Here is a 144,179-nt window from a genome sequence, read left to right on the forward strand (position 1 = left end):
CAGTTATACCCTACTGTTCATACAAATCCCCAAATACACACTACAATTACCACCAGACTCTGTCCAGAACCCAGTTATACCCTACTGGTCATACAAATCCCCAAATACACACTACAGTTACCACCAGACTCTGCACAGAACCCAGTTATACCCTACTGGACATACAAATCCCCAAATACACACTAGAATTACCACCAGACTCTTCACACACCAGTCACAACAGACTGCAAGCATTGAACTTGAATCTATCAATTGAGATATAATTTATAATTACAGTAACCCAATTAAAATACTTACGATGATATTAATCATTTTTATACCAGTACAAAACAGACGTTGCCCAAAAAGAATATAAGAAACTCCTAAAATAATGTAGTAATGTCTGAAATCAGTGGAATGCAGACCCTCACAATACAAAACAATGTATAACCTCGGACACCAGGTACAGATTATCACTAATACGGCATAGAGTACTGGCGTGGAAAGGATCCTCCAAGCACTTCTGAATGATCCTCAAACCGATGACAAATGGCATCCAATCCACCTCGGACAGACATCCCTTCCTTCCCACAGAAGTACATAATAATATAAAGTCACTCCCTTCATAGGCATCCTTGTCACGGGGTATTTGGGTATTTAATTGCATTTCCAACATGTCACCACATTGTTGGTCTGCCAATGAACTGTTATACTCTTTTAACTGTACAAAAAACATACTCAAACTCTTTCAGTCATCTGTATTTATCTATATATATCACATCATTGTTCTGAAGTGAGCTGCCACACTCTTTAAATTGTACCAAAATAGCAATGAAAGTAGCTGAATTCTTGATTTCCTTAATACATGTTGTGGCACATTCAAAGTGTTGTTAACAAAATACTACGGGAGCTGTCTCCTGTTTAGTGGAAGCTTTATTTACTTGTAGGATAATATTTTTGAGGATATAATATTTATGTTGGTTGTATATAATTATACTACAGAGATGAAGTTTGGGCAGTTATTGTTGTATATGATTTTTGAGTGAATGCTTCATGGGTTGGGGTTGTATGATGGTTAAGGTGTTTACATCAGAGACACAAGGTATAAGGTTTGAGTCTTACCTTTAGCAAGTTTGTTTGGCATAAGGGTTAGGGACTTCACCTTATAGACACAAAGTACAGGGTTTGATTCCAATATGAGGTTACTCACTATGCTCAAACTGACCATTCAGGGCAGTTAGGCTAGTGTTTCACCTATGGTTGGGAGCAGGGTTTCAGTCTCACATTTAGAAAATAAAGCAGTTGGTCTTAAAGTACCTCACAGAAGCTGTTGCCTATTAATTATGTATGGGTATAGCTGATCATTTGGGGATTGACATAAGATTACTTGGAATATTGCCAGTGTGAGTGCTGCTATCCAACAAATTATGCTACTTTATAATACGATGGCTCCAGTGTTTAGGATATAACCTTGTTGAGACTACTAGTAGAGCTACATCCATAGAGGAGCTTGGAAATAAGAAATGACTTAGTTAATACATTTTTTGTGAGTGGATATACACTCGGCAGGGCTAACCACCTGGTGATGTGAATCTTGCTCTAGGTGATTGTCACTGTGAAAGTGACACCCTGTCCAAGTGCAAAAATGGGAAAAGGGTTTGTGGATGGATGGATGGATGGATGGATGGATGGATGGATGGATGGATGGATGGATGGATGGATGGATGGATTTACATCTATCGATACAATAGAGATCAGTTAGTCTTTAGGTTTATCTCAAATAATCAACTTTCTAGCTAGAACAGAACCTAGAACCTGTACTAAAAACATTCCTGAATGAATGATCACAAATCACCCTGCTTATTATTTAATAAGAGGAACACTACGTAATGACCTCTGTGATAAACAAACTCCTCCCACCAAACCAAAGGCAATATTGTTAGGAATGAGAATAATCTACCAGTGGGCAGCTGTCAGAAAAGAGACGCACAATACTAAATCAAATTAATACCGTTGACCAGGTTGTAGTGGACTTGATCCAAAGGTTCCTATCATTAATGAACACTCTCCTGAAATACTTAGGTAATATGGATAAAACAGACTTCTCCTGATCTGGGCACAGAGGTGCAATAGTGAGTATGTGACTATTGATAATAAATTTACATTTTTAAATAATGCCATTGTCAGAGTACTTTTTTTTTAAGTCAAGACCCCATGACCTTGTGATATGTATGGACTGTTAGTCTGTGGACAAGGGGAGGACAATATTCAAGGTAGTGGAGTTTAAACATGCAGAATACTAACTAGTACTGCCTGAAACAGGTTGTAGCGGTGTTATAGGTACCAGACATATATGTTTTTGAAAGCCATGAATTTGAAAGGAAGTGAAGATGCATCCAGCAAAGGACTCCTGTTTGGGGATAAGAAACTAATTCTAATCATTAGCCATGTGGCAAGCATTTTTGATGATCTGTTAGAAGACAAGAAACAAGATCTTGACACATCCGATAGTTATTATATCTATCATGCCCACTGTTAATCTCTAAGGCAGGCAGCTAATATATTTAGGAAAATTAGAAAAAGGACTTTCCTCTTTCAAAAACAAACCCTGGGATAATGCATACCAATACAGCATTCCAGTCATTTAGAATGAGTGAATTCTTTCCTCACACTTGTATAGTTTGATAGATAGACAACCAGAAACAAAGCAAAACCTGAACAAGACCACATTATATGGATCCAAGTATCATTTTCTGTGTCTTTACATTTTCAGAATGCAGAAGAAGCTAAAAAGAAGATGTGGTGCAAGCTACTAACTGTTGGGATGTTTCTGTGCAGCAATTTCTGCCTACAAATCTTATATTCAGCTAGAATTGAAAGGCATGCAGTGTAGGTCCTCAGTAATTTATTCTCCTTAGTTGACAAGGGTTCCTCTAATATCTCCACAGACAATTTATTTATGTTATTGGATTTGATTTAATTTGTTCACTTGTTAACTAAGTGAGTGAACTGGTTTGCTGTACAGTCACCATTTGGTTACTTCTGTTTGCTACTCAGGGTGCAGCGATGATTCAGAGAACCATTTGCAGTCTTGTCCAGGGATTATGTTATGGACACTAGAAACAGCAGTGTAAACCTACCATAAAAGAGAGGCTAAAACATACACCAACATTAAAATTGGATCACAATAGTGTTTAGACAATTTACAATGAATTTGTAAGAAATATTATAATGATGGAGTTGTATAGTACATACACCCTAATCAGAATTAGAGTGTGTCTTTAGCAGAAGAATGCATATTAGTTATTGAAGGAGAAGAAATGGTAACAAGAGGTCTGGTATAAAGTACAGACAATAAATCAAGTAATAGTGTTGGGTATGAAATAAAAACATCTGACTTCCCCTTTAACAAGTTTTAATTATTTTTTTTTTATTTTGAATTTGTGCAGAATTGGAGAACTGAGTGAAGTGGAAAGGTTCCTGCAAGATTAGGTCATGTGATAGAGAATCCATAGCTTGCACAGCGAAAACTGTTGTATGATATCCAGCATATCATTGCTGGAGCCTTCCTGTGTCCTGACAGAGTGCTCTTCAAACTATCTGGAGATATACAGAGCTGAGTATAGTTTTCTGGCACTTCAGAGTTGTGTACTGGTAATTGTTGTTTGATTAATTTTATATCATTGCTGGCTGACTTCAGAGTTGTGCACTGTTATTTTTGCTTCACTGTATAGTTTTTCATATCTCTGCTGAAGGTGTTGGTTTTCCCCTAAACACCCTCCCTATTCCTGTCTTGTTGTTTAAATTTGGTGGCTTTTGCAGTTGCCCATCCCCACTGTATATTTGATCTAGGACACTCGCCCAGACCCATCTCTTTACCTCATTCTACCTAATAAACTCCTTCTGCACTTGTTTTTAGTCCTTTTTAATTTAATTGCATGTTTTAAACTGTTTGGTCTAACATTGCTACATACTCAAGTGTGCTAGCTTGCACTGCATTTGAATTGTTTTTACTGCTGTTTTTGCTACTTTCTGTATAAAAAAAAAACCTGTAAGCCTGTTTCCTACCTTTCCTATAACTAGTGTAGTCCAGATTCAGATTTGCTGTATCCAGGACTGTATGTAAGCTTCTGAGCCCCCCAAGCTTTCTGTGTTGGAGGGAAGCCTTCTAGCTTATCAGTGGGAGTGGTAAGCACTAGGTAAACTATCTACCACATAAGGAGTGGTTTCTGGCCCAGAAATTGTACTTATTGGCTCTTTGGGCATTTTTTCCATCTCTCTCAACTTTCTGATTTAAAAGCCCGCATTTGCACTTGTTTCCCCCCTTTCCTGTAACTAGTTTAGTCCAGATACAGATTCTTAGTTTTACCACTTGAATTTGCTTATTCATGATCAGCATTTGTTCCGAACTTGTGGTAAGCACTAAATAACCTACTAATTACTACAGCACTCAACCTTCCTCATTACCTAGAGGAACACAGTTTGGGTACTTACTTTCCTCACTTGCTTAGAGAAAACAGCTCTTGTACTCACTTTCCTCACTTATCTAGAGGAAAATATTTTTTTTATTCAGGCATGTCCAAGGGTCAGCTCCCAATGTTCTCTCCTGTCTATCTGATAAATCTGGGCAACTTGGGGCAATGTAGAAATTGCCTCATGTACACAGACAGCCCTCTCCTCCTACCATTCAATACTACAACCTGTGAGAGGTGCACTTATCTAGCCAAACTGGAGGTAAATCTTTCTCCAACCAAGACTGAACTTGACAGTCAAGAGGAGAAGGTAAACACTTGCACCACACCACACTCATCACATAGTCTCACTAAATTTGCACCACCAAAATACACATATAGAAACACAAAAACATTCACGGAGGCTCTCAATAATAATCTGCTCAAGCAACAGAGACCTCCAAAGCAGAAATGCGGGCAACCTCTACCCCCCAACACAACCCACATGACACATAGCCTGCAGACTCAGTGTGCCACTCAACCACAGCCAATAAGGCAACACAACATACCCAACACACTAGTCATAGGTGACGCTATAGTCAGGTACACTGATGTCCCACTCACTAGGTTAAACAAGGAGAAGGTTACTGTCAGCTGCCTGTCGGGTGCCAGGATCCACCACATAACACATGCACTCAGGTCACTCCACAACAAATACAAATATGACTCTGTCAATGTACATGTTGGTGTGAACAACCTGAGATGTACCTCCCTGGACTATATGAAAAGAGACATGGAAGAGCTCTCTGATCTTGTAGCCCAGGCAGGTATGACCCTAGCCCTAAGTAGCATCCTACCATCACCCAGAATGATACCACAGTACAAGGACAAAATAATTGACTTCAACAATTGGCTAAGCTTCTGGTGTCATTCTAAAGGGATCCAGTATCTGTCTGCCTGGGATGACATGGTCTACAGACCATGATGCTTTGCCAGAGATGGCCTGCACCTTTCACCCCTGGGATTCCAGATACTGGCTAAGATTCTTCCCGCCCCTATAGTGCCTTTTTTAGGCAAGGTTAAAATGACAAATTCACCACTGTAACAGGAACGGGCAAGCAAAAACTAAGGGTGAATGCTACTCAATGCTAGAAGTCTAAATCTCAAAATGCACTCACTCGAGGCATTCCTTAAAATGGAAAACATCGATATCTGTGCAGTGACTGAAACCTGGTTCAAGGCTCCAGCACTACCAGGCTATAACTCATACCACACCTTTCGGCCATGTAACCTGGACCAGAACACCAAAGGCGGAGGAGTGTCTATATTTATTAAGGATATCCACACTTCCAGTCTAGTTGCTCAGCATAATGCAGCCAAGGTTATCCAAGTGCAACTAACTCTGGGCAAAATTGCAAATTGTAGCTTGCTACAGAGCACCCACCATGCCCCATGATTCTCACTCCTCTTTTCTTGATGTACTGAAAAATATTAGAGTTCAACCAAACACCCTAATAATGGGTGATTTCAACTACCCCACCATTAACTAGGAAAACTACTCATGTACCAACTCCTTCACTCACCGCTTTCTGGAATTCATAAACTCCAATGCCCTGGATCAACTTATCCACACCCCCACCAGGGGCAACAATATCTTAGATCTAATCATTACCAACATAAGTGACCGGTGTTCCACACCTGAAGTCAATGCCTCACTGGTCCGATCCGACCATAAGGTAATTACCCTAGATAACCACATCCTGCCCCCACCCCCTATTAAGGAAACCACTGTAAAACATTTCTGCAAAGCCAACTTCATGCTGAAGACAGAAGTGGTGAACTTCATGACACTCATGCAGATGAACAATACAGTTATGACTACTGAATCCTACACAATTGCACTTTATAAGCACTTACATGAGTGCATGGATCGTGCTATCCCAAACAGAACCAAGACGCTATCCTGCAAAAAAAGAAAGCCAATCTGGTGGTCCCCTGTCATAAACAAACTGTACAAAAGAAGGAAGAAACTGCTGCAAAAGAAAGTAAAATCCCATGAGTGGAGGAGCTCCCTGGTCAGCTTCAGTAAGAAGCTGCGATCCCTGATAAAATCCTCCAAGCTAGTTATGAAAACAAAATTGCCACTGATTCTAAAGACAACCACAAAACATTCTATAACTATGTCAAGAATCTCAATGGCAACACTCAGATCCACTCTGAGTTACAGCACAATGGCACTAAATATACAGACCCAACTGATATTGACAACATCCTGGCAGATAGGTTCAGTGCTAACTTTACCCCCCCCCCCTCTCTCCCCCTAAAGAGCCCATCTCTATACTGGAAGAATGCAAAGTTCCTGTAATCATGGCTGCACAGGTAAAAAACACACACTCCAAAGCCAAGAACACAGCATCCATGGGACCAGACAATATCCCAGGCTGCATTCTGCGCAAACTAGGACATAAGGACAAAGAGAATAAAAAATAAAACAGCCGTTTGGCTTTCTAAAAATACACTAACTATTATGAGGCAAAGAGATAAAGCCTGGGCTCATTACCAAAAAAATAGGTCCCCCTCACCCTTCTTGAATACAAAACACTTCAAAATAAAGTAAAAAGACTCATAATTTCCGACCGACAAGCCTTCTTCTCCACACTACAAAACAACAACAAAAATAACCCTCAAAAATTCTGGAAAGGTATCTCCACTCTCCTCAACCCTGGCAAACTAGACACCCCCTCCCCTGACCCTAATGCTACTGACACTGACTTAGCAACCCAATTTAACACTTTTTTCATTGATTCTATTTCCAAACTTACTTCATCTTTCTCTAATACCACCACAATCTCCACATCATCTCTTTCCTCCTCTACCATTACTCATCTCTATTCTTCCACCACTCCTTCACTCTCCCCTGACAACTCACAATCCTTCACCCCTTCATCTACTATCACTCACCCATCTCCATCTTCTTCCCCTACTACCCACACTTCCCAGTGTCCTCCCTTCTCTTTAAAACCAGTTCCCACTTTTATTATAAAAAAACTCCTCCAGAAATTGAAGCCATGCTCCAATGCTCCAGATAATATCCCTGCTTATTTTCTCAGTGTAGCCGCTGAAGCAGTCACCTACCCCATTAGCATTCTAATTAACCGTTCAATCCAGGAATGCATAGTACCCAAAATTTGGAAAAAGGCCTTCATTATACCATTACATAAAGGAGGCAACAATAATAATGTCAGCAATTTCCGTCCCATTGCTATCCTGTCTCCCATCTCTAAACTTTTAGAAAAATGCATACAACAACTTCTTCCACACCTTTTAGAAAATCAGCTTCTTACACCCACACAACATGGATTCAGTCCATGTCACAGTACTATGACTGCCATTCTCTCCTTCCTTGAAATTATTAATAAAGCCAGGGATTCTGGCCTTCTTGTTTCCACCCTACTACTTGACCTTTCTAAAGCCTTCAACACTATCTCTCATAACCTGCTTCTAACTAAACTATCTAAACATAACCTAACCCCTTCCTCCTTGAATTGGTTCTCAAGCTACTTATCTAACCGATATCAAGCAGTAAAATGGAAAAAGGCCACCTCCTCATTTCTTAATACCCCAACCGGAGTTCCCCAAGGTTCCATATTAGGCCCTCTCCTTTTTAACATATTTATAAATGATTTCCAGAACTCTATTCCTTTCTCAAATATCATCCAATATGCAGATGATTCAACTATCATCTGCTCTGCCACATCTACTCCTGTACTCTTAAAACTTACTCAAGAAGCTTTTTCAACCACTGAGCAATGGATGAAAAGAAACCACCTTGTATTAAATGCCTCTAAAACCAAATTGATGGTATTTACTCCCTCTAAAACTACCTCATTTAACTTTAACTCCTTCACTATCACCAGCCAAAACAATACACCTTTGGAACTGGTATCAGAGACCAAATTACTTGGGGTCCAAATTGATAACCAGCTTAAATTCCATTCCCACTTACAACTAAACATCAAAAGACACATCAAAAACTAGGCATGCTCTATCGACAAAATCATTACCTAACCCCTGCAACTAAAGTAACTCTCTCTACTTCCTTTCTTATCCCCTCCCTTCTCTATGGAACTCCTCTTCTCACTAACCTACAATCCTCTCTTAAATCTCAACTTTCCTCCTGCTACAACAAAATTGCCAAATTTGCTACCAGCCATAAGTCATCCTCCCACCACTGTTCTTCTCTCCAAAAACTAAAATGGCTAGAACTACCAAACCAACTCATCTATACACAACTAACTCTTGCACATAAGTTCATTTTTAACCCCACCCTCTGTCCTTCCCTCTCTTCTACCTTTAAGATGCACCTTCCCAATAGAGTACTAAGGTCCAATAATCAAAATCTAATAGAAGTGCACAAACCATCCCGTCCACCAGGCAAAAATCTTCTATCTTATGGCTTAGCACGTCTCTGGAACTCCCTACCACCTTCCATTCGTACCACTTCTAACCATTACTCTTTCAAAAAATCCCTTCACTCACACCTAATATCCCAATGGGAATGCTCCTGCTCTCTCCCTACATAACATATGATATCAAACTCCTGTTCCCCTCATTCCAAGGATAACAAACTCCTTTTTCACTTCATTCCTTCACCTTGGATTCCTTCTCTCTCTCTCTCTCTCTCTTCTCTTTCAATCTATTACTCATCAAAATCCTTCTCCTTCCATCATCTCTCCATGTGCTTATATTCCAGTACTTATATGTTAGTAGTAAAAATGCATCAGACTGTCACTGCTTATGTGCAATTTGTAAACAATGAAGCAGACTGTAACTATGAACTGTATATTCCAAAAAAGTAATGCCTCTCTGTGTATATGCAATGTTCCACTGCCAGTTAGTTTTAACTTCATCCTCATCACTAGTGTGTATTATTTGTAATGTTTGCTGTTTGAATTGTAAATGTCTTGCTCAAAACTATAACCCTTGTAAAAATATATTCTTTAAACTATTGTAACCTAGATTGTTTTTGGAGCTTTTCTCCCCAGGACTCCATTGAAAATGGGTTCATTGGCCCAATGGACCATCCTGGTAAACCAACTACAAATAAATAAAATAAATAAATAAATAACTACAGAACGAACTGGCACCCCACCTAAGTACCATGTTCAATCATAGCCTCACCTCAGGCTTTGTGCCTGCTGAATGGCGCACAGTGACAGTTATCCCACTCCACAATGGGGAAGCCACCACGGACCCTGGGAACTACCACCCCATTAGCCTGATGAGCCTGGTCTGCAAGGCCATGGAACATATCATCATGGAACTTATAAACAAAGACATTGGTAATCTCCAAACACTGGATCCCACCCAGTTCAGGTTTGTAAAAGGCAGATCATGTCTCCTAAACCTGATATACTTCTTTGAAGCAGTCACCAAAGCTGAGGGTAAGGTGGTTCACACAGCATATCTAGATCTTGCCAAGGCTTTCGACACCATCCCCCACTCTGGAATTATAGATAAACTCACTAAACTGGGTTTAAATCCCTATGTCACAAGATGGGTTGCCAACTAGCTCACTGACAGAACCCATACTGTGAAAGTAGCAGACTCCATATCCGACTTCAGACCAGTGATGAGTGGAGTACCATAGTGTTCAGTCCTGGGACCTCCCCTGTTTGTATATACTTCTCTGAAGTACAGGCTAACACAAAAGTTCTTTGGCTAACAAAGTTCGCAGATGACTGCAAACTAGGAGCCATAATCGAAACTCCTAATGATGTGGACATCCTACAAAAGGGCCTCAATGAGACTGATGCCTGGTGTCAAAGCCATGGTCTCAAGCTCAATGCCAAAAAGTGCATTGTAATCCCCTTTGGTAAAAACTCTGTACCCATGAACTACAACATAGGTGGTAGTATACTTAACACCGAAAGTGTGATAAGAGGCCTTGAGACACAGGTGGACAGTAGTCTCTCCTTTGATAATCACATTGCCAGAGTAGTCAGGAAATCCTTCTTCTACGTGGTACACCTCATCACAAAAGGTTTCTCATCCAGAAAAAAAAGAGGTCATTGTTCCCCACTACTCATCAGTCATTAGACCCATTATAGAGTACAAAGCCCCTTTTGGTATGTACCTCACAAGACATCTACAACAACTGGAAAGGCCGCAGAAATACTTCACAAAGAGAATTACCAGCCTCAAACAGATGCCCTATGCAGACCGTCTCATAAAACACCAGCTTTACTCCGTCGCATATCGCCTACTCAGAGGTGATCTCTGCCTAACATACAAAGCTATGTTAAACCCAGAGCTGTTGGATATGATCCACTTAAAGAAGTCCCAATCCCTCTCAACTACACGCTCTAGGGACCTAAACCTTGTCACCACAATAAACAGAACATGCTGGAGGGATAGATTCCTGTCCCAGAGACTTCCCATACTCTGGAACAAACTACCTATCTATATCAAACAAAGCTCCTCATTAGTACTCTTCAAGAAAAATCTTGATGATTGGATGGGAAATAGGAAATTCACCCCAGGGATCACTTCTGTGGCTCTGCTCGACAGTGGCACAGCAAAATAATTTTCTTGGGTGGCAAAAGCCACGGTACCTTTTTGGCTTGGCTTGTATAGGCCCTTGGGCCGATAGCCTAGTACCTACCTATGAACCTATGATGTGTGACAGGATGTTGAGTTTGATTGTAATGGACTAGAGCTGATATGATGAGGTTCCCATAGTCATCCAGTGAGGAATGGAAGGGCTTCTAAACTAGACAGATTAAGCAGCATTGTCCTGTGTAATGTATAACCTGTGCTCTACTGTTTTCCAATTTATTTTGGAATGAGTTTGACAGTGGTTGATAGCAACCTGACTTTTATTTTATTTATTTATTTTATTTTACATTTGTTAACTGGGAACGTCCGACTGGATACAGGTCCATTTTCAGCTAAGGATAGAAAAGTGCCACATGTGGATATATACAGAAAAGTTAACAGTTACTGTTTTTTATACAATTACATATAGATACATGTTCCAGATTTGTTGGAATACATACATAAAAACTTTACAATATTAATTTTCTTATTAGAACATAAACAGTTTTAGTAGTACAAGGCTGAGTAAGGTAGCACATCATTCAGCAGTACAATACATTAGATTGAGATACCTAATGTTTCAGACTTTTTAAGACTGTTTCTACAAGTAGCCAGAGAATAAAGTGAATGGTGATTTGGTTAGTCAGGGTTTGTACAGGGGCACACCCAGTGAAGTTTAAGCTGTGTTTTGAGAGATGTTTTAAATTGGATTATGGAATGAACTGCTGTAAGTTCAGCAGGGAGTAGGTTCCAGATTTTGCCAACAGAGTTACAAAATAATGACTCACCTGCTAAGTTATTGGAGTTAACAGTTTGTACCAGCATTTTATCAGAAGAGCGGAGTGTTTTTAGGTTTCTGTAGGGGGTGATTATATTTTTGAGTAGGGGTGTGTTTTCGTGCTGATAGAGGGCTTTGTGGGCTACTATTAATTGGTTATACTGGAGTTGAGAGGGTAACTCTTGCCAGCAAAGGGATCGTAGGTTAAGACAGTGGTGTGTTCTATATGTTGAACCTGTGGCCAATCTGGCTATGTTATTGTAGCAGCTACTGAGTTTATTGAGGTCAGATTTACTTAGGTTTGTATAAATCGGGGAGGCATAAAAAAGGGTTGATTGTAAATGTGTTCAGGCAATCACTGTCCTAGCATTTGGAGTTAGGAATGACTTAATTATATAAAGATCCTAGTTTCTTATTGACTGTTTTAATGGTTCTGTCGATGTGAGCATCAAACTTAAGGTTACTGTTGACTATTATACCTAATAGTTTTGTATTAGTGTCTGGGGAAATGATGGTGTCATTATTAGATGTTATGGTAACTGATGGCAAAGGGGCCTTCCTAGTGGGGGTGAAGAGTAACAGTTTTGTTTTATTTGGATTTAATAGAAAATGCCAGTCAGTGAGCCAGTTTTCCACTTTGTTGAAAGTATTTTGGGATAAAGTATATAGGTCTATTGGGGAAGTGACAGAACCAATTAGGGTAGAGTCATCTGCATATTGAATGCAGGTTGCTTTGGAGATGAATGTATAGAGATCTTTAATGAAGATGGAAAATATGAGAGGTCCTAGTATGGACCCTTGAAGCACTCCAAGGGTGACTGGCAGTAGGGAGGATAGGCTATCCTTCCATAGCACATCTTGTAGTCTGCCACTTAGATAGGATTGAAACCAGCGTATTGCAAGGCTATCTATGGCAAGGGTTTTTAGTGTGCCAAGGAGTAGTTGATGGTTTACCATATCAAATGCCTTGGATAGGTCAAGAAAGAGGGCAGAGGAGACTGTGTTATTATTATGATTTTGATTTATTGTCTGAGAGAAGGATAGAAGGGCTGAGGTAGTACTATGGTGGGGTCTAAATCCATGCTGAGTGGGGGCTACAGATTGAGGTAATGTAAGAGTTGCTTATGGATACATTTTTTCCATAATTTTAGCCAGAGGTGACAGGATGGCAATGGGCCAGTAATTTGATGGATCAGTGGAGTTACCCCCTTTATGGAAAGGAATTACATGGGAAATTTTCCAGATGGAGAAGGTATATGCTTCGGAGATGGTTGTGTTGATTAATATTGAAATGGGATCTGCTGTTACGTCTGTAGCTTTGTCAAGATATTCAGCAGGACTAGGGCTGCTGATAGGGTGGTGGGTTTCACTTTCTTTTGACTACCATGTTGCTTCTGTTGTATGGAAAGCTTTCTACATGGCCCCCCTCATTAGTAAGAGTATCTCATCTAGGGACAAGGTGATCATAACATCCCTGTATAAGACCAATTACTGAGTACAATGTCCCCTTCAGCATGTACCTCACAAAGCACATGCAGCAGCTGGAGAGACCACAGAGGTTCCTCACCAAGAGAATCTAGGGCGTCAAGCATCTACCCTCCACAGATAGGGTAAAAGCCCTGTCCCTTTACTTAGTTTCATACAGACTCCTCAGAGGTGACCTCTGTCTGGCATGCAAAGCAATCTCAGACTCCATCTTGATGGGACTACTGCATATTTGCAAGTCAAGCTTCACTCGAGTAACCCACATGCACGACCTCAACCTGGTCTGTGACATCAATAGGACTTGTTGGCAGGACAGATTTGTGTCCCAGAGCCTCCCCCATCTGTGGAATAGACTCCCTCTCCATGTCAAGCAGAGTACATCATTACCCCTTTTTAAGTGCAACCTAGGAAACAGAAAATACACCCCCTGAGATTCCATCTGTGTCCCTGCTGGAGAGGGGTTTTGGGTGCTGACTTGTTGGAACATGGGCTAAACTCTTGGCTAGGCTTATAAGGGCCTCAAGGCAAATAGCCTACTAACTTCCTATGATCCTATATTCACTTTTAACAGAGAAAGTGATGAGTCTAATTATCTGATTACAGAGTAATTGCAATGCAGGCAGATTTTTCTTTGAGGCAACAGCAATAAATGATAAACTCTATCCCAGAGGATGAGTAGAACATATTTACCAACAGCACTTATTTATAACTTTGTCACATTTTCATAACTGAGTAAGAAGGCTAGTTGGTAGACCCTATTCAGCTAAGACCTGAGGAAGTGACTATTTACATATTGACAGAATTTCATGCTTGCAATTAACACTAAATCTTTTCATATTTACACAGTAAATTAATACAATACAGACAGGGAGAGAGACAGTTTGAGTAAGACTCAGCATACAGGTTGCATATCACTCAAACAGTAGATGATTACAACACAGGGTAACAAACACTTATTTACAATATTATTTATATTTATTTATTCATGTATTTATTTATTTGACACTTGTTGACTGGGAAAGTCCGACTGAGCTAGTGCCCTTTTTCAGCGGAGACCTGGGGAGAAAAACTCCACAAGAGAAACAACATGCAAAATATATATATTTAACTTTAGTAAATTTAGGGGATATGTTCTAAGTTTAGAAATTACTACAGGACAGGCCATATTTAGTACGATTTCTAATCCTATTATTTTTAGGAAGTACTTCATGCTTGTGGTACTAGAAAGTGTGATTCTGTGTAGCACAAAAAAGAATGATGCTGGAAGTATTCAACCACATATTTTCTGAGTTATTTCTGGCTTTGTGTGTAACAACTTGAAATACTTTAATGTCTGGCAACTTATCTGTATGGACTAGAATGAAGGTGAAATATACTGAATGCCCATCAAATGCTGTGCTATAACTTCTAGGTGGGTGTGATTGGCTATATAAAAGAAGCTGTCAGTGATGTCTTGTTGTTTGCTCTCTTTTAAAGAGTCACTATCAGGCTTTGCAAGACTAGTGTGCATTCATAAGAAGCAAGATGGACTTCATTAACTGGAAACTAACTGATATGCACTTGTAATTTACACTAAATCTCTTCATATTTACACAGTAAACAAATGCAATACAGATAGACATAGATCATAAAATGAAAGGTTAATAAAGGTGGCCCAGGATAGTGGACTACATCTAAGATGATTTGCAAAATCCACTGAAAAGGTGGGAGAGACAGACAAATATAGGTTCTGTAAAAACAAACTGGAAACAGTTGCACATCTGTTGCTGGGTGTGATATACTCCTGGCTGAGAGCCTATATCCTAAAAAGCACAATAATATGGCAAGACTGTTGTATGGGGACTGTGCAAACATTACAATACTGACGTAGCTGAGAAGCACTGGAAACATGAACCCCAAAACATTACAGAGTATGATGAAGTGTACATCACATGGGATCACCCAGTACCAACAGTTCAAAAAATACACGTGAGAAATCCAGATATAGTAGTCCAGGAAAAAGAGACAAAAAGAAGCATTGATCACTGAAAGTGATACCTCCAGTGATAGTAGTGCCTTAAATACAGAGAGACACTATCTCTTAAAATGCCAGGTTTTGCAGGCAGAAACGAGAGCAGTGTAAAGGAAAGAAACCAGACGGTTTCAGGTCTCGTAAAAAATAATTTACAGTCATGCTTGAGTACGCTAGTAGTAGATGTAACTCCATATAAATTAAAGAATGAGGTAATTTTGGGCACATTGCCTGTGCTGAAAAGAACACACTTGGCTAACATCATAGTCTGAAACACTAATTTCATGAACTCTAATCATATTTTGACTTAGGAATGAGGTGCTTTCCTGTCATGGTATTAGTAACCCAAAAGACTTGTTGAAATTAAATAGAGTAGGGATAATTGCTGTGGCTATCTCTGCAGGAAAATGACTAGCTGTCTACTGTCCTTTGCTTATTAGTCTGGCTTTGCAGGACTAGTGTGACATGTGTGAAGCAACTTGGAATATTTTTATCTGTGAAAACTGTTTGTTTGAAACAAAAATAAACTGTGTCTGCCCTGAATCCAACTACATTAAAACCAGGCCTGCTCAGATATGCAGCCCTCAGTGGTCACTGTCTTGTGTTGTACTGAGGACAGCATGTGCTTTATTTCTTTAACTTCCCTTAAAAAGTACAGAGCAGTGCACAGGCAGTCATTAAAGTTGTACAGGAGCAATGTACTATTGGGTAATAATTTGGAAACATTACTGTAATTATTTTTTTTTTTTCATTTCCTTCACAAACATCAGATGGATATACAGGTGGTTATTGTTTTGTTATTTAGGGGAGAAGCATTCTGTTTATACAAGTCTGTTTCTTGATTTTTTTTTTCAGCTTTGTCCACGTCTGATACCACAGGGGTATAAAGACAGTGGCTGTCTTTTGCACACTGGAGTGATGGAAAATGCTGCATATACATACAAAAGCAGCAACCTGAAATATATGACTGTGGTGATCCATCCTTTAATTTCATACCCATTTTATACCAGATGGGGATACACAGAAAGTGATACCTTTTTGAAGGTGAAGTAGGGAGGCAGTTACTATTTCCAAATATGATTTAAGTATCATCACAAAGATTTGTTTTCTCTGTTTAATGTACACTCCTGTTTGATCATCTTTGAGCATTAAGCCTTGGATACCACTTATTTCTTCCTTGAAATAAAAAGTAAGATTTAATTTCTTTCCTTAGGCATGCTTTTTCTTCAGATGATAACTGCATTAAAAGGTTGAAAGAAGCTCTAAAATGTACCTCAGACATTTATAACCCAATGGCTTCTGGGACTCTAACAGCCCCCAGATCCCCAACTTAATTTAGTTATTACAGTTTAATCTTTGTCATATATGGTGGATTGAAAGGATACAGAAAAACAATAGAAGAGCAAGACTGAATTTCTTTTTGTTCATAACATGATTGGGTGAAAAGATTGTTTAACAAACTATAAAATGTACCCAGAGGATATAGACCTCCCATGACTTCTGGGGTTTATGTCATTTTAATAAAGTTATTTCCAATACAGTTATTGCAGTGTAGTATTGTTCAGTTATAGTGAAATGAAAGCATTCTATGACAAATGTTAAAACCATGACAGAATTTCTTTCCTTAATCATGATTTTTTTGTTCAGACCATCATTGAATGAAAAAGTTGTTAAAAATGTAAAATGACCTCAAAACATTTAGAAGGGTCTATATTATATCATCGAACACTTAAAAAAGTGAATGATGAGTAATCAAAACCATGTAAGCGAAAGCTTACAATCTTGAAAGCTCATAACAGCAATTTTTTCCAAGGAAAAATAATTTAAATGATTCGGCAAAGTAATGGAAGTGGCCAAGTGATTTCTTTCCCTGGGAAAGAATTCGCTTAAAAGCCCCTTCACTATTTTGCCTTTTCGTTGTTTTATGTTCGACCAAGATGCATTCGATATAATGCATCTTCGGTCATCTAATAGGAACCCCATTTAGAACCCCCATAGCATATGTTACTACAGTGTAGTCTTGGCTATTTCACATTTGTTGAATAAATGAATAAAAGCAGGAAAAAAACTGAAAAGCAAGACGAAGTGTTAGAAAAAGAAGGAAATAGATATCATAGAGCAGCTTCACGAACGGCCTTAAAATGGGAACGTTTAAGGCTTTTTGTTTGCCTTAGTTTCTCATCTTTTAGGTAAAGGAAAACACGAGAATGCCAAACCATGTGTGTGCCTGCTTTCTGCTGCTGACGTTGATGTTTGCTACCATCTACCTTTTTGTATCCTCTGATTTCTTTGCAGCATGAATGTCTCCTGTAATAGCTACATAACAAACTGTTCCAATTCACTGGCATACTCTCTCTCATCTTCCCATTATCCTGCCGTTGTTACTGCTTGAACAATTTTCACAATCAGTCATGTTTTGACATCATGTTTTAATATTTCTTTTAGCCGCTATATTTTGTGGATTTGATTTTGCACCTCAGTTTTTATCACTGCTTTATCTTCCACCAGATCATGCAACTTTCCTTATAACATTTTCACTTCAGTTTAATGTTGATTCATTGTTTCAGTGAGACTCACACCCTTCCCTGTTATGATATCTTTTCAAACAAGATGCATAATTTATCCTCTCTGTTTGGAGCTTTAAACCCAGCTATCTATTCCTTATTCAGCTCATGCTCACTCGCTTTTTTTCTGTGTTTTTTTCCTTAGAGGTAACATTATTTTTACTTGAATTTCTGCAAAACCTGACAACAGTTTTGGATTTTGGCAGCCATTTTCGCTGGAATGTCTAATGACCAAAAGAGCTGCGTTATTAACAGAACAAAATTAGACAGTGATTTCATTTCCATTCTGTGTAGCTTGCATCTCCTATACCTCATAATTATCTATCTTATTAATGTTCCCACCAAATCCTCCTTAATATTCTCTGATATCTCAAAAAAACTCTTCCACACTTCTTTGCTTTTCATCACACTCATTTCTCTAATAATCCCTAACCTCTACTAGACGTCTCCACCTAGTCTTACAGTCTTCATTACTTCTTCTGCCGTTACTTAACTCCCACCCTTAGCATACAAAGCACAACTTCTATATTTTATGCCTTCTGTTTACTTATCATGTTCTGCCACTGATGTATATCGCTAAACTAGACTTTAACAGAACTATTTAGAATTGCTGCAATTCTGATCTATCCACACTTCAAATTGTATTATGTTTAAAAACATGAATACTTATTTATAACTGTAATTAGCTATTAATGTTTGTAGATATAACATGTATTGTTTAGTTTACCTACATTTTTTTATGTTTTATATCTGTTTTGGAGCATTACTCCCTGGCCCTCCACTGAAAATGGCTTTCTGACCCAATGGGACTTTCCCGTTCACCAAATGTTAATAAATAATAAATTAATTAATTAATTAATTAATAAATATTTACACCTCCACATTTTTTTCTGATTGTAGTCTTTCTTCACTTGTCAGGAATCCTACAACCTCTATCAGAATAATGTCCACAGCACTCCAGCATCCCTATCCTTTTTTACAGCATTAATAATACTGTTCACATTCACTGAAAGTACTCTAAAATTGTTGCTTTTCCTTTTTAAGTTTAGGGAATTATTGTCTAAATGTTCATTTTTCTCATATTTACTCTTTCCTCAACTGAATATTTTCTAGGTGTATGTGCAAATAATCCTTTTTTTAAACAAGAAACATCTTTATTAAATTATTATATATGACACAGGCAATCTTACATTTATATAAATGAAAATAATTTAGTAAATAAAAACAGCATGGAAACACATTCATATATAGTACTAACAATTAAGCAATTCATTTAAAGAAACAGTGGATAATTAATGATAGAGACCTCTAGATTTTAAATGGGGTTTTAAAGAAATCTTCTAATTTAAACTAGATGACTTATCAGCTTGTAAATTAAAAATTCAGTGTAGTTCTCTTAGCTCTGTATAGTTCCTTAAATCACCTCCATGTTTGTTTTCATAAATCACTTCTATCACCCTAAAGAGAAAGGTATGAGCAGCATCACTTTCTAAAGTATGCTTAGCTATAGCACTCCTGATATTACCCACCTGAGTGCTATATAAATGCTCCCTTATCCTTTTGTACAAAAATACAATTGATTTTACCTACATAAAAACAATTACATGCAACACAAGTTGCAAGATAAATAATGCTGCGAGTATGACAGTCTGCTGAGACCTTAAACTTAAATACATAACTGGTGAGAGGGTGAATGAAGGTGTCACAAAGCTCTATATATTTTCAGAAGTTACATCTATGGCACTTCCTTATGCCCTGTGCATAGCCTGAACCCTTATTGGAATCCTGATGTACCTTAGAGCACAACTGCCTCTTTAATGACTTCTTATTCTTGTATCTAAATCTAGGTGTATCACCAACCACACCTCCTATAACATAATCAGTCTACAAAATGGACCATTTGCACCTGATGACTTTATGTATTGCTTTCACATAACTAGTAAAATATAGAGTAATGGGAAGTCCATTAGGACCATCCCTTCGTGTACTGGAATTATCATTTTGATGCATGGTATAATCCGAAAAATTTGGTCTAGCTCTACCAGTCCTGCGATTTATAGCTAGGCTGCAAGCATCTACAGTTTCTTTCTCTTCATATCCCCTCTGCCTAAACTCTGATGTTAGACAAGCTAAATCACTATAAAATCTCTGATCAAGATTATTCAATCTTGACATCCGTAAAGTCTGACCTTTTAAGATATTCTTATAATGGTAGTGGAAGTGTTTTTTAGTAAAAAAAAAAGTGGTGGAGACTTAAGGAATCAGAGTGAGCAAGTGGAATTAGAGTAGATCATCAGAATGAGAGCCACTTGGGGGAAGGGAATTAATGATAAAATATGCATAAAACCAGTGCTGGAGAGTAAAGGAATATACACAGATGAAGTATAATGTGTTCTATTGTCCTGTATTTTTAAATGAAGTTTTACATGTGTAATTGAGATGATGTTCTTATTGGCTGTTTTTACTTTAAATAAGTGTAAAATAGATTGATTGTCTGATGAAGCATCTGTTCAGGCTGTGAAAGTGCTCACCATTAAATGAAAGTACTTTTACCTTACTACTGTCTATGGCTTCACATTTCTATTTTTCTGTGGAGAACTGCATTGCACCTACAAGTCTTCCTAAACAGTCCTGTATTAAAATGCTCATCAAAAAAGAGGTGGTAGTATGTAAATAGGTGATAAACTCATGCAGACGTTCAAGGGACCCCCTCCCACAACAGGAATATGTCGTCGACAAATCTTCTGTAAAACATAATAGAATGCATGAACTCATCTCCAAGAAAAACATACTTATCTTCCCAGGAAGACATGACCATGTTGGCGCAGCTAGTGGCACATACCATACCCATAGCTATGCCAACCGTCTGGAGATAGCATCTTCAAACATGAAAGCATTATTTCCCAAAACAATCTAAAAAAACAAGCACAATAAATCTATCAATTCTGATGAAAAATCACTGTGCTACTGCAATTGGTCATCTGTATCCCTATTGTGTTAGGAATCACTGTAAAAGTGATTCCATATCCAGAGTAACTAGATAACAATCAGTAATTGATGCAACCTGCATTGTAAAAACATAAAAATCATTCAAGAACTGCTTAGTGTCTCTTAAAGCAAAATTCACCTCATTCAAAACTTTTCTAAAGTGTCTCTCAACAAATATAGAGAAAGGTTCCGTGAGCCACCCCCTGCCAGATACAATAGACCTGAGGGGTGGATTAGAGAAGTTCTTGTGAATCTTAGAGAGTCCTTGAAATGTGGGTATAACAGGGTGTTCCACTGTTAAATAATCAGAGTAGATATTATCAAAAGCAATCATGAAGCATATACTATCAATGTTCCTTTTTATCAACATATTCAACATCAATGGATAAATAAACAGTCACACCAGCAAGTAGGGACATAATTCCATTTGTATAAAAGTCATAATCAAGAATCACAACAGCTCCTCCCTTGTCGGCTAATTTAATAACTATGCCCACATCCTCACGTAATTGCTTCAAAGCTTCACATTCATCCCTCGTCAAATTATAAAAATTGTTATTAACCTTGCATGCCCCAACAGCTGCATTATGATAATAAAACAATTGAAATAGATCCAACTTGCATTTCTTGCAAAAAACTTCTAGAGCAGGACTTAACATGGGTTGAAAAGTAATCGGCTTCTGAATAGCAGTAGAAGAATTATCAGCAGGAAAAATAGTTCTAAGCATAGTATTCCTAGCGTAAGACCTTATGTCAATCATAGTATCATTGAATCTTGCCTTCTGTGCTGGGATAAAAGGTAAACCACCCTCAAGCACAGAGCCTTGAAAGAGAGTAAGGTACTTACTAGATAAGTTCACAGTTAAGGACTCTTTATCTGCTGTAGATAACACCTCATTGTGGATGAGGAGTGTCGGGTTGCTGTCTCCTCCTTTTCCTCCTTCTGCTGAGTGATCTCCCCCTGTCTTCAGTTCCTATTCATTTTATTGGTAAAGGGAGAGATATTGTAGAAGACTTCTGCAATGTTGAATCAAGTGGATTATTGATTTGCAGAGTAAAGTTGGTTCTTCTCCGCACAACAAGAGGCTCATGAAAATAAACCATACTGACAGTCTCATTTGCAAACATTATACATTACAAACCATGCTGACACAACTGTAGCTGCAAACATTATACATTACTTATAATATATCCAGTCATTGTCATTCACACATTACATAGCTTATACAAATCCTGCTTTCTTTTAAACTGTGTGCCTCCTCTGCATGCATTGAGCCCACAGTTCCCATGTTTTCCTATGTAATTTGCTCCTGTCCTTTTCTAAAGATCACAATTCCAGTTGTTTTATCTCTGTTACTATCTTTACTACTTCTAGTATGGTTGGTTTAGATTTTGATTCCCATTTTCTAGTAATTACTTTTTTGTCAGACATCATAATTAGACTCAGCAAGGCCTTACTATGTCTAGGCAATTCCAATTCTGTATCATAGCTAAAAAAAATCACTTCCTTAGCCTCATCAATCTGCCCTCCCAGCATCCCTGACAGAGCAATCCGCAGGGAATCCTTAAAGTCTGCCAAGTCATTGCACTCCCAGAAAAAAATGTTTCCAGTTATCTGGCCTGGAGTCATCTTGTAAGTACTGACAGTCACTCTGGGCATGTTCCTACAATTAGCTAACTTGAGCCCAAATATGTTGCCTCTTCTGCCCAAAGATCTGCTGTGTGGAAATATGTCTGTACATACATACAGCTACGTATACATATCTGACATCTGTCTCTCCTTATCCCCCTCACACTTCATTAGTGTATCTATCAGTATGTGGCACACACAAATACACACACACACATATATATAACAACAAGTTTGTATGTATATATATATATATATATATATATATATATATATATATATAGAGAGAGAGAGAGCTATATAAAGTACAATGATACATAGACTCTCCACATATATCTACATAACACATTTACATAACGTACACACACAGCAACAGTTAAGGAGACATCCCTGTTATACACATTTATATAGATATGTGTGGGGATGTATGAATGTCCCCAGATAACCCGGAATGCTGGGGTTACATGCACTTGCACATCATGTCCAATGGAACCAGACCAAGACCGCAACAGTACATAATCCAGTCACCCACAGACCCCTGTGCCTGTGGAATGTCAACCTGTAGACAGACACAGGTGAGCAGGTTGTCTAATGTACACTGCTTTCAATGCATGCCTTGGACAGGCCATGTTGTCCCTAGCCACATGTCTGCCTATCAAACTGTCACATATGGCCATACTGGCAACTGTACACACATAGTAAGGATAGTACCTGAAATCTCACTCCTAGGACACTAGATACAATAACAGTACCAAGCAGTATCAGTCTGCAGGCCACACATGCTGTCTAACACAAGGCCACTTTGTGTACTCCACAGGTATTGTGCCTACATCCACATATACAACAGACATAACCTGTGGCTTGTGCAATAAGTACTATGAGCTGTAGTGTGTAATACATGTGTGTGTGTGTGTGTGTGTGTGTGTGTGTGTGTGTGTGTGTGTGTGTGTGTGTGTGTGTGTGCGTGAGTGTGTGTGTGTGTGTGTGTGTGTGTGTGTGTGTGTGTGTGTGTGTGTGTGTGTGTGTGTGTGTGTATGTATAAATGTATCCCCTTACAGCATTATAGACATGTCCATGTGGGCTATATCTATGCAATGGTATGCATTTTATGGTCCTGTAACTGGCTACTGGCCTCTAAATTGTCCTCCTCTATAAGGCCTGCTGATGTCATCCACCTTAAGAGTACTGGCTTACAATCCAATATCAGATAAACTCCATGGCACATATGATAAGTACTATGAGCTGTTTCTAATCTCACATCATCCACCTTGTGTGTGTATAAATATGTCCCCTTACAGCACTAAATACATGCCCATATGGGTTATCTCCATGCAATGGTTATGCATTTTATGGGCATATGACTAGCTGCTGGCCTCTACATTGTCCTCCTCCACATAAGCATAACTGATGTCTGCCACCTTCTAGATTTGTAAGTTTAGAAATCCCAGGTGACACATATCGAGGGTAGCAGACCTTGTCACAAAGTATGTGAATGCATGATTACACTGACTGTTCCCATTGTCCCTGATACACTATTATACAAATATGCACCTAGGGAGCCATGCATGTATACTGCCTTACCCTACTGACATCATGTGTCTGCTCTGCTACCATGCCATCTTGTGCCACTGTATTGTTGCCATGTGTCCATTTTGTAACCCCTCAGACACCTGGAATGGACACATACATAGGTCCATGACACATCTGTCATTCTGTAACTCTACCACCAGTCTAACATCATGCAACAAAGATACACAAAGTTTGATATGTAGTCATGAAACATGCCAGCATACAATACTTGTAGTGGTCCACAAGTGCCATGGCAAAACAACATTGCACTACACAAGTACCTGCAAAGTAATATAGTCACCTTGTGCATCAGACACATATTTGCATTTCCTTGCATCAATGAAATTGATGGCAGAGATGTGGCACAGGTATCATCACATGTACAGGGTGTGGTGGTGGGGTGCCAGAGGCCTAGGCTGTGGCAAACAGGTGACAGCATGTGTGTGAGTCAGTAAGGGGTGCAGGTTAGATGGGCCATGAAGAGGTGCCATGTGTGTCTGTTGGTGACCTGTATGCAACAGTGGTGTTTGAGTGTGTGCATGCACACAGTCAAGCCCAGTGCTAACCCTACACATGTGTATGTTGGACCAGCTGTGGACTGTACATGGTAGAGTAGACAGTTCACCATGTCAGGTCACAAACACATGAATTGGCCCGGCCAGTAGTAGCACTGGCACCACCATGCCGAAGGTCAGATGTGATGCCAGTAACTGACAGTGACTGCAAAATGCTGGGGCTGTGACCCACACAGGATCACCCAGGACAATGTGCCCATGGCCTTCCACATTGTGGAGTGGACAGCAAACCTTCATCTGTAATGCTGTAGGTACTGCCAGTACAGAAGCGTGACTGTTCACTGCCATGTGAACTCCCAGTAGATGGTGTTGCTGACCTTCATCCATGTGTCTGATGCCCAAGTCTAATCAGATGTTCCAGCACAGACATTGTTCGGTAAAAGACAGACAATGCCTCAGCCCACCATCTATCCATGACAGCAGAGAAATGATCCAGGTTGTCCCCAGTGTGATGATGCAGTCACGGATGTCAGACAGTGCTGCATCCATAACATGTGGCATCCATCTGGTGTTGCATTCAGAACATGCCTGTGCCCCCATGACAGATCAAAACATGCGGCGAGTGACCCATGATCTGATACCTGCAACAGGTGGTGGATGGACAGCTGTCCTACAAGTACCCTTGTCAATCTGCATGTGTGGGACCTTGCCAGCTCTCTGGCTATGGCCAGTGTCTACACTCACTGAAGACATAGTTGTCACACTGCCCTGTTCAATGTCGCCACTTTTTGACTGTCCACTATCTGTGGCATTTACAGACTGGGTATGTGTGGACATACTGACTGTGTGTGGTGACATGAGGGCATAAAAAATATGTCAACCTCTGGGACAGATTCGGCCATTGACAACCCCATGTGTGCCTCAATATAGGCACCATTATCAGAAGCATCTGATCAGACACTGACATCAGGTTGTGAGGGAGACAGACTCCAACCCCAACCTCCCCCCCCCCTTGGTCACCTGTGAGAAATAAAACAACAGCAGTACATTACTACCTGCACTATTATGTATGGTAATCCACAAAGACTCATACAGATGAGGATCCACAACTGTATTACAAGTCCTGCATCTTCACATCTCTGCTCCCATGCACAACAGACAAACTCACAACAACATACACAGACAAGTCAGGCCCATCAGCTTCATCAAGTTAACATTGCCAATACAATACACCTGTAAGGTATGCAATATGACAGTGTATGTGATAGACCTAAACATAACACCCAGTAAACCTATACTGAGAATGATATGCCAGTAGTATTATCACTGCCTCAGGTATATGCCATGAGTTTGGATCCCCCCATTAATTATGGTTTTGTCCTGAGTTCTTTCTTTAGGAGATTGACAGGTATGTTACTCATAGTTCCCAACCAAACAGGGACAAATGTCAACAGGGGCTTAGCCAGTGTACATCAGGGACATTCAGGATAACTTTTACAATGTTAGAACTAATTATGTGAGACATGGACAGAATGAGAGGAGGTTAATTACAGTACATTGTTTGATATTACAGGGGTGTACAATCTCCCTTATTGTCACTATGTACTACAAGCAATACACTAGCTTTCCTACAATAGCCGACCATTGTAGATGGGATTCACAGGGACAAAGCTGAGACATGATTGAAGTCAGGGACAGTTGAGAGCATGGATTTAGGTGTAGAACAGCAGGGAATCAATGACATGTCATCACTTTAGATCTAAGACAATGATATGTCATCACCATAGATCTAAGACAATGACATGTCATCATCATAAATCAAAGATAATGGCATGTAATCACCATCGCTCAAAGACAATGACATGTCATCACCATAGATCTAAGAAAATGGCATGTCATCACCATAGATCTAAGACAATGGCATGTCATCACCATAGATCTAAGACAATGACATGTCATCAACATAGATCTGAGGCAATGACATGTCATCACCATTGCTCTAAGAAAATGACATGTCATCAAAATAGATCTGAGACCATGGCATGTCATCACCATAGATCTAAAACAATGACGTCATCACCATAGATCTAAGACAGGCTTACTGCTGTAGTCCCTATCAATGACATGTCATCACCATAGATCTGAGACAGGCTTACTGCTGTAATCCCTATTAATGACAAGTCATCACCATAGGTCTAATACAGGCTTACTGCTGTAGTCCCTATCGATGACATATCAACACCATAGATCTAAGACAGGTTTACTGCTGTATTATACCATGACCCCCCCAAAACGTGCACGCTGATTGGCCAGCGTGCACATTGTAAATCGAGTTATACTAATGGAAAAAGGTCCGGTCACCCGGACTTTTTTCCATTAGTATAACTCTACTTTTAAAACACTGTCTCGCTATGTTAAATGGGTTTAACATAGCAAGACAGCTTTAAAATAAGCAGCGGAGATCTCCGTTGCTTATTTTAAAGCTGTCTCGCTATGCTAAACCCATTTAACATAGCGAGACAGGTTTTTAAAAAAAAGCAACGGAGAAAGCAAGATCTCCATTGCATTTTTTACTGTTTTGCTATGTTAAATGGGTTTAACATAGCGAGACAGTTTTAAAACAAGCAACAGACATCTCCGTTGCTTATTTTAAAACTGTCACGCTATGTTAAACCCATTTAACATAGTGAAAACAGAAAAAAAAAGCAACGGAGATCTTGCTTTCTCCGTTTGCTCACAGCTCTGATGTACTTTAGCGCGCAGTACATCAGAACTGCAGCGGATGCCAGACATCTGCGGAAGGGCAGTAAACAGGCATTATACTATGCCATTATTTAAGAAAAGTAATAGTTTCTTTTCTTAAATAAAGTCATGGTATAATAGCAATAACCCACTTCTGGGTGTGGGTAATGGTGTAATTACCACGGTTGGCTGTTTGGTCCTCGGGCACTCGACCAAACCACGCCAACCGTGGTAACATAGCATTACCCACAGGCTTACTGTTGTAATCCCTATCAATGACATGTCATCACCAAGGATCTGAGACTGGCTTACTGCTGTAATACTTATCAATGACATGTCATCACCATAGATTTGAGACAGGTTTACTGCTGTAAACCCTATCAATTATATGTCACCACCATAGATCTAAGACAGGGTTACTGCTGTAGTCCCTATCAATGACATGTCATCACCATAGATCTAAGACAGGCTTAGAGCTGTAATCCCTATCAATGACATGTCATCACCATAGATCTGTGACAGGCTTACTGCTGTAATCCCTATCAATGACATGTCATCACCATAGATCTGAGACAAACTTACTGATGTAGGCCCTATCAATGACATGTCATCACCATAGATCTGAGACAGGCTTACTGCTGTAATCCTATCAATGACATGTCATCACCATAGATCTAAGACAGGCTTACTGCTGTAATCCCTATCAATGACATGTCATCACCATAGATCTGAGACAGGCTTACTGCTGTAATCCCTATCAATGGCATGTCATCACCATAGATCTAGTGCAGGCTTACTGCTGTAATCCCTATCAATGACATGTCATCACCATAGATCTGAGACAGGCTTACTGCTGTAATCCCTATCAATGACATGTCATCACCATAGATCTAAGACAGGCTTACTGATGTAGTCCCTATCAATAACATTTCATCACCATAGATCTAACACAGGCTTAGTGCTGTAATTCCAATCAATGACATGTCATCACCATAGATCTGAGACAGCCTTACTGCTGTAATCCCTATCAATGACATGTCATCACCATAAATCTAAGACAGGCTTACTGCTGTAATCCCTATCAATGACATGTCATCACCATAGATCTGAGACAGGCTTACTGCTGTAATCCCTATCAATGACATGTCATCACCATAGATCTGAGACAGGCTTACTGCTGTAATCCCTATCAATGACATGTCATCACCATAGATCTAAGACAGGCTTACTGCTGTAATCCCTATCAATGACATGTCATCACCATAGATCTGAGACAGGCTTACTGCTGTAATCCCTATCAATGACATGTCATCACCATAGATCTGAGACAGGCTTACTGCTGTAATCCCTATCAATGACATGTCATCACCATAGATCTGAGACAGGCTTACTGCTGTAATCCCTATCAATGACATGTCATCACCATAGATCTGAGACAGGCTTACTGCTGTAATCCCTATCAATGACATGTCATCACCATAGATCTAAGACAGGCTTACTGCTGTAATCCCTATCAATGACATGTCATCACCATAGATCTGAGACAGGCTTACTGCTGTAATCCCTATCAATGACATGTCATCACCATAGATCTGAGACAGGCTTACTGCTGTAATCCCTATCAATGACATGTCATCACCATAGATCTGAGACAGGCTTACTGCTGTAATCCCTATCAATGACATGTCATCACCATAGATCTGAGACAGGCTTACTGCTGTAATCCCTATCAATGACATGTCATCACCATAGATCTGAGACAGGCTTACTGCTGTAATCCCTATCAATGACATGTCATCACCATAGATCTGAGACAGGCTTACTGCTGTAATCCCTATCAATGACATGTCATCACCATAGATCTGAGACAGGCTTACTGCTGTAATCCCTATCAATGACATGTCATCACCATAGATCTGAGACAGGCTTACTGCTGTAATCCCTATCAATGACATGTCATCACCATAGATCTAAGACAGGCTTACTGCTGTAATTCCAATCAATGACATGTCATCATCATAGATATGAGACAGGCTTACTGCTGTAATCCCTATCAATAACATGTCATCACCATAGATCAATGACATGACATCAACATAGATCTGAGACAGGCTTACTGCTGTAATCCCTATCAATGACATGTCATCACCATAGATCTGAGACAGGCTTACTGCTGTAATCCCTATCAATGACATGTCATCACCAAAGATCTAATACAGACTTACTGCTCTAATCCCTACCAATGACATGTCATTACCATAGATCTAAGACAGGCTTACTGCTGTAATCCCTATCAATGACATGTCATCACCATAGATCTGAGACAGGCTTACTGCTGTAATCCCTATCAATGACATGTCATCACCATAGATCTAAGACAGGCTTACTGCTGTAATCCCTATCAATGACATGTCATCACCATAGATCTGAGACAGGCTTACTGCTGTAATCCCTATCAATGACATGTCATCACCATAGATCTAAGACAGGCTTACTGCTGTAATCCCTATCAATGACATGTCATCACCATAGATCTAAGACAGGCTTACTGCTGTAATCCCTATCAATGACATGTCATCACCATAGATCTAAGACAGGCTTACTGCTGTAATCCCTATCAATGACATGTCATCACCATAGATCTGAGACAGGCTTACTTACTGCTGTAATCCTTATCAATGACATGCCATCACCATAGATCTAAGACAGGCTTACTGCTGTAATCCCTATCAATGACATGTCATCACCATAGATCTGAGACAGGCTTACTGCTGTAATCCCTATCAATGACATGTCATCACCATAGATCTAAGACAGGCTTACTGCTGTAATCCCTATCAATGACATGTCATCACCATAGATCTAAGACAGGCTTACTGCTGTAATCCCTATCAATGACATGTCATCACCATAGATCTGAGACAGGCTTACTGCTGTAATCCCTATCAATGACATGTCATCACCATAGATCTAAGACAGGCTTACTGCTGTAATCCCTATCAATGACATGTCATCACCATAGATCTGAGACAGGCTTACTGCTGTAATCCCTATCAATGACATGTCATCACCATAGATCTGAGACAGATTTACTGCTGTAATCCCTATCAATGACATGTCATCACCATAGATCTAACACAGGCTTACTGCTGTAATCCCTATCAATGACATGTCATCACCATAGATCTGAGACAGGCTTACTGCTGTAATCCCTATCAATGACATGTCATCACCATAGATCTAAGACAGGCTTACTGCTGTAATCCCTATCAATGACATGTCATCACCATAGATCTGAGACAGGCTTACTGCTGTAATCCCTATCAATGACATGTCATCACCATAGATCTAAGACAGGCTTACTGCTGTAATCCCTATCAATGACATGTCATCACCATAGATCTAAGACAGGCTTACTGCTGTAATCCCTATCAATGACATGTCATCACCATAGATCTGAGACAGGCTTACTGCTGTAATCCCTATCAATGACATGTCATCACCATAGATCTGAGACAGGCTTACTGCTGTAATCCCTATCAATGACATGTCATCACCATAGATCTAAGACAGGCTTACTGCTGTAATCCCTATCAATGACATGTCATCACCATAGATCTAAGACAGGCTTACTGCTGTAATCCCTATCAATGACGTCATCACCATAGATCTAAGACAGGCTTACTGCTGTAATCCCTATCAATGACATGTCATCACCATAGATCTGAGACAGGCTTACTGCTGTAATCCCTATCAATGACATGTCATCACCATAGATCTAAGACAGGCTTACTGCTGTAATCCCTATCAATGACATGTCATCACCATAGATCTAAGACAGGCTTACTGCTGTAATCCCTATCAATGACATGTCATCACCATAGATCTAAGACAGGCTTACTGTTGTAATCCCTATCAATGACATGTCATCACCATAGATCTGAGACAGGCTTACTGCTGTAATCCCTATCAATGACATGTCATCACCATAGATCTAGGACAGGCTTACTGCTGTAATCCCTATCAATGACATGTCATCACCATAGATCTGAGACAGGCTTACTGCTGTAATCCCTATCAATGACATGTCATCACCATAGATCTAAGACAGGCTTACTGCTGTAATCCCTATCAATGACATGTCATCACCATAGATCTAAGACAGGCTTACTGCTGTAATCCCTATCAATGACATGTCATCACCATAGATCTGAGACAGGCTTACTGCTGTAATCCCTATCAATGACATGTCATCACCATAGATCTGAGACAGGCTTACTGCTGTAATCCCTATCAATGACATGTCATCACCATAGATCTAAGACAGGCTTACTGCTGTAATCCCTATCAATGACATGTCATCACCATAGATCTGAGACAGGCTTACTGCTGTAATCCCTATCAATGACATGTCATCACCATAGATCTAAGACAGGCTTACTGCTGTAATCCCTATCAATGACATGTCATCACCATAGATCTAAGACAGGCTTACTGCTGTAATCCCTATCAATGACATGTCATCACCATAGATCTGAGACAGGCTTACTGCTGTAATCCCTATCAATGACATGTCATCACCATAGATCTAAGACAGGCTTACTGCTGTAATCCCTATCAATGACATGTCATCACCATAGATCTGAGACAGGCTTACTGCTGTAATCCCTATCAATGACATGTCATCACCATAGATCTAAGACAGGCTTACTGCTGTAATCCCTATCAATGACATGTCATCACCATAGATCTGAGACAGGCTTACTGCTGTAATCCCTATCAATGACATGTCATCACCATAGATCTAAGACAGGCTTACTGCTGTAATCCCTATCAATGACATGTCATCACCATAGATCTGAGACAGGCTTACTGCTGTAATCCCTATCAATGACATGTCATCACCATAGATCTAAGACAGGCTTACTGCTGTAATCCCTATCAATGACATGTCATCACCATAGATCTGAGACAGGCTTACTGCTGTAATCCCTATCAATGACATGTCATCACCATAGATCTAAGACAGGCTTACTGCTGTAATCCCTATCAATGACATGTCATCACCATAGATCTGAGACAGGCTTACTGCTGTAATCCCTATCAATGACATGTCATCACCATAGATCTGAGACAGGCTTACTGCTGTAATCCCTATCAATGACATGTCATCACCATAGATCTAAGACAGGCTTACTGCTGTAATCCCTATCAATGACATGTCATCACCATAGATCTGAGACAGGCTTACTGCTGTAATCCCTATCAATGACATGTCATCACCATAGATCTAAGACAGGCTTACTGCTGTAATCCCTATCAATGACATGTCATCACCATAGATCTGAGACAGGCTTACTGCTGTAATCCCTATCAATGACATGTCATCACCATAGATCTAAGACAGGCTTACTGCTGTAATCCCTATCAATGACATGTCATCACCATAGATCTAAGACAGGCTTACTGCTGTAATCCCTATCAATGACATGTCATCACCATAGATCTGAGACAGGCTTACTGCTGTAATCCCTATCAATGACATGTCATCACCATAGATCTAAGACAGGCTTACTGCTGTAATCCCTATCAATGACATGTCATCACCATAGATCTAAGACAGGCTTACTGCTGTAATCCCTGTCAATGACATGTCATCACCATAGATCTGAGACAGGCTTACTGCTGTAATCCCTATCAATGACATGTCATCACCATAGATCTGAGACAGGCTTACTGCTGTAATCCCTATCAATGACATGTCATCACCATAGATCTGAGACAGGCTTACTGCTGTAATCCCTATCAGTGACATGTCATCACCATAGATCTGAGACAGGTTTACTGTTGTAATCCCTATCAATGACATGTCATCGCCATAGATCTGTGACAGGCTTACTGCTGTAATCCCTATCAATGACATGTCATCACCATAGATCTAAGACAGGCTTACTGCTGTAATCCCTATCAATGACATGTCATCACCATAGACCTGTGACAGGCTTACTGCTGTAATCCCAATCAATGACATGTCAGCACCATAGATCTATGACAGGTTTACTGCTGTAATCCCTATCAATGACATGTCATCACCATAGATCTAGACAGGCTTACTGCTGTAATCCCTATCAATGGCATGTCATCACCATAGATCTGAGACAGGCTTACTGCTGTAATCCCTATCAATGACATGTCATCACCATAGATCTGAGACAGGCTTACTGCTGTAATCCCTATCAATGACATGTCATCACCATAGATCTGAGACAGGCTTACTGCTGTAATCCCTATCAATGACATGTCATCACCATAGATCTGAGACAGGTTTACTGCTGTAATCCCTATCAATGACATGTCATCACCATAGATCTAAGACAGGCTTACTGCTGTAATCCCTATCAATGACATGTCATCACCATAGATCTAAGACAGGCTTACTGCTGTAATCCCTATCAATGACATGTCATCACCATAGATCTGAGACAGGCTTACTGCTGTAATCCCTATCAATGACATGTCATCACCATAGATCTAAGACAGGCTTACTGCTGTAATCCCTATCAATGACATGTCATCACCATAGATCTGAGACAGGCTTACTGCTGTAATCCCTATCAATGACATGTCATCACCATAGATCTAAGACAGGCTTACTGCTGTAATCCCTATCAATGACATGTCATCACCATAGATCTAAGACAGGCTTACTGCTGTAATCCCTATCAATGACATGTCATCACCATGGATCTAAAACAGGCTTACTGCTGTAATCCCTATCAATGACATGTCATCACCATAGATCTGAGACAGGCTTACTGCTGTAATCCCTATCAATGACATGTCATCACCATAGATCTGAGACAGGCTTACTGCTGTAATCCCTATCAATGACATGTCATCACCATAGATCTGAGACAGGCTTACTGCTGTAATCCCTATCAATGACATGTCATCACCATAGATCTAAGACAGGCTTACTGCTGTAATCCCTATCAATGACATGTCATCACCATAGATCTAAGATAGGCTTACTGCTGTAATCCCTATCAATGACATGTCATCACCATAGATCTGAGACAGGCTTACTGCTGTAATCCCTATCAATGACATGTCATCACCGTAGATCTAAGACAGGCTTACAGCTGTAATCCCTATCAATGACATGTCATCACCATAGATCTGAGACAGGCTTACTGCTGTAATCCCTATCAATGACATGTCATCACCATAGATCTAAGACAGGCTTACTGCTGTAATCCCTACCAATGACATGTCATCACCATAGATCTAAAACAGGCTTACTGCTGTAATCCCTATCAATGACATGTCATCACCATAGATCTAAGACAGGCTTACTGCTGTAATCCCTATCAATGACATGTCATCACCATAGATCTGAGACAGGTTTACTGCTGTAATCCCTATCAATGACATGTCATCACCATAGACCTAAGACAGGCTTTCTGCTATAATCCCTATCAATGACATGTCATCACCATAGATCTAAGACAGGCTTACTGCTGTAATCCCTATCAATGACATGTCATCACCATAGATCTAAGACAGGCTTTCTGCTATAATCCCTATCAATGACATGTCATCACCATAGATCGAGAACAGGCTTACTGCTGTAATCCCTATCAATGACATGTCATCACCATAGATCTAAGACAGGCTTATTGCTCTAATCCCTATCAATGACATGTCATCACCATATATCTGAGACAGGCTTACTACTGTAATCCCTATCAATGACATGTCATCACCATAGATCTGAGACAGGCTTACTGCTGTAATCCCTATCAATGACATGTCATCACCATAGATCTAACACAGGCTTACTGCTGTAATCCCTATTAATGACATGTCATCACCATAGATCTGAGACCGGCTTACTGCTGTAATCCCTATCAATGACATGTCATCACCATAGATCTAAGACAGGCTTACTGCTGTAATCCCTATCAATGACATGTCATCACCATAGATCTGAGACAGGCTTACTGCTGTAATCCCTATCAATGACATGTCATCACCATAGATCTAAGACAGGCTTACTGCTGTAATCCCTATCAATGACATGTCATCACCATAGATCTAAGACAGGCTTACTGCTGTAATCCCTATCAATGACATGTCATCACCATAGATCTGAGACAGGCTTACTGCTGTAATCCCTGTCAATGACATGTCATCACCATAGATCTGAGACAGGCTTACTGCTGTAATCCCTATCAATAACATGTCATCACCATAGATCTAAGACAGGCTTACTGCTGTAATCCCTATCAATGACATGTCATCACCATAGATCTAAGACAGGCTTACTGCTGTAATCCCTATCAATGACATGTCATCACCATAGATCTGAGACAGGCTTACTGCTGTAATCCCTATCAATGACATGTCATCACCATAGATCTAAGACAGGCTTACTGCTGTAATCCCTATCAATGACATGTCATCACCATAGATCTGAGACAGGCTTACTGCTGTAATCCCTATCAATGACATGTCATCACCATAGATCTAAGACAGGCTTACTGCTGTAATCCCTATCAATGACATGTCATCACCATAGATCTAAGACAGGCTTACTGCTGTAATCCCTATCAATGACACATCATCACCATAGATCTGAGACAGGCTTACTGCTGTGATCCCTATCAATGACATTTCATCACCATAGATCTAAGACAGGCTTACTGCTGTAATCCCTATCAATGACATGTCATCACCATAGATCTGAGACAGGCTTACTGCTGTAATCCCTATCAATGACATGTCATCACCATAGATCTGAGACAGGCTTACTGCTGTAATCCCTATCAATGACATGTCATCACCATAGATCTAACACAGGCTTACTGCTGTAATCCCTATCAATGACATGTCATCACCATAGATCTGAGACAGGCTTACTGCTGTAATCCCTATCAATGACATGTCATCACCATAGATCTAAGACAGGCTTACTGCTGTAATCCCTATCAATGACATGTCATCACCATAGATCTAAGACAGGCTTACTGCTGTAATTCCTATCAATGACATGTCATCACCATAGATATGAGACAGGCTTACTGCTGTAATCCCTATCAATGACATGTCAATGACATGTCATCACCATAGATCTAAGACAGGCTTACTACTGTAATCCCTATCAATGACATGTCATCACCATAGATCTGAGACAGGCTTACTGCTGTAATCCCTATCAATGACATGTCATCACCATAGATCTAAGACAGGCTTACTTCTGTAATCCCTATCAATGACATGTCATCACCATAGATCTAAGACAGGCTTACTGCTGTAATCCCTATCAATGACATGTCATCACCATAGATCTGAGACAGGCTTACTGCTGTAATCCCTATCAATGACATGTCATCACCATAGATCTAAAACAGGCTTACTGCTGTAATCCCTATCAATGACATGTCATCACCATAGATCTAACACAGGCTTACTGCTGTAATCCCTATCAATGACATGTCATCACCATAGATCTGAGACAGGCTTACTGCTGTAATCCCTATCAATGACTTGTCATCACCATAGATCTAAGAATGGCTTACTGCTGTAATCCCTATCAATGACATGTCATCACCATAGACAGGCTTACTGCTGTAATCCCTATCAATATCAATGACATGTCATCACCATAGATCTAAGACAGGCTTACTGCTGTAATCCCTATCAATGACATGTCATCACCATAGATCTGAGACAGGCTTACTGCTGTAATCCCTATCAATGACATGTCATCACCATAGATCTAAAACAGGCTTACTGCTGTAATCCCTATCAATGACATGTCATCACCATAGATCTAAGACAGGCTTACTGCTGTAATCCCTATCAATGACATGTCATCACCATAGATCTAAGACAGGCTTACTGCTGTAATCCCTATCAATGACATGTCATCACCATAGATCTAAGACAGGCTTACTGCTGTAATCCCTATCAATGACATGTCATCACCATAGATCTAAGACAGGCTTACTGCTGTAATCCCTATCAATGACATGTCATCACCATAGATCTAAGACAGGCTTACTGCTGTAATACCTATCAATGACATGTCATCACCATAGATCTAAGACAGGCTTACTGCTGTAATCCCTATCAATGACATGTCATCACCATAGATCTGAGACAGGCTTACTGCTGTAATCCCTATCAATGACATGTCATAACCATAGATCTAAGACAGGCTTACTGCTGTAATCCCTATCAATGACATTTCATCACCATAGGTCTAAGACAGGCTTACTGCTGTAATCCCTATCAATGACATGTCATCACCATAGATCTAAGACAGGCTTACTGCTGTAATCCCTATCAATGACATGTCATCACCATAGATCTAAGACAGGCTTACTGCTGTAATCCCTATCAATGACATGTCATCATCATAGATCTAAGACAGGCTTACTGCTGTAATTCCTATCAATGACATGTCATCGCCATAGATCTAAGACAGGCTTACTGCTGTAATCCCTATCAATGACATGTCATCACCATAGATCTAAGACAGGCTTACTGCTGTAATCCCTATCAATGACATGTCATCACCATATATCTGAGACAGGCTTACTACTGTAATCCCTATCAATGACATGTCATCACCATGAATCTGAGACAGGCTTACTGCTGTAATCCCTATCAATGACATGTCATCACCATAGATCTGAGACAGGCTTACTGCTGTAATCCCTATCAATGACATGTCATCACCATAGATCTAACACAGGCTTACTGCTGTAATCCCTATCAATGACATGTCATCACCATAGATCTAACACAGGCTTACTGCTGTAATCCCTATCAATGACATGTCATCACCATAGATCTAAGACAGGCTTACTGCTGTAATCCCAATCAATGACATGTCATCACCATAGATCTGAGACAGGCTTACTGCTGTAATCCCTATCAATGACATGTCATCACCATAGATCTGAGACAGGCTTACTGCTGTAGTCACTATCAATGACATGTCATCACCATAGATCTGAGAGAGGCCTACTGCTGTAATCCCTATCAATGACATGTCATCACCATTGATCTAAGGCAGGCGTACTGCTGTAATCCCTATCAATGACATGTCATCACCATAGATCTGAGACAGGCTTACTGCTGTAGTCCCTATCAATGACATGTCATCACCATAGATCTGAGACAGGCTTACTGCTGTAATCCCTATCAATGACATGTCATCACCATAGATCTAAGACAGGCTTACTGCTGTAATCCCTATCAATGACATGTCATCACCATAGATCTAACACAGGCTTACTGCTGTAATCCCTATCAATGACATGTCATCACCATAGATCTGAGACAGGCTTACTGCTGTAATCCCTATCAATGACATGTCACTACCATAGATCTAACACAGGCTTACTGCAGTAATCCATATCAATGACATGTCATCACCATAGATCTGAGACAGGCTTACTGCTGTAATCCCTATCAATGACATGTCATCACCATAGATCTAAGACAGGCTTACTGCTGTAATCCCTATCAATGACATGTCATCACCATAGATCAAAGACAGGCTTACAGCTGTAATCCCTATCAATGACATAACATCACCATAGATCTATGACAGGTTTACTGCACTAATCCCTATCAATGACATGTCATCACCATAGATCTGAGACAGGCTTACTGATGTAATCCCTATCAATGACATGTCATCACCATAGATCTAACACAGGCTTACTGCTGTAATCCCTATCAATGACATGTCATCACCATAGATCTGAGACAGGCTTACTGCTGTAATCCCTATCAATGACATGTCATCACCATAGATCTGAGACAGGCTTACTGCTGTAATCCCTATCAATGACATGTCATCACCATAGATCTAAGACAGGCTTACTGCTGTAATCCCTATCAATGACATGTCATCACCATAGATCTGAGACAGGCTTACTGCTGTAATCCCTATCAATGACATGTCATCACCATAGATCTGAGACAGGCTTACTGCTGTAATCCCTATCAATGACATGTCATCACCATAGATCTAAGACAGGCTTACTGCTGTAATCCCTATCAATGACATGTCATCACCATAGATCTGAGACAGGCTTACTGCTGTAATCCCTATCAATGACATGTCATCACCATAGATCTAAGACAGGCTTACTGCTGTAATCCCTATCAATGACATGTCATCACCATAGATCTAAGACAGGCTTACTGCTGTAATCCCTATCAATGACATGTCATCACCATAGATCTGAGACAGGCTTACTGCTGTAATCCCTATCAATGACATGTCATCACCATAGATCTAAGACAGGCTTACTGCTGTAATCCCTATCAATGACATGTCATCACCACAGATCTAAGACAGGCTTACTGCTGTAATCCCTATCAATGACATGTCATCACCATAGATCTAAGACAGGCTTACTGCTGTAATCCCTATCAATGACATGTCATCACCATAGATCTAAGACAGGCTTACTGCTGTAATCCCTATCAATGACATGTCATCACCATAGATCTAAGACAGGCTTACTGCTGTAATCCCTATCAATGACATGTCATTACCATAGATCTAAAACAGGCTTACTACTGTAATCCCTATCAATGACATATCATCACCATAGATCTAAGACAGGCTTACTGCTGTAATCCTTATCAATGACATGTCATCACCATAGATCTAAGACAGGCGTACTGCTGTAATCCCTATGAATGACATGTCATACCATAGATCTGAGACAGGTTTACTGCTGTAATCCCTATCAATGACATGCCATTGACCAAAGATCTAAGACAGGCTTACTGATGTAATCAATATCAATGACATGTCATCACCATAGATCTAACACAGGCTTGCTACTGTAATCCCTATCAATGACATGTCATCACCATAGATCTAACACAGGCTTACTGCTGTAATCCCTATCAATGACATGTCATCACCATAGATCTGAGACAGGCTTACTGCTGTAATCCCTATCAATGACATGTCATCACCATAGATCTGAGACAGGCTTACTGCTGTAATCCCTATCAATGACATATCATCACCATAGATCTGAGACAGGCTTACTGCTGTAATCCCAATCAATGATATGTCATCACCATAGATCTCAGACAGGCTTACTGCTGCAATCCCTATAAATGACATTTCATCACCATAGATCTAAGACAGGCTTACTGCTGTAATCCCTATCAATGACATGTCATCACCATAGATCTAACACAGGCTTACTGCTGCAATCCCTATCAATGACATGTCATCACCATAGATCTGAGACAGGCTTACTGTTGTAATCCCTATCAATGACATGTCATCACCATAGATCTAAGACAGGCTTACTGCTGTAATCCCTATCAATGACATGTCATCACCATAGATCTGAGACAGGCTTACTGCTGTAATCCCTATCAATGACATGTCATCACCATAGATCTAAGACAGGCTTACTGCTGTAATCCCTATCAATGACATGTCATCACCATAGATCTGAGACAGGCTTACTGCTGTAATCCCTATCAATGACATGTCATCACCATAGATCTAAAACAGGCTTACTGCTGTAATCCCTATCAATGACATGTCATCACCATAGATCTAAAACAGGCTTACTGCTGTAATCCCTATCAATGACATGTCATCACCATAGATCTGAGACAGGCTTACTGCTGTAATCCCTATCAATGACATGTCATCACCATAGACAGGCTTACTGCTGTAATCCCTATCAATGACATGTCATCACCATAGATCTAAAACAGGCTTACTGCTGTAATCCCTATCAATGACATGTCATCACCATAGATCTAAGACAGGATTACTAATGTAATCCCTATCAATGACATGTCATCACCATAGATCTGAGACTGGCTTACTGCTGTAATCCCTATCAATGACATGTCATCACCATAGATCTGAGACAGGCATACTGCTGTAATCCCTATCAATGACATGTCATCACCATAGATCTAACACAGGCTTACTGCTGTAATCCCTATCAATGACATGTCATCACCATAGATCTAAGACAGGCTTACTGCTGTAATCCCTATCAATGACATGTCATCACCATAGATCTAAGACAGGCTTACTGCTGTAATCCCTATCAATGACATGTCATCACCATAGATCTAAATCAGGCTTACTGCTGTAATCCCTATCAGTAACATGTCATCACCATCGATCTCAGACAGGCTTACTGCTGTAATCCCTATCAATGACATGTCATCACCATAGATCTCAGACAGGCTTACTGCTGTAATCCCTATCAATGACATGTCATCACCATAGATCTAACACAGGCTTACTGCTGTAATCCCTATCAATGACATGTCATCACCATAGATCTAACACAGGCTTACTGCTGTAATCCCTATCAATGACATGTCATCACCATAGATCTAACACAGGCTTACTGCTGTAATCCCTATCAATGACATGTCATCACCATAGATCTGAGACAGGCTTACTGCTGTAATCCCTATCAATGACATGTCATCACCATTGATCTAAGGCAGGCGTACTGCTGTAATCCCTATCAATGACATGTCATCACCATAGATCTGAGACAGGCTTACTGCTGTAATCCCTATCAATGACATGTCATCACCATAGATCTAAGACAGGCTTACTGCTGTAATCCCTATCAATGACATGTCATCACCATAGATCTAAGACAGGCTTACTGCTGTAATCCCTATCAATGACATGTCATCACCATAGATCTGAGACAGGCTTACTGCTGTAATCCCTATCAATGACATGTCATCACCATAGATCTGAGACAGGCTTACTGCTGTAATCGCTATCAATGACATGACATCACCATAGATCTGCGACAGTTTTAGTGCTGTAATTCCAATCAATGACATGTCATCACCATAGATATGAGACTGTAATCCCTATCAATGACATGTCATCAATGACATGTCATCACCATAGACCTGAGACAAGCTTACTGCTGTAATCCCTATCATTGACATGTCATCACTATAGATCTAAGACAAGCCTTCTGCTGTAGTCCCTATCAAGGGCATGTCATCACCATAGATCTGAGACAGGCTTACTGCTCTAATCCCTATCAATGACATGTCATCACCATAGATCTGAGACAGGCTTACTGCTGTAATCACTATCAATGGCATGTCATCACCATAGATCTAAGACAGGCTTACTGCTGTAATCCCTATCAATGACATGTCATTACCATAGATCTAAGACAGGCTTACTGCTGTAATCCCTATCAATGACATGACATCACCATAGATCTGAGACAGGCTTACTGCTGTAATCCCTATCAATGACATGTCATCACCATAGATCTGAGACAGGCTTACTGCTGTAATCCCTATCAATGACATGTCATCACCATAGATCTAAGACAGGCTTACTGCTGTAATCCCTATCAATGACATGTCATCACCATAGATCTAAGACAGGCTTACTGCTGTAATCCCTATCAATGACATGTCATCATCATAGATCTAAGACAGGCTTACTGCTGTAATCCCTATCAATGACATGTCATCACCATAGATCTAAGACAGGCTTACTGCTGTAATCCCTATCAATGACATGTCATCACCATAGATCTGAGACAGGCTTACTGCTGTAATCCCTATCAATGACATGTCATCACCATAGATCTGAGACAGGCTTACTGCTGTAATCCCTATCAATGACATGTCATCACCATAGATCTAAGACAGGCTTACTGCTGTAATCCCTTTCAATGACATCTCATCACCATAGATCTAATACAGGCTTACTGCTGTAATCACTATCAATGACATGTCATCACCATAGATCTGAGACAGGCTTACTGCTGTAATCCCTATCAATGACATGTCATCACCATAGATCTAAGACAGGCTTACTGCTGTAATCCCTATCAATGACATGTCATCACCATAGATCTAAGACAGGCTTACTGCTGTAATCCCTATCAATGACATGTCATCACCATAGATCTAAGACAGGCTTACTGCTGTAATCCCTATCAATGACATGTCATCACCATTGATCTAAGACAGGCTTACTGCTGTAATCCCTATCAATGACATGTCATCACCATAGATCTAAGACAGGCTTACTGCTGTATTCCCTAGCAATGACATGTCATCACCATAGATCTAAGACAGGCTTACTGCTGTAATCCCTATCAATGACATGTCATCACCATAGATCTAAGACAGGCTTACTGCTGTAATCCCTATCAATGACATGTCATCACCATAGATCTAAGACAGGCTTACTGCTGTAATCCCTATCAATGACATGTCATCACCATAGATCTGAGACAGGCTTACTGCTGTAATCCCTATCAATGACATGTCATCACCATAGATCTAAGACAGGCTTACTGCTGTAATCCCTATCAATGACATGTCATCACCATAGATCTAAGACAGGCTTACTGCTGTAATCCCTATCAATGACATGTCATCACCATAGATCTGAGACAGGCTTACTGCTGTAATCCCTATCAATGACATGTCATCACCATAGATCTGAGACAGGCTTACTGCTGTAATCCCTATCAATGACATGTCATCACCATAGATCTAAGACAGGCTTACTGCTGTAATCCCTATCAATGACATGTCATCACCATAGATCTAAGACATGCTTACTGCTGTAATCCCTTTCAATGACATGTCATCACCATAGATCTAAGACAGGCTTACTGCTGTAATCCCTATCAATGACATGTCATCACCATAGATCTGAGACAGGCTTACTGCTGTAATCCCTATCAATGACATGTCATCACCATAGATCTAAGACAGGCTTACTGCTGTAATCCCTATCAATGACATGTCATCACCATAGATCTAAGACAGGCTTACTGCTGTAATCCCTATCAATGACATGTCATCACCATAGATCTGAGACAGGCTTACTGCTGTAATCCCTATCAATGACATGTCATCACCATAGATCTAAGACAGGCTTACTGCTGTAATCCCTATCAATGACATGTCATCACCATAGATCTGAGACAGGCTTACTGCTGTAATCCCTATCAATGACATGTCATCACCATAGATCTGAGACAGGCTTACTGCTGTAATCCCTATCAATGACATGTCATCACCATAGATCTAAGACAGGCTTACTGCTGTAATCCCTATCAATGACATGTCATCACCATAGATCTGAGACAGGCTTACTGCTGTAATCCCTATCAATGACATGTCATCACCATAGATCTAAGACAGGCTTACTGCTGTAATCCCTATCAATGACATGTCATCACCATAGATCTAGACAGGCTTACTGCTGTAATCCCTATCAATGGCATGTCATCACCATAGATCTGAGACAGGCTTACTGCTGTAATCCCTATCAATGACATGTCATCACCATAGATCTAAGACAGGCTTACTGCTGTAATCCCTATCAATGACATGTCATCACCATAGACCTGAGACAGGCTTACTGCTGTAATCCCTATCAATGACATGTCATCACCATAGATCTGAGACAGGCTTACTGCTGTAATCCCTATCAATGACATGTCATTACCATAGATCTGAGACAGGCTTACTGCTGTAATCCCTATCAATGACATGTCATCACCATAGATCTAAGACAGGCTTACTGCTGTAATCCCTATCAATGACATGTCATCACCATAGATCTAAGACAGGCTTACTGCTGTAATCCCTATCAATGACATGTCATCACCATAGATCTGAGACAGGCTTACTGCTGTAATCCCTATCAATGACATGTCATCACCATAGATCTAAGACAGGCTTACTGCTGTAATCCCTATCAATGATATGTCATTGCCATAGATCTAAGACAGGTTTACTGCTGTAATCCCTATCAATGACATGTCATCACCATAGATCTAAGACAGGCTTACTGCTGTAATCCCTATCAATGACATGTCATCACCATAGGTCTAAGACAGGCTTACTGCTGTAATCCCTATCAATGACATGTCATCACCATAGATCTAAGACAGGCTTACTGCTGTAATCCCTATCAATGACATGTCATCACCATAGATCTAAGACAGGCTTACTGCTGTAATCCCTATCAATGACATGTCATCACCATAGATCTAAGACAGGCTTACTGCTGTAATCCCTATCAATGACATGACATCACCATAGATCTGAGACAGGCTTACTGCTGTAATCCCTATCAATGACATGTCATCACCATAGATCTAAGACAGGCTTACTGCTGTAATCCCTATCAATGACATGTCATCACCATAGATCTGAGACAGGCTTACTGCTGTAATCCCTATCAATGACATGTCATCACCATAGATCTAACACAGGCTTACTGCTGTAATCCCTATCAATGACATGTCATCACCATAGATCTGAGACAGGCTTACTGCTGTAATCCCTATCAATGACATGTCATCACCATAGATCTGAGACAGGCTTACTGCTGTAATCCCTATCAATGACATGTCATCACCATAGATCTGAGACAGGCTTACTGCTGTAATCCCTATCAATGACATGTCATCACCATAGATCTAAGACAGGCTTACTGCTGTAATCCCTATCAATGACATGTCATCACCATAGATCTAAGACAGGTTTACTGCTGTAATCCCTATCAATGACATGTCATCACCATAGATCTGAGACAGGCTTACTGCTGTAATCCCTATCAATGACATGTCATCACCATAGATCTAAGACAGGCTTACTGCTGTAATCCCTATCAATGACATGTCATCACCATAGATCTAAGACAGGCTTACTGCTGTAATCCCTATCAATGACATGTCATCACCATAGATCTAAGACAGGCTTACTGCTGTAATCCCTATCAATGACATGTCATCACCATAGATCTGAGACAGGCTTACTGCTGTAATCCCTATCAATGACATGTCATCACCATAGATCTGAGACAGGCTTACTGCTGTAATCCCTATCAATGACATGTCATCACCATAGATCTGAGACAGGCTTACTGCTGTAATCCCTATCAATGACATGTCATCACCATAGATCTAAGACAGGCTTACTGCTGTAATCCCTATCAATGACATGTCATCACCATAGATCTAAGACAGGCTTACTGCTGTAATCCCTATCAATGACATGTCATCACCATAGATCTGAGACAGGCTTACTGCTGTAATCCCTATCAATGACATGTCATCACCATAGATCTGAGACAGGCTTACTGCTGTAATCCCTATCAATGACATGTCATCACCATAGATCTGAGACAGGCTTACTGCTGTAATCCCTATCAATGACATGTCATCACCATTGATCTAAGACAGGCTTACTGCTGTAATCCCTATCAATGACAAGTCATCACCATAGATCTAAGACAGGCTTACTGCTGTAATCCCTATCAATGACATGTCATCACCATAGATCTAAGACAGGCTTACTGCTGTAATCCCTATCAATGACATGTCATCACCATAGATCTGAGACAGGCTTACTGCTGTAATCCCTATCAATGACATGTCATCACCATAGATCTAAGACAGGCTTACTGCTGTAATCCCTATCAATGACATGTCATCACCATAGATCTAAAACAGGCTTACTGCTTTAATCCCTATCAATGACATGTCATCACCATAGATCTAAGACAGGCTTACTGCTGTAATCCCTATCAATGACATGTCATCACCATAGATCTAAAACAGGCTTACTGCTGTAATCCCTATCAATGACATGTCATCACCATAGATCTAAGACAGGCTTACTCATGTAATCACTATCAATGACATGTCATCACCATAGATCTAAGACAGGCTTACTGCTGTAATCCCTATCAATGACATGTCATCACCATAGATCTAAGACAGGCTTACTGCTGTAATCCCTATCAATGACATGTCATCACCATAGATCTGAGACAGGCTTACTGCTGTAATCCCTATCAATGACATGTCATCACCATAGATCTAAGACAGGCTTACTGCTGTAATCCCTATCAATGACATGTCATCACCATAGATCTAAGACAGGCTTACTGCTGTAATCCCTATCAATGACATGTCATCACCATAGATCTAAGACAGGCTTACTGCTGTAATCCCTATCAATGACATGTCATCACCATAGATCTGAGACAGGCTTACTGCTGTAATCCCTATCAATGACATGTCATCACCATAGATCTGAGACAGGCTTACTGCTGTAATCCCTATCAATGACATGTCATCACCATAGATCAAAGACAGGCTTACTGATGTAGTCCCTATCAATAACATTTCATCACCATAGATCTAACACAGGCTTACTGCTGTAATCCCTATCAATGACATGTCATCACCATAGATCTAAGACAGGCTTACTGCTGTAATCCCTATCAATGACATGTCATCACCATAGATCTGAGACAGCCTTACTGCTGTAATCCCTATCAATGACATGTCATCACCATAAATCTAAGACAGGCTTACTGCTTTATTCCCAATCAATGACATGTCATCACCATAGATCTGAGACAGGCTTACTGCTGTAATCCCTATCAATGACATGTCATCACCATAGATCTAAGACAGGCTTACTGCTGTAATTCCTATCAATGGCATGTCATCACCATAGATCTAATGCAGGCTTACTGCTGTAATCCCTATCAATGACATGTCATCACCATAGATCTAAGACAGGCTTACTGCTGTAATCCCTATCAATGACATGTCATCACCATAGATCTAAGACAGGCTTACTGCTGTAATCCCTATCAATGACATGTCATCACCATAGATCTGAGACAGGCTTACTGCTGTAATCCCTATCAATGACATGTCATCACCATAGATCTGAGACAGGCTTACTGCTGTAATCCCTATCAATGACATGTCATCACCATAGATCTAAGACAGGCTTACTGCTGTAATCCCTATCAATGACATGTCATCACCATAGATCTAAGACAGGTTTACTGCTGTAATCCCTATCAATGACATGTCATCACCATAGATCTGAGACAGGCTTACTGCTGTAATCCCTATCAATGACATGTCATCACCATAGATCTAAGACAGGCTTACTGCTGTAATCCCTATCAATGACATGTCATCACCATAGATCTGAGACAGGCTTACTGCTGTAATCCCTATCAATGACATGTCATCACCATAGATCTAAGACAGGCTTACTGCTGTAATCCCTATCAATGACATGTCATCACCATAGATCTAAGACAGGCTTACTGCTGTAATCCCTATCAATGACATGTCATCACCATAGATCTAAGACAGGCTTACTGCTGTAATCCCTATCAATGACATGTCATCACCATAGATCTGAGACAGGCTTACTGCTGTAATCCCTATCAATGACATGTCATCACCATAGATCTAAGACAGGCTTACTGCTGTAATCCCTATCAATGACATGTCATCACCATAGATCTAAGACAGGCTTACTGCTGTAATCCCTATCAATGACATGTCATCACCATAGATCTAAGACAGGCTTACTGCTGTAATCCCTATCAATGACATGTCATCACCATAGATCTAAGACAGGCTTACTGCTGTAATCCCTATCGATGACATGTCATCACCATAGATCTAAGACAGGCTTACTGCTGTAATCCCTATCAAAGACATGTCATCACCATAGATCTAAGACAGGCTTACTGCTGTAATCCCTATCAATGACATGTCATCACCATAGATCTAAGACAGGCTTACTGCTGTAATCCCTATCAATGACATGTCATCACCATAGATCTAAGACAGGCTTACTGCTGTAATCCCTATCAATGACATGTCATCACCATAGATCTGAGACAGGCTTACTGCTGTAATCCCTATCAATGACATGTCATCACCATAGATCTAAGACAGGCTTACTGCTGTAATCCCTATCAATGACATGTCATCACCATAGATCTGAGACAGGCTTACTGCTGTAATCCCTATCAATGACATGTCATCACCATAGATCTGAGACAGGCTTACTGCTGTAATCCCTATCAATGACATGTCATCACCATAGATCTAAGACAGGCTTACTGCTGTAATCCCTATCAATGACATGTCATCACCATAGATCTGAGACAGGCTTACTGCTGTAATCCCTATCAATGACATGTCATCACCATAGATCTGAGACAGGCTTACTGCTGTAATCCCTATCAATGACATGTCATCACCATAGATCTAAGACAGGCTTACTGCTGTAATCCCTATCAATGACATGTCATCACCATAGATCTAAGACAGGCTTACTGCTGTAATCCCTATCAATGACATGTCATCACCATAGATCTAAGACAGGCTTACTGCTGTAATCCCTATCAATGACATGTCATCACCATAGATCTAAGACAGGCTTACTGCTGTAATCCCTATCAATAACATGTCATCACCATAGATCTGAGACAGGCTTACTGCTGTAATCCCTATCAATGACATGTCATCACCATAGATCTAAGACAGGCTTACTGCTGTAATCCCTATCAATGACATGTCATCACCATAGATCTGAGACAGGCTTACTGCTGTAATCCCTATCAATGACATGTCATCACCATAGATCTAAGACAGGCTTACTGCTGTAATCCCTATCAATGACATGTCATCACCATAGATCTAAGACAGGCTTACTGCTGTAATCCCTATCAATGACATGTCATCACCATAGATCTAAGACAGGCTTACTGCTGTAATCCCTATCAATGACATGTCATCAACATAGATCTAAGACAGGCTTACTGCTGTAATCCCTATCAATGACATGTCATCACCATAGATGTGAGACAGGCTTACTGCTGTAATCCCTATCAATGACATGTCATCACCATAGATCTAAGACAGGCTTACTGCTGTAATCCCTATCAATGACATGTCATCACCATAGATCTAAGACAGGCTTACTGCTGTAATCCCTATCAATGACATGTCATCACCATAGATCTAAGACAGGCTTACTGCTGTAATCCCTATCAATGACATGTCATCACCATAGATCTAAGACAGGCTTACTGCTGTAATCCCTATCAATGACATGTCATCACCATAGATCTGAGACAGGCTTACTGCTGTAATCCCTATCAATGACATGTCATCACCATAGATCTGAGACAGGCTTACTGCTGTAATCCCTATCAATGACATGTCATCACCATAGATCTAAGACAGGCTTACTGCTGTAATCCCTATCAATGACATGTCATCACCATAGATCTGAGACAGGCTTACTGCTGTAATCCCTATCAATGACATGTCATCACCATAGATCTGAGACAGGCTTACTGCTGTAATCCCTATCAATGACATGTCATCACCATAGATCTGAGACAGGCTTACTGCTGTAATCCCTATCAATGACATGTCATCACCATAGATCTAAGACAGGCTTACTGCTGTAATCCCTATCAATGACATGTCATCACCATAGATCTGAGACAGGCTTACTGCTGTAATCCCTATCAATGACATGTCATCACCATAGATCTAACACAGGCTTACTGCTGTAATCCCTATCAATGACATGTCATCACCATAGATCTGAGACAGGCTTACTGCTGTAATCCCTATCAATGACATGTCATCACCATAGATCTGAGACAGGCTTACTGCTGTAATCCCTATCAATGACATGTCATCACCATAGATCTAAGACAGGCTTACTGCTGTAATCCCTATCAATGACATGTCATCACCATAGATCTAAGACAGGCTTACTGCTGTAATCCCTATCAATGACATGTCATCACCATAGATCTAAGACAGGCTTACTGCTGTAATCCCTATCAATGACATGTCATCACCATAGATCTAAGACAGGCTTACTGCTGTAATCCCTATCAATGACATGTCATCACCATAGATCTAAGACAGGCTTACTGCTGTAATCCCTATCAATGACATGTCATCACCATAGATCTAAGACAGGCTTACTGCTGTAATCCCTATCAATGACATGTCATCACCATAGATCTGAGACAGGCTTACTGCTGTAATCCCTATCAATGACATGTCATCACCATAGATCTAAGACAGGCTTACTGCTGTAATCCCTATCAATGACATGTCATCACCATAGATCTGAGACAGGCTTACTGCTGTAATCCCTATCAATGACATGTCATCACCATAGATCTAAGACAGGCTTACTGCTGTAATCCCTATCAATGACATGTCATCACCATAGATCTGAGACAGGCTTACTGCTGTAATCCCTATCAATGACATGTCATCACCATAGATCTGAGACAGGCTTACTGCTGTAATCCCTATCAATGACATGTCATCACCATAGATCTGAGACAGGCTTACTGCTGTAATCCCTATCAATGACATGTCATCACCATAGATCTGAGACAGGCTTACTGCTGTAATCCCTATCAATGACATGTCATCACCATAGATCTAAGACAGGCTTACTGCTGTAATCCCTATCAATGACATGTCATCACCATAGATCTAACACAGGCTTACTGCTGTAATCCCTATCAATGACATGTCATCACCATAGATCTGAGACAGGCTTACTGCTGTAATCCCTATCAATGACATGTCATCACCATAGATCTAAGACAGGCTTACTGCTGTAATCCCTATCAATGACATGTCATCACCATAGATCTAAGACAGGCTTACTGCTGTAATCCCTATCAATGACATGTCATCACCATAGATCTAAGACAGGCTTACTGCTGTAATCCCTATCAATGACATGTCATCACCATAGATCTGAGACAGGCTTACTGCTGTAATCCCTATCAATGACATGTCATCACCATAGATCTGAGACAGGCTTACTGCTGTAATCCCTATCAATGACATGTCATCACCATAGATCTGAGACAGGCTTACTGCTGTAATCCCTATCAATGACATGTCATCACCATAGATCTGAGACAGGCTTACTGCTGTAATCCCTATCAATGACATGTCATCACCATAGATCTAAGACAGGCTTACTGCTGTAATCCCTATCAATGACATGTCATCACCATAGATCTGAGACAGGCTTACTGCTGTAATCCCTATCAATGACATGTCATCACCATAGATCTAAGACAGGCTTACTGCTGTAATCCCTATCAATGACATGTCATCACCATAGATCTAAGACAGGCTTACTGCTGTAATCCCTATCAATGACATGTCATCACCATAGATCTAAGACAGGCTTACTGCTGTAATCCCTATCAATGACATGTCATCACCATAGATCTAAGACAGGTTTACTGCTGTAATCCCTATCAATGACATGTCATCACCATAGATCTAAGACAGGCTTACTGCTGTAATCCCTATCAATGACATGTCATCACCATAGATCTAAGACAGGCTTACTGCTGTAATCCCTATCAATGACATGTCATCACCATAGATCTAAGACAGGCTTACTGCTGTAATCCCTATCAATGACATGTCATCACCATAGATCTAAGACAGGCTTACTGCTGTAATCCCTATCAATGACATGTCATCACCATAGATCTAAGACAGGCTTACTGCTGTAATCCCTATCAATGACATGTCATCACCATAGATCTGAGACAGGCTTACTGCTGTAATCCCTATCAATGACATGTCATCACCATAGATCTGAGACAGGCTTACTGCTGTAATCCCTATCAATGACATGTCATCATCATAGATCTAAGACAGGCTTACTGCTGTAATCCCTATCAATGACATGTCATCACCATAGATCTGAGACAGGCTTACTGCTGTAATCCCTATCAATGACATGTCATCACCATAGATCTAAGACAGGCTTACTGCTGTAATCCCTATCAATGACATGTCATCACCATAGATCTGAGACAGGCTTACTGCTGTAATCCCTATCAATGACATGTCATCACCATAGATCTAAGACAGGCTTACTGCTGTAATCCCTATCAATGACATGTCATCACCATAGATCTAAGACAGGCTTACTGCTGTAATCCCTATCAATGACATGTCATCACCATAGATCTGAGACAGGCTTACTGCTGTAATCCCTATCAATGACATGTCATCACCATAGATCTGAGACAGGCTTACTGCTGTAATCCCTATCAATGACATGTCATCACCATAGATCTGAGACAGGCTTACTGCTGTAATCCCTATCAATGACATGTCATCACCATAGATCTAAGACAGGCTTACTGCTGTAATCCCTATCAATGACATGTCATCACCATAGATCTGAGACAGGCTTACTGCTGTAATCCCTATCAATGACATGTCATCACCATAGATCTGAGACAGGCTTACTGCTGTAATCCCTATCAATGACATGTCATCACCATAGATCTAAGACAGGCTTACTGCTGTAATCCCTATCAATGACATGTCATCACCATAGATCTAAGACAGGCTTACTGCTGTAATCCCTATCAATGACATGTCATCACCATAGATCTAAGACAGGCTTACTGCTGTAATCCCTATCAATGACATGTCATCACCATAGATCTGAGACAGGCTTACTGCTGTAATCCCTATCAATGACATGTCATCACCATAGATCTGAGACAGGCTTACTGCTGTAATCCCTATCAATGACATGTCATCACCATAGATCTGAGACAGGCTTACTGCTGTAATCCCTATCAATGACATGTCATCACCATAGATCTGAGACAGGCTTACTGCTGTAATCCCTATCAATGACATGTCATCACCATAGATCTGAGACAGGCTTACTGCTGTAATCCCTATCAATGACATGTCATCACCATAGATCTGAGACAGGCTTACTGCTGTAATCCCTATCAATGGCATGTCATCACCGTTGATCTAAGACTGGCTTACTACTGTAATCCCTATCAATGACATATCTTCACCATAGATCTAAGACAGGCTTACTGCTGTAATGATAAACAATGACATGTCATCACCATATATCTGAGACAGGCGTACTGCTGTAATCCCTGTCACTGCCATGTCATCACCATAGATCTGAGACAGGCATACTGCTGGAATCCCTATCAATGACATGCCATCACCGTTGATCTAAGACTGGCTTACTACTGTAATCCCTATCAATGACATATCTTCACCATAGATCTAAGACAGGCTTACTGCTGTAATCCTTATCACTGACATGTCATCACCATAGATCTAAAACAGGCGTACTGCTGTAATCCCTGTCAATGACACGTCATTACCATAGAGCTAAGACAGGCTTACTACTGTAATCCCTATTACTGCCATGTCATCACCATAGATCTGAGACAGGCATACTGCTGGAATCCCTATCAATGACATGCCATCACCATAGATCTAAAACAGGCGTACTGCTGTAATCCCTATGAATGACATGTCATACCATAGACCTGAGACAGGTTTACTGCTGTAATCCCTATCAATGACATATCATCACCATAGATCTAAAACAGGCTTACTGCTGTAATCCCTATCAATGACATGTCATCACCATAGATCTGAGACAGGCTTACTGCTGTAATCCCTATCAATGACATGTCATCACCATAGATCTGAGACAGGCTTACTGCTGTAATCCCTATCAATGACATGTCATCACCATAGATCTGAGACAGGCTTACTGCTGTAATCCCTATCAATGACATGTCATCACCATAGATCTGAGACAGGCTTACTGCTGTAATCCCTATCAATGACATGTCATCACCATAGATCTGAGACAGGCTTACTGCTGTAATCCCTATCAATGACATGTCATCACCATAGATCTAAGACAGGCTTACTGCTGTAATCCCTATCAATGACATGTCATCACCATAGATCTAAGACAGGCTTACTGCTGTAATCCCTATCAATGACATGTCATCACCATAGATCTGAGACAGGCTTACTGCTGTAATCCCTATCAATGACATGTCATCACCATAGATCTAAGACAGGCTTACTGCTGTAATCCCTATCAATGACATGTCATCACCATAGATCTGAGACAGGCTTACTGCTGTAATCCCTATCAATGACATGTCATCACCATAGATCTAAGACAGGCTTACTGCTGTAATCCCTATCAATGACATGTCATCACCATAGATCTGAGACAGGCTTACTGCTGTAATCCCTATCAATGACATGACATCACCAAAGATCTGAGACAGGCTTACTGCTGTAATCCCTATCAATGACATATCATCACCATAGATCTGAGACAGGCTTACTGCTGTAATCACTAACAATGACATGTCATCACCATAGATCTGAGACCAGCTTACTGCTATAGTCCCTATCAATGACATGTCATCACCATAGATCTGAGACAATGACATGTCATCACCATAGATCTGAGAAAATGGCATGTCATCACCATTGATCTAAGACAGGGTTACTACTGTAGTCTCTATCAATGACATGTCATCAGCATAGATCTGAGACAGGCTTGCTGCTCTAATCCCTGTCAATGACATTTCATCACAACAGATCTGAGACAGGCTTACTGCTGTAATCTCTATCAATAACATGTCATCACCATAGATCTGAGACAATGATATGTCATCACCATAGATCTGAGACAGGCTTACTGCTCCCCCTTGTCCCCCTTGTAAAGAGACTGTTTTGGATGACCAGAAGTCAAAATATCCGATGAGTTTTATTACAGTATTTAGTTTAGAAGCTGATGTAATGAGGTCAATTTTACAAAGGAATTGGAGTGTGTTTACCTTTGAGATGGATTTAACTGACAAGTTAGGTGATAGACCCACAGTAATATACAAAAGGGGTAACAACTTAAAGGGTATAATGGACATAAGTAAAAGAACTCGATGTAGAATTGCTGGGACATTCAGATGCGAGTCTTGTAAGTTTTGTAGATATCTGGCAACTGGGAGCAGTGTTGACATTAACAATAAGATATATAAACTTGAAGGAAGGTACTCTTGTTCATCTAAGTCAGTGGCTTATCTTGCCTCATGTCAGCTTTGCCCTGCGTTTTACGTGGGCAAAACTGAGAACTCAAAGACAGGATCTACGAGCATCTGTACAGTATAAGAAAAAACAAGTTGGAAAATGCTTTAGCCAAGCATTGTGACCAACACCCTACACACTCTTTTGTTTTTAGAGTATTGGATCAAATTATGCCTGATGTTAAAGGGGACCCATTCCATCTCCTGTTGGAAAAACAGGAGTTGATTTGGCAGTTAAAGTTACAATCTTACAGGGCTCCTGGTTTGAATGACAAAGTTTCCTTGTCTTGTATATTAAAATTAAGAAGTCTTTTACGGTGAATGTGTTTTTATGTACACACTGGGAAAGCCTTAGGGCTATGTATGTTTTAAATAGGTATTCATGATATATTTTTTATTTTTTGATATGTATTTAACATGTATTTATAAAGAATGTTTAAATGGGATGAATGTATTTTACTTCACTTTTGAGGGACATGTTTCTTTAAAGTGGTTTCCCTATTAATTAATTAACTTGTATAACACATGATTCAGATGAAGTATAAATGGAGCTGGATGTAGTAGTTTATGTTGTTGTCTGAAGAAGTTTGGCTATTAGCTGGACGAAAAGCGATTAGAATAAAATTGTGTGCTTAACTTTTACACACTGTTGGATTATTCAGTTTTCGTCTTTCAGTTGCTTCCTTGTTGCATATCCAACAACTGGAACGTCTACAGAGTTTCCTCACCAGAAGAATACAGCACATAAATAATATGTCCCATGCAGACTGCCTCAAGGCCCTATCCCCGTATTCTGACTCCTATAGGTTTTTTAGGGGAGCTATATGCCTGGTATACAGGGCATTGTCAGACCCCACTCTGATGGACCTTTTGCATATCCACAAAACAAACAGCCCCAAACGTACCCATTCTAAGGACTTAAACCTTTCTTGTAATATAAATAGGACCTGCTGGAGAGATAGGTATGTATCCCAGAGACTAACTCGTTTATGGAACAGGGTCCTTATCCTTGTGAAGCAGAGTTCCTCCCTAACCCAATGCAAGTGCAACTTGGAGAATTGGATGTGAAACCCTAAATTCATCTCTGGTTTGGCACCTATGCCTCTAATGGACACAGGTAACTTGTAAATGGTTCATCTCCAGGGCCCATGCTTACACTTATCAATGGTATCAGAACTTGTCCGTGATTTGGGATGCATGGCTAGGCTAAAAAGGCCCTTGTGGTCATTAACCTAGTAAATACCTATGAAGCTATAGAGGTGTCAACAGTGTCTTGATGTCATGTTATTGAACTAGCCACTGTCATAGGTAGGGTAAATAACTGACTGCCTCATGATCGCTGACTGCCTGAGCCAAATAAGTCGGTACCACTGAGGTCAACTTCCTCAGGAGTTTGGGGAGCTCACTATGTCTGGGCCACGTCTGGAGTACCTGGTAGTAACAATTCAAGAATCCATGAATGGGCTGGGGGAACATAAGGGGGATAACTAGAGGCAGCATAGTGGAAGTGAAGATCATATAAAAATAAAACAAAATGGGTGATCTGTAAGTGTCAGCCATAATCAATTTAGCTTTGGGAAATTTAGAGCTTAACCTCCATAATCAGGTTTAGTTCTTAGACAATGTAATGGATACCTTCAACAAATGCTATATTGTCTAAATGGATCTGGCTAAAGTCTTTGATGAGATTCCTTGTGATGCTATTATTGACACAATATCTAATCTAAATATACTCTCCTACAACCTCCACTGGGTTGCAAACTGTCTATCTCATTCAATGCAGACATTAAGGATGGTGGTATCTTCTCATCTGAAAAGTACGTCATTAGTAATGACACTCAGGGCTCCCTCCTCTTCAGCCTGAAAGCGGATGCCACAGGTCTATTGTCAGTTGGATTTGTCATTGACTGGTAACCAAGTGCTCTGACTGACTTCCCATGGGACACTCATATTGTCTAAGAGGATGTTGACAGAACCAGCTCTCAGTACACCGGCCATGAAGGTAATCTTATGGCCAATAAAGGTAGTGTGAAGTAGCTGTCTGCTACTGATTATCACGGAACTGGACCCATTTATCAATGCAGTCATCTGAAATCTAGGCTTCTTCACTTATCTATCCATCGATTATCATATATTTGTTATAATCCAGAAATACTTCTATGATTCCCAGTTAACTACCAAATATCTCCTCCAGTTCCAAGGGTGCCGCAACCCCTCTAATTCTACTATCAATGAGTCAGTCATAGAATGCAAAGTAGTGCTCAGATTTTACAGCTCTGAACACCTGACCCACAAGAAGGACTGCAATATATTCTAACCAAAACAAAAATGAATGGACTAAATTCCCTTATCTAGTTGGATGGAATAAAACTATCTTATTTTTCTCTGCCTCATAATAGCTCCTATGTGATCATCTCTACCTTGTTTTCTGGGATATATATTAACCCGCCCCTCTAGACCTCCTCCACCAAATAAATAAATACGAAAACACCCACATCAAAGAAAGCAACCATCATTGCAGCATAAACATGGCCTTGTGAAGAGTTACGTTCCTGACATAAATAATCCAATGCCTATGAAAGAGATGCTTTTTGTATATCAAACAATGTAACACTTAGGTTAATTGGTAGGCACTAGGTATGTGATCTTACAAGTTAAGTGACTTCTTTGAGTCATGCAGTAGGCAAATAGAAGCTGTTGGAATCAAACTCAGCACTACAGGAAACAGCTCATTAATAGCTCATAGCCTTTATCATTTGCACTAACTGCTAAGCCAAAGAAAAATATAGCTTTTGTTTGGGACTCAAAACTAAAACAATGCTGGTCTAACTGCTCATAAACTCACAAGACACTGTGGGTAGGTAGATGCACCTCAGGTTCTGCCTTGACAAATGTATGGATACCCCCAAATTTATTCCTGGGTTGCACTGTGCAGCTCTTTTAAGTGAGATGGCAAATCCACCTAATAATGGGTTGCATGGCTAAACTCTGTATATTCATTGACCTTGTCTGTGAAGTAAGAAATGATAAACTCATAAATTATGTTTGTCTTTGCTAATGTGCCCAGATCATATCTGAAAAGTATCCTCAGATATGTCCTCCTACACAGTTAACACAATAAATAACTACAATAAATACACGTGCATTAGCATGAATGTGCTTTATGCAAGCAGTGAGCAAACAGGTAATTTTGTTGGAGAATCTCAATAAGTTGGAAATAAATAAACAAGCCTTCAATAAATTGGAGAAGATACTCTTCCATAACGTGATATTATTTGTCTGTCCAAATTTAAACATCAGAAGCATTTATACATTAACCAGACGAATGGTACATTGTGAAATAACAAAAATGAACATTGTTTTTCTCAGCCCCTGTCTTTACCAAGAAACTTGTCTAGGTAAAAGCACCATCATGATGTACTAAACTTGTCATGTTAGAAGTATTGTGTTCAGGCAGTGGATATTTATAAAAATGACGTTAAAATATGGTAAGTAATGTAAAGACATTCTGAGAAATAAATGATCTGGTAAATCAGTTGTGACTATTGCCTATACTTTCATAACTGATTTAATTTAATAAAACCTGTGTGACCTACAGGTGACACATGCTGTCATTTTATATAAAACATTAAGGTGCACAATGCTGTCAGTGACACTTGCCATCTAGCACAAATAGTTTTATAGATTAATATTGTTTTGAAATATTGTGAAATTATTATATACATAATTTGAATAGATTTGCCAATATCACAAAACAACATTATGTTATCCCCTCTTGTCATAAATCAAAGTCCTTGAACAGGTGAGCCATTCATTGGTATCTTGGAACTATCTTGCACCTTACAGTGGTGTAGCATTTTGTTTGACCATAACACTAGTACTTTCAGCAAACAAAATACAGTTTTTCTTTCATAAATCTGCAATATAAAATCAACATCTACAAACAGGCCTTAGATACCAACACCAGTGTAAAGTCAATTGTCTACCAAAGCAATATCATATTCTACAGTTTTTGTAACTCATACCATTGATCAGATATTACCAATCTAATAAAGTGTCCCTTCAGTAGAAGATTTTGCAGAACAGCTCTCAGAAAACAAGTGGTTTCTTAGTTCAGAGGTTCTCTGGAAACAAATATGTTAATTAACCTACTGTTGTTCAGAATTAAATGAGTTAAGAAAAGTTTGGTCTGCACTGGGTAGTCTAGTCTGTTGTTAGCTTGGGAATCACTATAGAGGGCTTCAAGAGTGTTTCTGAAATAAGTCAGAGGGACGATATGTCTGCTTAATCAGTTTCTCTGCCTGTATAAAGTATTCAGGTTTGTGAGATATACTGCTCATCTCACAGAAGCAGTTAGCAGTGTCCTGTAAAGATGCAAGGTTTAGTGTCTCTAACGTCTTATAAAAGTACTCCTCAGAGTTCAAGCACCAGGTTTGAGCAAAGAGGGGCATAGCTTCATGAGATTAGTCTAAGATTATGCTTGTTAACTAACACCCTGACAAATCTATTCCCGCCATGGTGATTACATAAAGAGGATCAAAGAATCTCTTATTACCACTCCCTTCATTACCCAATATTGTATTGTATTATATTATATTGTATTATATTATATTATATTATATTATATTATATTATATTGTATTATATTATATTATATTGTATTGTATTATATTATATTATATTATATTATATTATATTATATTGTATTATATTATATTATATTATATTGTATTGTATTGTATTATATTATATTATATTATATTATATTATATTATATTATATTATATTATATTATATTATATTGTATTGTATTATATTATATTGTATTATATTATATTATATTATATTATATTGTATTATATTATATTATATTATATTGTATTATATTATATTGTATTATGTTATATTATATTGTATTATATTATATTATATTATATTATATTATATTATATTATATTATATTGTATTATATTGTATTGTATTGTATTGTATTGTATTATATTATATTATATTATATTATATTATATTGTATTATATTATATTATATTGTATTGCATTATATTATATTGTATTATATTATATTATATTTTATTGTATTATATTGTATTATATTATATTATATTATATTATATTATATTATATTATATTATATTATATTATATTGTATTGTATTATATTATATTATATTATATTATATTATATTATATTATATTATATTATATTTATTGATTGCTCTGTTTACCTGGAATGTTTTCCTGGGTTACAAGAACCCATGTTTAGCAGAGGCCCCCAGGAGAAAACCTACTTTAAATAGAGAACATTTTTTCAAACACATTACATAAAAAAACAGGTGAAAATTCTACATTTTAAAAATAATCAACACTATTGTAAGGCATAGAGATATAACAAAAATATGTTAAAAAAGGCAAAGAAAATCCCTATATATAATTCTGGAGAGCATCCCCTTGGCAAGTTAGAATAGTATTAAGTAAAATCATGTGTTTAGTTCAATTGCAACTATAACGGTGGAGAAAGATTAGGACAGATTAGTGGAAATACAGAGAATGTGATAGTAAGAGGTTACATAAAGTGGTAGACAGGGTAGGATAGCCAGGTATCGATGAAGAAGTGGTAATGGGCAGAGAATCTGTACAGATAGAGGCATAGAAAAGTAGATAATATTTAGGTTCAACCAGAACTGTAGCATGAGCAGAGACATTAGTTTGCTAGGTGAAGGACGGAAAGATGACTGAAGGACAGATGGGAGGTTGCAGTTCTAATAACCTGTGGAATAGAATTCCATTTTTTGACAACAAAGTTGCAGTAAAGGCTATTTTCAATTGCTTTTTTTAAGTTTATAGATGGTGAGAAGTTGTTTATCGTTAGAATGAAGGGGTCTGTTTACATGACAGGAACGACGAATAGAACTTAGTGCAGGATGGGCCAGGGATTTATAAATGATGTTTTGAGAAGTAGCTAGTTGTATGAAGTCCAGGTATTGGGGAAGTTTAAACCAGTTCAAACTTTTAAGGGCCTTGCAGTGATGTATATAGTATTGTTTATTTATTTATTTATTTTATTTTATTTTATTTTACAGCAAAAAATTTAGTAACTTTACTGCAGCATATATCAAGTTTAGTTTTTACAGATACCTGCAAGTTGGTAAGGACAGGGGCACCATATAAGAGTAAAAGAAGGAGGTAAGTGGTCACTAGGGTGGTTTTAGTGGGTCTATATTAGATAAATGAAAGTTTACCTTAACAAACGCTCTAATAATTGAAAGTCCTGGACCTCTAACTTGCTATTGTGGGGGGCTTCTCCACCCACATCCTCCACTAAATATATATATACCAACTCCGAGATCACACTACAGTGAGGAAAGGGTAAATATTCCAATATTCATTGTACCACAATCTCATAAAAAGCATATTGAGATCCGGGATTCTCGATTATTAGAGCATTCACTAATGTAAACTTTCATTTATCTAATGTAAACCCGGTTTTAGCAGGATTAGTAAAAAAGTTGTTATATCTATAAAGCATACCAAGTGAAAGAAGTATACTGAAATGAACCAGAAACAACCAAAATGAGACTGGAAGGAAAGTCTTTATTTGTGAATTACCTAAACTTGTGAAGAACAGGTTTCTTTATGGGCCAGGTCTTTTGTACTTTTCAGAATGAATTCTGGAAACACACTAGTTCAAATAACAAGGTTTGTATTAGGTGCTCACAATATCCAAATGCTGTCTTCATTAACAGTGCTGATAAACAGTAAAAGTCTGGATAAATGCTGGAATGCTGGTTAATAATATATCCTAAGTTTCTGCATGCATATTCTGATTCTCCTGAATAATATAAATTGAAACAGTTTTTATTTGACCTGTCTTCTGTACTCAGGCTCAAGTATCTGTATTGTAGCTTTCTTTCTGAAATGCTGGATATTTAAACTTTTCTGCATGTCATTCCGAACTAACTAACTGTACTCACTGTATCTGGAGTGTATTCTAATAATACCAAAACCCTAAAATACTTTACATGCCTTTTTAGCCTCAATGGCCTTGGTTTCCAAGCCTGGTCTTGCATATTAATAGGCTCATAAATTCATAGGACGATACTAGGCTATTGGCCTGGAGGCCATTATAAGCCTAGCCAACAATTTCACCCATGTTCCCTCAAAGTCAGCACCTGTTTCCCCTGTCCAGCAGGGACACAGGTGGGATCCCAGGGGTGTATTTTCTGTTTCCCATCCAGTCATCCAGGTTCCTCTTAAAGAGGGCTAGAGAGGTTCTCTGATTGACATGGAGAGGGAGTCTATTCCACAGATGGGGGGGGGGGGTCTTTGAGACACAAATCTGTCCTGCTAACAAGTTCTGTTAATGTCACAGACCAGGTTAAGGTGTTGTGTGTGGGTTGCACAAGTGGAGTTTGACTGACGGATATGCAGCAACTCCATGAAGGCTAAGTCTAAGATGGCCTTGTATGCCATACATGTCTCCTCTGAGCAGTCTGTATGAGACTGAGTAGAGGGACAGGGCTTTTAGCCTATCTGTATAGGATAGGTGTTTGAGACCCTGAATTTTCCTGATCAGGAACCTCTGTAGTCTCTCAGCTGCTGCATGTGCTTGGCAAGGTACATGACAAAGGAGGCATTATACTAAATAATGCGTCTGATAAGGGAGGAGTACAGGGATGTCATGACCTCCTGGATGAAATACCTTATTTATGAAGTGGGCCATGTAGAAAGCCTTCCATACAACGGAGGCAACGTGGTGGTCAAAAATCAGGTTGCCATCAGCCTGGGTGCCCAAGTCCTTCATGACCCTCACAACTGATTGCATGCTTAGTACATTGTTATTAATGTGATAAGTTGTGGGGATGCCATTTTCCCCAAAGGGGATAATGATGCATTTCTTGCCATTCAGTTTGAGGCCATGCTTCTGGCACTAGTCATTAGTTTGGATAAGGCCCGCTTGGAGGGTTTTCACATAACTAGAAGAATTTAAGACAGAACCCCATTTTCAGTCATCTGCAAACTTGGTCAGCCACAGACTATTGGTTTTGGCTTGCACCTCAGAAAAGTATTTCCCAAACAGTAGAGGCCCCAAGACCGATCCTTGGAGTACGCCACTTATTATGGGTCTACTACAGGATGTGTCTTCCCCTATTTTGACTGAGTGTTCTATCAGTGAGCCAGTTAGCTACCCATCTGGTAACATATGGATTTATGTCTAGCTGGGAGAGTTTATCTATTATGCCTGACTGGGAAATAGTTTTGAAGGCTTTGGCTAGGTCAAGGTAGGGGTTGTGCACCATATTCTCCTTGTCCATGGCTTTGGTGACTGTTTCAAAGAAGTTGACCAAGTTTAACAGGCATGAGCTCCTTTTGACAAAACCAAACTGTGTGGGGTCAAGCATTTGGAGGTTGCCAATGTTCTTGTTTATACTGTCCATGATAATGCATTCCATGGCCTTGCATATCAGACTAGTCAGGCTGATAGGCCTATAATTGCCTGGGTCATTGGACACTCCACCTTTGTGTACAGGGATGACAGTGGCTGTCCTCCATTCAGCTGGGATGAAGCCAGTGCTCAGGCTTTGGTTAAATAGAGTGCCTAATCAATCCGAGAGCTCATGTGTAAGTTCATGCAGGATACAGCCAGGGATGTTATCGGGTCCCATGGAGACTGTATTTTTTGCCTTTGAGAGGGCATTAAAGACCTACTCCATGGTGATGTGGGGAGGGGGACAGGTGCTGGGAGGTCCTGGTTTACTGATTGGGGGATAGGGGGGTGAAGTTTTTACTGAATCTGTCTGCCAGCAGGTTGGTTATATCTATGGCGTTTGTGTATGTGGTGTTATTGACCACCAGTTCAGAGCATAGTTGGGTGCTAGCTTTGAGGCTGGAGACATATGTGAAGAAGGACTTGTGATTGTCATTAGTGGATGTGGCCAATTTGGACTCAAAGTTAGCCTTAGAGGATTTCACCAGTGACATTATTTGCTTGTTCAGATAAAGGAGATATTGCTTCCAACTTGGCACCTGGTCCTTCTTGGTCCTGGACAGCAATTTATTTCCTTTTATTATAGAGTTTGTTTATTGCTGCTGTACACCAAACAGGTTTACTGTTCCCCGAGGAAGATGATTTGGTTCTGTCAGGTATTGCTGAGTCCATACAGCTATGTAGATGCTCATATAGTTTTTTGGTGTAGGCTTGGACATTAGTGCTAGTTCCAACGTAAAGGGCGGTGGCTGTGAAGTTGCTTATACCTTCTCTGAGGAGACTGTAGTCAGCTTTGGAAAAGTTTTTTTTGTTTGACCCTAATGGGGGGTAGGGAGATGGTGACTTCAAAAGTGATCACTATATGGTCAGATCTTACCAAGGAGGACGGCACTGTAGGGGTGCTACAGTGGCTACTCATGTTGGTTAGTACCAGGTCCAGGATATTTGCACCTTTCATGGAGTGATCAGCTGATCCAATGCATTGACACTGATGAAGTTGAGAAATCTCTGGGCATTCATGTTTGGCCTAGAATACGTCTTCCACTCTATGGTTGGGTAGTTAAAGTCACCCAGGATCAGGGTAGAGGGTTGAATCTTGATGGATTCAAGTAAGTCCAGATAGGTGGAGTGAGTGTCCTGAGTCATTGTTGGAGGTCTGTAACTAGCTATGATTTGAATAGGTGTTATGTTAACAGTTCACTGCACTTGGAGTGTCTCCTGTGTGTTATATTGTTTGACCAGCCTGGAGGTGTGTATTTCTTTGATAAATATTGAAACTCCACCTCCTTTGGCTTATCTAGCATATATTATCCTTGAGAAAGGGACATTCTGTATTTCTGCATTTTTTCCACATCTCATATCTTTCCTTTCTAATAAACTGTCTTTCTCTGAAATTGAATGCATACTTGGCTGACTCTATATTTTCAGGCCTTATTCTACCTTGATATACTAAAGTGAACTCACCAAGAATACCCTAACTCTAACACCAAGTTTCTGATTAGTTGTTTTATATATATGTATATGTGTATATATATATATATATATATATATATATATATATATATATATATATATATATATATATATATATGGTTCCCCTGTATAATCTCAAAATAGTGAAATCTCAAATTTCAGTATCCTGAGACCATAAATGTGAATTTTTAAAATAGCGAAAGTGCATAATTGCGAATTCTCAAATTAGTGGTTATGACTTTACACTTTGTTAGGTCTGGTGTTTTCTGTGGATGGTGTACAGTGTCGTAGCGGATTCAGGTGCAATTTAAGGTAAGTGAGTGTTTTGTAAGGGTTTTGGGTGGGAGTTTGAATGTATGTGAGTGTGTTTGTGAGTTGTATGTGTGGGTTAGGGTAGGCAGTTGAAAGTATGAATGTGTTGGATGTGTTGGTGTTTGTATATGTGTGATCTGTGTGTCTATGTGCAAGGGACTGTAGAATGTCTGGGTGTGATTTTGCTGTCTTTTCCTGTTTGTGCGAGCTCGGAGTTAGTATATATCAGTGGGGGGGTGTGGGGGATGCAGTGGGGCTTGCCCCCCTACTTATATGTAGTGTAGGAGTGTTGATTTGTGTTGTTGTGTTTGTGTACGTAGTGTGGGTAGGATAGTGTATGTGTCATGTGGTGTGTATGTGTTCGCGATTTTGTATTTCATGGTTTTGGGGTTTCGGGATTTTGAACATTCGCCTTTATGGTTTCGAGATATTGAAATTCGAGATTTCAGTATTTCAAGATTATAAAGTGAAACGATATATGTGAGGATATTTTGAAATTGAATTTGTCCTTCAGGTGTGCTTTGGGAGGAAGAGGAGTAGTTTTATTTTTGGGGGTGTTGAGTAATAATTGAGCATTATGAAGCCAGTTTTCAACAGAGGTGAAGCCTTCTTGTGTGATTTCAAGAAGATGCTCCAAACAGTTGAATCATCAGATTACTGTATAAACCACTTAACTGAAGGAGGGAATAGTTTGAGATGGAACAGTTGTTGAAATAGATAACAGTGCCATAGTTGTACTATGGCAAGGGCAAAATCCATGTTGACTACGGGTTAAGAGCTGTTCTCAGAGGAGATAGTGAAGAAGCTGAGCATGGATACATTTTTATAGAATTTTTGAGAGAGGAGAAAGAATTGCAATGAGACAAAAGTTAGGGATTTCTGTAGAGTTTCCTCCCTTCTGCAGTGTGATGACATATGATTGTTTCCAAATATCTGAGACATACAATTCATGTATGGATTTACTGATTAAGATAGCTACTGGGTAAGATATGGCTTTTGCCTCCATCTTGAGGTCTTGATATGTGTGTGTTTATGTATGTATGTATATACACACACACACACACACACACACACACACACACACACACACACACACACACACACACACCTGAATCCATGGATCTGCACTTTTCTACTGTCTCTGTAGCCATCTTAGTAGTAATAGTTAACATGACAAATTAGAAATTGTATTATGTTTACTGACACCCACCTAGCTCTCAATGAATCTGATATAATATAGGAGAGATGTATTTATACACTGTTTCTGAGGCAAGGCTGTCACATACAGCATCTGCAAATACCATAAAGGTTGTTAGTAACACAGGGGTGTAGCTAGGATTTTCAAATTTGTACTTACAGATCTCAAACTGCTGCTCCCCCCCAACAAAGCTACAGCTTGATATAAATTATTTTCATTTTTTTCAGTTGGCACTTGCTAACTGTCAAGCCACCCTCCTGTTGATATGTTGATTCATTTATTTCTTCATATCCAGGGTCTCAGCTTTTGGGGAGGGTGGTCCTGGATTTTACACTCAGCCGAGAAGTGAGGTCCGATCTCGGAGTACTTCCATCATCCTAGACTGCCATTTTTTCGCCGTTTGTCCTATGTCTCTCTATTAAATGTTAACGTTAGTGTTTAGGCTGGGCAGGCAATGGTTAGTAGCCTGAATGTGTGCTCTGCCCCGGGTACATAAGGTGGCCTTGCCTACTGTTGTCCTACAGTCCGCTCCAGCTTAGAATCTTTTCAAGGAGCTCTATATCCTCCACAGCAGAGAGACATTTAGCGATGTCCCTCTTCCCCATGATATGCTCACGCATCCTTCTTCATGCCAACCCCATCAAGCACATAAGCTGCTTAAACTTGGGTCACCTGGGCCACAGTCGGGAGTTTTGTGACTTAAATAGAACATGCAGGAGACAGATACATGTCCCAGAGACTGCCCCTTCTATGGAACAGGCTTCCCATCCATGTGAAGCTGAGTTTGTCTATTACCTAGATTAAGCGCAACCTAGACCAATGAATGGGGAATAGGAAATTTACATCGGGCCTGGCACATATGTCCCTTATGGACACAGGTAGCTTATAAATGTCTGGTCCTCAATGTTCTATTTGGATGCAGGACATCATTATTTTTTCAAGAAAACTTGGCAAGACTTATGGGGTTTGGTGCCAGTCACTGGAGATTGAAGTCACTAACTAATGACATGAATTTGAGTTTCAGACTTTATTACCTTCAGAGTGTTCATGTTAACACAAATCCTGTTATGTAAGCAACTTTATAATTTTATAAGAGATATGTTTAATAACTGTTCCTATTTTTGAGCCTTTGTTCTCCCTTATTTTAAACTTTATCCAGATTTCTTGAGCCTCTTTACTGCTGCTGCCAGTGGTCCATCAATCGCACATTCTGTCATACGCGTGCACACACACACACACACACACACACACACACACACACACACACACACACACACACACACACACACACACACACACACAAACAAATGCACACACACACACACACACACACACACACACACACACACACACACACACACACACACACACACACACAAACAAATGCACACACACACACACACACACACACACACACACACACACACACACACACACACACACACACACACAAACACACAAACAAAGGCACACACACACACACACACACAAACACACAAACAAATGCACACACACACACACACACACACACAAACAAATGCACACACACACACACACACACACACAAACACACAAACAAATGCACACACACACACACACACACACACACACACACACACACACACACAAACACACAAACAAATGTGCACACACACACACACACACACACACACACACGCGCGCACAAACACACAAACACGTGTGGATATGCACACACGCTCGCCACGCACTTGCACTTCAGAAAATGTATGCTAACACAAATCCTATTATTTCATAACAGCAATACTTAAAATATGTTCCTATTTTGAGAATTTATTGCCCTTTACTTTAGGTTTTATGCTGCTACTGCTAGTGGTTGTTCGAGCTCATTCTTCCCCCACACACACACACACACACACACACACACACACACACACACACACACACACACACACACAAAACACTTCAGAACACAATTTGAATAGAATTTTGTGGCTTTGTCTCCAGTTAATTTTAAGCTTTTCCACATACCTTGAGCTAAGAGGAGAGGTACACAAACCCGTACCTCTCAACTGTACAGATTTTTGCCTCATATTTTTGCTCTGTTTTTCATAAAATTATGGTTTTCTGGCAAATCATTGGGATCTGTAGTCAGGAAATAATGACAGTCATTTGAGTTTATTTTATTTATTTAACATTTGTTTACCAGGAAAGTCTGACTTGTAACAAGTCAATTTTCAGCAGAGGCCTGGGGAGAAACACTCCTGACACTTGTCTTCGTGATGTCACATGGGGTCTGGGTGTCATTTCAACAGTGCTAATCATCTTGAGCCAAGGTTTACACCACCAGGTCACTATCCCTGCTACAGTAGTTCATCTATACCACTTACCCACACCTATGGCCAATTTGGAGTGTCCAGTCTACCTACTGCATGTCTTTAAAATGTGAGAGAAAACTGGAATCACCTGGAGGAAACCCACACAACCATAGATAAGGCATGCAGACTTTACATAGAAGGCATCCTAGCCAAGAATCGAACCGGAGAACCTCTTGCTGTGAAGTGACAATGCTAACCGCTGCATCAGTGCACCTGCCCAATATTTAATACAGTGTAGAAAATTCATGCTAATTCCATACCTCTTGTTCCATCTACTTTCTAGGTTTGTTAAGTACAGTATTAAAAAGTGTTCCTATTTTTGGGCCTTTGTCCCCCATTTTTTATAGCTTTGTCCAGATTTCTTGCTGTAAGAGATCGGGAGGTATGCACAAACCTCTTAACTGCTGACAGGGGATCGCTCACTTGGTCTCACTCTCTCTATGTCGATCTCTCATACACACAGTCTCTTCTGCTTTCATACATTCATTCACTCACACTCGCAGACAGAAGCATAAACCCACATACATACATGCACACTGTTTTCATAGGATCATAAGAAGTTACTAGGCTATTGACCCTGAGGCCCTTACAAGCCTAGCCAAGCATTTAGCCCATGTTCTGACAAGTCAGCACATAATTCCCCTGTCCAGAAGGGACTCAGGTGGAATTTCAGGGGTGTATTTTCTGTTCTCCAGTTATCCATGTTGCACTTAAAAAGGATTAATGAGGTATTCTGCTTGACATGGAGGGGCCATCTATTCCACAGCAGGGAGAGTCTCTGGGACACAAATCTGTCCTGCCAACAAGTCCTATTGATGTCACAGACCAGGTTGAGGTTGCATGTGCAAGGTATTCAAGTGGAGCTTGACTTGCGGATATGCAGCAGTCCCATCAAGGCAGGGTCTGAGATTGCTTTGTATGCCATCAGAGGTCACCTCTGAGCAGTCTGTATGAGAATGAGTAGAGTAACAGGGCTTTTAGCCTGTCTGTGTAGGGTAGATGTTTGAGGCCCTGGATTCCCCTGCTTTGAGAGCTACATGCTGAAAGGGGCATTGTGCTCAATAATGGGTCTTATAAGAGAAGAATACAGGGATGTTATGACCTCCTTGTCCTTGGATGAGATACCCTTACTAATGAGGTGGATCACGTATAAAGCTTTCCATACAACTGAGGCAATATGGTGGTCAACAATCAGTTTGCAATCAACCTGGGTGCTCAAGTCCCTCATGACTGATTGCGTGATTAGGACCTTGTTATTAATGTGATAATTTGTGAGGGTGTCACTCTCTCCAAAGGGGATGATGTTGCATTTTTTGGCATTCAGTTTGAGGTCATGTTTCTTGCACCAGTCATTTGTTTGGGGGAGGCCCTCTTGGAGGATGCCCACATAATTAAGGGAGTTGATGGCAGTGCCCAGCTTGGAGTCATCTGTAAACTTTGTCAGCCATAGCCCACTGGTTTTGTTCTGCACCTCAGAAAAATATATCCTAAACAACACAGGCCCCAAGTCTTATCCCTGGGGTACACAGCTCATTACAGTTCTTCTGCTTGAGGTGGCTTCCCCTATTTTGGATAGGTGAGTTCTACCCATCTGGTAACATACAGATTGATGCCTAGTTGAGAGAGTTTATCTATCATACCTGATTGGGGAATAGTATTGAAGGCTTTGGCCAGGTTAAGGTAGGTGGTGTGCACCGTCTTCCCCTCGTCTTCCCCTCGTCCATGGATTTGGTGACTCTCGCAAAGAATTCAACCAAATTTAACAGGCATGACATCCCCTTGATGAAAGCAATGTGTGTGGGATCAATTGTCTGGAGGTTGCCAAAGTCCTTGTTAATGAGGTCCATACTAATCTGCACCATGGCCTTGAAGTTCAGGCTAGTTAGGCTGATGGGTTTATAATTTCCTGGATTGGTGGATGCTCTACCTTTGTGCAAAGGGATGACAATGGTTGTCCTCCACTCAGCTGGGATGAAGTCGGTATTCAGGCTTTGGTTGAATAGGGTGCATAATGGTACTGCATATTCCTGCCTGAGTTCATGCAGGATACAGCCTGGGATGTTATCAGGACACCTGGAGGTTGTATTTTTTGCCTTTTAGAGAGCAGTGATGACTTGCTCCCTAGAGATAAGGGGAGAGGGGCAGGTGCTGGGGATGTCCTGATTTAGTGATTGGGGACAGAGGGGAGAAGTTTTCACTGAACTTGTCTGCCAGCAGGTTGGCTATATTTATGGAGTTTGTGTATGTGGTATCCGTTTTCTGTTTTAATTATTTTTTTACATTCGCTAAACAGCTGCTTAGAAGTGTAAAATAGTAACGCAACTAATCTCTCTCTTACTCTCACACACTCAGGGTCCTAGTGCTACCCACTCTTCAAAAGAAGCTGTACTGAAATCAGTGCAGTGCGTATGCCTGTCGACATCCTTGCAGTAACACAACACTACACAATACCTGCCACTCTTCAGGATAAACATATCGACCCTCATATGCTGAAGTTCTTAAAAGTAAACCAAAACCTAAAAGGCCTCACATGTACAGTAATTACGATGGATACCCTCAGTAACCTCAAAAACACAATACCAAAGCAACACCCACCATGACACATTCAACCTCAACTTACAGTGTCTTTACATCTAAGTCCATAAGGCAGACCATCACACAATCCATCATCTTGAATCCAACATCTTGGTCATAGGAATAAATGATGTGAGATGTACTTACCCAGACTATATGAATGGAGACCGCACAATCCAACATCTTGAATCCAACATTTTTTTTTCATAGGAATAAATGATTTGAGATATACTTACCCAGACTATTTGAATGGAGACATGATGAAGCCCTCAGACTGTGTGTCTCAGGCCAATATAAGCCTAGCATTGAGCAGCATTCTGTCTTCTCCTAGGATGATGCCACAATACAAACAAAAAGAGAATTAATTATAATAATCAATTTAGCTTTTATTGTCATTTGAATGAGATACAATATTTGTCAGCCTGGCAGAATATGGTCCAAAGACCGCAATTCTTTGCCAAGAATGATCTGTACCTGCCCAATCTAGGCACTCAAATATTGGCTAAAACCTTGTCCACATATAGTGTCTTTTTTAGGCATTTCCAGCCTGATAAACCATCAGACATAGCTAAACAAAACCAAACCAGAACATTCTAAAGGTGATACTGCATAATGCCAAACACCTAAACAAAAAGCTCCACTCCGTGAAAGCTTTTCTTACCCTGATGAATGTAGACATCTGTGTAGTTACTGAGACATGGTTTAAAGCCACAGAGAACATTCCAGTGGTGCAGAGTTATAATTACTTACACAAATGTAGGCCAGATATTGCACAGAAAGGGACAATAGCTGGAGGTGTCTTCATTTACATCAGAAACAAACATACCTCAGTGCAGGTCAAGCATTATGCTGCACTTAAGATTCTCCACATACAACTCAACATAAACAAAATGCCTCACCATATGCTTAAGAGCTATAGGTCTCCATCTATGAACAAGGAAATATATTTCACTTAGTTAAATGAAAACTTGAGTCAGTCTCCATTTAGCCCTACTCCATAATCATGGGTGACTTCAACTACCCTACTATAATCTGGGAAATATTAACATAAATGCTCTGGATCAACTAATGCATATACCCACTAAACAAAACAGGAGGCATAGCTGCAGGTTTAGGTGATTCCAACTGCAACAACTCATAGTACCTGTTATGGATATCAGAGACCGGAACACAACCCCTCTTAAAAAACTCCATCATCCTAGAGACTGTGTCTCCAAAGGAAATTTCCTCAAAAGGATCCTCTGGATTAATAGATTATTCCTCCTCTGACCCATAGTCTAAAGGAGAAGGAATTTGAGTAGAATAAGTCAGGGATTCATATCTGAATTAAATTCATCTGCAGAAGAATCCTGTTCTTTAGGCCTTTTGAGGAGACTTTAAGGACATTAAAAAAGCAGTAAATAGCATGTGAGTGAAGGCCTGCCACTCACTTTGTAGATTTCTAGGAGGAGAAGAAACATTTCATTTCTTTTTTAAGGAATGTCCCCTCTAAAAAACTGAGCAGGATCAGACTGAGGACAGCAGTCAAGGACCATAGTAGGAACTTCTTCCCCAACAAAAATCTGAGGAACTCCCCTAGGCCCCTCAGATAAAAATCAGTTGTATTTCCCTCTGAATGTCCAAGACAGATGCCTTCAAAGCCTCTAAAGACATGCTGCCAGTCAAATGCTCACCGGCCTCCGACATGGTCACGGAAGCGAAATCCAACAGCACAGCTAGGTGAGCCGCCGGGTTTGTAATTACCTGGGGAGAAACACCTGACAGATGATGGACAGGGGAAGATTCTGGTTGTACCTTTTTCACCTTCTTCTTCCATAATGGCTGACCCTCAGGTTACCTACTTTCACATCTAAGTTAGTGCAGAGTGCATTCTTTTCAATCTTACCTTTAAGCATCCCTGTGACTAGCACTTTCTCTAATACCTGCTGGAAAGCACTAGGAAGCCTTAAACTCATACAAACACTGAACTCTCCTTGTTAACAAGGAGAAATTAATAGTAGGCACTAAACAGCCTATAATTGCAAAGTACCTTGCTAAGGAAACAGCTCCTATACTTTACAAAGAAAAAAAAAAAGCCCTAAACCAGGCATGTCCAAGGGTCAGCTTCCGGTGATTTCTCCTGTCCACCTGGTGAATCTGGGCATACTGGGGCAATGCAGCAATTGCCTCATGTACACAGACAACCCTCTCCTCCTACCACCCAACACTACAACCTGTGAGAGATGCACTTACATAGCCAAAATGGAAGCAAAGCTCTCTCCACCCAAGATTGTGCTAAACAGTCAAGAGGAGAAGGCTAACACCCACACTACACCTCAAACAACACATAGCCCTTCTAAACCCGCACCACCAACACCCACATATAGCAACACTAAATCCACATATGCAGAGGCCCTTAACTGTAACCTGCCCAAGCAACAAAGACCTCTGAAGCTGAAATGCAAACAAACACCAATCACAACCAATGTGTCACATAGTTCACAACACCAGTGTGCCACCCAGCAACAGCCTCTAAGGCAAGACAATGTACCTAACACTTTATTCATAGGTGACTCTATAGTCCGGCACACTGATGTCCCTCTCACCAGGTTGAATAAGGAGAAAATTACAGTCAGCTGCCTGTCGGGTGCCAGGATCCGCCACATAACGCATGCACTCAAGTCACTCCACAACAAGTACAAATATGACTCTGTCATTGTCCATGTTGGAGTGAATGACTTGAGACGTACCTCCCTGGACTACATGAAAAGAGACATGGAAGAGCTCTCGGATCATGTGGCCCAGGCAGGTATGACCCTAGCCCTGAGTAGCATCCTGCCTTCACCCAGAATGATACCACAATATAAGGATAAAATGATTGACTTCAACAATTGGCTAAGCTTATGGTGTCATTCAAAGGGGATCCAGTATCTGTCTGCCTGGGATGACATGATTGACAGACCACGATGCTTTGCCAGAGATGGTCTGCACCTGTTGCCCCTGGGATTCGGGTTACTGGCTAAGGCTCTTGCCACCCCTATAGTGCCTTTTTTAGGCAAACTTCAAAGGACAAAACCATCACCGTAACAGGTACAAGCATGCAAAATCTGAAGGTAATGCTACTCAATGCTAGAAGTCTAAACCTCAAAATGCACTCTCTCGAGGCACTCCTAAAAATGGAGAACATCGATATCTGTGCAGTAACTGAGACCTAGTTCAAGGCTCCAGAGAGCACCCCTGCAATACCAGGCTACAGCTCTTACCACACTTTTCGGCCACCAAACCAGAACCGAAACACTAAAGGTGGAGGAGTGTCAGTATTCACCAAGGATATTCACGCCACCAGGCTAGTTGGCCATCACAATGTGTCTGAAATTCTCCAAGTGCAACTAACACTAGGTAAGACTGCAATCCAAATTGTAGCTTGCTACAGATCTCCCACCATACCCCAAGATTCTCACTACACCTTTCTAAACATACTGGAAAATATTAAGATAGAACCAAACACCCTAATACTGGGTGATTTTAACTACCCTGCCATTAACTGGGAAAACTACTCATGTCCCAACACCTTTGCATAGCGGTTCTTGGAATTCATAAATTCCAATGCCCTGGATCAACTAATCCATAGTCCCACCAGGGGCTCCAATATCCTAGACCTGGTCATTACCAACATGGGAAATCAATGCTCCATACCTATGGTCACCCCCTCGTTAGTTAGTCAGGTCTGACCATAAGCTAATCACCCTTAACATCCACATCCCACCCCCACCCCCCAGTAAAGAAACCACCATAAAAACTTCTCCAAAGCCAACTTCATGCTACTCAAGTCAGAAGTGACAAACTTCATGACACCCATGCAGACGGGAACTGAAAGTTCAACTGTTGAATCCTACACTAAGGCACTGTATGAGCACATCCACTCATGCATGAATCGTGCCATCCCAAATAGAACCAAAATGCTCTCATCCAAAAAGGAAGCCAATCTGGTGGTCCCCTGCCATAAACAAACTTTACAACAAAAGGAAGAAACTTTTGCAGAAAAGAGGAAAATCCCAGGATGAAAAAAACTCCCTTACTAGCCTCAGTAAGAAACTGAGATGCCTCATAAAATCCTCCAAAGCTAGTTACGAAAATAAAATTGCCAAAGATTCCAAAGACAACCACAAAGCATTCTATAACTATGTCAAGAATCTAAATGGCAATGCTCAGATCTGCTCTGAGCTAAAACAGAATGGCATTAAATATACTGATCCAAAGGATATTGCCAATATCCTGGCAGATCGATTCAGTGCCAACTTCAGCCCCCTCTCACCCCCTAAATGGCCCATCTCAATACCGGAAGATTGCCAAATTCCAGTAATAACGGCCACACAGGTACAAAACGCACTCTCTAAAGCCAAGAATACAGCATCCATGGGACAAGATGACATCCCAGGCTGTGTACTACATGAGCTACAATATGAACTGGCACCTCACCTAAGTGTCATGTTTAATCATAGCCTCACCTCAGGTTTCGTGCCCACTGAGTGGCGCAGAGCTACAGTTATCCCAATCCACAAGGGGGGATCCACTTTGGATCCCGGAAACTACCGTCCCATCAGTCTGACAAGCCTTATCTGCAAGGCCATGGAGCATATTATCATGGAACTTATAAACAAAGACATTGGCAACTTTCAAACACTGGACCCCACCCAGTTTGGGTTTGTGAAGGGCCGATCTTGTCTCCTGAACCTGATTGACTTCTTTGAATCAGTCTCCAGAGCCATGGACAAGGGTAAGGTGGTCCACACAGCCTATCTAGACCTTGCCAAGGCCTTTGACACCATCCCCCACTATGGAATCATAGATAAACTTACTAAGTTGGGCATTAATCCCTGTCACCCAATGGGTTGCTAAATGGCTTACTGATAGAATCCACACTGTAAAAGTAGCCGACTCCAAATCCACCTCCAGACAAGTGACAAGTGGAGTACCTCAGGGTTCAGTCCTGGGGCCGCTCTTGTTTGGCATCTACTTCTCTGATGTACAGGTCAACACTAAGGGATTCTGGCTAACAAAGTTTGCAGATGACTGCAAACTGGGAGCCATTATAGAATCCCCAAATGATGTGGATACTCTACAAAAGGGCCTTACAGAAACAGATGCTTGGTACCAGAGCCATGGGCTCAAGCTCAGTGCCAAGAAATGTATTGTTATCCCCTTTGGGAAAAAACATGTATCCATGAATTACCATATAGGTGGCAGTACACTAAACACAGAAAGTGTGATAAGAGACTTAGGGACACAGGTGGACAGTGGTCTCACCTTCGATAACCACATCGCCACAACAGTCAGGAAATCCTTCTATGTGGCACACCTCATCACGAAGGGCTTTTCATCCAGAAAAAAGGAGGTCATTGTCCCACTGTACTCATCCCTCATTAGACCCATTATAGAATACAACGCCCCATTTGGTATGTACCTCTCAAGACAGCTGCAACAACTGGAAAGGCCTCAGAAATACCTCACTAAAAGAATCACAGGCCTAAAGCAGATGCCCTACGCTGACCGCCTTAAAAAACTCCAGCTATACTCTGTCGCATATCATCTACTCAGAGGCGATCTCTGCTTAACATACAAGGCCATGTCAAACCCAGAGCTGTTGGACATGCTACACTTAAAGAAACCCCAATCTCTCAGAGCTACACGCTCCAGCGATCTAAACCTTGTCATCACAATAAACAAAACATGCTGGAGGGATAGGTTCCTGACCCAGAGACTCCCCAGACTCTGGAATAGATTGCCCATACATGTCAAGCAGAGTGCCTCTTTGGACCTCTTCAAGAGGAACCTTGACGATTGGATGGGAGAAAGGAAATTCACCCCAGGGATCACGTAAGTCGCCCTGCTAGACAGGGGTCCAGGAAAGTAAATGATGTGGGAAGAAATAGCCAGGGAATTGTTATGGCTAGGCTTGTATAGGCCCTAGGGCTGATAGCCTAGTACCAACCTATGAACCTATGAATTGTATTTTTAGTGAGAAGTTTAAGGCGGTTGTTCTCAAGATGCAAGGAAAGGGAAGAGAGCCGACTGTGAGGGGATTCTGGGATGGACGCCTGACAAACAGAACAAAATGTATTGTCAAGAGAAGCTCCTAGGGATGAACGCCTGTCAAACAGAACAAAATGTATGGTCAAGAGAAGCTCCTAGGGATGAACGCCTGTCAAACAGAACAAATGTATGGTCAAGAGAAGCTCCTAGGGATGAACACCTGTCAAACAGAACAAATGTATGGTCAAGAGAAGCTCCTAGGGATGAACGCCTGACAAACAGAACAAAATGTATGGTCAAGAGAAGCTCCTAGGGATGAGCGCCTGACAAACAGAACAAATGTATGGTCAAGAGAAGCTCCTAGACAAAAAAGGCAGTTATTGTGGCAGTCTTTATGGAGAATCGGCCTCCTAAACTGGCATTTACCCTTCCTGGATGACATTAACTCCAAGGATCACAAAAAAGTAATATAAAACAAAATCCCCAATGGGCACTTATCTGCAACTGGAATCAAAGTCAGCAAAAGGTGTAGGTAGTCCCTGGAGAATGAAAATGTGTTGAACTGGTGGAAAACTGCTGCAGGTAAAGAGACAAACAGTAAAATGTTACCTTCAGACTGGCAGCAAAGACATTCTCATAATGGTAGGCTTGAACATCACCTTTATGCCCTACACTATACAAGAAGCATTTGGGTGCCACTCAGCATACCTTTTAAAAGCAAAAAATTAGTGTTGGTGGACTGGCCAGATGTTTGGGCCTCCACAGCAGGGAATCCCATCTGTTGAGAATACTGCAGCAGTGAATGTAAGGGCATCTATTGACTCATAAGCTTGACTAGTCTCATATGTGAGGACATGGACTCAATAAAAAACGATATTGTAAACTTTCACACATTTGATCCAATCCAGTTTGGTCTCATCAAGGGCAGTGTCATGCCTACTCAGCCTAGTGGATTTCTTTGAAAGGTCACCAAAGAAATGAACAAGGACATAACAGTGCTTACTGCCTGCCTCAACCTGGCCAAACCATTCAACACAATACCTGATTCAGACATTGTAGATGAGCTCATGAAAATAGGTATAATCCCCTATATCACTTATTGGATAGATGGTTCACAGAATGACTCGCCTATCCTGACTTACTGGGTCCTCCCTCCACAAAAATGCCAATTGCTAGTGAAGGTTCCCAGGACTCAATGCTGGGGTCATTTCTTTTTGGTATCTATTTCTCTGAAGTCAAGTTAACAGTGGATTACAGTAAAGAAGCAGTCATTGAATCCAACAAAGACACAAACATCCTCCAATAAGGCCTGAAACAGAGTAACAGCAGGTGCCAGTGTCATAGTATAAAACTCACTGCCAAAAAATGCATAACAGAATCTTTCTGAAAGATGACCATCCCTGGAAATGGCTGCATTGATAATACACCCCTAAGAGTTGACCATATAGTAAGGGATTTGTAGACAGTACCTTTGCCTGTGACCATCAGTTGTCTACTTCTGTAAGGAAATAATTCTACATTGTGCAATTTATACGCAAGGGTATGGCATCTAGGTCCAAAGATGTCATTGTTCCACTGTACTTGGCCTTCCTTAGACCAGTCACTGAGTATAATGCTTTCTTTAGTATATACCTGACCAGGCATATGTAACAAATGGAACATCCACAAAAGGTTCCTCAGAAATACAATACGTGGTGTAGATAACATGTCCTACATAGACCCCTCAAAGCTCTGTCCTTGTACTGGTCTCCTAAATACTACTGAGAGGCAATTTATGCCTCACCTATAATACATACTCTAATTCAGCCCTGATGGAGCTGTTGTACATCCAGAAAACAAAAAGCATCAGAAATACAAGATCAACATACCTAAACCACATCTGCAACACATATAAGATATTTTGGGGGACAGTTATGTGCCTCAGAGATTAGTCCTTCTTTGGAACAGGCTTCCCATCCATGTGAAACAGAGTTCTTCCCTACAATTATTCAAGCACAACTTGGACTAGTGTGTGGAGAATTGTAAATTTACCCCTGGTCTACCTGCCATCTATTCCCTTTTAGAAAGATGAAGCTGGTTAATGCTCGACCACTCATGTCCAAGTTATATATTCCCTCTATAAAAACCTATGGTATTAAAACCTGTCTAATAGAACTGAGAAATATGTCTATGCTTAAAAAGTCTGACTGTGAATGTGTAATCATGTATAAACCTAAGTACAGTGCAGTACTGGATGTGTACTATTAAATGAGGTGTTGGAATAGTGGATCTTACAGAACACAGCAGAAAAACAATGCCAGATATGCTCAGAATTAGTTCAAAATGATGTGAAAATTACTGAACCTACACACATTGCTAACATACTGGCTGACAGGTTCAGTGCAAACTTCTCCCCCTCCCCAAAGGAGATATCTATTCCAGAGGATTGTAGCCCCCCAAACATCTCCAACGCCCAGGTGAAAACTGCCCTCACTAAGGCAAAAAACACAGCATCCATGGGACCGGATGGTGTCCCCGGCTGTGTGCTTCATGAACTCAACGAGGAATTAAACCCACAGTTAGGACAGCTGTTTAATCTTAGCCTCACCTCAGGATACATACCCAAGGAGTGGCGCCTGGCGACTGTGGTCCCACTTCATAAGGCGGTGCCTCCACAGACCCTGGAAATTACAGCCCCATTAGCTTGACAAGCCTTATCTGCAAAGCCATGGAGAGGATCATAATGGAACTCATAAATAAAGACATAGGGAACTTGCAGACTTTGGATCCAACCCAGTTTGGCTTTGTCAAAGGCAGATCCTGCCTCTTAAACTTGGTTGACTTTCGAGACAGTCACCAAGGCCATTGATGAGGAAAGGCAGTCCATACAGCCTACCTTGACCTGGCAAGGCCTTGACACAATACCCACTCAGGTATCATCGAAAAACTCATCAGCTTGAATGTAAACCCATACATCACAAGATGGGTTGCAAACTGGCTAAGTGACAGAACCCACAGGGTCAGAGTTGCTGGAGCCATGTCAGACTCAAAGCCTGTCACAAGTGGTGTCCCACAGGGCTCAGTCCTGGGTCCACTCTTGTTCGGCATCTACTTTTCTGAAGTACAAGCAAACACAGGAGGGTTATGGCTGACAAAGTTTGCAGATGACTGCAAACGGGCCATAGTCGAAAACACATCTGACACAGATATCCTCCAGAAGGGCCTCACAGAAACGGATAACTGGTGCCAGAGCCATGGCCTGAAGTTAAACGCCAAAAAATGCATAGTCATACTCTTCGGGAAAAACAAGGTTACCCCTAGCTACCATATAGGAGGCAATTCACTGAGCACAGAAAAAGTCATCAGGGATCTGGGGACCCAAGTTGACAGTAGCCTTTCGTTTGACACTCATGTTTCTAAAGTAGTTAGGAAAACCTTCTATATCGCCCTCCTGATCATGAAGGGATTCACATCTAGATCGAGGGAGGTCATCGTCCCCCTGTACTCATCACTCATTAGACCTATGATTGAGTACAATGCCCCGTTCAGAATGTATCTGACCAGACACCTGCTGCAGCTTGAAAGGCCCCAAAAGTTCCTCACCAAAAGGATAAAGGGTCTCAAAAATATGTCTTATGCTGCCCGACTAAAAGAACTCCAGCTCTATTCAGTCTCATACCGCTTGCTCAGAGGTGACCTGTGCCTGACATATAAGGCCATGTCAAACCCAGATTTGATGAATATGCTTCACCTCAAAAATCTAGATCCTCAGAACCACAAGGCGGAGACTTAAACCTTGACACGGTTATAAATAGAATGTGCTGGAGGGACAGATTCATCACCCAGAGACTCCCTATGCTGTGGAACAAAATCCCGGTACATGTGAGGCAGAGCACCTTGCTGGCCTTGTTCAAGAGGAATCTTGACCAATGGATGGGAGATCACAGATATACCCCAGGGATTACTTCAGGGTCACTGCTTGACAGAGGCACAGAAAAATGATAGGCATAGTTTTTATTCAAACTAAAGGGGTGGCGAAAGCCACATAACTATGGGCTAGGCTTATAAATGCCCTTGGGCAGATAGCCTAGTATGAACCTATGAACCTATGAACCTATTGATCTGAGAGCTGTTGTGGTGGAGTCCCTAGTATTTATATATATATATATATATATATATATATATATATATATATATATATATATATATATATAGTTTCATAGGTTTATACTAGACTATCTGCCCTAAGGCATTTATAAGTCTAGCCCAGAGTTTTGTGGCTTACGCCACCCCTTATATAAAAAAAATACTGTGCCCATTAGTTTGTTGTGCCTCTGTCCAGCAGTGACACAGAGATGATTCCCGGGGTAAACCTATGATCTCCCATCCACAGGTCAAGATTTCTCTTGAACAGAGCCAGCGAGGTGCTCTGCCTCACATGGACCAGGATTTTATTCCACAGCATAGGGAGTCTCTGAGTGATAAATCTATCCCTCCAGCACATCCTATTTATATCCGTGCTAAGGTGTAAGTCGCTTGCTCTAGTGGTTCTGGTGGATTTGGATTTTTTGAGGTGGAGCATGTCCATTAATTCTTGGTTGGACATGGCCTTGTACGTCAGGCACATGTCACCTCTGAGCAGACTGTATGTGACTGAATAGAGCTGGAGTTTCTTCAATCTGGCAGCATATGACAGATTTTGGAGTCCCTTTATCCTTTTGGTGAGGGACTTTTGGGGTCTCTCCAATTGCTGCAGATGTTCGGGTGAGATACATCCCGAATGGGGCATTGTACTCGATCATTGGTCTGATAAGTGAAGAGTACAGGGGAACAATGACCTCACTAGATCTGGATGTGAATCCCTTCATGATCAGGTGGGCAATGTAGAAGGTCTTTCTAACCACTTTAGCAACATGAGTGTCAAAAGAAAGGCCACTGTCAACCTGGGTCCCCAGGTCCCTGATAACCTCTTCTGTGCTTAGAGGATTGCCACCTATATGGTAGCTTGGGGTTACCTTGTTTTTCCCGAAGGGTATGACTATACATTTTTTGGCGTTTAACTTCAGGCCATGGCTCTGGCACCAGCTATCAGTTTCCATGAGTCCCCTCTGAAGGATATCCGTGTCTGATGCACTTTCCACTATGGTGCCCAGTTTGCAGTCATCTGCAAACTTTGTCAGCCAAAGTCCTCCTATGTTGGCCTGTACTTCTGAGAAGTAGATGCCGAACAATAGGGGGCCAAGGACCGAGCCCTGTGGGACACCACTTGTGACCGGCTTGGAGTCTGACATAGCGCCAACAACTCTAACCCTGTGGGTTCTGTCCTTAAGCCAGTTTGCAACCCATCTTGTGACATATGGGTTTACATTTAAGTTGGTAAGTTTTTCTACAATACCCGAGTGGGGTATTGTGTCGAAAGCCTTTGCAAGGTCAAGGTAGGCTGTATGGACTGCCTTTCCCTCATCAATGGCCTTGGTGACTGCCTCGAAGCAGTCGACCAAGTTCAAAAGGCATGATCTGCCCTTGACAAAGCCAAACTGGGACGGGTCCAATGTCTGCAAGTCCCCTATATCTCTGTTTATGAGCTCCGTTATGATCCTCTCCATAGCTTTGCAGACTAGACTTGTTAAGCTTATGGGGCAGTAATTACCAGGGTCCGTAGAGGCACCACCTTTGTGGAGTGGGACCACAGTTGCCGTATGCCACTCCTTGGGCACGTATCCTGTGATAAGGCTGAGATTAAACAGCTGCCTTATGTGCGGGTTTAGTTCCTCATTGAGCTCGTGTAGCGCACAGCTGGGGACACCATCCGGTCCCATTGATGCTGTGTTTTTAGCTTTAGAGAGAGCAGCTTTCACCTGCGCATTTGAGATGTCTGGGAGGCTACACTCTGCTGGGATAGTTATCTCTCCTTTAGGGGGGGAGAGGGGGTGAAGTTTGCACTGAACCTGTCTGCCAGTATGTTGGCAATGTCTGTGGGTTCAGTGATTTTTGTATCATTTTGGACTAATTCTGAGCATATCTGGGAGTTTCCACCCAGGTTCCTAACATAGCTGAAAAAGGCCTTATGATTGTCTTTTGAATCCATGGCAATTTTTCTCTCAAAACTGGCCTTAATTGATTTTATGAGTGCTCGTATTTTTTTACTAATAATGATCAGGGGTGACTTCCCTTTTATGGATTTTATTTTATCATGTAATAGCTTTCTCCTTTTATTGTAAAGTTTGTTAATGGCTGGGGTCCACCAGACTGGATGTTTGCTCTTGGTGGAAAGAGTCTTGGTTTTATTTGGGATTGCCTGATCCATGCAGTCCTGGAGGTGTTCATAGAAGGCATTTGTAAGGGTTTCCGCAGCTTGGGTTGTGGTTTCCTCTGGCTCAGGAGCCTTGAAGGATACCACACCAGTCTTGAGTAGTGTGAAGTTTGCTCTAGAGAAGTTCTTCACTGTGATCCTTTTTGTTTGGGGTGGGGGCGGGATGTGGATTTCCAGTGAGATTAGTTTATGATTAGATCTCACTAATGAGGGATATACTTCCGGTGCGGAGCATTTTGTCCCCATGTTTGTGATAATGAGATCTAGTATATTTTCTCCTCTCATGGGAACAGGGACTAGTTGTTCCATGGCATTTGAATTTATGAACTCCAGGAACCATTGAGCTAGAGAGTTAGGGCTTGAGTAATGTTCCCATTCTATATTCGGGTAGTTGAAGTTACCCAATATGATGGTGTTTGGAGATACATTTATACCCTCTAGTGTCTTCAGGAAGGCTGTGTGGGGTTCCTGAGTTTGAGAGGGTGGCCTGTAGCATGCTACAAATTGTAGAGCAGTTTTGCCTATGGTTAGTTGCACCTGGATGGTTTCCGAAGCTTCGTGCGTTGCCACCAACCTGGAGGTGTGGGTATCCTTTATGAATATGGATACACCCCCCTCCTTTTGTGGTGTGGTCCAGGTTTTGGGGCCGGAACGCATGATATGAGGTAAAACCTGATAGTGCCGGGGTGCTCTCAGGAGCCTTGAACCAGGTTTCAGTTACAGCACAGACATCGATGTTCTCCATACTGAGAAGGGCCTCGAGTGCGTGCATTTTGAAATTTAGACTTCTGGCATTGAGCAGCATTACCCTCAGTTTCTTCTCATTTTTGTTTTCTAGGGTGGTAGGTTTAGAATTTGAGCCTTGCCTAAAAAAGGCACTATGGGGGTGGCAAAAGTCTTAGCCCATATCCGGAATCCCAGGGGTGACAGGTGCAAGCCGTCCCTTATGAAGCAGCGTGGCTTGTCAAACATGTCATCCAAGGCAGACAGACACTGGATCCCCTTTGAATGACACCAGGAGTTTAGCCAATTGTTAAAGCTGGTCATCTTGTCTCTATATTGTGGTATCATTCTTGGTGAAGGAAGGATACTGCTCAAGGTCAGGGTCATACCTGCCTGGGCTACATAATCAGAGAGCTCCTCTATGTCTCTTTTTATGTAGTCCAGGGAGGTACGTCTCAGGTCGTTCACACCAGCATGGACAATGACTGTGTCATATTTGTACTTGCCGTGGAGTGACCAGAGTGCTTGTGTTATGTGGCGAATTCTAGCACCCGATAGGCAGCTTACTGTGACCCTCTCCTTGTTCAGCCTGGTGAGTGGGAAGTCAGTGTGTCTGACTATGGAGTCACCTATGACAAGTATGTTTGGTGTTGTATTTGGCCTTAAGGGCTGTGACTGCTTTGCACACTGATTTTGTGGTTTATGTGTTGCTTGTAGGGTGTCTTGTGGTAGCAGTTGCTGGGGTGTCTTCTTTGGAGGCCTCTGCTGTTTAGGTAAATTTTTACTCAGAACCTCCGAGTAAGTCCTTGTGTGTTTATGTGTTTGATTCAGTGGTGTGGTAGCATTATGTGAGGCTGGTTTTGTGGTGTGTGTAGTTACCTTCTCCTCTTGTCTGGTCTTGCCAGTCCTGAGTTGAGAGAGCTCAGCCTCCAGTTTGGCTAAATAGCTGCATCTCTCGCAAGTATTTGTGTTATATGGGAGGAGGAGGAGAGGGTTGTCTGTGTACATGAGGCAATTGTAACATTGCCTCAATATTCCCAGATTCACCAACTGGGCAGGAGAGGATGCCAGCATTTGGCCCTTCGACATGCTAGGAAATTTAAGAAGTTAGGTATGAGACTGAATAAGAGAGGACTTAGTAAGGAAGTGAGTACTCCTGGTGGGGTTTCGAAAGTAAGGGACTTTGTATAATATAGGAGTGCTTAACCTGCAAGGAAGAAAACTTTTAGGAACAAGTGCTGCGCTTTTTAGTTAAGGGATATACTGTTTAGGTTACTAGTAGAGCAGTTCTAAGGGAAAAAATGAAGAGCAGACTTTATGGAGCCAGAAAAAGTTTAACCTTGTTAAACCGGCGCTGCCCGATGCTGCTCTAGTGGAAACTCTGCGCTAAATCGCGCTAAAGCACGCTAAAGCGTGCTTTATAGCAGGGGCTGGAAAAGGCATAAAATGACCCAAAATGGCCAATGAATTACAAGGTACTGTCTTAAACCACTCCTCTGAGGACAAACAGGTAGCTCAGTACTCCCCACTCCCACTGGTGAGTAAAGAAACTTCCCCCTGACCAAACAAAGAAAATGGAGAAGTACAGGAACCAAGACAAAGCCCAGGGATCAGCAAAACCTGATCACTGGAACAACTAGCCAGGAAAGTTAGGAGAACAAGAATATTTTTTTGGTTTTTTTTCAAGTTTTTTTCACAGACAGAACAGAAAACACAATAAATGCTTTGCTTTTCGATTAAATGCTATCAAAAGCTAGTACACTTGAATGTATTAGCCTGTAGTTTAACTTTTAAGCAAACTTAAACTAAGAAGTGCAACCAACAATTAAAGCTTATAAAAACAGGAAAAACAGGTAATACCACTATAAAATAGACAGAAACAGTCGTTGAATAACACAAATGGTCGAAAAATGCAAGAAAAAATACTTAAAATCTGGAAAGATGCTTTTTCTGTTCTCTGCTGCTCTAGGAACTCTGCTGGATACCACGAGGAGCTGTGCTGAGTTCTCTACAGCCAGAAAAGCCCGCCAAAGCGTGCTTTATAGCAGGGGCTGGAAAAGGCAGGAAATGACCCAAAATGGCCAATGAATTACAAGTTACTGTCTTAAACCACTCCTCTGAGGACAAACAGGCAGCTCAGTACTCCCCACTCCCACTGGTGAGTAAGGAAACTTCCCCCTGACCAAACAAAGAAAATGGAGAAGTACAGGAACCAAGACAAAGCCCAGGGATCAGCAAAACCTGATCAGTGGAACAACTAGCCAGGAAAGTTAGGAGAACAAGAATATTTTTTGGGGTTTTTTTTTCAAAATTTTTCACAGACAGAACAGAAAACACAATAAATGCTTTGCTTTTCGATTAAATGCTATTAAAAGCTAGTACACTTGAGTGTATTAGCCTGTAGTTTAACTTTTAAGCAAACTTAAACTAAGAAGTGCAACCAACAATTAAAGCTTATAAAAACAGGAAAAACAGGTAATACCACTATAAAATAGGCAGAAACAGTCGTCAAATAACACAAATGGTCGAAAAATGCAAGAAAAAATACTTAAAATCTGGAAAGATGCTTTTTCTGTTCACAGCTGCTCTAGGAACTCTGCTGGATACCACGAGGAGATGTGCTGAGTTCTCTACAGCCAGAAAAGCCCGCCAAAGCATGCTTTATAGCAGGGGGCTGGAAAAGGCAGGAAATGACCCAAAATGGCCAATGAATTACAAGTTACTGTCTTAAACCACTCCTCTGAGGACAAACAGGCAGCTCAGTACTCCCCACTCCCACTGGTGATTAAAGAAACTTCCCCCTAACCAAACAAAGAAAATGGAGAAGTACAGGAACCAAGACAAAGCCCAGGGATCAGCAAAACCTGATCACTGGAACAACTAGCCAGGAAAGTTAGGAGAACAAGAATATTTTTTTGTTTTTTTTTTTTTTAATTTTTTTCACAGACAGAACAGAAAACACAATAAATGCTTTGTTTTTCGATTAAATGCTATCAAAAGCTAGTACACTTGAGTGTATTAGCCTGTAGTTTAACTTTTAAGCAAACTTAAACTAAGAAGTGCAACCAACAATTAAAGCTTATAAAAACAGGAAAAACAGGTAATACCACTATAAAATAGGCAGAAACAGTCGTCGAATAACACAAATGGTCGAAAAATGCAAGAAAAAATACTTAAAATCTGGAAAGATGCTTTATCTGTTCTCTGTTGCTCTAGGAACTCTGCTGGATACCTCGAGGGGCTGTGCTGAGTTCTCTACAGCCAGAAAAGCCCGCCAAAGTGTGCTTTATAGCAGGGGGCTGGAAAAGGCAGGAAATGACCCAAACCGCCAATGAATTACAAGTTACTGTCTTAAACCACTCCTCTGAGGACAAACAGGCAGCTCAGTACTCCCCACTCCCACTGGTGAGTAAAGAAACTTCCCCCTGACCAAACAAAGAAAATGGAGAAGTACAGGAACCAAGACAAAGCCCAGGGATCAGCAAAACCTGATCAGTGGAACAACTAGCCAGGAAAGTTAGGAGAACAAGAATATTTTTTTGGGGTTTTTTTTTCAAGTTTTTTTCACAGACAGAACAGAAAACACAATAAATGCTTTGCTTTTCGATTAAATGCTATTAAAAGCTAGTACACTTGAGTGTATTAGCCTGTAGTTTAACTTTTAAGCAAACTTAAACTAAGAAGTGCAACCAACAATTAAAGCTTATAAAAACAGGAAAAACAGGTAATACCACTATAAAATAGGCAGAAACAGTCGTCAAATAACACAAATGGTCGAAAAATGCAAGAAAAAATACTTAAAATCTGGAAAGATGCTTTTTCTGTTCACAGCTGCTCTAGGAACTCTGCTGGATACCACGAGGAGATGTGCTGAGTTCTCTACAGCCAGAAAAGCCCGCCAAAGCATGCTTTATAGCAGGGGGCTGGAAAAGGCAGGAAATGACCCAAAATGGCCAATGAATTACAAGTTACTGTCTTAAACCACTCCTCTGAGGACAAACAGGCAGCTCAGTACTCCCCACTCCCACTGGTGATTAAAGAAACTTCCCCCTAACCAAACAAAGAAAATGGAGAAGTACAGGAACCAAGACAAAGCCCAGGGATCAGCAAAACCTGATCACTGGAACAACTAGCCAGGAAAGTTAGGAGAACAAGAATATTTTTTTTTGGTTTTTTTTCAAGTTTTTTTCACAGACAGAACAGAAAACACAATAAATGCTTTGTTTTTCGATTAAATGCTATCAAAAGCTAGTACACTTGAGTGTATTAGCCTGTAGTTTAACTTTTAAGCAAACTTAAACTAAGAAGTGCAACCAACAATTAAAGCTTATAAAAACAGGAAAAACAGGTAATACCACTATAAAATAGGCAGAAACAGTCGTCGAATAACACAAATGGTCGAAAAATGCAAGAAAAAATACTTAAAATCTGGAAAGATGCTTTATCTGTTCTCTGTTGCTCTAGGAACTCTGCTGGATACCTCGAGGGGCTGTGCTGAGTTCTCTACAGCCAGAAAAGCCCGCCAAAGTGTGCTTTATAGCAGGGGGCTGGAAAAGGCAGGAAATGACCCAAACCGCCAATGAATTACAAGTTACTGTCTTAAACCACTCCTCTGAGGACAAACAGGCAGCTCAGTATTCCCCACTCCCACTGGTGAGTAAAGAAACTTCCCCCTGACCAAACAAAGAAAATGGAGAAGTACAGGAACCAAGACAAAGCCCAGGGATCAGCAAAACCTGATCACTGGAACAACTAGCCAGGAAAGTTAGGAGAACAAGAATATTTTTTTTGTTTTTTTTTTCAAGTTTTTTTCACAGACAGAACAGAAAACACAATAAATGCTTTGCTTTTCAATTAAATGCTATCAAAAGCTAGTACACTTGAGTGTATTAGCCTGTATATATATATATATATATATATATATATATATATATATATATATATATATATATATATATATATATATATATATATACACACCCTATAACGTAAAGAGTTTCAAGTGTAGCACAGCCAATGAGATTTATCCAAGGTGTAATTATTGCTAATTGTTAACTAATATTTCAGGTAATTTCCTATTCTTTTTTTTTGTGTGTGTGCCGAATGGAACTGCTCCTTTAAGGATTGTCCTACATAAATGTGGGCAGGTGGTAACTCTCCTATAAGGATTGCCCTACATAAATGTGGGCAGGTGGTAACTCTCCTATAAGGATTGTCCTACATAAATGTGGGCATGTGGTAACTCTCCTATAAGGATTGTCCTACATAAATGTGGGCAGGTGGTAACTCTCCTATAAGGATTGTCCTACATAATTATGGGCAGGTGGTAACTCTTGATTTGTACAGTATTAACACTTATAGGTTAGTACTAAGCTAACTGCCCTTGCGAGCCAAAGCTAACTGCCCTTGCGAGCCATTTTAAGCCTAGCCAATTATCCCTTGTGAGACTCAAACCCTGCACCTTGTGTTTATACGGCAAACACCTTAACCATTAGGCCACCCAGTTGTACATTCAATATTCAGAGGTAGCACTATGTATAGCTGATGATATATTTCTGTGGGTGCAAGATTCAGTTTAATTAAGACATAACAAAAAAGAAGTTTTCCATTCTTTACCCTCCTCTATACTGCTTTTCCTTAATTTTCCAACTCAGGTTCTACCATCTGCTTTTTCCATACCTTTCAACTGTTCAGATTTCCACAGGCTATCTTTATTTGTGTCTCATTTTTGGTCTGTTCCTCATAAAATTTGAGGCTCTCTGGCAAATCATCTAGAACTGAAAACACTATATATGACATACATTTCAGTTTCAGACTTCATATCCTTCAGAAAATGCATACTAATGCAAATCCTATAATTCTAACAACTTTTTAAGTTGATAAGTGCAATATTTAAAATCTGTCCTTAGTTTTGGTTATCTGTCTTGAGTGGTGCAGTTGTGCAGAGGTGCAGTGTAGCGAGAGGTTCTGTGGTTTGATTCTCAGCTGGGGTGCCTTCTGTGCAGATTCTGCATGTCTTTCCTATATTTCTGTGGGTTTCCTCCAGGTGCTCTGGTTTCCTCCCACATTCCAAAGGCATGCATCTGGAGTGTTTCTACTTGGGCCTCCATTGAAAATAGGATCACCATGGGATTCAATAAAGCAATTTTACTGTGCCAGAATAGTGTAGCAGCTTCTTCATGGAAAATGGCCGCCGAGTGATTCAGTAAACAAATCTGGGGGTGTGCACGAGCCTGCCAGCACTATTATGGCACAGCAACTACTTAATAATGCTAATTACCTCATTTGCTGTTGAAAGCCATGGAATTGAGGTGAATTAGTGATTCAGTAATCAGGAAGGCATCTGTGTCAGAGCAGTGTTCATTGCAGAAATGTATTCAGTTACTAAACGTACATTTCTGCAGAAATCATAAAGGGGGCATGACAGCTCAAAATAAAGCATGTATTATGACTATTAGGCATGCCAATAGCCAAAAATATGGCCACTGGCATGGAAAACAGTTGCAAAATTATAAAAATAAAAGTTTATTTTTTTGGCCAATTTCGGCTGTTTAAGCATAGCAGCATGCACATGAGATCATGCAGAAAATAAAATAAATGTAAAAACAAACTTCGAGTGGGTAGCATGCAGAACCAAAACAATAACAAGTAGCATTGGTTGCTAAGGACATGGGCTCCGGTATAGTGGTGTAACAAGGGACTAAGGCAGTGGGGTATGCAAATGAGAAACATTTACTGAATAGCAAAATGGGAAACCATTGTGTGGATGCACCTAACCATGTAGGAGCAATAATGCAGTGGTATAAACAGGAGAAGCAGCTAACATGAAAAGGGGGTGTGTCATGTTTGGTGTAAGCACATTGGTGCTCCACGGCTTCCATTTAAGCTTAGCTAAGCAAGGTTGTATGTCAGAGGCTTTATTTACTTATTCCATGAAATGAGCATGTTCACATCCAGGGGAGAGCCATTTCTGCTTAAAAGTGTTTACATTAGCTAAACAGGTTTGTGCAGCACGCACCTGGGTCTTAAACAAACAAAAAAAAAAACGGAAATAGCAGACCTGTTTACATTTGGGCAGTGGGTTTGCACAGTGTGCTGCTGGGCTTGAAAGGGGTGGAAATAGAAATGTAAAAAATGGGAAATAGCAGAATAAAAGCAATCAAGTAAAAATAATACAGCAGGCAGTGGGAATGTATCATAGTCAGCCAATCATACAGGTAGAATGTATCATAGTCAGCCAATCAAACAGATGGAATGTAACATAGTCAGCCAATCACACAGGTGGAATGTATCATAGTCAGCCAATCACACAGGTGGAATGTATCATAGTCAGCCAATCACACAGTCAGCATCTGCAGCACAACAGTATAAACTATGCAAACACCTTGCAATCTGTTTTTTCCCACAAACTCTGCACCATTGATGTACACACTTGGGGGAATTTTAACTGACAAAATGTTAGGGGCTGCTGTCACTTTGATACATCAGTATGTGCTAGAGGCTGAGGTAAGTGAGGAGGATAATGCTGACAACCAGCCCAGACTGAGGAGGAGGAGAAGAGTGTTCAGACCCAGGGTATCCTTCCAGGGGCTACATGATCTGGAGATACTAGAGCTCTACAGGGTGGACAGGGACATACCTCAGCAACTCATCAAGCTGCGCTGGCCAAATCTCAGACCCAGAGCCAACAGATGAGAGCCCGTCTCAGTGGATACCAAGGTATGTGTAGTCTTAAGAATACAAGTTACAGGTACTTTTCAAAGACATACTGGGGACATCATAGGGGTCTCATAGGGCATCTGCATCCAGGATACTTCACCAGTTCCTGGCTGCCAGGCTACCACATTTACATCCCCAGTACCCCTGAGGAGAGGACCAGAAATATGCACCTCTTCCACAGTGTAGCAGACTACCCGGAGGTACTGGGTGCCATAGACTGCATGCACATCCACATTAAAGCACCACCTGGTGAACAGGGTAGGGTCTACATAAACCACAAGGGGTTTCACTCCATCAACTGCCAGGTCATGTGCAATGCCTAGGATATTATCATTAATATGTGTGCTGGCAGCCCTGGAAGCTATCACGACTTCCACATCTGGCATTCCTCACAGCTGTACCAGGGATATGCCAGGGGGGACATCCTGTATGGCCATCTGGTGGGGGATGCTGGCTATGCACTGGGGATGTGGATGATGACACCCATCTGAAATGCACACACATGCACTCAAGAATGCCATAATGAGGCACACGCACAAACCAGGATCATTACAGAGCATGTGTTTGGGATGCTCAAGTCACGGTTTCGCTGCCTTGACATATCTGATGGAACCTTGCAGTACTTTCTACCCACATGAGCGCATATGTTCATATTATGTGCCATGCTACACAATAGGAACAACATGGGGAAGGGCCACACAGCCCCCCACCATTTCCAAGGTCCCCACAGGCATAGAGGGACTTGAGGGAGGAACCTCCTGAGCCAGCTGTAGGCAGATGGAGGAATGCCCAGCATGCCCTCACCTTGGCAAAGAGGCAACATATAGTGCACACACACACACACACACACACACACACACACACACACACACACACACACACACACACACACACTGACACTGTAGGGACGCAGGGATTGACACTTCTCTCCAATTCGCGCAGACAGTAAAATGGATGCCACACACATCACACTACCTGTATCTTACCATGTATAAGCTGTGTACTCTGTCCATCCGACATAGGTAGCCCTCAAGCACCGTCCTTACAACTGCTGCAGGCACAATGTAAGTCAGTCTTCTTAAAAATAAATGAATGGAGTAGTATGTTCTGGTAGCATATCTATGGTATCGCTGCATGCATGCAAGGGAATGAGGTGGCCTATTGGGATAGCAGCAGACAACTGAGAGTTATGTGGGACACCAGGAAATGTTTGCCCAGTACTGGCCTCCCCACAATATGCAATAGTACCTGAGGTGACAAATCCCACTGCAGTATATGTGGGAGGCCAACAAACTGGAGGGATCATAGGTCACAGGCATGGATGTCAGTGCGGGGGTCCCATACTCACCCTTCAGCCTCACCCAGCAATTCAGACATAGCAAACCATAAAGAAATGTATGGCAAAGGCTCACAAATGGCATCAATGATGAAATACCCCCCACAGTGATAGCACAGCATGTCGTTAGAGGCACACACAGTGATAGCACAGCCGATTGTTAGAGGCACACACAGTGATAGCACAGCATGTCATTAGAAGCACACACAGTGATAGCACAGCAGGTCATTAGAGGCACATACAGTGATAGCACAGCAGGTTGTTAGAGGCACATACACTGATAGCACAGCAGGTCATTAGAGGCACACACAGTTATAGCACAGCAGGTCGTTAGAGGCACACACAGTGATAGCACAGAAGGTTGTTAGAGGCACACACAGTGATAGCACAGCAGGTCATTAGAGGCACACACAGTGATAGCACAGCATGTCGTTAGAGGCACACACAGTGATAACAGAGCAGGTTGTTAGAGGCACACACAGTGATAGCACAGCAGGTCATTAGAGGCACATATAGTGATAGCACAGCAGGTTGTTAGAGGCACACACAGTGATAGCACAGCAGGTCGTGCAGTTGCAGTAAGGCTCTGAAGGGTATGAAGTTTGAAACTCAAATGTATGCCATTACAATCTGACCTGTGGTCTTTAATGATATGCCTCTAGTCTCCAAGACGGGGCACAATACTATGCTAAATGGAACCAAAATATAAAATAAATATCAGCACAGTCTGTGCAAATGTGTACAGCTGACAGTTGTGCCCCCCATATCCATATTCTCATAGAAATGCAGTAACCTGTATGTTTGTAGGGAAATAGCAGCAAAGCACACATTGCCAGGGCTGTCCCAATCAACATGATAGCGTGTTGCATGTCCACAATGTACAAAGGTCAGTGAGCTATGTATATGTGTGGTTAATACTGTCAGGATGTGGCCAGCACATACTCTCGGTTGTTGTGTCATAGTGGCTTAGGTACAGTACTGTGGTTGACATGGCCACGTTTCAAGAACTACAGTGCCAACTATTCTGCATGTCAACTACACCTATGGTAGGAGTTGTACACACTGTCCAGATGTCAATAACTGTTATTGCTGGAAAGTTGGACAGGTCATAGACAGGGGCCACACATATGGAGAGTATACAGCTTGGAGTAACCTACACAGTGCCTACAATACCTCTCAACTGTACAGACCTATTGTAGAATATCCAGAGGTTTGCATCATATTTGTGGTCTGTATATCATGAAATAGTGGTTGTCTGGCAATTCACTGGGAAATCATGTAAGACTAAGGTCAGAAAATAATGACAGATTGTAGTATGACTTCATACCCTATATTTAGGACTTTGTCCATCAATCCCTTATGGCTTTGTCCAGATGTCTGGCTCTCAGAAGTTGAGAGGTATGGTGCCTAGTAGGACAACAGGTACCTGAAGGTCAGTATGCTGCCAGTTTATAAAAGGCTGCCACCTTTCTGTGTCAGCACTGACAACATGTCACTGGCCAATAGCCATAGCCCTGGAATGACACAGATTGTCACAGAAGGAGCACAGGTATGCTTGTATATCTGTTTTGCTTGTCCTAACATTGCATTTGCCTTTCAAGTATTTGCAAAACAAGAAAGGGTCATGTCAAAACAGCAATGGCAGACAGTGGGGAAGCAGACGTCATACCCATAAGACCAAACAAGCAATTACCAAACCGGTCTTCTAACTGTCTATGTTTGGCTAAACATTATTAACAATAAGAAAAAACAGAGGCTTCCCAAGGTCAATGAAAGCAAGTTAATGAACAATTGGTGTTAGCATAAACACAACTTTATTCCCGCTTTCATCAGAAATGTAATATAAACTGAATGAAAGTTCAGGGGTTTAACTCATTCCCTCCAGAAGAGCTCTTTTGAGTGTGTACCTTTAACTCCTAGTGGGCGTGGCTTCAGCATTTAAAAATTTAAGATGCTCATCATGTTACCCTGCTACAGTCATCGCACTTGGGTTATCCTGTCGTCAGGCGGTCCCATAGTCGGCTGGAATTCCAAAGTCTTGGTCCGGCTTCAGTTGCTGTCGCTTCTTCCCTGACGTCAGTGCACCAGGGGTATATATAATGCAACCGACACCATTTTCTTCAGTCTTTCTTGCCGCGCGGTGCCCGAAGCAGAAGCAGTTTGCAAGTGCCGGTTGGCCGACTACTGAGATTTTCTAATTCGAATTTCAGACCGAAGTCTTCTATAAAGCTAAGTACCCCGTTGGGGAAACTTTTCTTGCCTCAGACCGATGTTGGAAAAAGTTAATAATTGTATTTCTTGTGGGAAGCAAATACCTCATAAGGATTTTCATTCTTATTGCATACCTTGCCTAGGCCCAGACCACGATGTCACTAGTTGTCGTTTTTGTGCTAGGTATAATAAGCGTACTATTAAAAGACGCTTTGATTTCGCACAACGCTACTTCGGTAGGAAATTTAACTACACCATGCCGTTGGAGCAACCGACTACTGGCGTGCACAAAAAACGCAAGGATAAGGACAGACAGCCCAGGCCTAAGCCAGATTCCGAGGCCTCAACTGGTCTGGTCTCCGGTTCTCCAGCCCTCAGTGAAGCTCCGACGCAGCCCCTGACTACCGCAGATCTGGAACCCGAGACCGCTTCAGAATTTTTGACGGAATGTACCAGGCCTATGCAGCCATTTAGTTCAGGCCCTACCGACGACATTGCTGAAAAAGATGTTGGTTCTGCAGAAACACCATCGGTTTCTGAAGGCGTTTTCAGACCAACGATGCTCACCATTAAATCGTTTTCTAAGACAAAGACTCCTATTAAATCTAAAAAGACTGCACTTCAGTCCCCTGTTCAAGGCCCTATGCCCAAGAAACAGATGCTCAAAATGGCTGAAGATTTGATCACTTTAATCAGGGGTTCCCAGCCCCCTCCTGACAAAAGGCCTAGACAAGAGGAAGATTATGCATCCTCTGAACAAGTGTCCATTTCTTCAGACTCCTCTGAGGACCAAGATTACTCCTTCTCCCCTTGTGAAGATTCTGATGCTGAGGATTCCATTCCCTCAGCTTCTCCTCCTGATGACTACTCCTTTGGGGAAACTTTACACACTATGAGGGAACATTTTCACTGGGAAGGTCAGGACTACTCTGACTCAAAGAAAAGGCTCAGAGAGTTTCTTTTACTCCCCCAACGCAGACCACTTGCCATCCCACCAGTTTTAGACATTGTGGATGATGTTTACTTAGAATCCAGTTTTAACCCTGATTATCTTCCTCCTGCTCCTGCTAAGCCTGACAGATATTATAGAGTGCCTGATTCCCACAAATTTCTTTACAAAAGCCCTGTTGCTGACCCAGCGACAATCTCCCAGGGTCCCAAGGGGGCTAAGGCTTCTATGGCTAAAAATCCTGTACCTTCTGAGAGGAATTCCAGAGCACTAGACAGGTGGGGGAAAAAGGTTTACACCTCAGCCACTCTAGCTATGAGGGCACTAAATTGCCAGTTTCACATGCTTAAGTATCAGCAATTTCTAATCTCTCAGTTAAAGAAAAAAATGACCACTCTCCCTCAACAATCTGAATTGAAAAATGCAGGATCTGTTGCATGCCACTGAACAGGTGGGCAAACATACCTTACAATGTGGGTTTGATTCTTTGGAGGCCTCCTGCAGAGCAACTGTCACTGGGTCTGTTATACGTAGGCATGCTTGGTTAAAGGAACAAACTCTACCTGATCATGTTAAAGCAAAATTTCTAGATGCTCCCTTACAGCAGGATGTTCTTTTTGGAGTTAAAGCAGAAGAAGTCTTAAAGAAAATCGAGGATAAGGCAAAATCTATGCAGACAGTCAAAGATTTCCTACAGGTACAGCCCCCCTCACTTCAGCAGAAACTGGCCAACAAAAAATTGGTCCTTTCCAGCTACAGACAGACCACAGAGGGATAAATACAGATGCCCAAGGGGCAGAGGACAACCACAAGCCCAGTACAAACCTCGCCAATGGGGCACTACAACACAGAAGGGAGGAGAAGACAGGTCCCAGTCTACCAGAAGGCAAACTCAATGACTTGCACCTCATCTGGCCAAGCAACACTCTCTTGGCAGCCCCCTTGGGAGGAAAACTCGCACTTTATTCAGACAACTGGCACATTGTCACAAAGGACAAATGGGTCCTAGACATAATTTTACGAGGATACAGATTCCATTTTGACACCTTGCCAATGAAAAGAGGAATGCCAAACCTGCCACAAAATCAATGGGCAGAGGCACAAAAACAAATTACAGCTCTCATGGACATGAGAGCCATTCAACTGGTACCTGCTCGAGAGCAAGGTCAAGGATTTTACTCAAGACTTTTTCTAGTGCCCAGAAAGGACAATGCCTGGAGACCAGTTCTGGAACTTTCAATTCTAAACACCTACTTGCAAGTACCCAAATTCAAGATGCTAACACTACAGCAGCTTCTTCCCATATTGGGCAAGAAAGCATGGCTAGTAACATTGGACCTCAAGGAGGCATACCTGCATGTCCCTATCAGACAAAGTTGCAGAAGATACCTCCATTTCATTGCAGGTTCAACCCATTACCAATTCTCTGCACTGCCCTTTGGCTTATCTACTGTGCCCAGAGTCTTCACAAAATGCCTGGCACCAGTAATTGCATACTGCAGACAACGAGGAATTCAAATATACCCATACCTGGACGACTGCCTCATCCAAGCAGAAAGCAAGGACATTCTATTACATCATCTGGCTTTTGTGAAACATCTACTAAATTGCTTGGGGTACACAGTAAACGAAAAAAAGTAAAAACTAGTACCCTCACAAAATATGACATTCCTGGGTGCCAGCTTGAATGCAACAGCCCAGAAGGCTTATCTGATGCCAGACAAACAATTACAACTGACTCAATATTTTAAAACAATGGCAACAAAGGCCCAATTAACTGCAAGAAAAATTCTGCAGGCCTTGGGCTTCATGGCATCTTGCATACTACTAATACCATTTGCAAAGCTGTATATGAGGAAATTACAGTGGTACCTAAAAAGTGTATGGTCTCAACACAGCCACAGCTTGGACACAATGATATCTCTCATTCCCTGCCTACAGCAGGAGTTTCTATGGTGGTCACAGGCATGTCACCTCAACAAGGGTCAGCCTTTCACCTTGCCCCCAGCCAGGCAAACTATCACAACAGATGCATCAGATTATGCCTGGGGGGCTCACATGGCAGGACAGTGCGTTCAAGGCATATGGACTGCAGATCAAAGGAATCTGCACATCAATCAAAAAGAGATGCTAGCTGTACAGAAAGCTCTGACAGCCTTCAAGGATCTATTACATCTAGGACAACTGACAATAAAGACGGACAACACCACAGTAATGTGGTATATAAACAAACAAGGGGGTACTCACTCCTACCCTCTGTGCAGGCAAGCAATGACCTTATGGAACACAGCTCTGGCTTACCAAGTTCAGTTTCAAGCTCAATTCCTGCCAGGACAGAAGAATACATTGGCAGACAACCTCAGCAGAAACATCATGGATCCCCACAAGTGGAAACTAGATCCACAAGTATTTACAATGATAACTCAAAAATGGGGCCTTCCAGACATAGACCTGTTTGCCAGCCCTGAAAACTGTCAACTGACAAAATTTTGTACAAGGGCATTTCACCATCAAGCATGGAAAGTGGATGCACTCTCTTTCAGTTGGAAAAACCTGACAGTATATGCCTTCCCTCCATTGCCTCTCCTCACAAAGGTACTTCTGAAAGTCAAAAAGGAGAGACCTCGACTGATTCTCATAGCCCCAGACTGGCCACGCCAGCACTGGTACCCGCTCTTGAGGAATATGGCCCATGGCCCACCATGGATATTACCACAAATTTCCCATTTACTCACACAACAAAACAATCAGATTCTTCACAGCCAGCTCAAAACCTTAAATCTGGCTGCATGGCAAATCTACTAAGCATCCAGCCAGCTCCTCTTTCCCAAGCAGTTATGGATGTTATTCTGGAAGCTAGGAGGCCAAGCACCAGGCAGGCTTATTCGGACAAATGGAAAAGGTTTTGTGCCTGGAATCAATCTAAAGGCCAAGACACAATTCAGCCTCACATTCTACAGTATTTAACTGAGATGTTGCACAAAGGACTTTCTTTCTCCTCCATTAAAATCCATGCTTCAGCTATTTTGGCCCACTACAACACGGATCCACCCTTATTTTTGCATCCACTTCTAAGGCAGTTCCTCAGAGGGGAAAAAAACATTAGACCACCCAGGAGAGCACCTATACCAACATGGGACCTCAGTTTCGTTCAGGAAAAACTAACGCTACCTCCCTTTGAACCCTTTCCCCTTCTCTGCAAATCTTCAGTTCCTATCATGGAAGACTGTCCTGCTGCTGGCAATAACTTCAGCTAGAAGAGTCTCAGAGCTACAGGCACTAATGGCAGTGGAACCTGTCTTCATTTTTCATCAAGATAGGGTTTCTCTAAGAACTAATCCTTCTTTTATGCCTAAGGTGGTTTCCAGTGTGGCTTTAAATCAAACCATCCACTTTCCCACCTTCTTCCCAAATCCACAGAACAAAGGTGAGAGACTCCTGCATTCCTTGGACATTCACAAGCAACTTTGTTACTACTTGGACAAAACTAAGGCTTTCAGAAAATCTGACCAGCTCTTTGTATCCTATGCTACAGCTTCTCAAGGGAAGGCTATATCAAAGCAAACCATTTCCAAATGGATAGGTCATTGCATACATTTTTGCTACACCCATCATGGAAACCCAGTTCCTGCTACCATTAGGCCCCACTCTACCAGGGCAACAGCTACTTCTACAGCCTTTCTCAGGGGGGTTCCAACCAAGGAGATTTTGGAAGCTGCAACTTGGAGTTCAGTACACACCTTTTCCAAACACTATCACTTACCACTTTACTCTAAGACCAGGGCGGGCTTCGCCACTGCAGTTCTGCAGGGCCTTCTAGCCTCCTCTAACCCTCTATGATACCTCCACCCATCCTTAGCTTTGGGATTCAACCCAAGTGTGATGACTGCAGCAGGGTAACATGATGAACATAGTACAGTTTTGTACCTACCATAAATGTAGATGCTCAAGTGTACACCCTGCTGCAGTCCAGGTTACCCTCCCTCCATCCCCTCTGACATACTGGCTAAATCTCTTCAATACCTTCCTGATGTATTTGCTTATAGCTGAAGGGATTTTGTGTTTGTGCAAGTTTACTCAATTTGGTACTAATTACTGACCACCTTTTTGGGGGCACCTGACATCTGGGGCAAGAAAAACTGAAAAAAATGGCGTTGGTTGCATTATATATACCCCTGGCTCACTGACGTCAGGGAAGAAGTGACAGCAACCGAAGCCGGACCAAGACTTTGGAATTCCAGCCGACTGCGGGACCACCTGACGACAGGATAACCCAAGTGTGATGACTGCAGCAGGGTGTACACTCGAACATCTACATTTATGGTAGGTACAAAACTGTACTTTATCACCTTACATTTTTAACAAATACCCATTGACAGAGGTCATATATCAATACAATTGTGTTTGCTATCATGTATGCTTCAAGATAAAATATTCTGATACCTTGTATGTAACATGGTTTTGGAATTATTAATGCAAATATGAACAGGCAATATTTGACGCCTAGAGGAGCAGTAGGTTGTAACTGCAGAAACGCCTGGAGACATCACTCGGCTGTAATGAGTTAAATACACTTCATTTTGGCACCCAATACATAATTAATTGCCCAATTAAAAACAGTTGTTAAAAAACTTAAACACATCACTCAATAACTATTTTTTTAAATATATATATATATAAAATATATATATATATATATATATATATATATGTATGTATGTAAATACCAACAAATTTGTTATTTCTATTTTAATATTTACTAACTGTTAATGTCTGATGCTTTAAAAACTCTTTGCATTTACTGATTCATTTAATCCTGGCTTTTTATCAGCCTCAAAGGCAATTTGCCACAAGGTCTTCTTCTGCTCAAGAAAATTCTTAAAGTCACCCCCTCCCAGATCCTTATTACCTACTTCTATGATGGAAAACAAAAACTTTTTGCACTTATTACATTCCAAAGAGTGCTTAAATAAAGCGTTGTTACCATCCTTACTTTTAATACCATAAATATGTTCCCTAATCCGATCCCTCAAGGGACGTGTGGTCATCCCCATGTAAAAAGCCTCACATCCACTACACACTCCAATGTAGACAACTCCTTCGGTCTTACAAGTCAAATATCCTGGAACTTTAAGGGTATGTTTAACATGGTTCAGTATAATGTAAGGACCCTCCATTATGTACCTGCAGAAATTAGAATTTCCACATTTGTACATCCCTGTCCTTTGGCTAAATATTGACCGGGGAATACTAGTGGCATGGTCATTCTCTAAAAGTTTTTTGATGGTAACCTGAATCCTATATAAAAAGTTAGGTTCGGTGCCTACCACCTTTAATTATCTCACTGTTCCCTTCCAATATTTTCCAATTTCTTTGGACAATATCTCTAATTACTGGGCAGTCAACTGTCATATCCAAGATAAGTGCTGCTCCAACTTTTTTTTTGTATTAATTTTCCTATTGTCCAATGGAACTCATAAAATCGGAGGATATAGGTTCATAGGTTGGTATTAGGCTATCGGCCCTAGGGCCTATACAAACCTAGCCATAACAATTCCCTGGCTGTTTCTTCCCACACTATTTACTTCCCTGGACCCCTGTTTAGGGAATATCTCTTATCCAAAATATTTCTCTGCAACTGATTTAAATATTCACCATCATAACCTCTCATCAAGAACATATGGGTAATCAAATGAATCTCATCTAAAAGTTCCAAATCATCTGTAGTCACCCGACTAGCACGAATATATTGTCCCTTGGGTATGTTTTTCTTCATAAATAAAGGATGGTTACTCTTATTGTGCAAATAGCCACTGGTAAAAGTTTCTGTTCTGTAGATTCTACTAAGAAACAAACTCAGTTCAGGATCCTGTCTTAAAGCCACATCAAGAAAATTCACAGTAAACCCACTCACCCCTTTGGTAAACTTCAAAAAAATCTGACCTTAAATTCATATCAGTGACAAGATCTCCCACTTCCATTTCGGTCCCTTCCAAAATAAAAAACACAAATCGTCAACAAATCTAGAATAAAATAAAATTTTGTATTTAGCTTTCAACTCGGCCAAAATGGTAAATTCCCAAAATGCCATAACAATATTGGCATAAGATGGTGCGGCTGGAGACCCCATCGCAACCCCCTTCAATTGTCTATAAAAACCTGGTTAAATAGAAAGAAATTGTTGCTAAGTATTACCTCTATCAAACTGCACAAAAAGTTGACTTCTGAGGTGCCCATACAGGTATTACTTGATATACAGCTTTTAATTGCCTCAACACCCTCAAAATGAGGGATACAGTTAAATAAAGAAACCACATCAATGGTAAAAACAATATGTTTACTAGTGTCAAAAGTAAACCTAGGAAAAAATTCCTTAATTTGGCCAAAAAATCCCAGGAATCTTTAATGCAAGATGGTAAGTGTTGTACCAAGGGATTTAGAACAAAATGAACCACTAAAGCCATACCCTCCCTTAATAGAATGGGGGAAGAAACTATCGGTCTAAAAGGTGGTTTCCTAAGGCTCTTGTGAACCTTAGGAATACCAAATAAAACTTCTATCCTTGGCTTATCAATGGAACAAAAGTTATACATGTCAAAATCAATGTCACCGTTCATTAATGCATCATGCAAAAAATACTGAATATATTGATAACTATGAGTAATTTCTTCCATATCAACCTTTTCATATTCATTTGAATTGTTCAACAGCTCTAACATTCCATGTTGATACTGTTCAATGTTCATAACAACAACATTTCCCCCTTATCACTTTTCATGAACCGTAAATTATCTTACTTCTTAGTTGTTTCAAAGCTTCACATTCTTTCTGAGATAAATTGTTGAACCACTAGTTTTTACTACTCAAACAACCCTTCAAATCCTGTAAACAAAATTTGTCAAATACATATGATAGCTGAATTTAAAACAGGTGTATAACAAGAAGGTCTAACAAAACATTTTAAATCACTTTTTCATCCTTAAACAGATATTCCAAATTTAAATATCGTGTAAAAATTTTAAAGTTCACTACTGTTCTTTTGTAATCGGCCCTTCTAGTGGGGACAGTGTTAAAGCCATATTTCAGAACAGACGTTTGCTCAAACTTCATTCTCATGCTGCTCAACTTCCTTGAAAATTTGCTTGTAGAAACTTTCATGAATTAAATCAACGGACAAATCGCACACCTCCTCATCAGCACTAACAATCTCTTCTTTTAAGGCTGACATTTTAAGGTTATTGTGTCCCATTAACATTTGCAACAACTGAAGCCCAGCATTGTTAAAAAATGTGGTCAGTTCCTCAAAAAAATGGATCAGCTGTAGTAATCCCATTGGGACATTTAAAAAACCTTAATCCTTTAGGTACTATAGACAACTCTATGCATCTCTCAAAATATCAGTTCTCCAAGTCCAGGGAATGATATTTTTTAAAAGCCTGCACAGTTTATCACATTTACCTCGGTATTCCTTACTTTCACCTTAGTTACCTTATAGTCAGCCTTCATGAAAGGATCATACTGATTCTCTGAAACAGAGCGAATGTTGTGATACTGGGCTGGCTCGCAGTTATCGTTAGGCAACTCTCCAACATCTCTTGCTCCTCGTTCTTCTCTTGATTCACAGCTACCAGTTTCCACCACTGTCACATGCTCATCTTTGGAGCTAAGTGGCCCATCCACTTGACGCCCTTGTCTAGTAAGCAACATTTGCAAACTCTTGTGAATATCAGTCCTAGAGGCTACCAGGATCTGCAGTAAGCCTGTGTCACTCGTAGAAGTAGGATGAATCGTAACATCCAATAAGGAGTCGTGGTTAACTGCCTCGGCCATCGGGAACACATATGAATCAAAAGCAAACCAAAAGAAATATGTGTAACCACTGCAGAACCAAACCAATTATAAAAAACAGAGGCTTCCCAAGGTCAATAAAGGCAAGTTAATGAACAATTGGCATTAGCATAAACACAACTTTATTACCGCTTTCATCAGAAACTGGCTAGTCGGATGACTACAGAAGATTTGGAACTTTGAGATGAGTTGCTGCTGGACAGGGGCTCTCTGTGCCAACATGTCGTAACATGGGCTACACTCTCATCTGCATGGGTTATAAGGGCCTCAGGGCCAATACCCTGCGAACATCATAGCAACCTATCAACCTATGCACAACCGTCTGTCAATGATTCAACACATTACTCTGTTCTGCTCTCCCACTGACATACCTGGAAGTCAGAGTGCTATGTGGAATATACTACACATATAATAGACATTTCTGCATAGTAGAATGCACTCTGTACCCACACCCATACCTCACAACCTCTGACAGCAAGACATCTGGACTAGGTCATAAATAAAAGTGGGACAAAGGCCCAGTGATAGACACATGTTGTAAATATTCATAAGTTCATAGGTAGGTACTAGGCTATTGGCCCAAGGGCCTAAGTAAGCCTAGCCAACAAGGTTTCCTGGCTTACGCCACCCAAGAAAGTTATTTTCCTTTGCCCCTGTCGAGCAAACCCACAGAAGTGATCCCTGGGTTGTATTTCCTATTTCCCATCAACTCATCAAGATTTTTCTTGAAGAGTGCCAATGAGGAACTTTGCTTGACATAGATGGGTAGCTTGTTCCAGTGTATGGGATGTCTCTGCGACAAGAATCTATCCCTCCAGCATGTCCTGTTTATTGTGGTGACAAGGTTTAGGTCACTAGAGTGTGTAGCTCGGAGGGATTGGGATTTCTTTAGTTGTAGCATGTCCAACAGCTCTGGGTTTGACATAGCTTTATATGTTAGGCAGAGATCACCTGGGAGTAGGTGATATGCTACGGTGTAAAGCTGGAGTTTTTTGAGACGGTCAGTATAGGGCATCTGTTTGAGGCCAGTAACCCTCTTTGTGAGGTACTTCTGTGGCCTTAACAGCTGCTGTGAATGTCTTGTGAGGTACATTCCAAAAGGGGCATTGTACTCTATAATGGGTCTAATGAGTGTCGAGTAGAGGGGAACAATGACCTCTTTTTTCCTGGATGAGAACCCTTTTGTGATGAGGTGTGCCATGTAGAAGGATTTCCTGACTGCTATGGCGATGTGATTCTCAAAGGACAAACTACTGTCCACCTGGGTCAAGGTCTCATCACACATTTGGCATTAAGTAGACTTCGGCCTATGTGGTAGTTCATGGGTACAGAGTTTTTACAAAAGGAGATGACAATGCACTTTTTGGCATTGAGCTTGAGGCCATGCCTCTGACACCAGGTATCTGTCTCAGTGAGGCCCTTCTGTAGGATGTCCACATAATTTGGGGACTCAATTATGGCTCCTAGTTTGCAGTCATCTGCAAACTTCTTTAGCCAAAGGCCTTCTGTGTTATCCTGTATTTCAGAGAAGTAGATATCAAACAGGATAGGTCCCAGGACTGAACCCTGTGGTACTCCACTTGTCACTGGTTTGAAATCAGATTTGGAGTCTGTAACTTTTACAGTGTGAGTTCTGTCAGTGAGCCAGTTGGCAACCTGCATCTTGTGATGTAGGAATTTATACCTAGTTTAGTGAGTTTAGCTATAATTCCAAAATGGAGGATGGTGTTGAAAGCTTTGGCGAGGTCAAGATAGGTTGTGTGAACCACCTTACCCTTGTCTACAGCTTTGGTGACTGCCTCAAAGAAGTCAATCAGGTTCAGGAGACATGATCTGCCTTTCACAAAACCAAACTGGGTGGGGTCCAGAGTTTGGGTTATCAATGTCTTTGTTTATGTGTTCCATGATGATACGTTCCATGACTTTACAGACCTGGCTTGTCAGACTAATAGGGCAATAGTTCCCAGGATCAGTGGTGGCTTCCCCTTTGTGGAGTGGGATAACTGTTGCTGTGTGCCATTCAGTGGGCACACAGCCTGATGTGAGGCTATGATTGAACATGGTGCTTAGGTGGGGAGCCAGTTCTGTCTTAAGTTCATGTAAAATGCAGCCTGGGATGTTGTTCGATCCCATGGACGCTGTGTTTTTGGCTTTAGAGAGTGAAGCTTTTACCTGAGTAGTTGTGATTACAGGGACTCTGCATTCTTCCTTAGATATGAGCCCTTTAGGGGGTGAGAGGGGGGTAAAGTTAGCACTGAACCTATCTGCCAGGATGTTGGCAATATCAGTTGGTTCTGTAATTTTCATGCTATTATGCTGTGACTCAGAGCACATCTGGGTGTTGCCATTTAAATTCTTGACATAGCTATAGAATGCTTTGTGGTTGCCCTTAGAATCAGTGGTGATTTTTTTTTTCATATCAAGCTTTGGAGGATACTATAAGGGATCTCAGCTTCTTACTGAAGCTGACCAGGGAGCTCCACCATTCATGGGATTTTACTCTCTTTTGCAATAGCTTCTTCCTTCTGTTGTAGAGTTTGTTTTTGACAGGGGACCACCAGATTGGCTTCCTTTTTTGGAGGATAGTGTCTTGGTTCTGTTTGGGATAGCATGGTCCATGCACTCATGTAAGTGCTTATAAGGTGCACTTGTGTAGGATTTAGCAGTAGTAACTATATTGTTCATCTGCATGAGTGTCATGAAGTTTGTCACTTCTGTCTTAAGAAGCATGAGGTTGGCTTTGGGGAATTTTTTTACTGTGGTTTCCTTAATGGGGGGGTGGGGCCAGGATGTGGATATCTAGGGTGATTGGCTTATGGTCGGGTCTAACAAATGAGGCATTAACTTCAGGTGTGGAACACCGGTCACTCATGTTGGTAATGAATAGGTCTAGGATTTTGTTGCCCCTGGTGGGGGTGTGGATAAGTTGATCTAGGGCATTGGAATTTATGAATTCCAGAATGCGTTGAGTGCAGGAGTTGGTACATGAGTAGTTTTCCCAATTAATGGCGGGGTAGTTGAAATCACCCATTATTAGGGTGTTTGGTTGAACCTTAATATTTTCCAGTATATCAAGAAAAGAGGAGTAGGAATCCTTGGGCATGGTGGGGGATCTGTAGCAAGCTACAATCTGGATTGCAGTTTTGCCCACAGTTAGTTGCACTTGGATAACCTGGGATGCATTATAGGTTCATAGGTTCATAGGTTCATACTAGGCTATCTGCCCTAGGGCATTTAAAAGCCTAGCCAGAGTGTGTGTGGCTTTCACCACCCCTTAGGATGAGAATACTATACCCATTAGTTTGCTGTGCCTCTGTCCAGCAGTGATACAGAGATGATTCCCGGGGTAAACCTATGATCTCCCATCCACTTGTCAAGATTTCTCTTGAACAGAGTCAGTGAGGGGCTCTGCCTCACATGGACTGGGATTCTGTTCCATAGTGTAGGGAGTCTCTGGGTGATGAATCTGTCCCTCCAGCACGTCCTATTTATATCCGTGTTGAGGTTTAAGTCTCTTGCTCTCATGGCTCTGGTGGATTTGGATTTTTTGAGGTGGAGCATGTCCATTAATTCCGTTTTGGACATGGCCTTGTATGTCAGGCACAGATCACCTCTGAGCAGACGGTATGCGACTGAATAGAGCTGGAGTTTCTTCAGTCGGGCATCGTATGACATATGTTTGAGCCCCTTTATCCTTTTGGTGAGGAACTTTTGGGGTCTTTCCAACTGCTGTAGGTGTCGGGTAAGGTAAATTCCGAATGGGGCATTGTACTCAATCATTGGTCTGATAAGTGAAGAGTATAGGGGTACAATGACCTCTCCTGATCTGGATGTGAATCCCTTCATGATCAGGTGGGCAATGTAGAAGGTCTTCCTAACCACTTTGGCAATGTGAGTGTCAAAAGAGAGGTTGCTGTCAACTTGGGTCCCCAGGTCCCTGATAACTTCTTCCGTGTTTAATGGATTACCACCTATGTGGTAATTAGGGGTTACCTTGTTTTTCCCAAAGGGTATGACTATACATTTTTTGGCATTTAGCTTAAGGCCATGGCTCTGGCACCAGTTATCCATTTCTATGAGACCTTTCTGGAGGATGTCTGTGTCTGATGGAGTGTCAATTATGGTGCCCAGTTTGCAGTCATCTGCAAATTTTGTCAGCCACACTCCCCCTATGTTTGCCTGCACTTCAGAAAAATAAATGCCGAACAAGAGGGGCCCAGGACTGAGCCCTGTGGGACACCGCTCGTGACCGGCTTAGAGTCTGACATGGCACCAGCAACTCTAACCCTGTGTGTTCTGTCCTTCAGCCAGTTTGCAACCCATCTTGTGACATATGGGTTTACATCTAAGCTGGTGAGCTTTTCTATGATGCCCGAGTGGGGTATTGTGTCAACGCTTTTGCTAGGTCAAGGTAGGCTGTGTGAACTGCCTTACCCTCATCAATGGCCTTAGTGACCGTTTCGAAAGTCGACCAAGTTCAAGAGGCAGGATCTGCCCTTGACAAAGCCAAATTGGGTAGGATCCAGTGTCTGTAGGTCCCCAATGTCTTTATTTATGAGTTCCATTATGATCCTCTCCATAGCTTTGCAGACAAGGCTCGTCAAGCTTATGGGGCGGTAATTTCCAGGGTCCGTAGAAGCACCGCCTTTGTGGAGTGGGACCACAGTTGCCGTACGCCATTCTTTGGGTACGTATCCTGTAGTAAGGCTAAGATTAAACAGCAGCCTTATGTGTGGGTTTAGTTCCTCATTGAGTTTGTGTAGCACACAGCCGGGGATACCATCCGGTCCCATTGATGCTGTGTTTTTTGCTTTAGAGAGAGCAGCTCTCACCTGGGCATCTGAGATGTTTGGGAGGTTAGACTCTGGTGGGATAGATATTTCTCCTTTTGGGGGGGAGGGAGGGGAGAAATTTGCACTGAACCTGTCTGCCAGTATGTTGGCAATGTCTGTGGGTTCAGTGATTTTTGTATCATTTTGGACTAATTCTGAGCATATCTGGGAGTTTCCACCCAGGTTTCTAACATAGCTAAAGAAGGCTTTATGATTGTCTTTTGTGTCATTAGCGATTTTTCTCTCAAAGTTGGCCTTGGATGATTTTATGAGTGATTGTAGTTTTTTGCTAGTATTGATCAGAGATGCCTTCCCATTTAGGGATTTTGCTCTGTCATGTAGTAGCTTTCTCCTCTTGTTGTAGAGTTTGTTTATGGCTGGAGTCCACCAGACCGGTGCCTGCCTTTGGTGGAAAGGGTCTTGATTTTATTAGGGATTGCTTGATCCATACATTCCTGGAGGTGCTCGTAGAAGGCATTTGTAAGGGTTTCAGCAGCGTGGATTGTGGTTTCCACTGGCTCGGGGGCCTTGAAGGATACCACTCCAGTCTTAAGAAGTGTGAAGTTTGCTTTTGAGAAGTTCTTCACTGTGGTCTTTTTTGCTGGGGGTGGGGGCAGGATGTGGATCTCCAGTGAGATTAATTTATGGTCTGATCTCACCAATGAGGGATATACTTCGGTGTGGAGCATTTTGTCCCCATGTTTGTGATGATCAGGTCTAGTATATTTTCTCCTCTTGTGGGAATGGTGACTAGTTGTTCCATAGCATTTGAGTTTATGAACTCAAGGAACCTTTGGGCTAGGGTGTTGGGGCTTGAGTAATGTTCCCAGTCTATGTTTGGGTAGTTGAAGTCACCCAATATGATGGTGTTTGGAGAGACATTCATACTCTCCAGTGTCTTCAGGAAGGCTGTGTGGGTTTCCTGAGTTTGAGAAGGTGGTCTGTAGCATGTTACAAACTGTAGGGCAGTTTTACCTATGGTTAATTGCACCTGGATGGTCTCTGATGCTTCGTGCATTGCCACTAACCTGGAGGTGTGGGTATCCTTTATGAATATGGATATGCTGAGCAACTAGCCTGGAGGTGTGGATATCCTTAATGAATATGGACACACCTCCGCCTTTGATGTTCCGGTCCAGGTTAGATGAATAGAAAAGTGTGGTATGAGTTGTAGTGTGGTAATGCAGGGGTGCTCTCTGGAGCCTTGAACCAGGTCTCAGTCACTGCATAGTTACTGCACAGATATTGCCCTTACATATTGAGAAAGTTGTTAGAATAATGGGCTTCGCATTAGCTCAATTATCTGAAGCTTATGAAGTCGGAAACACTGTCTGTCATTATTTTGTAATGTCAATCTTCAATTATATGCGACTAACTTGCCATAAAAATACAAGTTTATGTAGCCTGGATGAAACTTCTAGGCAAACACCTGGACAATTTGCCACAGAATATACATTTCAGAGGTATGGCCACACCCAGATATGACTTTTCAGGTAAGAAGAATACCACACAAGCAGGAGATCCCCAGCTAGTATAGCACCAAGGTGCTGGACTGTTTACACAGCTTCATCAGTCAACCGGCTGTAGCCACGCCTCTAAGTTGGCCTTTTTGGGCAAGAATGTATATAGTCAGGCTCATAATATTGGTATGTGCGTCATACATCTTGTATTCCTCTGGTAAAGCACTGTGATGATCATCTGAGGATGGCTGCCACTAGGTAATGACACAATGCATTCAAGAGTCAGACTTCAGATATGTCAGACAATGACTGCTAAAATAAACCCAGTACCTCTGGCAAATTCCTGATTACTTCTGAGATGTATAGCTGTAGCACAAAAAACCCTGTACCAGAGTACGACTATGTCTGGAATGGAATCTCATTCTCACTATAGAAGGTCATACTGGGCATGCTCCTACACTTAGAGAATCACAGGTCATGTTGGAATCCACATCAGACTATATAACTGTATTGTGCATATATGACTTTGCATACAGACAGCTATGTACACCTTAGCTATCCCTACACACACCAGCCAGACAGAAGTACCCTCAGCTAGCTGTAGGTGTCCCATGTGTGATATGTCAACATCTGTTGCATTTGATCCACAGACATATATATGGACAACATATAACAATATGTCAAGTACACACACATAGATGTGGGGAAGAGCGAGACAGACATTGATAGGCAGAGAGACACAGGGGGACACACAGAGAGTGAGTCATACATGGGGATACCCTGAATGGCATAGAGTGATGTCCTTCTGTGGACAGTGGCATACCGGTCGTAACCAGTCACATGTGCCAGCATGAAGGTGAGCTCCATTGTGCAATAGTACTGAGGTGAGGGTTATCATATCACATCACCTGCCTTTGTGTGTGTGTGTGTGTGTGTGTGTCTGTGTGTGTGTGTGTGTGTGTGTGTGTGTGTGTGTGTGTGTGTGTGTGTGTGTGTGTGTGCGTGTGTGTGTGTGTCTGTAGCTTTAAGTATTAGGAGGCTGTTCTGACTCAGTGCACTTCCCATTGCCCTACTTCTCAAAATATGCTGCTGTCATTCACCTTAGACGTACCATTGAACATCTGTCAGCCCTATAAGCTCTGTAGCATGTGTGATAACTGTGTAACCCTATAGTACAAATAACTAGATAGATAGGGGTTCTAATCTCATTCCTGGCAAATGTAAGTGTGTGTGTTTTTTTTGTTTGTGGGTGAAACAGTTTTAGGCCATTCCCACACAGTACAATTCCCAGTACTGACCTTTGGCAGCCCTGCTGTTGTCATTCCCCTTAGAAGCAGCTTTGAACAGCCCCAGCCTATAAACTACATGGTGCATGCAATAACCAATAGCAGTATAGTACAAATGACTAGATAGGCAGGGGATCTATTCCCAGTTCTGGCAAATGTTTGGGTGCATGTTTGTAGGATGCTGTATTTTGAGGACTTTCTCACCCAGTACACTTCCCAGTGCCCTACTTTAGCAGTCCTGCTGATATCATTCACCTTAGAAGTACCTTTGGACAGCCCTCAGCCATATAAGCTCAATGGTGCATACAATAACTATGTAACAGTATAATGCAAATAACTAGCTAGGCAGGGGTTCTATTCTCAGCTCTGGTAAATGTGTCTGTGTATAAGTGTATGTACAAAAGTTTGTAAGTGTGTATGTTTGTAGGGTGAATTATTTTGAGGACTTTCCCACTCACAACACTTCCAAGTGTCCTACTTTAGCAATACTGCTGATGTCATTGGTCTTAGAAGTACCTTTAAACAACACTCCATCCTATAAGCTCCATGGCGCATAACCAATAGCTAGATAGGGGGTTCTACATTCTCTTGTGGCAAATGTTTGTGTGTGTGTGTGTGTGTGTGTGTGTGTGTGTGTGTGTGTGTGTGTGTGTGTGTGTGTGTGTGTGTGTGTGTATGTGTGTGTGTGTGTGTGTCTGTGTGTGTGTGTGTGTGTGTGTGTGTGTGTGTGTGTGTGTGTGTGTGTGTGTGTGTGTGTGTCTGTGTGTGTGTTTGTGTGTGAAGGCATTTCTAGGGTAATGTATTTTGATGCCCTTCCCACCCAGTACATTTCCCATTGCCATACTTTACAAGGGCTCTTGATGTATCACCTTAGACACACCTTGTGACACTGTTAAATCCTATAATCTCTGTGTCGCATGTGATAACTGCATAATACTATAGTACACATAACTAGATAGGTGAGGGTTCTAAACTCAATACTGTCAATTGTGTGTGTGATACCATTTTGAAGCATGTACCACCCAGTACACTTCCCATTGCACTACTTTACAAGGCCTGCTGATGGTATTCACTGTAGATGCACCTGTATGCATATGTCAGCCCTCTAAGCTCTGCGGCATGTGCAATAACTGTGTAATACTATAGTACAAATAATTAGATGGGTAGGGGTTCTAATCTCAATGCTGACAACTATAATAGTGTGGGTGAACCTATCCCCTGTGGCTGTGTGTGTGCATGTTATACCATTTTAAGGCTTGTTAACCCCCTACCCATGACATAACTTTAAATAGCATGTTAATGGCATCTGCTTCACATGCGCCATGTAACACTATACAACTCATATCAGTCATCTATACAGATGTACATGGAATATCCACATATTTGTAACCTATACGTGGTCTGTGTCCTCTAACAATGAGCATTCCTGTGATATCATTGCCAAATATGTCAGTTACCATAGTGACACACAAGCCAGCAGCAGACATCGTACCTGACTGACACATCATGCTGATACAAAGTCTGTCACTCTATCACATTTGCAGGTTTGTAGGAGCAGTAGATGAGACCATTCACTATTTCTGGTGGGTTATCCCACCATCTATGAAGGCATTCACAAGATTATTCGATGTAAAAGATTGTGTGTTATGTCCTAGGCATATAATCTATATGGAGCATGTCATGTGTACACAGCACTTTAGTACATACAAGTAGATATGTAGGGTTACTAATATGTCTATTGGCAACTGTGTATATGTTTTTGTATGCACAGTCCCTGTGGCTGTCTTTACTGTGTGTATGTGATAGCTATACCATTTTGTTAGACTCTTTCACCCTGGGAACTCCCCCATTACCAACCTAGTTTCAGCCCATACAGATGTCATCCACCATAAAAGCACAGTTACACAGTTTCTAACACCAAGCCACTGTGGTGCATGCAATAGTCATATCACTGTGTATTGTACATTAAAAGACGGGTAGGTAATCTACTTTGAGAAGTGTCACCTCCATGTGCATGTGTGTTTCAATGCATGTCCCCATGCAGCGGTGTATGTGTGTGTGTGTGTGTGTGTGTGTGTGTGTGGGTGTGTGTGTGTGTGTGTGTGTGTGTGTGTGTGTGTGTGTGTGTGTGTGTGTGTGTGTGTGTATGCATGTATGTGTGAGTCAGGTGGCTCTAACATGTTAAGGGCCTCTGAACCCACCATTGACAATCCTAACAGCCCCTGCAATTGTCACCCACTTGAATAGTGGTGACAGACACTGACACACTGCAGTACCACTGTGCTATTTGTGTTATGCATCTAGCATCATCATTCATAAGACTCTGCAGGTAGGGGCTGTGCTCAGCCCTTCATCAGCTGCCCCATGTACAGGACTATGACTCTGTGTGCCCTACCAGCATGAGAGGCCAGACATGCATATGATATAGCAGACACACATGCTGGTGATTGTCGGGTTAGACTAACACAGGCTGACCTGTGCCAGGAATACATACCCCAAACCTGTCATACACAGTACCAGACATACCCTCATCAGCTGCATGACAATTGAGTGGATGGGACAGAAATGGCAGGGGTAACAGTGCTGATAGCTGAATCTGTTGCAGTTAAAGTAATGGCTAAGCTTGTGAGGGATGTAGTGCCAGTACTCAAGTAACCTCCTCTGTATATATGATCCTGTGGTACTACAGAACACCAAGGTGACATGTATGAAGGCTAGGTGGCTGTGTCATGGTTATGTATGCAAGGTCACACTGTCTGCCACAATTGCCGCTCACACACTGTTGCATGTAAACACACCTGGTAAACATGTACATATACAGCTGTACCTTGGCTATGAAAAGGTCACTGTGTTTCCACTCCGCCTTACTCATCATTGCTACTGTCAGCAGGGCCGCAGCCTGCAGACACACAGACACCTGGAACATAACCAGAATACAGTACGTGACACTACAGTCAGTCAGCAGTACTAACAGCAATAGTGCATCATGGCTAACAAGGTTCATACAACTCAATGTGTACCCATAACTACTGCCAGCAGAGAGCACGTTACACAGCCTGACATTGCTCCACTGTACTATAGTCACCCTGTGCATCAGACCCATATGAATGTCCGTGCATCAATGGTATGGATAACAGGGTTGTGGCACATGTACCATCACATACACAGGGTGTGGTGTTGGATTGCCAGAGGCCTAAGCTGGGCCATATGGCTGACATTGTGTGTGTGTGTGTGTGTGTGTGTGTGTGTGTGTGTGTGTGTGTGTGTGTGTGTGTGTGTGTGTGTCTGGAGGGGAGATGTTCAACAGAGTAGCTGTACGTGGTGGTGACCGACCTGTGACAGGGATGTGTGAGTCTTTGTCTGCACACCATCAAGCCATGTGGATGCCCAACACAGGGTTATGTTGGACAGCCATGGACTGTACATGGCAGGATGTATGGTTCACCATCTTCCAGCAGAGACGAGGGAACTGGTTCTGCCAGGAGTCTCACTGGCACCACCAGGCCTATGGACAAATGAAGTGCTACTCCTCAATGGTGACTGCTGTCTGCTGGATCCGTGTCCCTGATGGGACTGGCCAGAATGGCCTGCTCCAGTGTGGTGTGGACAGCACCCTCCCTTCAGTATTGCTGGTGGTACTGCCAGTACAGGACTGTGAATGTGCATGGCCACATGGGCTCTCAGCTGATCATGTTGCTGACTTATGTCCACCTGGCTGATGCCCTACTTCGAATACATGCTCAAGCACAGGCATTGTACGGTCGAGCAGTGATAACATCTCACCCCACTGTCTATCCACATCATTGGACAAATGACGTATGTCATCACAAATGCCATGGAGGTCATCATGCATGGCAGGAAGCATTGCAGTCAAGACCCTGAGAATCTGTCTGGTGTTGCAGTCAGTACGCACCTGTGCCTTCATGACAGACCATAACATGCATCTGGTGAAACCTGCTGTGGCACTTGCAACAGGGGCTTGATGGGCAGCAGTCCTCCATCAAGCACCCCAGTCCATCTGCCTGTATGTGATCTCGCCTGCTCTCTGGCTATGACTGGTGCCTATACTCACACTTGCCATAGTCAGCACACTAGCCTGTTCCATGCCACCACCCTCAAACTGTCCATTATCTGTGGCTGTTGGAGACTGGGTATTTGTAGGCAAACTGACTGTGTGTGGGGACATGATGAGTGAAAGGTGGATACCAAACAATGGCACAGATTCAGGCCCCAACAACCCCACTTGTGCCTCACTATGACTATCATCATGGGAGTCTGCTAAGACACTGACATCAGGTTGTGAGGGGGAGAGATACCAACCCCTATATACACCTGTGAGGGGAAGACAACATATGTAAAGTAATACCCTGCAGTATTATGTTTGCACACACACGCGCACACACTCACTCCTAGTAAAGCCAGGCACAGCTTTGCCCTACAGGCCAGACATTGCAGTAGTTCTGCCTGCCACAATCCACCTTTTTCAGAGCTACTGTAAAGCCCACAACAAAGGGTGACAAATCCTACTGTGTGATGAGTATGTTAGCAGAATAGTAATTGTGACCAAGAGCAAGGCTGCTGGAGTGAGCTATACAGTGTCACTAAGTGCCTATGCAAGTACTGTAAGAGCTGACTTACTGCTATACAGACCACACACAATGACAAGGTGTAACAATATGTGATGATAGCCGATGAAGAAAGAAGAGTATACACTATCACTGCAGTACCTACACAGTTCAGACTCACAGGGATTCATTTCAGACAGCATTGCAGGACAGTCTGTAATACATACAGGAAACATGTGAAGTACTAGGTGCACAGCCTCATAAGATGATACCAGGCTATTGGCCCTGATGCTCTCATAAGTCTAGCCTAGACTTTCACCCATGTCCCTTCAAAGCTAGCACTTGTTTCCCCTGTCCAGCTGGGACACAAACGGGATCCCAGGGGTGTATTATTCATTTTGCATGCCATCATTCAGCTTCTTCTTTGAGAGGACTATACACGTACTCTTCTAAACATGGGCAGTGTATTGTGTGGGACACTACACTATCCCTCCAACAAGTACTATATATGTCACAGACAAAGTGAGGGCCTTATGTGTATGTTATATGAGTGGGTTTGTCTTACAGATATGCAGAAATGCCATCAAGGCTGGTTTGGAAATGGCATTGTATGCCAGACACAGGTTGCCTATAATCAGTCTGTATAAGACTGAGTACAGGAACAGGGATGTCAGCCTATGTGTATACGATAGGTGTTGCAGATTTGCCTGGTCAGGAACCTCTGTGGTTTCTGCAACTGCTGCATTTGCTTGGCAAGGTGCATGCCAAAGGAGCCATTGTACTTGGCAATGTATCTGATAAGGGTGGAGTACAGGGATGTTGTGGCCTCCTGGTTCTTGGATGACATACCTGTATTTGTGAGGTGGGTCATGTAGACAGCCATCCGTACAATGGTGCCCACATGGTGGGAAACTGTCAGGTTGCTACCAACCTTGGTGCACAAGTCATCTAACACCTGATTGCATTCCCAGTACATTATTACTGTAATAATTAGTGTGGATGAGATCTACTACAGCAGGGAAAAATGACGCATCTCTTGGCATTCAGTTTGAGGCAATGCTTCTTGCACCAGTCATTAATTTGGGTGAGGGCCTCTTGGAGTATGCTCATATCAGTAGGGGAATGTAAGACAGTGGCCAGCTTGCAAGCATCTGTAAACCTGGTCAGCCACAGACCACTGCTTTTGTCCTGTACCTCAGAAACCTATATCTCAAACAGTAAAGGCCCCCAGACAGATCATTGGGGTACACCATACGTTCATAGGTTCATAGGTTAGTACTAAGCTAACTGCCCTTGCGAGCCATTTTAAGCTTAGCCAATTATCCCTTGTGAGACTCAAACCCTGCACCTTGTGTTTGTAAGGCAAACACCTTAGCCATTAGGCCACCCTCCCACTCTGGAAGAGTCTACTACTAGAGGTGGCTTCCACTACTTTGAGTGGGTACCATCATTGAGCCAGTTAGCTACCCATCTGATAACATACAGGTTGATGCCTAGCTGTGTAGGCTTATGTATCCTGGCCACCTGGGGATTATTGTGAGAGAACTGAGCTAGGTGAAGGTAGGCATTGTTCACAATCTTCCCCGCGTCCTTGTGTTTGTTGACCACTTCAGAGAAGTTGACCAGGTTTAACAGGCCTAATCTCCCTTTGTCAATACCACACTACATGGGCTCAAGTATTTTGAGGTTGCTGATGCCCCTGTTCATAATGTCCTTGATATTGCCTTCCATGCTCTTGCAGATCAGGCTAGTTAGGCTGGTGTGCATATGATTGGCTGGGTCAGTAGACTGCTCTGCCTTTGTGTATAGGGATGACATTTGCTTTCCTCTGTGCAGATGGGATGACACTGGTGCTCAGGCTTTGTTTGACTACAATGTGTAATGGAGTTGATTGCTCATGCCTGAGTTCATGTAGGATGCAGCCACGGATGGTATCAGGCATATGAGGACTTCTCTGTGTTGCCTTTGAGAGGGCATTACATACCTGCTTCCTGGTGTTGAGGGGAGGTGGGCAGGTGCTGTGCATGCACATATGTACCAATGGGGGGATAGGGGACTGATGTTTACACTTCACCTGTCTGCAGCAGGTGTACTATATCTATGCTGTATGTGTATGTGGTGTTACTGACCACCATTGCAGAGCAAATTTGGGTGTTGCTTCTGGGATTGCAGACATATGTATGGAAGAACAAGTGATTGGCCTTGGTGGATGTGTCCAGGGTAATTCATTTGTGACCTTATTTGTTTATTCAGTCCAAGGTGACATTGCTTCCAATTAGGCACCTGCTCCATCTTGGCCCTGTTCAACAATTATTTCCAACTATTATGGTATTTGTGTATTGCTGCTGTCCACCACAGACATTTACCCTACCTTGATCAAGATGATGTTGTCCTGTCAGATATTGCTGGGTCCATACAGCTATGTTAGTGCTCACATATTATTGTGGTGTGGGCTTGGACCCTACTGCTAGTTCCAACTGATGAGATGGTGGCTGTAAAGCTACTTCTACCTGCTCTGAGGAGATTTATAGTAATTTGTGTAAAGTTTATTTTGTTTGACCCTGACGGGGGGGGGGTGCAGGGGAGTTGGTGACCTGAACAGTGATGGCTATATGGTCAGATCTTGCCAAGGAGGATGACACCTTAAGGAGTGCTACAGTGGCTACTCAAGTTGGCTAGGACCAGGTACGGGATATTTCCACCTGTCATAGGAGTGTTGACCAGCTGATCCACTGCATTGCCATTAACAAAGCCAAGGAATCTCTGTGCATTCATGTTCAGGTAGCATAGGTTATGCTCTCTATGGTTGGTTAGTTAAAGTCACCCAGGAGCAGGGTAGATGATTGAATCCTGACAGCTTCCAGCATGTCCCAGTAGGTGTGCTGGGTGTCCATAGTGATGTTTCACGGCCTGTAGCTAGTTATGATATGAGTAGGTGTTTTGTCAACTAACTGCACTCGGGATGTCACCCGTGCATCATACTGTTTGGCCAGCCTGGAGGTGTGTATGTGTATGATAATGTTCAACACTCCACCTCCTGTGGCTTTGCAGGTCTCCATTTGGAGTCTAAACATATGATGGGATGAGTGACCTGACAAGGTTGGTGTGCTCTCCACAGCTACAAAGCAGGTGTCAGTGACTGCACAAAATGTCAGCATCCTACAGGACAAGGTATGCTTGCATTGACATGGGTTTCATGGTAAGACACCTAGCTCCCATTAGAGCAAGACATCTGTACAAAGGCACACATCAGTGGTATGCAAAGGCCAGAAAATAGTGACACTTCATACATCTAGCTGTAACACACTTAGTTGCTAGCAAAGACAGTTTTACATTCACAGGTCTACTCTGCAGGATATGACATCTGACAATCAAATGTATGCTATTATGTTATGACTTCAGTCTTTATTGGGTTGCCAGTGATTTGCTAGACAATACACAACTGTCTGAGGCATTGACTGCAAATATGAGGTAAACATGTGGTCAGTCTGCAAAACTCTGGACAGTTGACAGGTATGGGCTCAGTATATAACTTACAGTTCAACACACACTTCTGCTCCTGTTGTTTACTATCCACATACCCTATATACATCTCTTACATTTGTAAGACAAGCAACAGACACTCCAGTAGTAATCATACATGAGCTGACCTTTGCTGGGGTGACTCAGGGGACAGAGTTGTGATCTATGTCACTGCAGACAGGGCCAGCAGGAATGGCCATAGGTGCCAGACAGCAGCATGTGAGTCCAGCATGTCCCGTTGCGAACTAGTGTTCAACTTCCTATTTTACATTATTGCATCCCCTGTTCTGCATTCCATTACAAGCTTATGTGATTGACATATGTGTTACAGTGCCGAAGAGTTTCCTCAGAATAATGCAAATGTTTAGGTTTATGTAGTCGCAGTCTGTCTTTGTGTAGATGGGTTGAGACCTCTGTCGCATAGGTAGCAGCTTGCCTTTTGTAGGAAATGCACATGAGCAGGTGATGTACTGTGCACCAATTAGAGTCTTCCACTTGCTACTTGCATCCAGAGCAGCTGTGTTATCTTTCCATTAGCCAATGCCATAGCAACACAGTGCTATAATTAAGTCCTTTATGTGGGCCTTGCCTCTTTTCCTTGCCTGTGAGGAGGACATTATGTAGGTGTGGGGGTACAGCTTCACAGATGGTAGGTGGAAATACCTCTCAGAATAAGAAATGTGGAGACAGCCCAACAACATATGGGACAAAGTTCCAGAATTGGGTACAGATTGTAAATATTGTTGTTATGCACATAGAAGATTGCTTAGATTAACAGGGTTTGTCTGCACATACATTTTCTGTGTGACTTGATGTTTGACAGTGATATGTCTCTGACACACCTCTCAACTGTACAGATGTCCACAGACTGCCCAGAGGTTTGCCTGTTATGTTTGGTCTGTTCCTCAGACAATTTCTGTTTTTGAGAAATCAGTAGGATAACATGAAGATTGTAGTCAGTAAATGTTGACATCCATTTGATTTTCAGACATCATATCCTTCAGGGATGTTATGTTACAACACACCCTGTAACACCAGCAACTGTTTCAATCTGTAACATCATTATATGAGATATGTCCCACTTTTCAGCCCCCTGTCCCCCAGGTATGTCAGGCTTTTTCCAGTTGTCTTGCAGTAAGAGGTTCAAGGTATAGTTTATCATTATCTATTGACTTCACTCCTGATATCATCCCAGCAAATTTAGCAGACTCCCATACATGTTATGTGGCAGTGGTCATAAATATGGTCCCACTCCCTGGAAATTCTGTGGAAATCTGTACAGTTGAGAGTTATGTATGTCTGGCCATTGTTAACAGACTGTCAAGACTGTGTAGCAGTGTTTTCTGTAAATGTTTGTTGGGCTAAGTAGGGAGAGTAGCAGATGTGGGTGTCGTAGATCCTTTTCTATCTGACTGTGCATGCTGCTACATTTGCTGGTGGTCTGTCAGGTGTATATGTTTGAAGGGGCAGACAGAGGAATGTCCTGTAACACCTCAGGATTCCCAGTAGATTGTGTGTTGCGGCAGTATATGTCGGTGTATTGTGTGACTGGAAATCAGGATATGTTTGTTCAAACAGTCATTATACTCTAGAGTTCATTTGGGGTACTGGTATGTTGCTGTGACTTTGGTGCAAATGGGTGTGGATGGACAATTTCTCACGAATGTCTGCCTTTCCCTACAGTTACATCCCTGTAGTGCATGATATATTTGCAAATACATGGGTAATTCCCCAGAACTGATTTGGGGTAGGCTCATGTTGGTCTTACTGTGGTTCAGAAGGTGTTGAGTGAAATGGTTGGCAGCTCTCAGTGTTTTTTCTCTTCTGTTACATGACTGCAGTCATACTTTTCCACTGTCCAGATGTTTAGACATTTTCCAGATGCGTAACTCATATGTTTGGTCTGTTTCCCATAACAGCTGTGGGTTTCTGAAAAATCACCAGGATGATGTGAGCATTGACATCAGTAAATTATGATAATCATTTGTGTTTCAGACCTAGAATATATTAGAAAATGTACGTTAAATCAAACCATGCTACACTAGTAGACTTCTTCGTGTATAACAGCCATATTTCAATTATGTCAGTATTGTTTGCCATTTATTCCCCTAGTTTGTCGGGCTTTTTGCAGATGTCTTGCAGTAAGAGATTTGTTTATATATAAATATATATGTGTATGTATATATATATATATATATATATATATATATATATATATATATATATATATATTTATATATATATATATATATATATATATATATATATATATTTATACACACACACACACACACACACACACACACACACACACACACACACACGCACACTCACAGTTTCACTTCAGAATCTTGAAATGCTGAAAACTCAAATTTCAGCATTTCGAGACCATAAAGCCGAAACCGTACAATACTGAAACTTCACAAACCCGAAACCATAAACCCAGACACACAGCACACACCAAACCACACACAAACCACAACACCCATACCACAAAACAAATAAACACAAAAAAAGTGCCAAACATGCAAATACCTACACTACACAAAAGCAGGTGGGCAGGCCCCCCTGCACCCCCCTGCCCCCCCTACTTATACATACTAACTCCGAGATTGCACAAACAATAACAGACAGAGCACTCACTCCCAGACATTCCACAGTCCCCCATACACACACACACACACACACACACACACACACACACACACACACACACACACACATACACACACACACATCACACATACACAAACACCAACCCATCCAACAATTACACACTCATATGTTAACCTACCTACCCTAACCCACACATACAACTTAAAAACAATCTAACACACACTCAAACACCCACCCAAAACCCTTAAAAAACAGTCACTTACCTTACACTCCACGCAAATCCATACACCACATCAAACTACATCCAATGTAAACACCACAAATCACATAACGTAAAGCCATAACGGCAAACTTGAGATATTCAAATTCGCAATTATGCACTTTCCACATTTTGAAATTTGGCTTTATAGTCTCAGAATGCTGAAATTCAAAATTTCAGCATTTCGAGATTATAAAGTGAAACCATACACACACACACGCACAAATATATATATATATATATATATATATATATATATATATATATATATATACATATATATATATATATATATTTGGGTCTAATTTGTTTGATAGAAAACACATTTCACTGAAACTCATTTTGTCAAAGCCTGATTTCACTGAAAATGAATTGCACAATTCACTGAAAACTCACTTCAGTGAAAACGAATTTCGTCTAAACAGGTATATGCCCTGTTCCCCACTGTAGTGCGATCCTGGAGTTAGTATATATAGTAATGGGTATTTTAAATGTTGTAAACCATAGAAATGGATTCTTACAAGTCAAATGGATAACTCTTTCCAGAAAATAATATATACCAAAACCCAATAACTATATATACTAACTCCAGGATCGCACTACAGTGGGGAACAGGGCATATACCTGTTTAGATCAAATGAGTTTCAGTGAAATGTGTTCAGTGAAGTGAGCTTTCAGTGAATTCTGCTCAGGGAATTCATTTTCAGTGAAATGAGGCTTTGATAAAATGAGTCTCAGAGAAATGTGTTTTCTATCAAACAAAGTAGACCCACATATTTATATATATTTATATATATATATATATATATATATATATATATATATATATATATATATATATATATATTATGTGTGTGTGTGTGTGTGTGTGTATATATATATATATATACATATATATGTATATAAGAGTACTACAGATATGTATTTTCCCTTATGTTAAATGACTGTAGTGCATAATATGTTTGTAAAAACATTAGGAATTCCTCCAGCTTAGATGGTGTAGAGGTATGTTGCTGTGGTTGTAGTGTACAGTGTCCTAGGTTCAAGACTTGGTAGTGATGACTTTTTTGCATTCATGTTAAATGACCATAATGCATGATATGTTTGTAAAAGCATTGCAAATTCCCACAGCTTGGACGGTATAGTGGTACATTGCTGTGATTGTAGTTCACAGGGTCCTGGATTCAAGACTTGACAGAACTACTTATTTTGTTGTTGGGCAGAACAAGGGCTGATGGAGGCAGAGTGATTAAAGCACTTTTAAGCAGTTGTAAGCAGGTTTGTATGGTTTTGCGCGAAGCTAAGTGATGCTAAAAGATGGTTAAGTCATCTTAGCTTCACTTGGCAGTGCTTACTCTTGCTTACACCTGAGATAATTTTAAATTTAGAAAAAAAAGTGGGTGATAGGAAAGTGGTGAAATAGGGGCAAGCAGGGGGAAAACATTAGAAAAACCAGCTAGGGATGTGCAGGACAGGTGTAGGAAAGAACCATAGCTGTACATTTCATCTGCAGCAACCACTCACACCCCACAGGAAGGGGTGTTGCTGATAGAAATTTGTAGAATTATTTCTGGGTAGATTGATTAATTTCACAGTACATGGGGGTGAAATGTAGAGCTATGCATGGGGCAGATGCCATTTCTTTTTAAGGTGAAAGTAGGATGTTGGGAAAGGGGTGTAGGTATGTTTGGGGAGGTAGGTTGGGTAGGATAGGTTGTATTCACAGACAGACAAGACAGCAGATAGGGGTAGTATATGACACATGAGAGGGGTAAACACCTTTGATCAGGAGGGTGGTTGGTAATCCAAAGCCCATGAGCCCCCAAATGGATGTAGTGGGACTGAAGTCCCCAGTCATGGGCAGTCACCACTGCACCTTCACAGTCCCAAAGGTGGCTGTGCTGGGGGCTGGATAGGTGGGGCAGCCTGCCCCTGTAGGTGCACCAGGCAGCCCTCCATCTGGTGTAACCAGCCATCCAGCTCCATGCAGATGACGCTGTGCACCACACCCCAGAACTGGTGTTGGGTGATGATCTTCTCTCCGTGCCTGCACCTGGGGAGGCGGGCCTCATGCCCTGAAGTGGTTCCATCTGAAGGTGGTTCAGCACCAGTGGAGGAAGCAGTTCCAGGTTGGGTCCTAGATGTGCTGGGGCCCAGTTCCAAGGCCAGATGAGGTGGGACAGGCAGATCTGCCGGGATCTGCCTTCCCAAACGTGCTATGGTTTTGTGGTTTTACAATATATATTGGTGAGTCATGAACATAACATTTCAAAATTAGTTATAACAGCATGTGTGGGTGTTCCAATTAACCCCATACAACAGATTTGAAACAGTTGCATAGCAAACAGAACACACGCATAAATGGAACAACAATATGCATTGTAACAGCATGACAGTAAAACTGATGGCAACAGGCCACCAACAATGGTATTTGAACAAGGTATGTTAACATGCAACCAATCAAATACATGAACAATAATGGAACACAAGTCCCAACATTAGGTTTTGAGAACAACATACCCATAGTATATGAATGATAATTATCAATGCAGATAAGGGGTGGGGGGGATCCATTAACAACTGTTAAGGCTTATATTTTTTACAACAGTACTGCTCAATACCCTATGGGTCTGCCCTTTACATCTACCTATGGCCCATAGCTTCTGTACCACAAACATACCTGTTAAACTGTCAACCTGGAATGGTATGGGGCAAGCTGTGACAACTCTTGGTACATGACTAGAGGGGACTCGTACATGTCCAGGTTACTTATCTGGCACAGAATGGGTACCCTGCACTGCTATGTGAGTGTGCTACTGGCATACTTCACCTGGTTTTCTATCTGTGTCCAGGGTTATTGGCAGCAGTGACTACTAGCCATGAAAGCGTGACACTTGAGAGACATGTATCGGGAAGAGTGCATGTTGTATGTACCTATCCAGCTGTCATTTGCAGGCATGGGGTTTGACAGTGGAACAGTTTTACATGATGTATTAGTATACCCTTCATACAGCTACTACAGACATATCTTTACCTGTAAAACCTGTGGAGAAAATCTCTGCTAACACTACCTGACTGTTTCTATATTTATTCCTGATTCCTTGTGTGTATATATGCACACATCTTACTACCACTCCCTGGATGCGAACTGTGTCTGGGTGTGCAAAATTAACAACTAAGATATTTATCATCACACTGACCTACTGGGTGACTGCTGTTTTCTGTTTGACTGGTTTCTGCCTAATACTTTATTGGTTAGACAGTCTGACCTTGTAATCTTAAGATGCATGCATGACAGATTGTTAGTGTACTGTGCATTACTCCTTTGACATAATACAATCTGGACAGCAACGGTTAACACACGACCATGCTGCATGGCATACACTGTGATACATTACACATTACTATTCAGGGTCAGAGCTTAGTGCAGTATATATTTCATATGTCATTTATATCCTGTTTTACAGCTCCACAATCTACAGTTTTTCTTACCAGCTGGTTCTCAGAACAACTTCAGTTAATGCATGCTGTCAAATCCATATTTGCTACAGATAGCCTGTATACGTTCTATTTCTACAACAATATACTGGAGTAAACACAACAGTTTTTGGTATTGACCTTTATTACTGTGACATGACACCGTGCTTTAGTACTACATATCGTGTAGCTCAAAATTAGTCTGACAAACTTTATTTATTCAGTTAACACAGTAACAGTATTTACACAGTAACAGTATACCTACTGGCAGCAATCAATGTGCTTCTTCTTAGTTATTTGCACTATATACTACAATATAGATTTGTACTCACCAGTCTGTCAGCACAGCCTTAACAGTCTGTCACAGTGGGATTCGATGTTGCTAGCCCTCTATGATGCAGCTGTAGGGGAGAATAACAAACATTATGCATACCTGTCAATCACATACTCAGGCTAAACCTTGTTTACAGTTAAGTACAAACTACTTGATACTGATACTTAGACACTACTGGAACATTCTGTGCCCGTGCATCTTGGATCCACTGGTCCAAGAGCATCCCTTTCCTCTGCTTTAGGTCAGCATAATGGTGCCATACCTGTTCACCAGTTCAGAGGATGCCAGTAGCACTGGTGAGATCACATGCAAGATGGTCCCAGGCCTCTGCTTTTTACTGTGAGCCATGGTACTGGCCCTGCATCAGTCTCTCATCATGGTTTTCTACAAGGAGTCCAGCCATGACCCTGGACTCCTGAATGCCGCAGCACTGTGCCCAAAAGTGTGCTCCTACACTAACGCCTGACATAGTACCTGCACAGATCAACTACAACAGGTTCTGGCTGTATTCCCACCTGTGTGGTTTAAGTAAGATCATATTCCCACCCTTTGCTGTCATTGGACCATTTTGAAAAGCTAAGCTCAGCTAAGCAGTGCACAAATCCACTAAACTGAGTTGGCCAGTGCTTAAAGTGGTAAATGCTGAGCACTGCTTAACAGTGTGCAGATCCACTTAGCTGAGCTAACTTCTGCTTAGTATTTACGTTTAAGCAATGCTTACACTGGCTAAGTTTTCATTTCAAAAAATATTAGGATTGTAGATTAATTCATCATTACTGACATATTAAGTGTATATGATTTACTTTACATGACATCCCCTTATGTGCTTTCATTACATTACCTTGGGGTGTGACTATGCTGTATGGAACACGTGTATACATGGGTGATTTCACATGTTATATGCACTCACACTTCGATTTTGGACCTGTTACACTACCCTGGGTAACAAATGTCAATTACTACATAATTTAACATAAATAAATAATTTTAACAATACTTTCCCATGTAAAAATAAAGTACCTGTCTTGGTACTCAAACCATGAATGCCTGCATGCAAAGCCGGGAAGCTAACCACTAAGCTATCTCAGCACTGCAATTTTATCTATACATTTTTATTTAGCTGCTAAGAGATGTTTTAGCAATGCTGAGCAGAGGGCCCTAACATGCAAACCTGCTTAGCTATGCTTAAACATACCTCAGAATGGGGAAAAAATGGAAATTAATAAACCCACTTTATTTACATGGTATCAATACTCCTTGTCAGTAACAGTAAGGGAAATTATAAGGGGACATATAGGGACAGATTTTAAATATTCCTCTTAGAAGCTTAGAAAGTTGTTAAATTAATAGGTTTTGCATTAGCATAACCTTTCAGATGGATGTGGAGTCTTAAACACAACTGTTTGTCATTATTTAATGATTCGCATCCTCTGCTATTTGCCAGGTAGGGACAGATATTTGGGGGAACACACCAAAAATATGATGCAGCATACCTCTCAATTGTACAGATGTTTGAAGAACATCCAGATTTTTGCCTCATACATTTGGTTCATTTCTCATATGATTGTGGTTTTCTAGCAAATAATTGGCAAATCACTCTCAGGGTTTAAGTCAAAAAATAATGACAGAATTTGAGTTTCAGACTTCATACCCTTCAGTAAATTTGTACTATTGCAAAACCTACTATTCTACACACTTTCTGAGTTTGTATGAGCAATATTTAAAGAGTGTCCCTATCCTATTTTTGTGCCTTTGTCCCCACATTATTTATGGCTTTGTCCAGATTTCTTGCTCTAAGAGGTTGAGAGGTATGTGAGGCAGACATCTGGACATTCTGCTGAAACCTGTACAGTTGAGGGATATGGCTGTACAGTACTTTCACAATGCAAGGGGTGTGTAATAGTACCTGTCACATACCTCTTGCATTGCTTCCTGTCTAAACTTCCTGCTTTCAGTCTCCCCAGACACTGAAAGTACTAGGAAAGTGCTGTGTGACACTTTGACAAAGCAGGGTGTGTGTGACAGTACCTGTCTGTCACACACCCCCTGCATTTATTTATTGATCTCCTAGCTTTTTCAGTGTCCACAGACACTATTAAACTATTTTATTTGCTTTCAGTGTCTGCAGACACTGAAAAGCATAAAACATGCCATATGGCACTATGAGTGTGCAGGGGGCATGTTAGATATGCGTGCACTACTTAAACACACCCCCTGCACTCAGTAGTGTTCGTGTCCGCTTAGCCTTACCAGTAGCACACCTTCATGAATTTTCAAGGCGCGCTGCTGTTAAAGCTATGGGGAAAAAGACACGGTTCACTCGGTGCAGGAATAGCAATATTCCTGCATGGAGTTTATTGAATCCTGGGGTCTGTCTTAATCAGACTTTCCAAGTCAACAAATGTTAAATAAATAAATTGGTTTAGGTTTTCTCCAGCTTTCTTGTGCTTAGGGGTTGAGAGGTATGCTTGCTTCCTTCTTTTTACATTCCAATATTCCAATTTACAAACTTTATTTTAATTATGGCTCTTTAAGGCTGCCATATCACCTCTTGCCACTGCATTGTGTGTGGGATCATGAGAACCTCATCGAAGCATGGGGACTACCAAGCACTACTTGTGTTTCTAGTTCCTCTCAGCCACAACATTATACAATGCACTCTTCCTACAGTCCCTGCACACAATGCACTCTTCCTACAGTCCCTGCACACAATACACACTTCCTACTGGAGCCATGAGCAGAATATTTAATGACCTGTAGTCCTTGTGGTGTTCCATCCCCATATTTATTCTTTATGATCATTGGTTCTTGTCATGCAAGCAATTTAAACAGGGAAGGAGTGGCCATGACTGTGCCTGCTGTCTTCCTGAATCCCAGGGGTTATGTAAAGACAGAGATGTTTCCAGCCTAATGCACATAAATGCTGGTTAAAGTCATATTACAGAGACAGACTTTGAGAAAGTAGTAAGAGTTGGGGTCACCTGCAATAAGCCCACAGTCTCATAGATGTTAACTCAGTGGTGTTGCAGCTCCTTTCATCTGATGCTCATATGCTTGAATGTAAATATAAGGTTGAGCAAGATATGACCTTCAGACAACGTGATACCGCCAGCTTCTGAATGAACATATTCACATTCAAGGAAGACAAGAGTGGAGGGGAGTGGGAGCTTAGGTTTAGTCAGCAACTGGGAAGGCAATTTAAATGTGAGGACTGAAAGTGCAGTTTTATAGGTTCATAGGTAAGTACTAGACTATCTGCCTTGTGATCCATTTTAAACTTAGCCCATTTCATTCAAAGTAAGAATCAAACCCAGTTCCTTGTGTCTGTGAGGTAAATAGCTTAACCATTATGCTGGAGTGAATGGGGAAGTTAAGGATATGAAGCAGGAAGGAACTTTTGGTTAGGGAGCAGAAGGACAGTTCTACTGTTTGAAAGGAACTAGACAATTAAGGATTAGAAAGTGTGGGGGTTTAGGGATAGGCAGCAACTAAGGAATTTTTGGGGGGGAGCAGTAGGTGAGGTTTAGGATTAGAGAATGGAAGTTTAGGTTAGGGGTTGGGACTGGTTGGGATTTTATGGTTAGTAGGGTTCTGGAAGAGCTATGCAGATTATTAGAGTCAGATTATGGAAGGGGGAATGTAATTCACTAGGACTGGGCTGGTGGCATGAAGTACTTGAATGGCAGGCACTTGCTGTTTACAGCAAGTGCACCATGAGCTTAGAGCATACTAGTAACTGTGGTAAATGTACAAATTAACCTGCATCCTTAAAGCAGAACTATTTATATTCCTGAGACAGGTATGTCTTTAACCTAGTTGTGCTCAACCACTCATACCCAAGTTGTACCCCCTATAAAATGAATGTATCATAACCTGTCAAATACAGCTAGAAAGCATGGTAAGGCCTAAAAAGGCCCTTTAAGGTCTTAGCCTAGTCATCACCCATGGGTGTATGAACATTTCCTTAATGATTAAGTACTCCTTGTAACCTTCCTTCTGCTGGAAGTAAATGGTTATTAGCGCTGGACCTTCTACCACTCAACAAAATCCAGGATACCTTTCACATGCTTCATGACCCAAAGTCCAATGTGTCCACTCATGTCTTTAAACAGCTTGTTGAGAAGTACGCACTGGGCAGACTGAAGAAGAATAAGAACAATCACGGATGGGAGAGCTGAATGAAAGCACAATGCTGACATCCTGCCATGGTGATATGCCATGGCCATTCATGAGCTACTTGTGGTCACATCAAGGGGATAATTCTATGGAGTAGCTTGTATGTGGACTGTCACGTTCAACAAAAGGAAGCCAGTAGAAACCGTGGATAAATTAGTTTCCCTCTATATTGACCAGACAAAAAATATACAGGTGTACTGCCTACATCAGGACTACAGTGCATGCATGTTGTGTTCTCTGTTCCCAACATGTTGTCCTTCTCTCCCCATAGAGAATAATAGCCTGCTTGTTTTAAAGCCCACTATGGGAGTAACCACATCCTAACCTCCCTGTGGTCGTAGACTGTGGAATATTAGTCTGGAGCTGCTGTGTTTGCGAAATATTTGTGAACTTCTGTTTTTGCTGCCATTTATGACACTGTGGAGTCTCTAATGTGGAAACATCTTTCAGAAACATCCTTCCGTATTCTGCAACCATTGTGCAACTTGTCACTTTGGCAGCCTTTGGAGCTTCCTCTATCTGGGAATGGATATGAGTTCATAGGTGTGTACTAGGGCACAAGGGCCTTTTTAAGCCAAACCATACATCCCAAATCTCTGACAAGTTCTAGTACCCTTGATAAGAGTAAGCAGAGGCATGTGAGATGAAACATTTACAAGCAGGGGCCTGGGAGATGAACCATATGAAGGTTGCCTGTGTCCACTGGAGACAGAGGTGCCAAACTAGGGATGCATTTCCTCTTCCCCATCCAATTGTCCAAGTTACACTTGAATTGGGTTAGGGAAGATCTCTGATTCAGAAGCATGGGGAGTCTGTTCCTGAGACAGGGCAGTCTCTGGGATACATACCTGTTTCTCCAGCACATTCTATTTATATCACAGCCAAGTTTAAGTATTTTGACTGGGTAATTCTGCTGCTTTTTGTTTTGAGGATATGCAGGAGGTCTGAAAATGCCCTGTATGTCAGAAATAGCTCTCCCCTCAACAGCCTGTTGGAGGCAGAATACAGGGATAGGGCCTTGAGGTGTTCGGCATAGTACATGTTTGCATTCGCTTAGTGAGGAACCTCTGTAGACATTCCATTCGTTGGATATGCCTGGTTAGGTACATACCAAAGGGGGCATTGTACTCTATGATTGGTCTGATGAATGCTGAATTATGTGTAACAATGGCTTACTTGGACCTAGATGCCATATCTTTGTTTATAAGTTGCACAACATAGAACAATTTCCTCACTACTGTAGACACATGATGGCCAAAGGATAGATTACTGTCTATGTGGTTCCCTAAGTTCCAGACTACTGAGTCAATTCTAAGGGGAATATTCTCAATATGATAGTTACCAGGGGTGGATGAGTTCCTGTAGAATACTGTTATGCATTTCTTGGCATTTAGTTTTAGTCCATGGCTCTGACAACAGTTGTTTGTCTGTGTCAGCCCATCCCAGAGAACATCTGTGTCAGTGTGGGATTCAATGACAGCTCCTAATTTGCAGTCATCTGCAAATTTAGTCAACCAGTGACCATTGACATTGGCCTTGACTTCAGAGAAGTAAATGCCAAAAAGGAGCGGCCCAATGACTGATCCTTGAGGGATCCACTTGGGACTGGCCTCTTTCTGGTGGTGGACCCCCCAGTTCTAACTTCTTGGGTCCTGTCTGTGAGCCAGCTGGCTAACCACTAGGTGACATATGGGTTTGTACCTATCCTCTTGAGTTTGTCAACAATGCCTGAGTGGGGTATTGTGTTAAATGCCTTACCCATGTCAACGTGGGAAGTGTGAACCATTTTGCCCTATCCATTGCTTTGGTGACTTCTCAAAGAAGTCCACCAGGCTGAGTACGCATGACCTGCCCTTGATTAAACCAGACTGGTTTGGATCCAGTGTCTGGAGGTTTACTATATCATAATTCATCATTTCTATGATAATTCATTCCATGGCTTTGCATATAAGACTAGTGAGACTTATGGGTCTGTAGTTTCTAGGGTCTGTAGATGGTCCTCTTTTGTTCAGAGGGATGACTGTTGTGATTCTCCATTCATGAGGCATGAAGCCTGTTTTGAGGCTACAGTTAAATAGTAATTCCAGAGACCCTTATAGGTCATGTTTCATGCTATTTAGAAAGCATTCTGGGATATTGTCTGGGCCCATTGATGCAGTGTTCTTGGTCATAGAGACAGCATTAAGGACCTGTTTCTTAGTGATAGTAGGGGGAGTTATATTTGATTATATTTCCTGAGGGAAGGTTGAGTGGGAGAGAGGGGTAAAGTTGGAGTTGAATTTATCAGCCAGAAGGTTTATTATATATATTCTGGCTCAGTATAGGTGGCTGCATTTACAATGAGCTCTGCACACAATTGAGTATTGCTTTTGAGGATGGGAATATAGCTAAGGAATGCCTTGTGGCTTTTGGATAGTCGTGTTTGTGAACAGAAGATAAAGTACTGGATTAATGCTTATAGATGTCCAGCACACAGGGGTAAGCCTACTGGTCAAATGATGTCTCTAACTAGTTAATGTGCACCGCATTTACCTTTGCCCATGTGGCCTACATCAAAGGTGAAGCGTTATCCAGTGGACTAATTAATGTACCAGTTAACAAACAGTTAAATAAAATTACACTTTAGTGTGAGGTAGCAACATATCAGAAACCAGTCTTACCAAATAATATAAGCACCACAATTGGGTAAGAATGTTTCTACTGTGTTCAGAAATTAACACACATGACAAATTAGAAATCATATATAGTAAATAAATAATAATACCATATCTGTGTGCAGAACAAAATAATTATGATCTGGGGTTATACAGCAAGTAGGAGGTATTTTTTTCACGTGGGCTGCAGGGTCAATACCTGCTAGCATATTTTATTTTGCTATGCAACTTTTAGAAACCTGTTGTCTAGGCACCAATTTTATTTTTGGTTTCTGTTGAGGTTTAACTTAACATTCCAAAGAACCAGCATTGAGCATAATGAAACGTGTACATTTCATTGTTTAGTCTGTGTTACACAGTCCTAAAATGGAGATCTGTGAATACTGCCAAAGATTGTCTGCCTTTTTGGATTGTATCCATTCCCTACATGAAGTGTATACAGCTATGGATCAAATGCATAATTCCTCAAAAAATGTGTGGGCTGTTACAGACTGCAGAGTAGTTTCTTTAAGGATGCAACGTGGCATAAAATGTATTCATAGTCACAGAGCTTGCATTAGCACAGTAAATTCTTTAATATAGTAACTGCTGCCCTAAAAATACACTTTCACATTGTGAGAGGGATGTTATGAGATTTATGGTATCTCTAACACTGAAAAAGATTATTACCTCCTCACAGGAGAAGCCATGACATCACTAGTAAAATACACATTGTTACATCCTCAGATGTGAAGCTGTAACATCATCAGGCAAGATACACAGTAATTGTATAAGAAGCTAGAAGATCATTAGCAAAGATATACAATGTTACAGTGAATGAGAAGGTATAACATCATCACCCAAACTCATTCATTAAGTTATCACAGCATCCTTAAAAAGCTATATTCCAATTCATGGATATGATGAGTGCACACATAGAATCTTAGGATCAGTTGAAACAAATTCTCCCTCATAATAGAAACAAAGTAATAAATCAGCCCCTCAGTTTTACCTGGGAAATAAGACTTGTATCAAATGTCTATTGACTATGCAATACAAACAGCAACATTAAGACCTGTAGCATTTTTCTTATGAAGAAGCCAAAGAAAAAATAGAGTTAAGTGTTAACTCATGGGGAATAACAGTTGCATACTTTTGTGAGATAAAAACACACTTCAGGGGTATTATGAGCTTTATGGTATCTCAAAATGCCCAGAAGATGAAGTATCTGTACCCTAGATAAATATCAGCTGACTGAATTCTTGTCAGGATACAATCGGGAGGTGTCACCTACATACCTACTCAATAATATATATTCACTCCTTTGTCAAGAAAAAAGAAACATCTGAATTACATTTGAAACACAAAGAGAAGCTGCCCTGGTAGTGATATTTTTCTGGAAGTAGTTGTTCTGGAGTTCCAAATTACCAAATGACACTGAGAAGTATAAGAAAACCATCCCTTCTTCTCAGCCACCTTGTCTGTCCTTGTATAGTGTCCCTATTTGCTATTTTTTACTAAAAGAGACGTTTTGACCAAGTATTCTAATGGAAACCTACTTCTCAAGAAATGAAACACCAGAGGAAATGTAGGAAATCTGGGTGGGTATATCCAGCATACAGAGGGTATCGTCTAAGATCCAATAATATGCTAAGATACCTCTTATAGCTTCTTTTCTCAAGAATTCCGGACAAAGCCAGAAATAAGGGGGACAAAACCCCTAATCATGAATAATATTACTCAAATTCACTATACAAACTTAATAGAACAATTTTGTTTTATCAAAATACATTTTCTCAAAAATAAGGGGTATCATACTTTAATGACTGACTATAATTCACGGTGACTGACCAGAAAATCAACAGTTTTATGAAAGGCCAAAAATATGACGCAGAATCAGTGGTGGCCTGCAAAATTCTGATCAGATGAGAGTTAAATGATTAATTCAGATAATGTATGTATAAAAATGTGAGCACTTTGCTGCAGGACTGAAAGAAGACAGCCTAAAATATAACATTCCTCTTGGAATAAGAAATCTCATGGAAAATGTGACGAAGAACTGTAGTTTTAAAAGAAGTCCTTTAGTGGTAAGCAATATCAATTTAACTCCCTGGCAAATGGCTCTGCTATCTATGCCCAATCAGTTCATTTGTTCCACTGGAGTGAAGTGAGAGATCTGTGGGCCACTCATTACTGGTCCATTCAGTCCCCTGGTGTTGAGAATCACATAGAAGCAAGCATGTCCTTCAGTGTGGTCTTCCACAGGCTGCTTGTGTACTCAAAATGGCTTCTTGATCAGTGGGGATGATATGTCTACTCCCTACGCAGACATATCTCCCATTCCCTAACTCAATAGGGAAGGCTCACTCAATGTAGTGTGGATCAACCTGGACTCTACAGGTGGATGATGTAGCCACCATTGCTAGGCATGGCCAGTGCCACAGGCCTAGAAGTGCTCCTTCCCTGAGGATGAGGAAGCTGATATTGTCTCATCCATTGTCTTGCCCTTTAGACACGTATACTGCTAATTAATCAAGGGTCATCTGGGCAGTAGTCAGGATACCATCCCCCCTTCCACACATGCACACAAATGTATACAGCTTGTAGATAGGGTTACATTTGCAATGCTTCTAAACATGTGTGAGTTCCTGGCCAAGTAGCAGCAGCAGCAATCCATGTGTCATCTATAATAGCAGAGTATAGAAGGTCACAGTGAAACATCCACAGTAATAACATAATGTTTGGGTGCTTTGTTCAAGGTCTTGCCATATTAACAGCAAAAATGTGGTTAGTTTCTTAAATAAATAGGTATTTTTGACTTTCCATCCCCCTTGGTCTTGATAAAGGAAACATACAGCTCATCCCATAGGTTCATAAGTGTTTACTAGGCTAATGACCACAAGGGCTTTTTTAAGCCTAACCATGCATTCCAAATCTCTGATGAGTTCTAATACCCTTGATAAGTGTAAGCATGGGCCTGGGAGATGAACATTTACAGATTACCTGTTTGCATCAGAGACATAGGTGCCACACCAGGGATGAATTTCCAGTTTCCCATCCAATTGTCCAAGTTGCACTTGAATTGCATTAGGGAGGAACTCTGCTTCACATGGATGTGGGAGCCTGTTCCATAGATGGCGTAGTCTCTGGGATACATACCTATCTCTCCAGCAGGTCCTATATATATATCACAGACAAAGTTTAACTCTTTAGAACTGGTATTTCTGGTACTGTTTGTTTTGTGGATATGCAAGAGATTCATCAGAGTGGGGTCTGACAATGCCCTGTATGCAGGCATAGATCTTCCCTCAAAAGCCTGTAGGAGACAGAACACAGGGATAGGGCCTTGAGGTGGTCAGCATAGGACATATTACTTACTCCCTGTATTCTTTTAGTGAGAAACCTCTGTGGACATTCTAATTGTTGGATATGCCTGGTTAGTTACATACCAAAGGGGGCATTGTACTCAATGATAGGTTTGATCAATGCAGAATACAGTGCAACAATGATGTCCTTAGACATAGATGCCATACCTTTGTTTATAAGTTGCGCAGCATAGAATGATTTCCTCACCACTGTAAACACGTGATGATCAAAGGCTAGATTACTATCTTTGTGTGTCCCAAAGTCCCTGACTACTGGGTCAACTCTAAGAGGTGTCTTGTCAATATGATAGTTACCAGGGATGGATGACTTCCCAAAGGATACTATTATGTATTTCTTGGCATTTAATTTTAGTCCATGACTCTGACACCAGTTGTTTGTCTGTGTCAGCCCCTCCTGGAGAACATTTGTGTCAGTTTGAGATTCAATGACAGCTCCTAATTTGCAATCATCTGCAAATTTAGTCAGCCAGAGACCACTGACATTGGCCTTGACTTCCGAGACGTAAATAGTCCAATGACTGATCCCTGAGGGACTCCACTTGTGACTGGCCTTTTTGTAGAGGTGGACTCCCCAATTCTAACTCCCTGGGTCAAATATTCTTGATTAGTGTATGATTGCTGTGTATTTTATAAAGGAAATTTCCATTGTGCTGCATCTGTTATCTCAGAGGCGATAACATGGGAGAGATAATGTGACATTTTTCACAGCACAGTAGATCTTTGGGGATATGGCTACCTCAAAATTATCAAGGAATACGGGTACTCTGCAAAAAGGCCTTACAAACCCTTTGTGAAAACAAGTTCAGCCCTATTCTTATTTGTAGTCTAAATTTTCCAGATGCTTAGTTCCTACATCAAAGCATAATTAAAGTCCAGTAAATCAGTATTGTTTAAGTCTTTGATGGTTGCCAAGAGTGGTCTTGTTAGCACCCACAGTATGCCCAGAATGTGTCCAGAAGTGCATCCTTCAGCAGCTGATACAGGTTTGCATGGCTTGGTAGCACACTTAAGCATGATTGTAAATTCATATTCAATCCTGTTGCTCCCATGACTACTGGGACCATCTCAATATCTTTCTTCTATGCTGCTTTCATTTCTGCTAACACATGCTGGTATTTTATTACTTTGAGTCTTTGTCTGTACTGAAGACACTATATGGGTGAAGCAATTTCAATGATTAATGCTAATCTGGTCTTTTTCATAGACTACTATATCAGTTTTCTTACATGTATTTTTTTTGATAATGGACAATCTGATGCTATAAACGTCATCACATTTAATAATGTTTTACAGGTCATGTTTCCACTTCTTCTCAATTAATTCTGCATTGTACTGTTTTTACAACCCTCACATTGTCATCCCTTTCAGTATGCAGATCTTCAGCCATGAGTGCAATGGTTTCTAGTTCTGATTTATATAATCTGAATTTGTCTGCGTCTCCCACGTTTTCTATAGACCTTGTAAACCAACATGCATGTAGCCTCCTACCTTGAGCTGTCATTATTAGCCCTTCAGCTTTTGGTTTAAATTCACCTTTCCATAGCCATCCCTGCATCAAATCTTGGTCAACACGTGGTTGCTCTACAAGTTCTCTGTACATCAAATCTTGGTCAACACGTGGTTGCTCTAGAAGTTCTCTGTACATCAAATCTTGGTCAACACGTGGTTGCTCTAGAAGTTCTCTGTACATCAAATCTTGGTCCACACGTGGTTGCTCTAGAAGTTCTCTGTACATCAAATCTTGGTCAACACGTGGTTGCTCTACAAGTTCTCTGTACATCAAATCTTGGTCAACACGTGGTTGCTCTACAAGTTCTCTGTACATCAAATCTTGGTCCACACGTGGTTGCTCTACAAGTTCTCTGTACATCAAATCTTGGTCAACACGTGGTTGCTCTAGAAGTTCTCTGTACATGCTTCTATAGTTGTGACTGTCTAATTGTCTGACATTTTCTTCTGGTAGTTTCCTTCATATCCTGTGTTTCTTGGCATTTACTGATGCTGTCTGTTTCATGTCTACTTCTGGTCTGATTTCATTTCCCACTGTTTTCTGAAATCTGTATGCTAAATTAAGCTAGGCTGTAATCCTAGGCTTCTTCTTCATGTTGTAGAACTTTCAGTATGTAAGGGTCTGATGAGGTCAGCAAAAATATATGCAGTCCCACAAGTGCCAACCTATACACCTTGAAGAATGCTAGGATAGCCATACCTCCTTCTGAATGTGGGATATATAATATTCATATGTATTGCTTTTTGCATATCATTTGATAATTATGAAGTATTTTTTCTTAATTGTCCATTTGATTCAATGTTGTTTGGGGCCAGTCAATTGCACAAAAATTGTAAGCTAGGTAGTAAGATCAAACTGATTTATAGCTTGGACTTTATTCCTGTAAGTCAAGTTGTTGTTTCTTTTGGCTTATTCCAGTCAGTGGTCACCACAGCGGAACTCCGGTCCACTAATGTTTAGTAGTGGATTTTTATGTGCCAAGTTACCAGCCCTGACACACAACCTTCAATGAAGGCACGCCCATTCACGCATGCCTCCACACAGAAGACGTTCTAGCTGAGAATCGAACACGACAACATCTTGCAGTGAGGCAACAACGCTACCGCAGCACCAACGTGTCCTGTAAGTCAATTCAGTTCACAATATTAGCTTTAGTCTTCTGAAGTATTCTCTGCTGAGCTCTGTTATTTCTTCATGTTTTATTACTAACCCTTCATCTATTCCCAGATATTTATATTCTTCCACCTCCTGACTTTCCTTTTTATCACATTCCTCTCCCAAGTTGATATTTTCTTGGTGCTGCAGCTTTTCTCTTATTCTCCAGCTTAAACATTAGCGATGACAACCAGATGACCCTTAACAATTGACAAAGGCCCTGATCAGCCACATCTGAAAGATAATCCATTACCCTAGTTGTCAGAGTTGAAAGCAGGTCGTATTGCTACTGAAGTGCTCAAGGTGAAAATCTTTACATCTATTAAATTTTCAGTGTGGAATTTAAAAAAAAAAATGCCAGAATTATATAACCTTACTCAATAGCGGGTTCATATTAGCTTGTCGAAAACTCAAAAGAGCGAATGCTCTTTGATCAACAGCTAATCTTCGAAACCACAAAAACTCGAATGGTTAGAACAGCAATTTTTTCCCCAGGGAAAAAAAATTGCTGCCCCTCCCCCCAAAAAACCCACCAAATCACAAACAAAATAAAATGGGGGGCTTTGCCCCCCACATCCCCCAATGTGGGTGGCAATGCCCCCCACCCCCCCTATATAAATATACCAACTCCAACATTGCACCACAGTGGAGGAAACTACAAAGTCCCAGCAATGCCCCAGTGATTTTTTTCCCTGGGAAAAAAATCACTGTTCTGGCCATTTGAGTTTTTGTGGTTTCGAATATTAGCTGTCGATCAAAGCGCATTTGCTCTTTTGAGTGTTCGACAAGCTAATAGAAACCCCTCAATAGCAATGGACTGCAATCTGATATGAGCTGGGTCAGCTATGCTGTTAGACAGAGGATGAGAAAAGATGGAAGGAGCATCCCTGATTAATGATATGGAAGCCGTTTTGGCAGTGGAACATGACGGGGAGGAAGAAGCATATAACCTTTCAGGAAGGAAAACCATACTTGCCGTAGTCAAAATGAACCTAGTTGCAATTCATTAAGGATCCTACTGGTAATTCCAAACCATGCATCACACATCAAAAATACCTCAACAAAGAATTAGACACAATATTTTATATGGTCTACATACTCAGCTCTAGTCAAACGCAGTAATAAATCAAGTAAATAACTCCTATAAAGTAGAAGACCTTCATAACACTGAAGAAAGAAAGACTATAAATAAACATCCTATCAATCAGTTAAGAGTATACACTGTCTATCACAGCCATTCTTTGGCTACACAATACTAATTTACGATAAATCAACGTGAACACATTTTTTTCATTTTTTTCTCTCTGATCCCACTTAATATCACTATTTAACTTTAAATTAAATCAAGTGGTTACCAGTTAGGGCCACAGATGCCATTCTATTCAATAAATTAACCTTTTAAATCACTGAGAAAGTGGCAATTAACTATTTTAAAAAATATCCTCATAGTTTGTAACACAAATTGTGACTTAAGAAGTCATGATCCCAGTCAGTTATCAAGACCTAACTTTACCTTAGCATGCTCAGACAAAGGCTTCTGTGAAATATTCTTTGTCTGATGGAGTAAAAATGCCTCACCAGATAATTTTTAATAGCCTCATACTGCTTAGAAAAAAGTTTAAGGTCCATTTGACAAAGCAGACTAATGTAGCAGGCATCCTCTTCTGTGACACTAATATTAACTTTTCAGTCCCCTCGATGTTGCACACAATAGACTCCATAACAAATGCTTGGATTCATTACATTAATCCAAATCTGTACCCATGTACATATCAAACTTCATTTCCTACTAGTTAAAAGTATTTAGTTTGTGATCAATGCCTGCTAACTTCAGTATGAGTGTTGTACATACCTCTCAACTGCACATATTTTCACAGAATGTCCAGATTTTTGCCTCATATTTTGGCAAGTTTCTCATAAAATTGTTGTTTTCTGTCAAATCACAGGTAGATTGTTGAAGGTTGAAGTCAGAAAATAATGACAGACACTTGAGTTTCAGACTTTATACCCTTCAGAAAATTCATGCTAATGCAAAACCTTTTATTCTATCAACTTTGTAAGTGTCTAAGAGTGATATTTACAAAGTGTCCCTATTTTTGGCCCTTTGTCCACCCATTATTTATGGCTTTGTCCAGATTTCTTGCTCTAAGAGTTTGGGTGGTATGGTATTGTGCTATGTGTGAACTGATATATATTTGTAATAGAAGGTACAATAGTTGTTCTTCCAGGTATCCTGCTAACTGACTCTATATATTACATTCCCCACTATAAATTCTACACATTTCATTGAGTTTTTATTAACTGCTGTCATCTGCTACACTATTAATCAACAATTTGTGTATACTTAATATGTTGTAGAATCCTTATATTGCTATTAATCTAAAAATATGTATGTTTTTCTTTGCTGTTTTATGTACATTGTGTGACAGTTGTAGACATTTTATATGGTGAGTATCAAATGAAATGCCCAATATCAAATACTGTCATGTATGCCATGAGCTATGTCTTTCTCACGAGGCTCATGGATGAAAATGGTGTTTGAACCAGTTTTCTTAATGTATGAAAAACATGAAATAAAGCCATCAGAATCAGAGTTACCCATATTCCATTTGCCATTCTAAGGAGTTTTGAAGTATGAGGCATTGAAAGAAAGGAGTTTAGTAAGCACATTTGCCAAGTGGCTCTTCGGCCATTCTTGGTTGTAGTTCCTTTGAAGTACACCCACCATGGGGGATAGCAGAGGCTAGGCTTCAAGTGAATTAACTGGTCTATTGATGAGTAGCAACTTACTAGAGAAGAAATTGCTATACTTTGCAGTGACAGAGCATGCAAAGAAGTCAAACACATTTTAAGAAACAGACACTGCAAATCACCAAATGGGTAAACGATAAACCACTCAAACAGAACACGAGTATAACTAGAAACAAACAGAGCTGGTTAACTGAAACATGGCTGTGTTAAAAACACATTTTTTTATTCTTTAAAGCAGGTAAGCACTTTCTCCACCAAACTGGTGGCTTCATCAGACCGTTACATATAAAAAGTAAAAAGATTCTATATATATAGATGTAGATACATATAACTGCAATTAAATCCAGACCAGTCATGAAACATATACTCAATTAAATTGGACATCCATTCAAAGTTAGATCCAAGCCATACTAACAGCATGTCATATGCTATTACATCACTAAACTAATGGCTAGACATTTTAAAGGAACATGCCCCATTTTTCTTTAACATACAGATATTATTTAAAACCAATTCAGACAAATAAATACCAAAATATTCCATATATAAATTTTTTTAATAAAAA

This window comes from Protopterus annectens, chromosome 1.part1 (genome assembly GCF_019279795.1).
Source record: "Protopterus annectens isolate FY-2018-M chromosome 1.part1, PAN1.0, whole genome shotgun sequence".
In the NCBI taxonomy this organism is placed as follows: domain Eukaryota; kingdom Metazoa; phylum Chordata; order Ceratodontiformes; family Protopteridae; genus Protopterus; species Protopterus annectens.